Source organism: Homo sapiens, chromosome 16 (genome assembly GCF_000001405.40).
Source record: "Homo sapiens chromosome 16, GRCh38.p14 Primary Assembly".
Taxonomy (NCBI): domain Eukaryota; kingdom Metazoa; phylum Chordata; class Mammalia; order Primates; family Hominidae; genus Homo; species Homo sapiens.
The window spans coordinates 23,059,459-23,171,452 of NC_000016.10; the positions used below are offsets into that span (position 1 = coordinate 23,059,459).

General features: G+C 41.8%; 1 protein-coding gene across 7 annotated transcripts, besides 7 other annotated features; it reads right to left on the minus strand.

Moving 5' to 3' along the window:
• Nucleotides 1–1,947: 1,947 nt before the first annotated feature.
• USP31 (ubiquitin specific peptidase 31) lies at nucleotides 1,948–89,994 on the minus strand. Of its 7 annotated transcripts, none has more exons than NR_170599.1 (16): nucleotides 89,180–89,994; nucleotides 48,588–48,725; nucleotides 46,941–47,029; nucleotides 46,755–46,847; nucleotides 45,983–46,118; nucleotides 42,861–43,005; nucleotides 31,166–31,346; nucleotides 28,266–28,377; nucleotides 27,634–27,728; nucleotides 26,127–26,204; nucleotides 25,402–25,531; nucleotides 22,980–23,099; nucleotides 20,488–20,713; nucleotides 14,264–14,533; nucleotides 12,587–12,739; nucleotides 1,948–10,158 (listed from the first exon to the last, which is right to left on the minus strand). NR_170599.1 is itself a non-coding variant. In NM_020718.4 (16 exons), the coding sequence occupies exons 1-16, from the start codon at nucleotides 89,810–89,812 to the stop codon at nucleotides 8,588–8,590; spliced, it is 4,059 nt and encodes a 1,352-aa protein (NP_065769.3). In that variant the 5' UTR covers nucleotides 89,813–89,994; the 3' UTR covers nucleotides 1,948–8,587. The 7 variants fall into 7 exon arrangements, 6 of the variants coding, with proteins under 6 accessions (NP_065769.3, XP_016878986.1, NP_001374150.1 ...); NM_020718.4 differs by having other exon boundaries at nucleotides 14,264–14,422; XM_017023497.3 differs by lacking the exon at nucleotides 89,180–89,994 and adding an exon at nucleotides 49,253–56,294 and having other exon boundaries at nucleotides 14,264–14,422.
• Nucleotides 8,512–9,013: an enhancer, noted in NCBI's record as "H3K4me1 hESC enhancer chr16:23079291-23079792 (GRCh37/hg19 assembly coordinates)". NCBI's record gives its function as "activates a minimal SCP1, AML or CMV promoter by ChIP-STARR-seq in primed H9 embryonic stem cells {active_cell/tissue: H9 hESC(primed)}" and the evidence as "EXISTENCE:reporter gene assay evidence [ECO:0000049][PMID:30033119]".
• Nucleotides 34,138–34,684: an enhancer, noted in NCBI's record as "H3K27ac-H3K4me1 hESC enhancer chr16:23104917-23105463 (GRCh37/hg19 assembly coordinates)". NCBI's record gives its function as "activates a minimal SCP1, AML or CMV promoter by ChIP-STARR-seq in naive H9 embryonic stem cells {active_cell/tissue: H9 hESC(naive)}" and the evidence as "EXISTENCE:reporter gene assay evidence [ECO:0000049][PMID:30033119]".
• Nucleotides 89,135–89,364: a silencer, noted in NCBI's record as "silent region_7271". NCBI's record gives its function as "represses an Ori minimal core promoter by ATAC-STARR-seq in GM12878 lymphoblastoid cells {active_cell/tissue: GM12878}" and the evidence as "EXISTENCE:reporter gene assay evidence [ECO:0000049][PMID:35858748]".
• Nucleotides 89,495–89,594: a silencer, noted in NCBI's record as "silent region_7272". NCBI's record gives its function as "represses an Ori minimal core promoter by ATAC-STARR-seq in GM12878 lymphoblastoid cells {active_cell/tissue: GM12878}" and the evidence as "EXISTENCE:reporter gene assay evidence [ECO:0000049][PMID:35858748]".
• Nucleotides 89,695–89,744: a silencer, noted in NCBI's record as "silent region_7273". NCBI's record gives its function as "represses an Ori minimal core promoter by ATAC-STARR-seq in GM12878 lymphoblastoid cells {active_cell/tissue: GM12878}" and the evidence as "EXISTENCE:reporter gene assay evidence [ECO:0000049][PMID:35858748]".
• Nucleotides 89,895–89,994: a silencer, noted in NCBI's record as "silent region_7274". NCBI's record gives its function as "represses an Ori minimal core promoter by ATAC-STARR-seq in GM12878 lymphoblastoid cells {active_cell/tissue: GM12878}" and the evidence as "EXISTENCE:reporter gene assay evidence [ECO:0000049][PMID:35858748]".
• Nucleotides 90,175–90,394: an enhancer, noted in NCBI's record as "active region_10576". NCBI's record gives its function as "activates an Ori minimal core promoter by ATAC-STARR-seq in GM12878 lymphoblastoid cells {active_cell/tissue: GM12878}" and the evidence as "EXISTENCE:reporter gene assay evidence [ECO:0000049][PMID:35858748]".

Below are 111,994 nucleotides of genomic sequence, written 5' to 3' on the forward strand. Positions count from 1 at the left end.
CAACTTTTGTGGACTTGGAACCCTGAGGCTGGTGCCATTCATCCTCAGTCCCCAGTGCACAATCCCCACACACTGTCCACTCCAGACTCTCGGAGAGGAAAGACGTATTACACCCTTTTCCCTGTGTCTCTGGAACTGGATCTGTGCACTGTGGGCCTCTCTGGAGTCCTCCTAAACAAAGGGAAGGCACAGGGGTGGTGTGCTGGAATGCAAGATCCCTGAGACCCCACCGGGGGCAGGGAGGCCTGATTCCAACTAGGCACTGCAGTCTCATTTGCACCATCTTCTCACGTTTCACAAGAAAAATGGAGCTGTTAAGACATCCAAAGAGCAAGTCAAACTGATATCAAATCCCTGAAAGCTCTAAGAAACGAGTGCAAGGCCATTGGGTTATATGGCATGCAAAAATGCACCACCAAGGGAGAGGACAGCCCTGTCCTCTGTGTATAGCAGGTGTTGGCAGAGGGTGAAAAACGTAGCTAAGACCAGACCAAACCAAGACCGAATTCCAGAGGGGTTTGCAGAAGGTAGACCCAACCCACCCAGCAAGGTGAAATCTACCAGATGACCCTCGTGGAGAAGCCTGAGAAAGGAACAGGGTCGCAGAGAGGAAACCTGAAGCATCCATCTGGGAGAACCCAGGAAGGAGTGAAGAGCAATGGAAAGTGAATGTATTAGTAAATCGAAGTGATTAACCGTTCAACGTTATGTTAGATGATGTACACAGAATTAGAACATATGACACAGAACCCAGCTGGGAGAAAGGGGATACTGGGGTGGGGGAGGACCTCAAGCTACATCCCACGGAGTCAGAGTGGCCTAGAATCACCCACGGGGCAGTTTAACACACAGGAACATGCAGCTCTGGGCAAGGGGTGTTATCACACCTTTGCTTTCTTCAGGAAGATTTACAGGGACCCGAAAAGTATTCAGAGAGACGTTGACCATTCAAGTATTGAAAGATAATCTTCCAAATCCTAAGGAGACAGGCAAAATGATCCTTAAATATCTGCATAACTATTAAATCTACATATTTTATGACATGTGAACACTTTGTGGCATAATGAAGCCTCTTGAATAATCAGCGTACTACATGGTTAAACTCTCTAACAGAACCTAAGCGAAATCTTACCATTTCAAATTAGAGAGCTTCAGAAGTGCTGTACCTAGCACGGCATGTGGTTCACACTTGTCAGGAACATCAACTCCCCCCACCCCAACCCTAAACCATAATGCTGTGCTTTAGGGAAACAAGATCTGTCCTGATCTGTACTCAACACTTTCCGGGAACAAATGATGGCTGGTGGCACTCCCCTAAACAGAAACCCCTGTTCACTGATACCGTATTCCCCAACTCATACTGAATAAACATTTCCACACTCAGAGGCTAACCACCTGCAGGCTGGACTTCTAAAATGCATAAGAGATCTTTAGTGCCCCCACGTGGCCATAGGTGATGTGACATCCTCAGTAGGGAGTTCTGTCCTGAAGGGTGGGAAAGACAGCTGGAAAAATGTTGTTTGTATCAAAAATATTAAATATCTAGGGTATGAGACAGCGCAGGAAGAATGGCCCCTTTTATACTGCTATTTCTTCCCATCATAAAAGTTTGGTAAGAGGGGGAAAATAATGCGAAATGTTGAAAATCTGTTGGATTGAACCAGAATGTGAGTTTTTGTCCAGTTCCATGGCCCAGGACAAACTGTCTCTAATCCGTCATGGAGGAAATGGGAAGAACCATCCCTGATTGTGAAAATTATACAAGCATGGATGTGATTTTTTGTTTTAAACTTTTACACAGAAAACATATGTATACATCTTTCTGTAACTTGTGTTTTAAACACTGCAATTTTAAGGCATTTTGTAAAGACTGATGCAGTACAATTATTATTATAGTCAACACCAAAAAGATATCAGTTGGCAAGGGGGAGAAAGGAGAAATGTGGCTTGAAGAGGACATCTTGTAATAAATTTATTGTATTTTGTTACATTTTCCACTTTTCTCTTAATTCCAACTGTATACTATATAATCAACGCTGTTTCAGAAATAAAACGTTTCAAACGTAAAAATATAAATTCTGCTTCTTAAAAGTGCATACACTTTGAATAATAAAACATACAAATAAATAACAGAAATCAGTGACACATCTCATGCACTTGTTCTAAAATAAATTTAAAATGTACGATACACTTTTCTTCCAGCCTCTAGGAAAGACATCCTGCCTTCCATATTACTGTACAACTGAAAATGAAAACGACACAGAAATCACTATCCACGGTGCATGAGTAATACCAAAGCACTTTGTGTACAGTGATGTGACATGCAGCTTTCAAGACAACTACAGAAATTCCAGTGTAAAAACTGAAGAGTTCAATCAAGAAACGACTTATGTCAATGAGGCTTAAATTCAATTTTAACCAGTGGTGAGAGGCACAGTTGGTGAGCAGACCTCTATGGAATGCAAACACGTATTTGAAAGGCCTACAAAGAGAACTCCAACTTCGGAAATACTGTAACTGCTTTTGCATTTGGTATGACACCACACCGTTTATAATAGCACCTAGGAAATTTCATATTGCATTTGGACGACTGCAACAGATATCATTATTCTGGATGGCCTTTCTAAAGAAACATTTCCAACTTGCATGTCTACTTGTATCTTCATTCCTTAAAATGTTGAAAACACCAGGTAAATTGTGGTGTTTTGTAGGCAGCATGAGGCTCGACAGAATGAAACCATCAGATTACTTCGAAGGTGTTGTAGTGCATTCAGCTCACCACAGATTAAAACTAAATTTTATTTGCCTCCACAGTTAACACAGAGTGCCAAATTCTGGGATGTGTATTACTTAATGGTAAAACAAACAAAAAACAAAACAAAACAAAAACACGAAAAAATAGCAATAAGGGTTTTTTTTTTTTAAAAAAAAGACACCAAAGAAAATGTTTCACATTCATTTTCAAACTAAAAAAAAGAATTCCTGAAACCACATTCTGGATAAGAACTATCCTAGAGAATGAGCAAAAGTAGGAAATTCAGCGGCAGCCTGGGGTTTGCTACTGTAATTCCTACAAAAAGGCAATAATTCTATCAAAAGCAGGGACAGGCTTTCCAAGGCTAGGAAGGTTGTTTCTTTTCTTCTTCGACAATTTCTAGCTCAGAGTGACTTCCCTATTCCCCCACGGGCCTGGGGAAAAGGTTCTGGGGACAGATGCAAACCCCGCGGGGACACTCAGCCTGCTCCAGCAACTAAGACCACCAATTTCCACCAGACTGGCGAGTGCTAGGCCATTCACAACATGGTCCAAGCTCCCCAACTGGGCCTTGAATCAGAAGGGCCCTTGTATTTCAAATGGGAGTTTGATATCAGTATCTCTCAATTCTTTTTATTCTTATTTTTTCTGCTTCTCCTACACAACTGAGGAATCAGTCACTCCTGAGTAATTCAAATGGCAGTGATTCTCGCCATAATTCTCAGTAAAGGGATGACGTATCATAGTGGTTCTCAATCTGTCTGCAAATTAGAAACACCCAGAAGCTTTTAAAATACATGGTAATTCCTGGATCCCACCCCTACATGAATTAGATCAAAAGCTAGGGACTGGGACCCAGGCACTGTATTTTTTAAAGTTCCCCAGCTGATTCTAGTTAATGTGGGTCTTCACTATCTCAGACAAGTCATTCAGAAGAGGCTTAAAAGAATCTTGAGGAAAATACATGTGTGAGATTCAAAAAAGTCTCTCAAATTTGCTGTGCACCCCTTCTCCCAAAAATTGGGAAACACTAAACAAATGTAAGATGGATCTAGAACCGAATCCACTGCACAACACTCCCAGAAATTCCATGGGCTTAGTCTAATTGTGATCAGTGGCTGGGAAGCCCCAAAGCTTTTCAAAATAGCTCTAAGTCTCTATAAAAGCATCTTTTAATTCTTAGCACTATTAGAAGCCACATTCTTTCCTTGTGACCAAAATAGAACCCTTGAAGATATAAAAAATTAAAATCTATAGAAAATGGCAGGTTATTTTTAGAACAAAACACTTTAGGAAAGTCTTCAGGCTAAATACAGTATGTACACCAATGATGTGTGTTCAACATATCCAATTCCACTTCTGCTTGCAAAATACTTTACAATCTCGCCAATGATCAGAAAAACAGCAGAGAAATATATGCAGAGCAAAACAAGAAATCGCATTCATGCTCTTCTACACAATGATGAGTAAGCCATATTTTGAAAATCACAAATTTAAAAATAGAGCTCCATAATTGTTGCCTTTTTTTTTTAAGACTTAACATTTCATGTCTATATGTTTTATTGTTTGCTTGCATAGGTAGTAAGAGCATGCTTTCTGAGTTATATGGAGGCCACGCACAATTGTTTTTACTTGGGGAAAAAAATGGTCATGCTCAAAATGCATCTGCAAAATACTTTGAAAGTTGATCAAAAGGCAGTGTGAGAGTGTTCATTTAAATAAAACCACTGGATTTCTCCCCAAACCATGTAGTAGAGTTTAACAATAATGTACCCTTTATGAAATGAAAGTTAAAGACAGCCTGCACAGTAACAGCTACTTTTTGTGTTCGTTTGTGATAGGTACTGGTTTGTCAGCAAAGTTTGCCTTTCTCAACTACAAATAATACAAAGTTCCACGCACCTCCAGAATACGTGTTTTATTGAAACTGTGCTTATGACTTGCATACTATTTCAAAAATCCAACCCAGAAACACTAGTTAAATCTTTGTATCCAATAATTATAATAACCTACATTGGAAACAATCACTTCGGCTGTTCAGTAATTTGTCCGAATGAAATGTAACGTCTGATGCCCCTCTATGTGAAATAAAGCACGCTTATTTCAAATAAATGAGCTTTGTTCACAGCTCTTCTCTGCTCCATTTTCCCTAAAGGCTGCCACTCTTGGTCCCTTTACATACTGTTGCTATTTTTTTCATGATAGTTATTTTAAGGGAATGACAATGTTCCCCTCAAATCCCACATCCGTCTCATACAAACATAAGATGACCCAATGTTAACGTAAAGTGACTGTGTAATGGATTTTCAACCCCTAAATAGTAGAGACAGCTCAGTCTGAAAAGGTGGATGGAAGAGTAAAATGTCTCTAAAGATGAAGGGCACTTTTGGTTTCCAGAAGGAACAGACTTGCTCAAGAGAACCACAAGCCTTAGCCGATTTGACCGGAATCCACGTGATCTCTTTTCCCAGGAGAACTGTCACTCCATTTAGGACACCATCACATCCCTTGCTTGATGGGCTGTGCTCCCAGGGCTCCTCAGCTACAGCAAATCCCTGAAGCTTTCAGTTTTGCCTCTGTGCTCAAAGAAGGCCCTCCATAAACGTTTGCAGAATGAATGATGAAAACAAGATTGCAAAAGCGTGTCAGGCAGCCTCACAGATAATTACAGTATTTTAGCACACCACAAATACTCCCACATCCGTTCCCACTGGTCCAGCATATTATTACTTACTTTCAGTTCAGCTGCTTTCAGGACGAGAAAATACAAAACGGATGGGAAATGGTCTAAGATGACTGGAGCCTAACGGTTTGAGTTTCCACATTATCTAAGGGATTACCAAGGCAAGATGTAGGGCTGTCTTAAGGAATGATACGGCCTCAGTGCAATGGATGTTTACAAGAAATCAAGAATAAAACTTTAAAAAGCAAACAAACATTACAGATACAACATTACTGTTGGTGATTATTTTGTGCCTACCAGGAGATGACTGCTCTAATCAGGCCCATCTAGATGTCAACGAGAAACCCAGGCCTATCATCCCTAGCAGATAATTTTTAACCCCAAAGCACATACACGCTCATTGTGCTAAATATTGCTGGGAAAATTAAAAAAAAAAAAAAAAAGAAAAGAAAGAAAGAAACCAACACCAAGTCCCCAACCCTACCAATGAACTAAATTGAATCAAGTAACTACTTTCCCACAAGATACTTCCCACCTCAAGGAGCACCTCCAAACTTTCGGGCCAAATAACCTTTCCTGTGGCCTAAAGTTGTACCTAGTAGTTGGAGATAATGAAATTTTCACTGTTTACCAACTATGGAAATAAAATAGCTTCATGATGTCTAGACAATGCCATGATACTTCCTGATTTTTTCTATTAAACCTGAAACAAGGACTAAACTCCATGACATACAGTTTATAGACACTGACATTTTATTCCAGATCCCATGGAAAACCAAAGGGATTTGTAGAAACGTTTTTCCTTTTTTTTTTTAAGTCACTAGACATCGTGGAAAATCCATTCCTAGATAACTCAAGAATAAAAATATTTACCACTGTGAAAATTAAACTAGTTTCTATTAATGCTTGACTACAGCAAAAAAGAAGTGTTATTAAAAACCTTTGTCTAATCAAACTATAATTGTTTCAGAGATTCAGATAGGAGACTTCAAATGAGATCTACCTATTAAACAAAAATGAGAGGTTTGAGTTAGACATTCAATTCCTGATATAGATGATCTCTTATTTGGTGCATCTTTTTCAGGAGATAAAAGCGATACAGAAAAACGAGAGCGGTGGCTACACACTGATGGGGCTGTGATGTGCTGGGCTGAACGCAATGACAGCATCGAAGGCAGCCAGTTGCCGCAGATGTACTGAGCAGATGAGAGTGGTACTGCTTTGAGAACCCACCAAAATCTGAACAGTAAAACCAGGACAGCGAGTGAAGAAGTGAGTACAGGGCTGAGTGCAATGGACAACAGGCTCACAGTCAATGAATCACATGGAGCACTGTGGTAACTTTCACAAGGCTAAATGTCTAAATCTTAAATACTGCCAAGGGTCTAAAATTCCAGCTACCCTCAACAGTAAGTGGTCTCCAGACTTGCAAGTTACCGGCTAATGCGCAAATTAGCAGCAAAATAAAGTTAAGTAACGTACTAAAAACTTTTCCCAAGAGATATTCTTGGGGGGAAAAAAGAAAAAAAAAGTAGTGCAGAATTCACAGCTATGCATGCATATGTGTTGTAGTTAATTCACACACAGCAATACTGAAAAGGGAGGTTATATATGGATCTGTGCACCAAGGGTTCAAGAAGAACTTGAAGAGTCTGACGAAAAACGCTAATATTTAAAAGCACATAAACTTAGCATGCTGTATTTACTGGCAAAGTGACAAATGCTATTCAGAGAGAATCAAGACCTTCACTCTCTTGACATTTAAAAAAAAAAGAAAAGCTAAAAATTGAGCAGGAAAGTATTGCCAGGAGACCTTGAAAAAGCTTGCAAAACTATATACTTTGCTTATCTGTGAGGTTTTTTTTGGTGAGGTTCTCCTTTGTAAGAAATGCAATTTGCACTGACACGGCCAGATGGAACACACTCCAAAACCTGCTTGTGAGTTCTGGGCATGAGATGAAATCTTAAGAACAAAGAAGAAATAATAAATGAGTTACTGAAAGGCAGCCCTAACAGAGACTGACAGACAGGATCTGAAGTGCATATGTAACACTTGATCACACAACGCTTCAACATACCACCATTGGCTTTTGGCAGAAGGCAACTTCTTTCCTCTCCAAGCTACAAGATGAGGGAACATGAGCCCACAGACACAGGGCATCGTGGAGCTTCCCACCTCTAACGGAAAAATGCAACACCTGACAAGGAAAATGATGTCCAGTCTTTCACCCAGTTTAGAATCTAGAAGTTTTTTCCAGGAATCTGTCAAAGGTGTTAACTGCTCTACTACAGTGCAAAATTCCAAGAGCCTTAGCTAGTAATTTCAGAAGGAAAAAAAATTAAACGAGTGACTGGCTTTCTGGCTATCCAATCTGCCACTTCCTAGGACCTATCCCAAGAGTCAAGACAGGTTTTGGTGCACATGTCACCACAGATAGGAAGGTGGTGAAAGGCTTCATTTCTACCTCGAAAATGTCTATCTGTGGCAGTAGGAGAAATGACACAGTCACCCACATGGCACCTTCCTCTTTAATCCATTTACTGGTGTGCAACCATCCTAGACTAGCTGAGTATATACCTGAGAAACATTAGTGTTAAAATATTGCCCTTTACAAAGACTGGTAGATGGGGCGAAAGTGCAGAAAGCAAGAGTTTTTCCCTCGATTTGTTTCGTTGTTAGAGTCACAGTTTTTAGAGCTCCTGGTGCCACCCACAATCCACAGTAAGGACAAGTCCTGCTCAGAAGAAACACGAGTCAGCTCCTTCCTCCTTCTACGCACTAATGGTAGCTTTTCTGGTTCACAGGTTTCAAAACCCTCATATCCAAAGAAAGTCATTAGAGTTCTCTAGAAAGAAATATGTACAATTGCTAAAGGGACCGTCCTGGGTATCGTCTACAATTATTCCAGTTAGCTTGGTGTCAATGTTTTGCCTATGGCTGTTATTTGGTTCAATGGCAGAATAAGGCGACGCTTTGAACAATTTGCAATTGAATTAGACACACACACGCATACACTCACACACACACACACAGTCGGGCACGTGACTCAAAAAAGTACAAAACAAAAGCACAGGAGGCTTTGGTGGGAGGGCAGGGGTTCTAAATAAATAAACATCTTTACAGATAAAACACTTTGATTGCAGAAATATCACTGAGGTTTTTGAGAAGGCCGTGCAGAGGTTTGCATGCTAGAAGATAACTTTTTTGAGGATTTCTCTGCAGACTGCCTGCCACCCGGAGACGAGGGAACTCCAGAGTCTAGTTGGGAAGACTTGGATTTGCGAGCGGACAGCAGGGAATGTTTGGCAGAAGCAGGGTCCTTGGTGACAAGCTGCTCTTTTCCCGTTGTATTTGCATTTGGCTGCTGGGAAGCTGGAGGCTGGTGGCCTCTCTCTGCCTCGTCGTCCCCGGTGTTCTTACAGACAGACTTAACAGAGCTCCCACCAGCCTTTTTAGAGAGCAAGGCTGTCTTGCCAAGATCCGTCGAGCGCCGGGTTTCCTTCTGTCTCAAGGCTGATTTGAAGAAGGACAGCCCCTTGTCCTCAGACTTGCTGTCCCTCTTCAAACCAGACTTGATGCTTGTGCTGGGGGAGCGCAGGCTGGCCATGGAGGAGCTCCGCACGTGCTTCCCGGCCCCCCTGCCCTCCCCTGCTCGGGCCTGGCTCACCCGAGGGGAATTGGGTTTGGAGGTGGAGGTGGCGCTGGCTCTGTCAGAACCCAAGCTTTGTCTGGAGCCCTCTCTACTCAAGCTGTGGTCTGAAGTCCTGCTCTTCCCAGGTGGGAAAGGGCTCCTTGTGGCAGGGCCCGAGGCCTTTTTGGCAGATGTGGAGGAAGCAGTGTAGGTGAGGGCCGAGGCTGACTTCTGCTTCTGTGGCGAAGGAGATGACACGGAGTCCTGAGATTTCGGGGATGACTCCTTTTTGGGTTGGGCAGGGGCAGGGGATGAATGCCGTCCACTGCCCCTGGAAGAAGAATCTGCTTTGCTGCGGGAGCGGGAGGGCTTTAGAGAGACTTTTACAGGAAGAGGAGAAGAAGGGGATGTACTTGAAAGGGATGACTCCTGGCTTGCCAAGGCTGGTCTCCCCTTCCGCAAGCTTTTCTCTGGCTCAGAAGTGCCTTTGGAACTGGGGGATCTCTTAGTTGTGCTCTCTGGTTTCTTTGCGAGTGAGCCTGGGTGGCTGGGGGCTTTCACCTCTTTGACTGGAGAGCTGTCTACGGAGTCGCTCTGATCCACATAAGCGATCTGATTATTGTTATCAAATGGACCAGAGAGCGGGGGCAGGCGGTCCCCTTGTGCTGAATGTTTGCTCTGTGTATCTACGACACTGGAGTTCAATCTGCGGGTGTCCGATTCGTCTTTGAACACGCCTTCCATGACAGCCAGAGGGGCCCGGCCCACAGCCTTGTGCTCACGGCGACTATGACTGTCGCTTGGTTCCTGGTAACTGCTAGAAAGGTTCCGCAAGCTACCAAAGCAAGAGATGGAGACCTTGTCATCTGCTGCCTCCCCAATCTTCTCCAAGGTGGAAGCAGAGCTGTGAATTGGCGAATCCCCTGAAAATCGGGATGGAGAATTGGAGCGCATCTGCAGCTTAGCAGACAGGGACCATGAAGGTCTCATGCAATTTTCATTGACGGCCAAGGGGCTGGTGACAGAAGATCTGGATGACAAACTCTGACGCTGGACACTTCTCACAAATGGTCGAGTTGAAAAGCCTCCTGAACACAGTAAAGAGAATACTGTTAAGTTAAGCCAATGAAGACATTCTAACAACACTGTAAGACACTGAAGGTGAAACGAAGGTAAGCCTCATGGGATGAAAGGAGCATGACCTTCAGAGCCAGCCCATCTGGGATCAAGGAGTCCCTGTGTGGCTTTGACTTTTCTGAGCCCAGTTTCCTTATGTATAAAATAGGGACATTCTAACTCAGGATCATTCTAACACAGCAAACTTCTATTCGCCTCCTTGCCCTACATCAGGGCTCGGTATAACTTTTCCTGTGAAGGCCTAGACAGCAGATGTTAGGCTTTGCAGGCCAAACATTCAACTCTGTCACTGCTGCATGAAAGCAGCCACAGGTGACACGTAAGAAAACGTGTCTGACTGCGTTCCAAAAATGTTTACAAAGAAAGGCAGTGGGCTGTATTTGGCCTATGGGGCTACAGTTTGCTGACCTCTGGTCTAACTCACAGGGCAAGTGTGACGATTAAATACAACCTTACAAGTCCTGTGCCCAACAGAGCACCTGGCATTCCATAGATGCTGTGAGGTATTGACCCAGCTTCATTACCTTCCTGAAGGTGATCTGGGGCTCACAGAAATGAAGTCCTTGACCAAGATTACACAACTCATTAAAGGAAGAGCTAATACCAGAACCCAGAACCCCTTCCCGCACCACTCAATTCCACATGTAAGCTGGCCTGTCATTGTTGACTACAGATGTGGATCAACGCAAAGAGCTAAAAAGACTTGGATATCATATACTCCTAAATCCAGTAACTTAAAACTTCCAAAAAAATATTCATAATCAGAGGCCAGGCGTGGTGGCTCATGCCTGTAATCCCAGCACTTTGGGAGGCTGAGGTGGGCAGATCACGATGTCAGGAGATCGAGACCATTCTGGCTAACATGGTGAAACCCCGTCTCTACTAAAAATACAAAAAAATTAGCCAGGTGTGGTGGCAGGTGCCTGTAGTCCCAGCTGCTGGGGAGGCTGAGGCAGGAGAATGGCGTGAACCTGGTAGGCGGAGCTTGCAGTGAGCCGAGATCGCGCCACTACACTCCAGCCGGGAGACAGAGACAGACTCCGTTTAAAAAAAAAAAAAAATACTCATAATCAGAACCACATACTCCTATTTGGTGTGGCTCAAAACGTCCTAAGAAAATATTCTAAATTAAATTTTCTACACAATGATACTACAGTTGTGATATTTACAAAATTCTGTCTTTATAGAGCCTAAGAAACAGGCTCTATTCTGTGGGCACCACCCAGCACCATTATACAATGATGATGCTTAAAAGGATACTGATTTCACCAACTGCACTGCTTAAAAATAGACTGAGGCAAACCTTATTGAGGCTTATCGTTAAAATGACAGTGAATTCTAAGTTTAAAGGCAGTACTGAAAATAACCTCTGCCTAAACAAGCAAAGGTTCACCAGTCAGTTTTCCATAAGATGTGAGGAGCCGGAAGGAGCTTAGGAATTGCAGTCCAATGTTTTTATTTTACAAATAAAGAGGAAGAGGCAACAAGCCAGAAGAGGTGGCAGAGCTAGAGCTATGGTGCAGCTCTCTTCACCTGGCATTCTTCTTCCAGCCTATTGCAATTTTAACTCAATTTCATTTTCTCAGAATTATCCATCACCACTAGAAGCAGATTACAGTGATCGAAATGCTGGCTGCAGACTGAGACTTGTTGGCAGATTGAGTCACTATGCTCATTATAGAAGCTGCACTCACTCCTTCCAGCTCCCAGTACTGTGGCTGCCCGGTCCTTCCCACACCACCTGGGTCCCTGTCGAAACTAAGGTCTATCCTGCCATTACCCAAGCAGAAAGTGAAAGTTTAAAAAGAAAAAAAAAAAAAAAGAGTTCAATTTTTATCGGACTTTTTACTATCTCTATGCAAAGGCAACAACAGCTTTTGTTTTAGATGCTTCTGTACTAAAAAGAACATTCCACAGCTTCCTCCCTGGGGAGCAGCATGTTGGAAGGTGAGGCTCTCCTGGGGCCAAGAGAGCCAGGGGCCTCCATGCCAAGCCTGGAGCCGACTCCCCACCACGTGGCCTGGGCAAAGCACAATCTCTCTGAGCCTCTTCCAGCTATCCTGCTTTTTAAAACACTTTGGGAAAAAAAAAAAAAAGTATACATTGGTATATAAAGCTCCAGCCTCCACAAGAGACCTTACAAGTGGAAAATAATGAAGTGGAAGGAGAAAGTACTGGGACACAGGAAAAGCAAATGACTCTGTTAATACAAAATGCTTTTTAGGATCATAACTCACAGCTACACAGCTCCACTCCCTGTAGCTCCCTTTGGGTTCTCCTACCATCTCCTTGGGACTTAGCTCCTAGGAAAAACACGAGGGACTCTGCTGTGTCTGTGAGTTACCATTCTGGAAATTTGTCACCAAAACCCACACCCACCATCATCTTCACTCCTTTCTCCAGTCATCTCCACGGACTCAGAGAGCGACGCCAGGGAGGTGCGTCTGGAGGAAGCTGCAGAGGTCACGCTGGCTGGCTTGCTGCCCGGGAGCCGGCTCACCCAGTGTTCACACAGGGAAGAACTTGTGGAGCCTGCAGAGAAGAAAACAGGCATAGAGGTCAGGCTGGGGTCCCTCGGCCAGCCCTGAGCCACACACACCCTCATGAAGGTGTTACGAGCTGAGCTGGGGGGCGTTGATGTCCTCACCCCGAGGTCAGCATCAATTCCCAGACCCTGTGTCATGTCGTGCCTGTCCGAATATCCCCAGTTAAGATGAAAAGATGTAAGGCAGACTTCCTGACGCATGAAATTTGTAGTAATAAAATGCAAGGATAGGGATGAATACTTTATAATGTAAGTCTGAGTCTAAAGAATTGGCAAGAGAATGGAATAGACAAGCACTCATACATTCATTCTACAAATATTTATGAAGCATCTACATGCCAGGCACTGTTCTAAGCAATTGCAGTAATATTTCTTACACAAAGAGAAGAGAGGATGCGGCAGTATACTCTTTTTCTCTCAGCCTGTTTTAAGGAAATTTGTCACCATTTTCATAATATTAATAATACACACACACAGCTATATGTCAATCTGCCCTGTCTGTTCCAGGGACGCCCTTAAATATTTATTAGGGCAAGAGAAATTGCTCTTGAAACAGAGTACATGAAGCAGCATGACTGTCTCAAGTAGACCTCAAGAAGGTGTCATTTCTGAGCACATCTGAGACTGGTGGAAGAGCACTGGAGTTCCCGCTGTGTTAACTGAGTGAGTGGCTGTACACTGGGTGGGCTTGGCCCCCAGCAGGGCGTCATTCTGCTTGAGAGATGCCTTGTTTTCACTGCTTTGAACTCACCCCCTGCAAGCTTCAAGAGAAGCAAGGATTCATAGCCCCTAACCTGATTGCACATCACCACATTCCAATCCTCTGTCACGCTCTCTTGAAGTCAAACTCTGCATTCAGAAACGTGTGTCCACTTGTTTGGATTATGTGTGGCTGCATTCATATTGTGTGTGGGTACTGGTCCCTGCATTTATTAAACACAACAGGCTGGATGTCATCCGGCTAAACCCAAGCCACCTAATATTATCACAGCCATCAATCCTTCTCCTAACAGAATAGTCCAATCTTCTCACTGGAAAAGCAGACTATTTCTAATGGTCCTTTACCCTTTACAAAATGTTTTAACACACATTTATCTAACTGGATGCTTACGATGACCCCATGAGGTAGGCATTATTATTACACCTGTATTATAGATGATTGCTATGTGGCCCAGATGGGACAGGCTCCAGGATAACCCCAGGACAGCGGGTAGTATGCCACGCTGCTTTTCAGCTCACCCATGCATTTATCCACAAGAACACATCATGAGCTTTCTTTGCGCCAGGTCCAACCCACTGTCCCCAGTGAACTCCACTGGGCCACAGGTGCTGTCACATTCCTCCCCAACTTCCTTGACTGCAGTCATTTTAGTTTCCAGATTAAATGGAAACGTAAGGATTCATCTGATCAAACTGACAGAGTCATGAGAGCCTCCAGAGAGGTCCTCTAGACCATTCATTACAATCTTTTGCTCTGGAAAAAACTGCCCAAGAACAAGAGTGGACCTCACCTGCCACCGAGCTGTTGGCTGACCATGACGGGATGGCTGTCCGCCTCTGGTAGAAGAGGATGTATGCTGTCTGCGTGCAGACCTCATCTTCTGACAGCTGCTGCACATCGCTGTCATCGAAGCAGTACCAGAGGCCGTCCACAGAGTTCTTACAGTACGCTGCCAAAGAGAGCCCGCCATCAGCACCAGGGGAGGCTGCACCAGCCACTTCATGCGACCCACAGACACCATCTCTTTGGCTCATCTAATTAACTCAAGAACGTTTTAAGGCTGCGTATAGCAACACAGAAAGAGATTAAAAAAAAATTCTAAATTCTGTATCACACTCGAGCAAAATATCTTGAGAAATTCCAAACCATTCCAAGTAGATGCAGTTCCAGTTCATCTTAGAAAACACATACTTATTTAAACCAATGGGTCTCAACCAGGGAACTGTGTCTGTGGCGGGGGGAGTGGGATTTGGCAATGAATGGAGATGTTTTTGATTGTCACAACTCAAGGGAGAGGTGCTACTGGCATCTAGTGGGTAGAGGCCACGGATGCTGCTAAACATTCTATAATGCACAGGACAGCCCCCTGCAAGACAAAACTGTCCGACCAAAATGGTGCCAGGGTGAAGAAACCCTGAGTTCAGTGTGTTGCAACATTTTAGTGTCTATTAGAAATAGCAAATAATATGAATAGAAATAACAATATAATGATATGATAGCAGATAAATATAATATGTAACACTTATTATGTGCCAAGCATCTCATTTAATCCTCAGATTTGTTCTCTTATTACTCCCAATTTCCAGAGGTTGAAAAAGATTAATCTGCTTGCCCAAGGTCGTGCAGCTGGTGAAAGGCAGGAGCCCAGCTCATTTCAGGCTTATCAAGTCCTTGGCTTGCACTTGAAGCCCTATCCTGCCCTGCTTCCCTCAGGGAGGAGCACAAACCAGGCTCCATGGAAGTTCCCTGGCAGACTGAGAACACATGAGCTCATGAACGCAGGAGGACTTCTTTCAGTCCAAATTCTAAGCCTGAGCTAGAAATAAAGAACATTCAAGTAGCAGCAAAAACAGACGAAAACTTAAGAGTTCACAAACCCAGTCATCCTGCAAGGATATATCAAAGGGTGTTATAAGCTTGATCCAGAAAAGTACATTATGATCACATTTTCTAAAAATATGCATTTATTTGGGGTGAGAATAAACGAGTGCTAGAATATTTAGCTGAATGCTGGAACAGACTCAGGATGGCCCCAGGGATGGGGCAGATAAGGTCCTGAGAGGCACCAGGAGTGACTCCTTCAATGGGCCATAACCATTTCCGCAAGTATGGAGACTTAAGGGATAAAAGAGACGCGGGTGAGAAAGGGCTACACCAGACAAGTCCCCCAAAATGAGAGCAGAATAAGGACCTATGAACGGAGGCAGGGAAGTTATTTGCAGCTGAGAACTTGCCGGAACCAGAAGGGAAAGAACTTAAAATGTAAGCAGCAAATGGAGCTCTAAGGAAACAGCAATTGGCCAGTGGCGTCAGGTCAGGCTTGATGCACACATGACCCAGCTGGGGAGTAGCTGCTCTTCTGGAGTGGTGAGTGGGAGCAGAGCTGTGAGGGACATGCCCAAGAGAAGGAGACAGAACAGCCTTGCCTCCTTTCAGCCTGCTCCTCTTCAGAATGGCCTCTTCTCAGTCACAGTGTGGAAACTGAGACAGCACAGCAAACTCATTAATTACAAAATAATTCTACTTGCTTTTCTTCCTAGAACTACTTTCTGAAGTATTCTCTAGGCCAGTGCTACTAGAATTATGGCTCACGGACTGACACGAGCCCACACGAGAGAAGCACCAAAAAGGAGAAAAGCATTTAAAAAACTTTTATAGCAATCTGATACTGCCGTGATATTTTTATTGTATTCTTACAAATGCACTAGTTGATAAAGGATTGGAAATTTTAAAGTAGAAAAAACCAAGTTCTTCATCACAGATGGTGTGAGAGGCACTGTTCTAGAATCCTTACACAATCGATTATATCATTATACCATCGATTATAGCTAGAAACAGTGCAAAATAAAGATTACATCAAAATAAACATTCCAGGCCGGCCATGGTGGCTTATGCCTACAATCCCAACACTTTGTGAGGCTGAGGCAGAGGACTGCTTGAGATATGGAGTTCGAGACCAGTCTGGACAACATAGTATAGGCCCTGACTCTACAAAAAAATTTAAAAATTAGGCAAGTGTGGTGGCGCACACCTGTAGTCCCAGCTACTTGGGAAGCTGAGGTAGGAGGATCTTGAGCCCGGGAGGCTGGGGCTGCAGTGAGCCACGATCACACACTGCACTCCAGCCTGGGTGACAAAGTGAGACCCTGTCTCAAAACATAAAATAAACATTCCAAATGAAAACTTAAAAATGGGGATGAGGGGTGAGAGAGCATCAGGAAGAATAGCTTAATGCATGCTGGGCTTAATACCTAGGTGATGGGATGATCTGTGCGGCAAACCATCATGGCACATGTTTACCTAAGTAACCAACCTGCACATCCTGAACACGTACACCTGAACTTAAAAGTTGATGTTAAAAAAAAAAAAAAAAGAAAAAACTTAAAAACAGAGTATCTTTCATTCAACAATGCGAAGAATATTTAAAATGTTCTCTAAACTAAGACTCTAAACATCTCATATACTAGAAAAGTGGTGGTAGGGTCTCAGCATGAGAAAGGGGAAATAATACAGAAAACATCTGAGCACATCCTGGGTAATGGGTTCCTTGAGGTCAGCATGACCTCTTCCTGGCTCACTAACATGGTAGCCAAATTAGTGAACAGCTACCTGCCCCAGGACACAGAGCTAGAAAGATGTGTCTGGCTTCTAACCCAAGCTCCTTCCACCAAACTGTACTGCCTCTAAGGTAGTTGGAGGTTTCCAGGCATTTTCCAAGATCTATTCTATATATAAAGAGCAACACGATGCTAAAGTCTAGCCCTGTCTTATTCTTCCCAACAATTTCTTCCCAGAAACTATGTAACAAGCCAGTCCATATTTTCTTGAGAAATAGTGTTATAAATGGAAAACACATTCTTTACCAAAGCTGAGCTGGTGAACGCCAATCAAGGATGCTGGCAAAGGTGTTACAACACCGGGTGAGTTGTGAAGTTAAATGACCTCCACATCCCTTTCCATTCTACCAGTCCACAAGTATAGAATTCCATCACTCAGTACCAAAGAACACAGACATGACTGGTAATGCCACAAAAGCAAAAATCCAACAAGACACAATATTTGTATACATGGCCCCCATAAAATAGAAACCTAAAATATGTAAGATACCAAATATACTATTATCATCATTGAAATATGGTTTAAACCAAAGTACAAGGCAAAATATATCTAAACATTTAATTCACATTAACTTTTGTCTTCTATGAAGTGAGAGCATCTTTCAAACTTCTCTAGCTTCTTTCTCTCCTTGAAAGCGCTTCCTACAGCAGGCAGAGGCAATCCAAGCCATTCCATCACAAGATGCGCTCAAAGTTGGGATCATTCCTCTCACAAACAATTGCTGCCTGCAGCATTTAAATATTTAAAGAACTTCAGGCAGTAAAATGAGTTTGAAAAAAAGAAAAATATCTATTTAAAGAACTTGAACTAAAAGGGTTTCAAGAATAAAAGATTATTGTGTCCAGTAATCTTCCCCAACCCCGGCCCTCCTGGAAGGGAACAGAGCAGACTGAAACAGTGAGTATGAAAGGTAGCAAGGCCAACGGACTCCTCTGCCTTGGCTGATGGGGAGGGAGGTTCACGGCTAAATACTAGAGAAAAGAGTCCCAGAGATTTAATAGTACCCAGGATTGGCCAGACCCCACCCCTCCTCCATCTCTCCCTACCTTTATAAATCAATGGTCAGCACTAGCACTCGGGGTCTTGTTGCAGAAACCACTGAATTAATAAAGAAAGTCCCTGAGAAGTATACATATATAACACACTGAGTGTGAAGGATGCAGAAATCCAAATCCTAGACACTCACACGGATAATCAAATTAATCACATCAACCCTCACATCAACGAATAAAGCCCTGAAATCTGCCTGGCTCCCAAAAGGCTCAAGCAGGCCCTTAGCCCAATGATTCCATTTCCAAGACTCAATCTCAAGGAAATACAGAATTAAAATTCAAAAAAAGTGAAAGAGCATAAAGATATTCAACAATGTTACACGAAAAGTTAAAAACCAGAAACAATATAGATGTTCAGCAATGGGGAAGGGTTAGATAACATTAGAGATCTATCAACAGAACATTCTGTGGTCATTAAAAAGTATTTATAGGCCGGGCGCAGTGGCTCATGCCTGTAATCCCAGCACTTTGGGAGGCCAAGGAGGGCAGATCACCAGGTCAGGAGATCGAGACCATCCTGGCCAACATGGTGAAACCCCGTCTCTATTAAAAATACAAAAATTAGCTGGGTGTGGTGGTGTGTGCCTGTAGTCCCAGCTACTCGGGAGGCTGAGGCAGGAGAATTGCTTGAACCCGGGAGGCGGAGGTTACAGTGAGCCTAGATCACGCCACCACACTCCAGCCTGGTGAGAGAGCGAGACTCCGTCGCAAAAAAAAAAAAAAAAAAAAAGTATTTATAAAAAATTAAGTGTCCACATCAAGCTACTTCTGTTACAATACTAGGCGTGAAGATGAGGATGCAGAAGGCATGCGCCACTCACCCCTCACTGTGCTGCTGTGCTTCTGAATTTGTGACCTGTCTATCCACCCCACTCTAGCCCATGAGGTGAGGCGGCAGGCTCCTTTCCCCGACAGCTGACCCTCCCCCTCCAGCACGCTCTGGCCACTCTCTCCTCTGGCTCTGATCTCTGCCCACTGCTCACACCTCCACCACAGAACCCATGATGTGGGACTCCTTTTTAAACCATATCTGTACCCACATCTCCCTCTACTTGATTACACTCTCAGAAGACAGAGGCTGGGGACCTACTGATCTCTGCTGTGATAGAGCCCAGGGCAAGCAGGATGTGAGGGGCTCAATAAATGTTCACTTGAACAACAACAACAAAATGCCAGTAAAATCCCAACAGTGGAAAATAATGGCAAAAACTTAAGAGAAAAACACGTCAAGTATATACTACATACCAAAATATTACCTACATACAGTGGAACATTACTCAGCCCTAAAGAGGCAGGAAATTCTGATACCTGCCACAACATGGATGAACCTTACAGACATTATGCTACATGAAATAACCAGTCACAAAAGAACAAATATTGAATGATTCCATTTAAAAGAGGTACCAAGAGTAGTCAAATTCACAGAGACAGAAAGTATGGTGCTTGTCATGGCTGAAGGGAGAGAAAATGGGAATTAGTGTTTATTAGGTACAGAGTTTAAGTCTGGGAAGATTAAAAAACTTGTAGAGATGGATAGTGATAATGGTTGCACAACAATGTGAGTGTACTTAATGTCACTGAACTGTACACTTAAAAATGGTTAAAATGGTACATTTTCTTATGTATATTTTATCGCAATTAAAAAAAATGTTACCAGTGGTTATCTCAGTGATAAGCCCATGGATGATGGTATTCTTTCCACCTCTAGACTCTAAATTTCATGATGAACATAGTTGCTTTTATAAATGACAAGGTCAATTTAACCTTAAAACAAAAAGAAAAACCCTTCTAAGTCACTTTAAAGACACTATAAAAGTGTCATGCACTTGTATCCCAGCTACTCTGGAGAATAAGGCAGGAGACTTGCTTGAGCCCAGAAGTTCAAGGCTGTAGTGTGTGATAATCACATCTGTGAATAGCTACTGTACTCCAGCCTGGGCAACACAGCAACAGCTCATCTTTAATTAAAAAAAAAAAAAGTAGTTCACAATCATTTAAAATGAGAGAGAAGATAGAACTCAAGGAACTCTATCTAGCAAAACCGTAAATGGGGAGCGCAGGTTAGGTAAACAAAGAGCAAATCCTCAGTTGACCAGACAATGCCATCTGCACATACCACTCCCCAATCAGTCAGCTACCTACTGGACGACCCAACTCAGGAAAAGGAGGAAGAATGTTCGTTTATTTGCTCTTGGGCAGAGATCCAGAGGATGGAAACTGCCCTCACAGTTGGCACACTGCCTACCGGAGGGGAAATGAGGCTCTAAAGTCAAGTCACCCTGCCACAAGCAAACCCGTCTGAAGGACTCGCCAGCACAGACACGCAGCCTCTCACACTGCAGACCTGTGTAGTGCCCCCCTTGCATGGTGCCATGGTGATTGCACACAGCATACAGGTCATAGATGTAGTCCTCAGGGTCCCTCCCGAGTCCATAGGGCCGTCTCCACGGGGACCAATGCGATGGCAAACTCCAGCTGCTCTGGCTCCTCTTAACCACGTGAGGTGTCATGTCCAGGCCAGTCAAGGGGAATTTGACCATGTTCTGAAGTTTCATGCGCCTGTCTCCTTCCTGTTGCAAGAAGAAAAACAAGTTCTGGTGATATTTTAATGCAAGCAGATGGCAGATCACTTTAGAGGGGAATGTGGATCCTATCAGACAAAGCGGTGTGAGTTACCTATCTGATGTTTCCCAAGACATACAAATCAGGGAAACAGATGATAGTTTTAGCTATCTAGAGGAACAGGTTTTAATATCAGCTAAGGTGGAACCAGTAAGGATCCATATAGAGGGGGTAAATGAGCCTCTCTGAGTCTTCCTTTCCTTATCTGTTAAAGGGCTTTAAAGCATTTGACTTAAAAAAAAATGACAGTATCAGGTGGCTCTTCCTGATACCTCTGTCAAAGAGACATGAAAACTAATGATGTGATGGCTCCATGAAGGGCAAACCACAGCGCCTGGTGCAGAAGAGCCTCTTGATAAGCAGTGCCTGTTCCCCTCCACATCCTCCAACAGGCACATCACAAGGCAACACTGTCTTAGCTTAATATATCCACTCAGTGGCAATCTTTAGTAATCTGTATTTTCCATTAAACCTATAGGGAAATGCTTTGAAATCCAACCATCAGTTGAAGAGATAATGACTGAATGTTTCCTGTGTCTATGGGAACTTTAAAAAATTAACCAGGCATAGATATGTCCACCCTAAGGAGCTACGTATAGGTCTGTGAAGGGAAGAAAAATGTTCATGAGAGAAAGGGATGATGGGTCCTGGGTGGTCAGGAAGGCCAGCCTGAAGAATCTGGAGTGTATCCTCTGTGGCTTTTATGGAAAAGGTGATGTCACCAGAGTTGTGGGTCAAGAACTGTGTAAGCAGTGCACAGAACATGTTAGAAATAGGAGTAATGGAGGTGAAAAATCAATTAAAATCATTGCAACAGTGACCAGCTGAAAAGCAACAAAATGTCTGAACCAGCACGCTGTCTGACAGCAAGAATGGGGAGGGGACACACAGGAGTCGATGAAGAGGCATGGCCATGCCTAGATGAGAGGGACAAGAAAGAAGAGTCAAAGAGGACACTGCAGGTTTGCCTCTGGATTGCTGGAAGGGTGGTGACATGCCTTCAAAAGAAAACAGAAAGCCCAGGAAATTACTCTGTGTCTGGGGAAGGAGAAACAGCAGGCTGGGATCCAAACCCTCAGCCAGCTTTCCACCTGCAGATCCCAACGGAATACACAGTGGGTGCCAAATGCCCACTCTTCACTCCCATAGGAGCTGAACCTCAAACCTCTGTGTGAAAGCCCCAGACCTGGGGACCATCTGTGTGTTGCCCCTGATACCTCCGCCTCCTCAGACAGTCCTCAACATCTCTCCGTCTCTACTGCCACAACCTATCCCATCTACTAGCAGCCCACCCTGGATGAAGGCAAGGGCCTCCTTCAGGTCTCCCCATCTTCATTCTTGTAGCCTCTAATCTGTTATCTACACAATATCCAGAATAATATTTTCAAAATACAGATTTAGTAAGGTTGCTTCTCTGCTTATAACCCTTCATCGGAATCCTACTCCGCCCCCAAAGGGTTCCTTGGACAACCAGCATCCACCCACGTCTTCCATCAACTCCCGCCACTGCCCACCCCTCTGGACTGCCTGCCCACCTGGCCTGCTCCCAGCCTCTCGTGCAGGCTGTGCTTTCTCCACTGTCGGGCTTTGCACACACTGCTCTCTCTGCCCCCGTGTGGGAGATCCCTGCTTCCACCTCACCTAGTAAAAGCTTGCTCATCTTTCAGATACAAACTAAGAGCCAGGCCTTGTGGAGTCCGCTAATGTTTACTTCCCATTTACCTCTTACAATGAGACTGTCTAGACAATCCTAACCTCAGGGAATAGACAGCCTTTTTGGAAAAACTGACTCACAAAGCAATACAATTCAAAGCAGATTTTCTTTGTATTTATTTATGACTCATCTCCCCAACCATACAACAGCTTCTCAGGAGCAGAACACCCATATTACATTAGGTAGAAACAGAATTCTACCTCCCCCAGAAAGGATCTCTACTTAGTTCTTTTTAAATCCCAGAGTACACTTAACAAAATTTAGGCACGACATTTACAAGTCAAGTAAAATATCTGCAATCTGAACTAAAATCAAATTTTGCCTTGGGAAAGAACAAAACATTACCCTAAACACAGGGGCAAAAGTGTGTCTATAACATACACAGACAGGACTCACTGGATCAAACAGGTATACCAAAGAACCCTCACAGAGCCCATCAGCAGGGGGCATAAGAAACTTGTCACAACTTGTTTGTTCCTGAGGATAAAGGATTTCCATACCTGCCGAAATCTCTTTAGATGTATAATAAGCACATCAGGCAGAGTCCAGAGGCTTAACGTAATGCTTCCCTGCTGCAGCTGCTTACAGTGTGGGCAACGCCAGGCATCATCGGGGGCAAGCTGAAAACAGAAGCATGACTCCCGTTAAGTGCCACTTAATGCAAGACTGTGTTACAGCTGGACTAATGCCTTAGCCAGGGCATGGTGCAACTCAAAATCTCTCTGTAAACCGCAGATGCTGGGCATCAATGGAATAACACAATCAAAAGTAGCCAGAGCTGGCACCCAAACTCTAAACAGATTCTGGTTTGTTGAATAGATTATCCCTCAAAGAGGAACGACTAAATCGGTAAATACTGTATAAATGTTAAATATGTTACTTTCTTTCTCTCTCTTTTTTTTTTTTTTTTTGAAACAGAGTGTCACTCTATCACCCAGGCTGGAGTACAGTGGTGTGATCTCGGCTCACTGCAACCTCCACCCATCAGGCTCAAGTGATTCTCCCACCTCAGCCTCTTCAGTAGCTGGGACCACAGGCATGCATCACCACACCCAGCTAATTTTTGTATTTTTGGTAGAGACGGGGTTTTGCCATGCTGCCCAGGTGCTCTTGAACTCGTGAACTCAGGCGATCCGTCCACCTCAGCCTCCCAAAGTGCTGGGATTACAAGCGTGAGCCACTGCGCCCGGCCAGATGTCACTTTCTATGTGCCATGCACTGCTCTGGATACTGGAATTATTTAGTGATCAAGACAGATGGAGTACCTGCTCTCATGGAGCATATACTGTCTCAATTCTGTCCCTCACTTCCTGTCCTCCAGCCATACTGGCTTCATTTCTGTTTGACAGTCTTGCCAAAGGGCTTTTGCTTCCTCCTCCAGGAACTTTGCTTCCTTTATTTACTTGTTCCACTAGACTACAAACAGCATGAAGGCAAAAATGTTGTTTATGTTGGCCCCTGCTACTTCTTCAGTACCAGTACGATACCTAACATGGTATGTACTCAAAAAACACCTACTGAATGAATGAGCCCCTGTTAAAAGGTATCCTGCTACCATTCTAGATCAGTGAGATGTGTTGTGGAATACCAGTGCTGCCATCTAGTAGATTTGCTCATCCATTATCTTTGTGCCATTATCAAACATCTCCAAAGTCATTAAAAAAAAAAAAAAAAAGCTAAACAGGGCAAGGTGTCATAGAGAACCTACAGTCAACCAATTCCAAAGCCAACTATTTCATAATTGAGTGCAAACCTGGCGGGGGGGGGGGGGGGGAAGGGGTGAAAAAAAAAACCCATGTCTTATGAAAAACTATTATTAAAGAAACTAGCTAAAAACAGTGTGGGGGAGAGAAGACTCGCTGGAAATACAAAAGCTATTTTCAAATATTCGAACAACAGACAAAAATAATATTAGGACTTCTGAGTCATAATGAATTTAAGACAGAGAACAACTGTTGGCTATAGTAACCAGTGGACATATTTCAGGTTAACTTCAGTCACCATCAGAGCCATCCAGAGAAAACATGGTCTATCTCTGTCTTAACGAGGCAAACTACCTCATAACAAAAGATACTCAAACTCAGGCTAAGCAATCACCTATTTGAAATTAAGCAGAAGAAGAACCCAACCACCAGAATAAAAGAGTTTTAAAGTCCCCTTCAATCCTGAAATTGCATGACTCCATTTAAGAGTGAAGAGTTACAACTAGTAGTCAAAATTATGATCCTAGATATCAATGCAAGGTTAGATGACTCCAAGTACTCTAGTCAATGTTTATAAGGTGCATAAAAATCACACAGGCCTGGGCCCCACCCAAAGAGGCTTATTTATCCATCTCTCTGTCCATCCATTCATTTAAATACTTACTGGGTCCCTACTACCTGCGAAGCCTTGCTGTCTACTTTCTGGTCTATATCTACGCTGTTCAATATGGGACCCACTAGCCACCATGTGTCTGCTGAGCACTTGAAACATGACTAATGCAACGAAGGAACTGAATTATTTACTTCACTTAATTTTAATTAATTTTTTAAATTTAATTAATTTAAATTTAAATAGGTCCTGGCACTTATGTTCTTAGTACCAAAAAGTCAAGAATCACTGTTTAAGTTACTAAGGAAAAGATCTTAAAACTTCTAAATTGAGAAAGAAAATCACCAAAACTTGATCATTAACCATTAAAAAGAACTATGAAGGTTCATTTCCAGAGTACTTCAATTAATCACGGTTTTCTAGAAACTTACAACTTCTTGTTAAAGTCCTAAAAGCAAGAGCATTAAGATGCTCATTACATGTGCAGACTTACATATATGCAAAATCCTGCGGCGACTTCTGGGGCGTGATTTGTTTCTCCACTATCACCTTGCCATGCCCCACTCCCCACTGCCCTGAGCAACCAAGAAATGCTGCCCAGTCTCTTACCCGCTCCTCTTTGGTGTACAGTTGGAAACACTGGGATAAAGTGCAGGTTTGAGGCTGATGATGACGCTCCCTTTGCAGACGAACACTTTCTGCATCAGGAATATACTCATCCTCAGTATTTACAAATAAGCTGCAATTAGGGGGAAAAGCATCTATCAGGGAATGTCTTGCAAAACAGAAGGAAAAATACAATTATGGCTTCATGAAGTGACTACAAACTCATAACCGAAGGAAAAAAAAAATCAATGTGTAAGAAAACAAAAGTAGTGACCCAACTTTTCTATATTCCAAAATGTTCTTGAAAAGTTCTCTGTATACAAAGTTATTTCCAGAACTAACTTGATTTTTCTGGGTTTGGCCATGAACTGTACTGGTTAAACCACATATTCCTGTCCTTTACATCTAAGAACATGCATCTGACATTGCTTTCTAGAATTAATGGGCCTGTAATAAAAATCAAAGTAAATTGAACCTATATAGTAGCTAATGAGTATACAGCTTCTCTTTCAGCAGTGAACAAATGTTCTAAGGTTCTGGGATTGGGAAGAGAGAATGTATAGGAAAGGAATAATAAACTGCTTAAATAAAGGGTTAACAACACACCTGGATACTTAGCTAAAGAGAAGAGAGATTTGTGTTTCAGCTCATTTAACATATCAAAGGTGTGCTATAAAAATGATAATTAAAACAATGTTTCTATAAACACTAACTTTAAAAATACTCACAAATCTCTTGTCTCCTTGTCCCACTCGACTACTAATTTCACATGAGCAGTGCCACCTGGTCCACAAGATTTTAATGCCCTATAGAACCAGGGAAGTGGAGAGGGAAGCCACATATTATTTTCTAAACAAATGATTTTACTTAATGTGATTATGTCCTACCCAAAATCATAATTTCAGGTGATTAATGAAAATCTTCATCATAGTTCCCCATCAGAAAAAAGTTTTCAGCAAGACCACTATAACCACTGATTTAATAACTACATTTCAACTAAACTGAAAAACCCTTAAATTAAAAAGCCCAATACAGTACTAATAATAAAGAGGTTGGAAGAAATTTAGTGTCATAAGGTTGATGATCACTCTCAGATAGTCATTATGACCTTCCCAATTTCTTGCCCAATTTTTCACCCACCCAAACAGACACTGGACGGTAGTCCCCTGGGAACAAAGTCGCCCCTTGCACCTTTCCACCTCTCCACCAACATGCCATGCCTGCTCTAGACTGCACCCTTCTTCCTCCTTCCTCCAAAGCTACCCCCGTCCCAAGTTCACTGGCTCCTTGCCATCTCCTGAGAAACCCAGAACTCAGTTAATATTACCTATCTCATCTTGTTTGTTATGCAATATTTTGGATTGTTGTCTACTAACTCTCATCTCTAAACCCAAACAGTAAGCTTTCAAGCAGGACCATATTGTATGCTTTTTTAGAATCCTGAAATATAGGCACTACAATATTTGTTGAAAAAATCATTATAATAATTTTTATTATAAAAAATTTGAGTTTTCACATGTATATTATATATTCATAGATACATAGTGTGTATATATGTATATTATTTTATTAATACAATAGAGTATTATAACAGATTTAGACAGCACAGAGGTAGCAGAGTAGAGTGACTAATTCTATGGGGCAGGTTGCTGGGGGTGGGAGGAGGAAGAGTATAAAAAAGGGCTTAAAGGAAAGGAATTACGGACGGAGGAAACCACACATGCAAAGCACGCATATAAAATAGTATCGCCTGTTCAAACAATCATCTGTACTTTAATGCTGCTGAAAGGTTGGGATAGTGGGGAGAGGAAGAGCAAAGCCTGACAAAAGTAAGCGGAATTCAAACTGTGAAGAACTTCTTACATTGTGGAACACGGGCTTTATTTTTTAGGCCACAAGTTGCCATATAAGGGTTTTAAGGAAGAATGTGGCCTGATTAGAACGTTACTTTACAAAACTTCATTCCTGGTGAATATGAAAGTGTAATTTATCTACAGTCCTAGGACATACGTTAATTTGCTTTCCTAACCCAAGTCCTCCAGGGCTTTTCTTATTTCAAGAAAGATCATCAAACATATACCCAAGCACAAATCAAAAGTAAAATAAGTACTTAATTTCGAAATAAGCCTAAAGAACCCTGCACACTTATGTGGAAATTATATAAGACATCACTTGAAATCACACATGAATATGTGTGAGATTCTAAAAGGTAATTTAAAAAAAAATTTTTTTTACCTTTCTACTATTGGGTGGCACAAGGGCTGCTCCTCCTGGGGCAGCAAATATGTTATTCCAACAACACTGACCACACGCAAGCTGAATGGACACACCTGCATCAGATGTTAGATGAGAATTAAGCCAAATTTTTCTTCAAGGGCATCTGTTTCACAGTGGCATTTCCAAAACAGATTAGAGTTACAGTAAACTGTTTATTCTGCAAAATGCTTCACTATAAGATTCTATAAGGTTGTTGAGCCACTCTAATACACTTTAAATATTATTTACCCAAATGCGATTTACGTATCAAATATGTTATGCAAGACAAGTAACACATTGCCTTTACTAAACATCAGCTTAATGGTCTTCCACGGATACCTTAACATAGTAATAATTTTTAACATATACAGATAGACATTCTACTAAATCCTTTCCAAGCTGATCATGTATTGAACGTTATTAGATAAATATTATAAAGGAATATGCAGCAGTTCAAGGAAAACCTTGCAGTGGCTAGCTCTTTCATAAAATGAGGGATAAATTCTCAGTCCTGGAAATCTAAACACAAGAAACTCAAATTTCATTGTAATGTTTGTTTCTTCACTGAGTATATACCCATGCTATGCTGGAATATCAAAATGCTTACAAACCTGAATGCAAACCGTGGGCCTCAAGAAATACTTCATCTTCTCCAAGATTTCCTTCTGCAGAAGGTCCCAAGCTATTGTCTTCTCTAAGTGCAGCACAAAAGGCAGTCCAAATCTAACACACATCAACAATGTAATCACCTTTAAAGTACGGTAATTCCTTTAACACTGTTATCTTTTTTTCTCGATCTCTTAAAACGGAATCACAATATAATTGGCTTTAGGACAGTTCTCAAAATAAAAGAAACAGGAAATTTAATGGTAACTCTTCATAAGGAGATGAACAGCTTGGATTTCTAAATGAAATTTAATAGCCAATACACCAAAATGGCTTCTAGGGGAGTATGGTGCTAGGACAGCAGGTGGCAACGGGGCAGGATCAGTGAAGATGGAGAGCACAGGGGGTGGGAGTGGACATGAGCCTGGCAAACAGCACAGGTCGAACTCATAAGAGGTTGGGTGCCAGAGGACTAGATAGGGCTGGAAGGTCTCACAGACAGGCAGCCACATTCTTGAGTCTCTGACAACAAGGGAGGCACTGGCAAGCAAGTGACAGTGAAAGTCAGCTCCAGAGCTATGTCCCACAGAGTCCAAGCAGTACTGTGGTTCTTGGCCTCAGCTGCACAGACCGAAGACCAAAATCACAAGAGGAGCTTTAGAAAATAATGATGCCCAAGTCCAGCCCCCGGAGAGATTCTGATGAAATCAGTCTGGAATATGATCTGAGCACTGAGATGTTTTTAGGGCCTCTCTGGGTGGTTCTAATATGCAGCCAATGTTGAGGACCACTATCCTAGCCTCAACTCTCATCCACGCCCAGTCAGTCAAACCTGAATTCCCTGAATGTGTCCTACTCTCACACATCCATGTCTTTTTGTCAGGGAACTCCCTCTGCTTAAAATACCCTCCCCACCCTTCTGAGTCTAGGCTGTCTCCTACTCACTCATGTGAAGACCCAGTGGAGGTATTCTTTTCCAGGAGGCACCCTGTTGGCTTGTTCCCTGTGTATACTGTGCTATAAACAATGCCTGCTTATTTTTCTGCCTCCACCAATAGGCTGTGAGTTATTTGATAGCAAGCACTGTGATTTATTTATCTTAGTAGCGCAAACAGACAATGTCTAGAAAATAGATGAATGAATGAATGAACAAATGATCTAACAGATTAACTCTGACTCAGGCCCAGAGGGAAGTAGAGGTGCTAAGATCACCAAGAAACCAGTTTCCAACAACTATCAAACTGTTCGCTCACAGTGGTGCTTAACAGTGAACCAATCTGCCTAAAAACTACTGTGAGGTGAAATGAGTTACAAGTACATGTAAATCACCCAACCATATTTTTTTAAAATAATGACTTCACTCTTTAAGAGACTAGCATCATGAAGGGAATTCCACAGGTTCTTTACTTCATTCCTTCTGTGCCTGACACACACCAAGCTCCTCCTAGTCTTGTGTGCATGTACCGGGTGTTCCCTCTGCATGGGATCCTTTCCCCCCATGTTCACACAGCACACTGGGGCTCAGCTTGGCTGCGGTCTCTTCAGGGACGTCTTCCCTGACCTCCCTTCCTAATGTTGTCTTGCCAGCCTCCCACCATCACACTCTATCATTCTAGTCTGTTTTAATGCCTTCGACGTGGTACGGACTGTCTGAAGTTAAAGACGTCTGCTTGTTCATAGTCGGTCTGTCCTAGCTAGGATGGAAGCTCCATGAGGACACAGACCTTGCCTGTCTTGTTCCCTGCTGAATCCCCAGTGTTTAGAACCATGCCCAACACACTGTAAACACTAAAATACCTGTCAATGAATAGCATAAATATGCATATCAACACATTTTACATTTATGTTATTTACTATGCAGGGAACTTATTTCAAAGCAAAATTTTCAAAGGCTAACATAAAGGCTATTCTAACAAATGTTAAGAAACACTGAGTCCTTTCTCCTTGAAACATATCTGTCTCTTGTTAATACTCAGGTTACATTCCTACTGTGACAGAGTTACTTTAAAAGATAGTCTAAAACACCCATACACTCTTACAGAGGGCATTAGACAAATTTGAGAGAGATTTCTGACTCCCAAATTTCTGACTTAGAAACCTGAATGAATGTGTGGTGCCATTTGCCAAGATGGGAAATACTGGAGAGCCAGTTTTAAAAGGAAAGAAAATTTGGACATACTTCAATTCAACTTGGGACATAAGACATAAGTTCAATTTGGGACAGAAGACTGAGGGACATGCACCATCCAAGTAGACATGTTAACAATTAAAAAAATAAAAATAAAAAAGCTGTCAGGAAAGTAGCTGGAAATGGGTCTAGAGCCCCAAGAGGAGCCTGAACTGAAAATACACATATGAAATGGGACTTTTAAAACTAGACTCCTGGCCAGATGCAGTGGCTCACGCCTATAATCCCAGCACTTTGGGAGGCCAAGGCGGGCGGATCGTCTGAGGTCAGGAGTTTGAGACCTGCCTGACCAACATGGTGAAACCTCATTTCTACTAAAAATATAAAAAATCCGCTGGGTGTGGTGGCTGGCGCCTATAATCCCAGCTACTCGGAAGGCTGAGCCAAGAGAATCGCTTGAACCTGGGAGGCAGAGGTTGCAGTGAACCGAGATCGCGCAACTACACTCCAGCCTGGGCAACACAGCGAGACTCCATATCAAAAAACAAACAAACAAACAAACAACAACAACAACAACAAAAAACCCCAGATTCCTAATTTTACTCTCCCCCGACCAACCCCCCAAATCAGGTCAACTTGTACATGTATTCTTTCTAAATATCAGAATCAAAAATTAACTACTAAAAGTAAGAACTTTTTGCCCATGCTTTTTAACATGTTTGAAAATACTGAACTGTTACAGTCTAGGTACTTACTGGAAAATAATCTGGTTCTCACCTTTTCCCTTGTTGCCCAGTGCAGGCTCGGTTACACACCAACAGGACAATCTTGTCGCTGCCTGCTCTTGATGTGGGAGAATCCATTTTCCCCTGCTTTGCTGCTGTTTGTGTAGGAGAAGACAGTCTATGATAATCCAAGCCAAATTTCAAGTGGTTTAGGTTGTTGTTTAAATGAATTCCTGAAACAGAATAAAAACAACTCATTTTATCTCTTCAAAATTATTTTTATTCACTCGTTATGAAGAAATTTACCCAACAGAGAAAATTTTTTTTAAAAATGTCATTATGTAAATTAAACTGCAATCAAAAAAAGAAACATCCTACTTAGATTACTCATCTAGCCGTTAGAGAATTTCTTTAGCATCCATTATTATTTCCTTTAAACTAGCCTTACCTATCTTAAAAACTGAAAATTAAAACTGCACTTCAGTGAAGGTTAGATACAGTTTTAGAAGGGCATGTGTGCTGAGATGATTCACCAAGAAAATTTAGTGAGGTCATGCAACCAGTAATCAAACAAATTTTTAAAAAATAAAGATGTGGAATGTTCTTCAATATTCAATAGCAGTTTCTTCTCCCTGATTAAAGAGCCAGACTTATAAGAAATAAAAGGTAAATTACACACTACACCTACTAGACTCAGAGCCATCAGGAGAATCTTCCAACTTGGAATACAGTCTACTAGACTGGATCAATCCACATTAAAGTTAACAAAAATATATATTTGACAGGCACAGTACTGATCCTCCCAAATGCCCCAAAGCAGAGCTCCCTGTCAATCAAAGTACCCAGCAACTCAGCACCCAGCACAACCCCAATAAATGCCTGACTACCTGTTCATTCCTTTAATCCTTTGGAAGCACAGCCTAGGGAAATGACATCCCAGCTGGAAAATAGAAGAAACCCCTCCTGCCACCACCATTAATAATAATACCACCAGAAAGAGAATAAAATACAAATGGCCTACACAAAAGTATTTATAGCAGAATGCTGGCAATAACCTCAATACTCAGCAATCTAAGACTCACTGAACCTATTAAGATACCTCAACATTATAACAATTTAAAATGACAAAGTACATAGTTAATGCCAATATAAATTCCAGATAGAGTTTAAAAAAACAACACATACAAACTAGAAATAAGAAAAAAGCTGAATCTTTGTCAAGCCACTAGAGGGAAGAAAACTTTTTAAGCTTAAACACCATAAAGAAATCACAAAAGGAACAGGAGTAGATCTTACTTCCTAACCATTTTAAACTCTGGTATGAGAAAATAAAAATAATAGATATCTGAAGTTGAGACAATAAACTCGTTTCCCAGGTTCTTGGCAGAGGTAAGGGTGGGAAGATCTGTTCTCCTAGAATAGATGTGGACTCCTGACGAGATAAGGGGATGCCACATTGTCAACTGCACAGAAATCAAGCTCTGTGTTCAAACTGTGGACCCATTTACTGCCAGCTGTGTGAGCTGGGAGTGGTTACTTCATCTCCAAGTCTCAGCTTCCTCACCAGTAATGTGGGGAAAGCAGTAGCCTCATTATATATTGAATAAAACATCTGTTAAGGCCTTAGGATAGAGGCTAACGCAGACTCAATAAGGCAGTCTCTGGCTAGAATACAATAACCTTTGGATTCACCAAATTCACTTATAAATAGAAGCTTAGTGTTAACCCTAAGCAACTGGGGTGGGAACAGGATTTTGAGAAACTTTCAGTTGAACAAACATTACCTGGGCTCTTGCTGCATATTAAGAACTATATTGCACTGCTGGGTATAACAAGATAAAGCAAAATGTGGCCCCAGCTCCAGAGAACTTCACAGTGTGGTGGGAAGGACAGAGAAGAAAACAAATCATTTCCACATAACACGCTGGTGTGAGAGATTAACAGAAGTTAACTGCCCAGAAGAGCAGGAGTTCGCCAGCCAGCCTGCAGGTAAAGGGAGTGAGGAAAGGCTCTCTGGACAAGATAATTTAGGTATTTTTTACTGTAATGCAATAAAACTAGAAACAATCCAAACAAAAACACATACAGGGAAACGTAACAACTGGAAAAGAAACACAAACAAGCACCTGGGTCAAAGAAGAATAAGTGAAATAATAGACTATCTAGAAAATATTGTAAATATGAGTAGACCAGAGAAAACTGAATTGTAAGCTGGCATTGGAGAAAGCTGGCCAACCCAATATACAGGATCACCGAAAGAATCAGAAACTGGAGGTGCCAGAGGCCTCTGGAAGTAGAGGGTAAAGTAAAAGAGGAATTAAAATAAGGACTTTCAACAAGAGCACCAAGACCATTCAATGAGGACAGTACAATCTCTTCATCAAATGGTGCTGGGACAAGTAAATATTTACTTGTCCCAGAATGGAGTTTGGTCCCTACCTCATACAATTTATAAAGGTTAACTTAAAATGTATCAACAACCTAAATGTAAGAGCTAAAACTACAAAACTCAGAAGAAAACACAAGAGTAAATCTTTATGACCTTGGATGTGGTGACGGATTCTTAGATATGACGACAAAATTATGAGCAACAAAAGAAAAAACAGACTTCATCAAAATGAAGAACTTTTGTACGTCAAAGAACACTATCAAGAAAGAGAAAAAACCCAGAGAATGGAATAAAATACTTGCAAGTCATATATCCCATAAGGGTCTAGTATTATACATCCTTACAAAGAATTCTTACAACTCAACAAAAACAACTCAACAAAAAGATAATGCAATTTAAAATGGGAAAAAGGCTTGAATAGACATTTCTCCAAAGAGAATATATAAATGGCCAAACAAGCACATGGCAAGATGTTCATCATCATTTACTATTAGAGAAATGCAAGTCAAAACCTCAATGAAGTAACACTTCACATTCACCAGGATGGCTAAAATCAAAAAGATGAAAAATAAATGTTGGCAAAGATGTGGAGAAATTAGAACTCTCATCTATTGCTGGTGGAAACGTAAAATGATCCAGCTCCTGTGGAAAACAGTTTGGCAATTCCCAAGAAGACAACCATAGAATTATGATATGATCCATCAATTCCATTCCTAGGTACATACCCAAAAGAACTGAAAACAGGTATTCAAACAAATACTTGTACACAAATGCTCATAGTAGGACTATTCATAATAGACAAAAGGTAGGAAAAAAACAAATGCCCATCAATAGATTAGTGGATAAACAAAATGTGGTACATGCATATGTATGTATGGAATACTGTTCGGCCATTAAAAAGGAATGAAGTGGATCCGTTCCAAGATGGCCGAACAGGAACAGCTCTGGTCTGCAGCTCCCAGCATGATCGATGCAGAAGATGGGTGATTTCTGCGTTTCCAACTGAGGTACCTGGTTCATCTCATTGGGACGGTTGGACAGTGGGTACTGCCCACGGAGGGTGAGCTGAAGCAGAGTGGGGTGTCGCCTCACCCGGGAAGCTCAAGGGGTCGGGGGATTTCCCTTTCCTAGCCAAGGGAAGCTGTGACAGACTGTACCTGGAAAAACAGGACACTTCTGCCCAAATACTGTGCTTTTCCCAAGGTCTCAGCAACCGGCAGACAAGGAGATTCTCTCCCATGCCTGGCTCGGTGGGTCCCATGCCCACGGAGTCTTGCTCACTGCTAGCGCAGCAGTCTGAGAACAAACTGCGAGGTGGCAGCCTGGCTGGGGGAGGGGCATCCACCATTGCTGAGGCTTGAGTAGGTAAACAAAGCAGCCAGGAAGCTCAAACTGGGCAGAGCCCCTCACAGCTCAGCAAGGCCTGCTGCCTCTATAGACTCCACCTCTGTGGGCAGGGCATAGCTGAACAAAAGGCAGCAGACAGCTTCTGCAGACTTAAAGGTCCTTGTCTGACAGCTTTGAAGAGAGCAGTGGTTCTCCCAGCATGGCATTTGAGCTCTGAGAATGGACAGACTGCCTCCTCAAGTGGGTCCCTGACTCCCATGTAGCCTAACTGGGAGACACCTCCCAGTAGGAACCGACAGACACCTCATACAGGCGGGTGCCTGTCTGGGACGAAGCTTCCAGAGAAAGGATCAGGCAGCAATATTTGCTGTTCTGCAGCCTCTACTGGTGATACCCAGGCAAACAGGGTCTGGAGTGGACCTCCAGCAAACTCCAACAGACCTGTAGCTGAGGGACCTGATCATTAGAAGGAAAACTAACAAAAAGAAAGGAATAGCACCAACATCAACAAAAATGACATCTACACCAAAACCCCATCTGTAGGTTACCAACATCAAAGATCAAAGGTAGATAAAACCACAAAGATGGGGAGAAACCAGAGCAGAAAGGCTGAAAATTCTAAAAACCAGAGCACCTCTTCTCCTCCAAGGATCGCAGTTCCTCGCCAGCAATGGAACAAAGCTGGATGGAGAATGACTTTGATGAGTTGACAGAAGTAGGCTTCAGAAGGTTGGTTCTCTGAGCTAAAGGAGCATGTTCAAACCCATCGCAAGGAAGCTAAAAACCTTGAAAAAAAGGTTAGACAAATGGCTAACTAGAATAAACAGTGAAGAGAAGAGCTTAAATGACCTGATGGAGCTGCAGACCATGGCATGAGGACTTTGTGATGCACGCACAAGCTTCAATAGCCAATTCGATCAAGTGGAAGAAAGGGTATCAGTGACTGAAGCTCAAATTAATGAAATAAAGCAAGAACACAAGGTTAGAGAAAAAAGAGTAAAAAGAAATGAACAAAGCTTCCAAAAAATATGGGGCTACGTGAAAAGACCAAATCTATGTTTGATTGCTGTACCTGAAAGTGATGGGAAGAATGGAACCAAGCTGGAAAACACTCTTCAAGGATATTAACCAGGAGAACTTCCCCAACCTAGCAAGGCAGGCCAACATTCAAATTCAGGAAATATAGAGAACACCACAAAGATACTCCTCGAGAAGAACAACCCCAAGACACATAATTGTCAGATTCACCAAGGTTGAAATGAAGGAAAAAATGTTAAGGGCAGCCAGAGTGAAAGGTCAGGTTACCCACAAAGGGAAGCCCATCAGACTAACAGCAGATCGCTCTGCAGAAACCCTACAAGCCAGAAGAGAATGGGGCCAATATTCAATATTCTTAAAGAAAAGAATTTTCAACCCAAAATTTATATCCAGCCAAACTAAGCTTCATAAGTGAAGGAGAAATAAAATCCTTTACAGACAAGCAAATGCTGAGAGATTTTGTCACCACCAGGCCTGCCTTACAAGAGCTCCTGAAGGAAGCACTAAACATGGAAAGGAACAACCGGTACCAGCCATTGCAAAAACATGCCAAATTGTAAAGACCATCAATGCTAGGAAAAAACTGCATCAATTAACGGGCAGAATAACCAAATAACATCATAATAACAGGATCAAATTCACACATAACAATATTAACCTTAAATGTAAATGGGCTAAATGCCCCAATTAAAAGACAGACTGGCAAACTGGATAGAGTCAAGACCCATCAGTGTGCTGTATTCAGGAGACCCATCTCATGTGCAGAGACACAAGTAGGCTCAAAATAAAAGGATGGAGGAAGATCTACCAAGCAAATGAAAAGCAAAAAAAAAGCAGGGGTTGCAATCCTAGTCTCTCATAAAACAGAATTTAAACCAACAAAGATCAAAAGAGAAAAAGAAGGCCATTACATAATGGTATAGGGATCAAATTCAATAAGAAGAGCTAACTATCCTACATATATATGCACCCAATACAGGAGCACCCAGATTCATAAAGCAAGTCCTTAGAGACCTACAAAGAGACTTAGACTCCCACACAATAATGGGAGACTTTAACATCCCACTGTCAACATTAGACAGATCAACAAGACAAAAGGTTAACAAGGATATCCAGGACTTGAACTCAGCTCTGCACCAAGCAGACCTAATAGACATCTACAGAACTCTCCACCCCAAATCAACAGAATATACATTCTTCTCAGCACCACATCGCACTTATTCTAAAATTGACCACATAAATGGAAGTAAAGCACTCCTCAGCAACTGTAAAAGAACAGAAACCACAACAAACTTGTCTCTCAGACCACAGTGCAATCAAATTAGAACTCAGGATTAAGAAACTCACTCAAAACTGTACAACTACATGGAAACTGAAGAACCTGCTCCTGAATGACTACTGGGTAAATAACAAAATGAAAGCAGAAATAAAGATGTTCTTTGAAACCAATGAGAACAAAGACAACGTACCAGAATCTCTGGGACACATTTAAAGCAGTGTGTAGAAGGAAATTTATAGCACCAAATGCCCACAGGAAAAAGCAGGAAAGATTTAAAATCAACACCTTAACATCACAATTAAAAGAACTAGAGAAGCAAGAGCAAACACATTCAAAAGCTAGCAGAAGGCAAGAAATAACTAAGATCAGAGGAGAACTGAAAGAGATAGAGACACAAAAAACCCTTCAAAAAAATAAATGAATCTAGGAGCTGGTTTTTTGAAAAGATCAACAAAATTGATAGACCGCTAGCAAGACTAATAAAGAAAAAAAGAGAGAAGAATCAAATAGACACAATAAAAATGATAAAGGGGATATCACCACTGATCCCACAGAAATACAAACTACCATCAGAGAATACTATAAACACCTCTACACAAATAAACTAGAAAATCTAGAAGAAATGGATAAATTCCTGAACACATACACCCTCCCAAGACTAAACCAGGCAGAAGCTGAATCTCTGAATAGACCAATAACAGGCTCTGAAATTGAGGCAATAATAAAGCCTACCAACCAAAAAGAGTCCAGGACCAGACGGATTCACAGCCAAATTCTAGGAGCTGGTACCATTCCTTCTGAAACTATTCCAATCAACAGAAAAAGAGGGAATCCTCCCTAACTCATTTTATGAGGCCAGCATCATCCTGATACCAAAGCCTGGCAGAGACACAACAAATAAAAGAATTTTAGACCAGTATCTCTGATGAACATCGATGCAAAAATCCTCAATAAAATACTGGCAAACCAAATCCAGCAGCACATCAAAAAGCTTATCCACTATGATCAAGTTGGCTTCATCCCTGGGATGCAAGGCTGGTTCAACATATGCAAATCAATAAATGTAATCCATCACATAAACAGAACCAATGACAAAAACCATATGATTATCTCAATAGATGCAGAAAAGGCCTTCAACAAAATTCAACAGCCCTTCATGCTAAAAACTCAGTAAACTAGGCATTGATGGAACGTGTATCAAAATAATAAGAGCTATTTATGACAAACTCACAGCCAATATCATACTGAATGGGCAAAAACTGGAAGCATTCCCTTTGAAAACTGGCACAAGACAAGGATGCCCTCTCTCACCACTCCTATTCAACATAGTGTTGGAAGTTCTGGCCAGGGCAATCAGGCAAGAGAAAGAAATAAAGGGTATTCAATTAGGAAAAGAGGAAGTCAAATTGTCCCTGTTTGCAGATGACATGATTGTATATCTAGAAAACCCCATCGTCTCAGCCCAAAATCTCCTTAAACTGATAAGCAACTTCAGCAAAGTCTCAGGATACAAAATCAATGTGCAAAAATCACAAGCATTCCTATACACCAATAACAGACAAACAGAGAGCCAAATCATGAGTGAACTCCCATTCACAATTGCTTCAAAGAGAATAAAATACCTAGGAATCCAACTTACAAGGGATGCAAAGGACGTCTTCAAGGAGAACTACAAACCACTGCTCAATGAAATAAAAGAGGACACAAACAAATGGAAGAACATTCCATGCTCATGGATAGGAAGAATCAATATCGTGAAAATGGCCATACTGCCCAGGGTAATTTACAGTTTCAATGCCATTCCCATCAAGCTACCAATGACTTTCTTCACAGAATTGGAAAAAACTACTTCAAAGTTCATATGGAACCAAAAAAGCCCGCATCACCAAGACAATCCTAAGCAAAAAGAACAAAGCTGGAGGCATCACGCTACCTAACTTCAAACTATACTACAAGGCTACAGTAACCAAAACAGCATGGTACTGGTACCAACACAGAGATATAGACCAATGGAACAGAACAGAGGCCTCAGAAGTAACACCACACATCTACAACCATCTGATCTTTGACAAACCTGACAAAAACAAGAAATGGGGAAAGGATTCCCTGTTTAATAAATGGTGCTGGGAAAACTGGCTAGCCATATGTAGAAAGCTGAAACTGGATCTCTTCCTTACACCTTATACAAAAATTAATCCAAGGTGGATTAAAGACTTAAATCTTAGACCTAGAACCATAAAAACCCTAGAAGAAAACCTAGGCAGTATCTTTAGGGACATAGGCATGAGCAAGGGCTTCATGACTAAAACACCAAAAGCAAAGGCAACAAAAGCCAAAACAGACAAATGGGATCTAATTAAACTAAAGAGCTTCTGCACGGCAAAAGAAACTACCATCAGAGTGAACAGGCAACCTACAGAATGGGAGAAAATTTTTGCAATCTATCCATCTGACAAAGGGCTAATATCCAGAATCTATAAAGAACTCAAACGAATTTACAAGAAAAAAACAACCCCATCAAAAAGTGGGCAAAGGGTATGAACAGACACTTCTCAAAAGAAGACATTTATGCAGCCAAAAAACACATGAAAAAATGCTCATCATCACTGGTCATCAGAGAAATGCAAATCAAAACCACAATGAGATACCATCGCACACCAATTAGAATGGCAATCATTAAAAAGTCAGGAAACAACAGATGCTGGAGAGGATGTGGAGAAATAGGAATGCTTTTACACTGTTGGTGGGAGTGTAAATTAGTTCAACCATTGTGGAAGACAGTGTTGCAATTCCTCAAGGATCTAGAACTAGAATTACCATTTGACCCAGCAATCCCATTACTGGGTATATACTCAAAGGATTATATATCATGCTACTAAAAAGACACATGCACATGCACATAAAAAATTAACTCAAAATAGTTCAAAAAACTATAATATAAGAGCTAAAACTATAAAACTCTTAAAAGAAATTATGGGGTAAATCTTTATGACTTTGGATTTGATAAAGTGTCAGACATGACAACAAAAGCACAAGGAACAAAAAAAAATAGATAAACTGGACTTCAATAAAACTAAGAACTTTTGTGTTTCAAAGGACATTATCAGGTAGTTTTGACCACCCACAGAATGGGAGAAAATATTTGCAAATCATATATCTGATAAGGGTCTAGTATTCAGCATATGTGAAAATTCCTAAAACTCAACAACAAAAAGCAAACAATGCAATTTTAAGATGGGTAAAATATTTGAATGGACATTTTTCCAAATATGATATACAAATGGCCAACAAGCACAAGAAAAGATGCTCAACATCATGTCAGTGACAAACACAAATCAAAACCATAATGAGATACCACTTCATACCCACTACAATAGCTAAAATTAAAGAGTCAGATAATAATCAAGTGTTGGCGAGGACGTAGAGAAACTGGAACCCTCAAACACTGCTGATAAAAATGTAACACGGTGCAGCCACTTTGGAAAAGTCTGTAAGTACCCCAAATGATTAAACATAAAGTTACCACACAACCCAGCAGTTCTATTCCCAGGTATGAAGAGAAACGAAAACATAAGTCCACACAAAAACTTGTGTGGAATGTTCACAGGAGCATTATTCACATTAGCCAGAAGGTGGAAACAACCCAAATGTTCATTAACAATGAATAAACAAAATGTGATCTATTCAAACAATAAAATATTATTTGGCCACAAAAAGGAATTAAGTATGATATATGCTACAACATGAATGAATCTTGAAAACATCACACTAAGTAAAGCCAGTCACAAAATACCATGTATTTTATTATTCCATTTATATAGAAGTCTAGACTAGGGAAATCTGTAGAAACACAAAGCAGAATAGTGGGCCGGGTGTGGTGGCTCATGCCTGTAATCCCAGCACTTTGGGAGGCTGAGGCAGATGGATCACTTGAGGTCAGGAGTTCGAGACCAGCCTGGCCAACATGGTGAAACCCTATCTCTACTAAAAATATAAAAATTAGCCAGGTGTGGTGGCATGCGCCTGTGATCCCAGCTACTCGGGAGGCTAAGGTTGCGGTGAGCCAAGATCATGCCACTGCACTCCAGCCTGAGCGACAGAGCAAGACTCTGTCTCAAAAAGAAAAAAAGAGAGAGAGAAAGTCGAATAATGAGTGCTTAGAGCTTGGCAGGATGGGGAGACTGGAAGGTACCTTGGGAAAACAAAGCAGGAGCTAACGAGAATAGAAGCTGGAGAAGTGAATCCTCAGCACAGCAAATGGTAAGGAACATGGAAAAGCACATGGCATGTCTGAGAAACAGAGTAACCTGAAAGAGAAGAACCGAGGAAGGAGAGAAAATGGAGTAGAGAGACTGGAAAGAAAGGCAAGGACCAAATCATGGCAGGGGAGGAGGGGGTTATGCTCCTTTCAAGGTGTTTAGATTTGATCTTAGAAAAGGGGAACCACTGGTAAATCAATAGCATGTAACATGATCAGAACTGTGTATTAGAATAAGTCTGTGGAGAAATAACTAGACAGGAGAAAGTTCAGTGGTAAAGATAAAAACTTACTGGAAAGGCTCAGTTGGGACTCGCCTGAACTACGTCAGTGGCAGTAGAATAAAGGGGAAAAATGCAGTGTGTGTCAACAGCTCTATGAGAATTTTGAAGGAGAAGTTATCAAGCTTGGATCCAGTTTGAGTGAAGAGGAGGATAGTAGTGCCATTATTTCTAGAAAAAATGCAGGAGCAACCAATCTAAGAAAGAAATGCTAAGGGTAAGATGCCTGTAGGATTTCTAAGTAGAAATTCCAGTAGGGAGGTGGAAGTCAAGGAATGGAACTGGAATCAAAAGAAAAGTGGAGGCTAGTGGGGGAATTCAGCTCAAAAAATCAAGGCGTGGAAAATCCTGATAAGAGCGGCAGTTCTCACTTAGCTTGCATCACGATCACCTACCTAAAGGGCTTGTTTACCAGAGTTTCTCCTTTACTCGGTGTGGAGTAGGGACCAAGAATTTGCATTTCTAACCAGTTCCCAGGTAATACTGATGCATTAATAACCACTGGGGTAGAGCAAAAGAAGAGGAGCCCTAAGAGGAACCCTGAAGAATGCTGTGGCGAGGAGCAAAGTCTGAGTTGCTTGGTAACTCTTAAAATCAGAATAACCCTGTAACTCCAGGCACAGTGGGGAGACAAGCTAAGTTCCAAATCACAGCCCAAACCGCAGTAAGAGGAAAAATACTGTCCAGGGCTTTACTTCATTTTGCTGCCTATCAATGAAGAGTTACATGCAAATTTCTTAAAAGCAGGTACCAAGAAAACATTCTATAGCAAAAATGTTAGAATCTTAAGAGCTGATAGCAAAATTTAAAAAAAAAAAAAAAAAAAAAAAAACCTATGGCATAGTATATCTTCCTGAATGTCATGATAAGATGCCAAAAAGGCTACTTAAAGAGGTCACAGTCAGTCCTAAATCTCAATAAGAGGTTTTCCCAACTAAACTATGGATATATCTTTGCCTAAAACAGTAAGAGCTGCCTTCTTCTAGGAAAATATTACTATAAGATTTTTACCATTATACCATCATTAAAAAATCATGTGTATTTTACCACAATTTAAAAAAAAATGTATATCATTATATAATAGACAACTAAAAAGGTAGACTATAGTTAAACCTGCAAACCCAGGTGGCATTATGGAAACAGGAGCTCCCTTACCTCTTTGACTGAGAATTCCTTCAGGCCTAAATATTTCGGGAGTCTCAAAGGCAAAAATGCAGTCGCTTTCATGGACTGTTTCCAGGTCGTCTGTATCACAAAAGGAACGATGGAACCCATCATAGTACATTTCTGTTAACACAATCTAAAAATAGGAAAAATGTAAACAGGTGGGTAACTGGAAATTCGATACTAATTGATCTCCCAATTCTATGAACTTCTCCAGACCATCAGGACTGGCAGTGGTCTGAGAGACATCTCGCAGAGCCCACTTTATTTGCCTTTAATGAGAGAATCCTGGAAGCACAGTACCCTCTGTAATTATATAACAATATACAGTCACCCCTCCATATCTGTGGGTGCTACATCTGTGGATTCAACCAACTGCAGATCAAAAATATTCAGAAGAAAAAAAAAGGATGATTGAATGTATACTGAACAGAGTCTATTTTTTCTTGTCATTATTCCCTAAACAATATAGCATAACAACTATTTACATAACATTTACACTGTATTAAATATTGTAAGTTATCTGGAGATGATTTAAAGTATATTGGAAGTACAATTATTATGTATCCATAAAATAAAAAGTAAAAATAAATAAAGTATACAGGATGATATGCTTAGGTTCTATGTAAATACTGTGCCATGTTATAAAAGGGATTAAAGCACTGTGGATTTTGGTATCCTAGTGCAAGGGTTCCTACAACCAATCACATGGACACTGAGGGACACCTGTACTCTGATGCAGAACTCTATGACTCTAACTCCAGAGTTTCTCTAAGTTTTAGTGTAGAAGAGAACCAGGAGATCATAATGTCTAACCTCCGTTTCACTGAAAGAAGAGAAGCCAAGAGACTTGCCTAAAGTTCTACAACGATTCAGCCTCATGTCAAGGACAGAGTCCACATCTGACTCTGAGGCTTTCTCCCATATCATTTAATTTTCTATTTTTCAAGCCTAAACCACGGATATTTGTATTGAAAAAAAAAATCAACTCAAATGTCCAAAAATACTAACTAGTTAAATGTAGTATAGCCTTACTGGAATTATAAAGCTACTAAAAAGAATAAACTATATATATTTGCACTAACATGCAAAAATCTAAGTAAATACAAAGCAAGGTAAAAATAATATGTGTAAATGATTCTACTTATATAAAATAATGTATATATGCATGGAAAAAATCTAAATGGATACTATATAACATAGTATTAAAGTCAGTAACCCTTCGCATTAAGATACCTAGTATGAGATACTTCCTCTTTCTGTTATATTTCTGAAATGGTTATTTTACAATAAAACAGAAAAACAGGACAGGCATGGTGGCTCAAGCCAGTAATCCCAGCACTTTGGGAGGCCAAGACAGAAGGACTGCTTGAGGCCAGGAGTTCAAGACCAGCCTGGGCAACATGCCAAAACCTCGTCTCTACGAAAAATACAAAAATCAGCTGGGTGTGGTGGCATGCGCCTACAGTCCCCACTACTTGGGAAGCTGAGGTGGGAGGACTGCTTGAGCCCACAAGGTTGAGGTTGCAGTGAGCCATGATCACACCAATGCACTCCAGCCTGGGCAACAGAGTGAGACCCTGTCTCAATCAATCCATACATACATACATACAAACAAACAAACAAAACAGAAAAACAAAAGATGGAGAGGAGAACACTGGAGACATTTAAAGACTTCATTATATGCTCAGCCACGCTGTCTAGTGAAAAAGCACTGGATTGGGCATGCAGGTTCTGGTCCGGCCTGTCATCAACCAGCCCTGCAAACCTGAACAAGTCACATGCCTTTTCTGAGCCTCTTTCAAATAAGGGAGTTGGACTAGACCTATGAGGTCCCCTCTACCAGCACTAACATTCTGCAAATCTACCAGGTAAAAGGGGTCGGTGGTATATTCCACAAATAGTCCAGCAAAAATGTTCCTGGCACATTTTCCTTCTAATGAATTTAATGACCATGTTGTTTTTCTGCCGGTGAACAAGCAAGTAAAATTCACTCTCTTCAGCAAACTGAGGTCAACAGCAAACTTGTAATTATTTCACCAATTTAAACCACATGCAAAAGGAGCCAGACAGTGCTGGAAGCTCTAAAGATGCAACCAGATTTGCCCTGGACACCACCGAAGCCTCGCTCCCTCCCTTTCTGCCTTTCCCTCATCCTGAAGAGAAGAAAGAGCCAATGGGCTTTTCAGAGTAGGAAAGAATATGAACATTTTATCAACATGCCAGTACTTGGCCTGCAAAAATATGAGATATTTGCCATATTAGGGCAACACTGCTGGCTGTATTTGTTTTACTGTGGTAACTTCCCAAATGAGGCCACATGAGGCCAAAGTACAAAACACCTTTATTATTCCAGGGATTACACAGTAGCTTCCAGAAGCTACTATCTAGGGAAAGCAATTTAGCTACGGAGTCATCTTTCCTTAATAAATCTTAAGTAAGGAATGTTTTTCCAAATAAAATAATAATAGTAAATTGAGTAAAAGCTATATGCAAAAACATGTCAAGTCCAAACAGGTCAAAAGTATTTTTGGTCAATTTCAACATAACTGCTTATCAAACATTTACCCCAAAAAGGGATGCGGCATGGGCACAACTTTCCTTTCTCTTCTCTAAACAAGGTAAGAGACTCTGGTCCAGCCGTAATGAGAAAACAAAACGTATTGAGCATCTATTACGTACAGAACATTGTACTAGCAAGATATCCACTCTTATCATCACAATGGGAAGGGGTTTTCTAGCGTCACTGCTCAAGTTTTCAAAGCCTCTTTGACTATCTCAAACACTGCGAGGACGCTCCACTGCCCACATACACATCCACAGGAATGATTTAAGAAGGGTTAAGTAATTATACCTTATGAACAAAGCTACAAGAAGGTCTTGGTGTAAAGTCACAGCTTCTTTTAAAATTATATACACAATTAAATGAAACATGAAAAGTTTCTATATACATTTTAGTCTTTGGGGCCTTGATTTTTTTCCCTAAACTCTAAATGCAACTGGTTTTAAATCTCTATCCAACCATACTTGGCAAAGAACTGTAAAAAATTCTAAGAGAACAGAAAGCAATACTTTTGTGGCTCATGTGTAACTGGTCTTAGCAGACTTATTACCTGATCAGTGGGGATCTTTGTTTCCATAGACACTGCTTCCCGAAGTCTGGCGACAGTCCCAGACAGAGGTACGGCCACACCAATCCTCATGCAGTGAGAACATTTGCCTTGATACACTACAGTGACATAGAGAGGCCTGTACAGATCAAAGTCAGATCTTCTCATTAGTCACTTATTTCAACTAAAATATAGAAGATGCAAAATAAACCTGAGACGAAATCAACAAAAAACTAAAGCTAACCCACACTGTTACTCGGAAGCCCAAATGGAAAAATTTCACTTGGCTCTAAGCAGAACTGTCAAACAATCATCAAGATCTTTGGAAAAGGCAATCTTCATAAAATGAACATTCTATGAAGCAAACAAAAATATATCTACACTTGATTCTGTGCTTTGTATTTTCTTTAGAACAGCATAACTCCTGGAAATGTTGAGAAATTGTTCAAAATAAAGCAACGAAGAAACAAGAAATGTAAAGTAAGGTCTCTAGAGAATCCTGAAGTCACTCAGCAGCCCCCGTCCCCCAACCCCGATACTATGTGTGGATGACGAACTGGGCCAGACTACACAGCCCCTGCTTGCCTCATGTGCCTGCTCACCCTGCAAACTCAGGAGGGCATTTATTCTTGTAAGGTTGTAGCAATGACTGTATTCAATCCCATTATTAATCCCATTACCTGTCTAAATAAGTAAGAAGACCTAATAGGAGCCTACAGAGGCAAAGGGATACCATAAGAAAATACAGTCTTCATTTTACTAAATCCATTCTTACCTTGTGTGGGGCAGAGGAATTGGCAAAGAAATGCAAAGGAAAGGATCAAAAGTGTTGCTCTGTTTCTGACAATGAGGACACGTCAAAGAAGATCTTCAAAACAAAAAGGTAAGACGCTTGACATTAAAATCACCCAGAACGATGTCAGGTAAACAAAATAAGTGGAAACATCCGATTTTCTCATACCTGTATTGCGCTTGAAAGAGTTCTTGTACAAAAGTGCTACAGACAGGGAAAGATGGTCCCTCAGGCATCATATCAGTCTCTGATGGTGGCTAAAAAAAAAAGAAAGTACAACTTCACAGACTAGAAAGACCAATTCTTGGTTGAAGATGAAGCTAGAGAATCACATATGATCTTGACTTCCTTTACAAGCTATGCATCAAGTGCAGATACTTCAGTGACGGGCACCTGCTAAAGGAGCCAGAACACAGCAGTAGGATGTGGGTCACGTGGACTCATCCCCTCACACAGACTCTGCCAGCAATCGTCTCTGCACAGCACTCAGCCGGGCAGCTCCCCTTCCCCAGGATGCTCCAGTTCCCCTCCAATTCTCAAAGCCCCCATCCCAATCTCCTCTAATAAGTAATCCCCAACCACTTTAAAAGTACTAATATTGGCCAGGCACAGGGGCTCATGCCTGTAATCCCAACACTTTGAGAGGCAGGGGTGGGCGGATCACTTGAGGTCGGGAGTTCGAGACCAGCCTGACCAACATGGAGAAACCCCATCTCTGCTAAAAATACAAAATTAGCCGGCTGTGGTGGCGCATGCCTGTAATCCCAGCTACTCAGGAGGCTGAGGTAGGAGAATCACTTGAACCCAGGAAGCAGAGGTTGTGGTGAGCCGAGACTGTGCCACTGCACTTCAGCCTGGGCAACAAGAGCGAAAGTCCGTCTCAAAAAAAAAAAAAAAGTACTAATGCTTCCCATGCCTAAATTCCCTAGTACCTATTACCTGTGCTCTGTATGTTGGTGCCTAATCACACTCTACTTCATGTTGTATTTAACTTTTCATGTCCCTCCGCCTAACAATTAGTTACTGAGCACCTGCTACCACATGCAGAGAGCACTGTACAGAACATTAGGATACAAAGATAATAAGACCCAGTGCCTGACCTTGAGGATGTCTCAATTTGGTGGGAGAGTCAGCCACACGCATATAGTCATATGACAGAATAGAGTGTTCAGGCACAAAAGGACCTTGAATCAGAATAATTTAAAACTTACCAAACTTAGAAATTTAAAATTTGAAGTACAGAGAAGAATTATCAAAAACTTTAAAAGCTGCCCAAGGGAAGCAACTCTTTAGTCTAATTTTTTTCCATTATATAAGTCATTTTACCCATATTTGTAAGACTACATGTATAAAATTAAGAATTAATTGCTATGTTTCTCAATAAGAACATTCTGGGGCTACTATGGTCAAATCCAATCCCAACAGCAGAGAAAATCCATACGTTTCCTTTATGATTGTGTATTCATTCCAGTGAACTACAGAGTATGTGTCTTACTAGAATAGAAAGCAAACATATTCTGCTTTAAAAACAGTTTAGTGAAATGGAATCACTTTTTTTAATCTGAAGCTCATCATACATGCAAATGTTTCCCCTCTCATTAGACTATAAATTCCTTGCGGACAACAGCTCTTGTATCTTACACTGCCAGCACAGTAGTAAACAAAATGAAATGTCCTTTAAGTAGCCACTGAATCTTATACTCACCCAGAGCTTAGTCAATTTCATTGTATTAACGCAATGCAACAAGTCCTCAGTAGAAGAATCTACACACTCTCATGGCTGGCTGACTGCCCTAGGGCAGCATGCGTCCTTACCTTCAGAGGAGGCTGGCCACTCTGCTTCACTGAATGGTTGAGGTCTTCATGAACTCGGTCCAAAAGCCACAGCAGAAACTCCTGGGCATCATGTTGGGAATTTCCCCGGTACTGCAGTGCATTCTTTGACACAATAGTCTATGCAGGTAAATAAATCACCATGAACAGCTGTGAGTTCCTGGCTTTAAAGAAAAACTATTTATTCATAATCGCAAAAGGGATGCAAGATCTCAAGGGTGTTAGAGAATACTTCCCAGAAGGAGTGCAAAGTAAAAACAGATGCCAGTGTAAAAACCTCACCCCTAGAAACATGTACCAGAACCCTTAAAATACACTTAATCCAGCAATCTTACTTTTAGGAGTGTATCTAAAGACATCATCAGAACAGCCTGTCAAGACTTCTAAGAAAATATTAATCAAGGTTTATAAAAGCAAATAATTGGTAATAACTTGGACATCTTAAAAAAGAGAATTGGTTAAGAGTAGGAGGAGATGAAACAGTAAAAACAGTTAAATTATGATACAACTACATGACATCCTTAAGAAATACTATATAAGTGAAAAAAGGTTATAAATAAGTAGTGTGAAATGTGAATGTATTCTTGTAAAAATCATTTAGGGGGGTGTAGACATATACATACAAAGAAAAAGTTCTAAACACATACCTACATATTAAGTATTATCTCTGGGTGATAGAATAACAGGTGCTTTTTTTCCTTCTCACTTTTCATATTTTCTACAATGAATACATGTTACATAACAAAGCAGTTAAAAGTTTTGTTTCAAACTTTACAAGATTGATTTACATTGCTTTTGCTAAAATGCTAAACTTTTATTATGTAAGATACATAACAACTTCAAGATTCATCACTCATCAACAAAGACTTAATAAGTGTCTAAGATACTAACAGCCTAGTGAGGGGGACAGGGAGAAAGTCCACGCTTACAGTGTAGCTAATGGGATGGTGGTGATGGATGCCAAGTTTCTCATAGTCAGAGAGGGAAGTTACAGATAAGCAAGGAGGGAAGGCAATGAATCAGCTGAAGTTGGTATAAACTCCTATTTTCTTAACATAGAGATGAACAGATAAATAATTACAGATATTTATATAAACTTGGGTTCACATCCATATATCTGTACACTGAAAGGCGAAGAAGTAGTGACACCCCAGTAACAACGTGCACATCCAGTGCCCATATCTTGGTTTCTAATACCATTTTCCAATATAAAACTAGGGCTCCTTGGAGAAATGGCCCTTTCGAGGACACTGGGACACGGGACATGTCAAAGGGACACAGGAACCAATCTAAAAGAACTCCCAACAGCCAAAGCTGGAACAATCTGATCAACAGAATAAACAATATTGAGTTATAACCCAAAGTATAAAAAAGTATAAATTGATATAATTAAATGACTGAATGAACAAATAGGGAGAAGAGGCAAATCTTCCTTACAGAGGAATTCCAAATAATTTATATCAATAATCCCCCCTCCAGGAGGTAGAGCTTACCACCCCTACACCTTGAATGTGGCTTGTGATAGTGACTTACTTCCAAAGACAGGAGAATGGAAAGAGGAGTAGAAAGTAACTTATAGTTACTAACAAAGTAACTAACACTACTTCAGAGAGCTGAGCAAGGTTGACATCACCAGTGGTAAGTCAGGTTGCTAGCATGTGCACTTGATATGTGATGAAAAGAACATTTAACCTCTGGTCTTCCTCCCAAAAACCCATGGCCTCAGTCTAATCATAAGGAAAACATCAGACAAAACCCAAACTGAGGGACATTCTACCAAAAAAAAAAAAAAAAAAAATGTGACTGGTACTTCTCAAAACTATCAAGGTCAAGGATAAGAAAAGTCTGAGAAACAATAACAGACCAGAAGAGACTAAGATGATGTGACGACTAAATGCAATGTGTTATCCCATGGGAGCCTGGAACAGAAAAAACGCACAAGAGACTAACTGGGGAAACCTGAATAAAGTATCAAATTTAATCAATAGTAATGTACCAATGTTAGCTTCTTAGTTATAACAAATGCACTACAGTGACATAGGATATTAACAAAAGGGAAACTGAGTTGGGCTTCGTGGAAACTCTATGCTACCTTTGCCACTTTTCTGTAAATCTAAAACTATCCTAAAAGTTTATTTAAATACGAATATATATATTTACAAACTTTCTATAAATATAAATATGGCAGTTGTGTATATGTGTATCATGGGAAAAGAATAGAGGCTAATTAAGAAGAGGACGGTGGTGTTAACTAACAGACAAGAAACCCTTCCAGGAGATGTCATTTGAGCTGGGCCTTGAAGATTAAGAGGCAGGGATTCAAGGCTGAGGAAGCAACATGCACAAACAAAGATACAATATGACACCTTCAAGGAAGACCAACAAGGTAGAAATAGGCCTGAAATTCCAGGTCTATTAGACAGAATGGGAGGAGATCAAACAGTAAACAGATTAGGCAGAGTAGGAGGAGATGAAACAGTAAAGTCAGAGGCCAGCTCAGGAAAGATTTTAAAGGCCAGTCAAACATGGCACAGGGAGCCGTAAATGAACTGGTAAATTAAGATCACGGGCTCTGGACCATACAGCCTGAGTTCAGATCTCTGTTGCCCCACTTCCTATTTGTGAGGCCTGGGACTACTCTCCTCCAAAGTAAAATGGATAATAATGACTCAGTGTGATGAATAGATTTTGAGAATGCATGCCAAACATTTCACTTGTAAATGAGATATAACCAGCACTCAAATTTTAGCCATATTATATATGGGAGTAAAGAGAAATCAGGGGGCCGGGCGCAGTGGCTCACACCTGTAATCCCAGCACTTTGGGAGTCCAAGGAGGGTGGATCACGAGGTCAGGAGATCGAGACCATCCTAGTTAACATGGTGAAACCCCGTCTCTACTAAAAATACAAAAAATTAGCCAGGCGTGGTGGTGGGCGCCTGTAGTCCTAGTGACTTGGGAGGCTGAGGCAGGAGAATGGCGTGAACCCGGGAGGCAGCGCTTGCAGTGAGCCAAGATCGTGCCACTGCCCTCCAGCCTGGACGACAGAGCGAGACTCCGTCTCAAAAATAAATAAATAAATAATTAATTAAATAAAAATAAAAAAGACAGAAAGCAGGGGAGGTAACTGTACAATGGGAGAGTAGTTAGGAAACAAACTAAAGAGGCAAGAAATAATGACAGTCTAAGCTAAAGCAGTGAGGACAGAATGGGAAGGCAGATTTGGGAGAGATTTAGGAATTCAAGTGGTAGAATCAATAGGATTTGTGACCTAATGAATGTGGAGAGGGAGGAAGGAGGCATTAATGTCACTCAGGTGTCCTACCTAGATGATGAGCAACTGGTAGTACCCTGCATCAAGACAGAAAATAAAAAAGGAGGAAGTCCAGGAAAGAGTTCGCGGAATGAGTCCCCCCTTTCGAATCCATTGTAGCTGAAGTTCTACAGAAGCTCTGAATGGAAGTTATCTGGTAAACAACTGAAAAATACAGATCTGTGGGCTCACTGCAGGAGTCTATGCTAAGGACAAAGATTTGGAATTCAACAGATGGGGGGTGGTGGTAGAAACCTCAACTAAGGCTGAGAGTGCTCAGACATCATCTATGAGAGACTGAGCCAGAGGACAGAATGCAGAGGTAACCTATATTTAGGTGGGAGGCTCAAAGAAGCCCAAGAAAAAAACCATCAAAGATGTTGTGAGAAAATCAGGAGAATGGTGTCCAAGAGTCAAATGAAGAGAGCTTCATGAAGAAAAGGGTGATCAACAGTGTGAAATGTTGAAGAATGATAAAGGAGGCCAGAGAACTAAAAACTGTCTACTATATTCCAATTAAGACAACGATAACAGAGGTGAAAAGAAGGAACAGATTTGCGATTTGCATCACAATCTGATGATCAGTTTGATCTGAATCAACAAGAAAATATTCATTTATAGATCTTGAGATTCAGATTCGGGAGGAAAAAAACAAAGGGATATCACAGAGAATATGGAGGTGTCACTGACACAACTTACTGAATAAAATGAACAAGGGAGAAGGATCCTGATAGCAACAAAGTTTCAAATACCTGGAAGGGACCACTGGATGCCATCTCAGAAACAGGTACACAAGGAGGAACAGGCATGATGGGAAGTCTTCATCATGGTACAAAACCTCCCCACTAAATCACCAAATTCAAGTGCTTTTTTCTCAGTCTTCATGTCTATCTCCCTTTAGCATTATATATATATAAACGGCCCGGACATGGTGGCTCACGCCTGTAATCCCAGCACTTAGGGAGGCTGAGACAGGTGGATCACGTGAGGTCAAGAGTTCAAAACCAGCCTGACCAACATGGTGAAACTCCGTCTCCACTAACACAAAATTAGTCAGGCGTGGTGACACATGCCTGTAATCCCAGCTACTTGGGAGGCTGAGGCAGGAGAAATGCTTGAACCCGGGAGGCAGAGGTTGCAGTGAGCTGAGAACGCGCCATTGCACTCCAGCTTGGACGAGAAGAGTGAAACTCCATCTCAATAAAAGGAATAATAATTTAAAAAAAAAAATCTTATTCCATCTTGAAATGGTTTGGCTTATGGCCTTATGTTCCCCTCATTTAGAAGAATCAAAACCAAAGGCATTAGTATGTATAATGGAAGAATGTGACCTACAGAAGAGAAGATTTCCTAATTTTAAAAAAATGAATAGGCGGGTGTGGTGGCTCACACCTGCGATCCCAGCACTTTGGGAGGTTGAGGTGGGCGGATCACCTGAGGTCGGGAGTTCAAGACCAGCCTGACCAACATGGAGAAATCCCGTCTCTACTAAAAACACAAAATTAGCCGGGCACGGTGGTGCATGTCTGTAGTCCCAGCTACTCGAGAGGCTGAGGCAGGAGAATCGCTTGAACCTGGGAGGTGGAGGTTGCAGTGAGCCGAGATCATGCCATTGCACTCCAGCCTGGGCAACAAGAGCGAAACTCCGTCCCAAAAAAAAAAAAGAATTAATAAAAAAAACATCATTAGCACTAATGAAACCTTGGTTGACTCGGGATGGAAGACAAACATGTAGGTGTCACTATACTGACGGATCGAAAGAGGAAAGCAGATGACACCAAGGTCTCCCATTTCTGACTTAGGTAGATAATGAACCAGGAATAGAGGAAGAGATTAGGGGACCACAGTTTTGAACAAGTTGCATTTGAGGTATCAACATGATCCCAAGTGAGGTTAAATCTGGTGCTCAGGAAAGAGATCCGAGCTGGAAATTTGAATCAGAGCAGCACACACCTATCACATGAGACAGAACCCAGGGAACATATGGTGAGAAGAGGAAGCAGCTGGGACAGAATCTTGAACACTGGAAAAGGTCACGGAAAAGCTGCCCGTGAAGAAGCAAAGAGGTGGCAGCCAGGAGAGAGAGAGTGGCATCATACAAGTGAGGACAGACAAACCTCCATGGAGGCGGAAGCAATAATGAAAACTACCGCAGAAAAGGCAAGTCAGGCAGGCTCTGAGGCAGATCCTCCAGAATAGCAAATTAAGAGGTTGCTTGCTCATATAATCTCAATGAAGCAGAATATTTATCAGAGAGGGTTAAAAGAAACAAGGCAAGGGTTTGAATGACTGCCAGAGATCATTCTTCATCACCAAGGAGCTCAGTTATAACAGAATGGAGGAAAGATGCTGTGACCATCTGGAGGGGACCTTCAGGAGCAGAGGGACCCACAGGCTAAGGGAAGAGCTAACAGAAAGGAGATATCTGAATAAAGATGATTCTTCAGGCTGGGTGCAGTGGCTCACACCTGTAATCCCAGCACTCTGGGAGGCTGAGGCGGGTGGATGACCTGAGGTCAGGAGTTCAATATCAGCCTGGCCAACATGGTGAAACCCCATCTCTACTAAAAATACAGAAGTTAGCTAGGCATGGTGGTAGGCGCCTGTAATCCCAGCTATTTAGGCGACTGAGGCAGGAGAGTTGCTTGAACCTGGGAGGTGGAGATTGCAGTGAGCCAAGATCGCATCACTGCACTCCAGCCTAGGCAACAGAGCAAGACCCTTACTCAAAAAAAAAAAAATGGTGATTCTTTGGTAAGGGGAAAAGGAGAGATTGATTTAAAAGAGGCTGCAGAGGAACTGGCCTTAAACAGAAGGTCGGTAGGAGAGATGGAAGAGAAGGAGGTAAAGATAGTCCTGCATGCAGATAAGCCAGAGACAGGAAGGCAGGGAACCTGGTTTTTTGAGTTTATTTTGTAAAGAAAGTAGAGGACAACTGCCAAGAAGAGCTCTTAGGTGTAACAGGGGTAATGACAATCTCATGGCATAGAGTTGGGCCACACAAACTGTCAGAAGTACAGCAAGCTTCTGTCCTGAATCCTCTCTCTTAACTGACTCCCAATGGGGAAAAAATAGGAAAAAAAAAAAAAAAAAGAAAGTTTCAACATAGACATTCCAAACAAATTAACTGAAATCAAACTCTTCATTGTATTTCAAAGCAGATATTTTATACACAGCATCCATTCAGATTTCAGGGTGGAGACTACGTTCAATTATCAAGACTGCATTAAATTTGTTTACGCTTCTGTCCACGATCACTTCAACTCATCCACACTTATCCACCAACTGCTGTGTTCTAAGGCAGAGTGCCAAGGCTGCTCAACAACATGTTTGTTGGGCACGACCCAACAGGTAACAGAACGTCCACAATACTCGTAACTAGGGCAAAAACCATTCTGGGTCAACCCCACCCTAAATCACTATATCAGACCCTAAAGGAAATTTAAGGAAAAGAAAATCTTAATAACACAAACACAAAAGGTCCTCTTTCTGCCTCTTTTTACCCCTCACAATGGTAACTTATTCCCACTGCAGATACTCCCCAGACAAAACAAAACATAGAAGAATCTAACGGCCAATCCTTTAGTATGTATCACAGAAAAAAGAAAAGCAGTAGGAGTCAAGAATCCTAAGCTCAAGCTCCGGCTCTGCCACAAACCACTGGTTATCAAGAGGCAACTCACTGAACCTGTGATTCGAATCCTGGTTCATCAAATGAGCAGATAAGACCCCTGCATCCCAAATCTTCACCCAAGCCCTTCTCCAAGAGTCCCGGAAAGTGATCTGGTATACGTTTTTGGTCACATCTGATGTTGCTTTGATTTGCCTTTTACGATTTTTTTTCATAATTAAACCTTAGTTTATTTGATGTCCTAAATTAATCTTTCTGTATGTTTGCAGTTTTGAAAAAGTTGATTATCAATGTCCTCTGTAAATAGAAGCATTGCTACAATCTGAGAAATTATTTAAGTATGTCATTTCTATAGAAAATAGAATGTGGGCCAGGTGTGTTGGCTTATGCCTGTGATCTCAGCACGTTGGGAGGCCAAGGCAGGAGGATGGCTTGAGCCCAGTTCAAGACCAACCTGGGCAACATATCGAGACCCTGTCTCTATTTAAAATAAATAAAAAGAAAATAGAAAAGAAAAGAAAAAATAGAACATGCACCTTCTTAAAATTAATCTTACATATTTGTGTCTATTTTACAGAATGTGGGTATAGTGTTTCTGTTTGGAAAAAAATATTAAACTGAGTCTCTTGGTCTCCTGACTTAAATCCTATACATCCTACTATAAACACATTTGACCCCTGCTCCTATTATCCCCTCACTTGGGATGATCCTTAGCATATAGTTACTAAATAATAAAGTAAAAGGCAAAACACTTACCGGGTTTTCAAGTTTCACAAAATTTCTCCTTACCCTTCAAAGAGAGAATGTTTTTATTTTTTTCCCTTAAAGAAAAAAAAAAAAGAGTTGGAAACATGGGTCAGAAAAGAGCCATAAAATTAGACATGAGGGTCTTTCTTCCTGTAGAGCCCTAGTAAAGAGGTCGAAGCATCCCAGGCTCCAGGGAAAAGATACTGACTGATCCAAGACATCCTTCACCTAACCCCAGGAAGAAGAAGAAAAAGCAATGGTCGGTCACTGGTGATTTCCACCCATGGGAAATGGATGTGGCAATACTGGTCTGACATGAATGACTGGAAGTTGGGCTCCTCTTTTGGGAAGAAGGGTAGCTTGCAAGACTCATCAAACCCAATCATTGCCCACTTTCTTTGATTCTATGCCAGAAGAAACACAAAATTTGTTTCCAGTGATCATGGACAAAAACAAAAACAAACAAACAAAAAAAACAGAAGAACTCAGGAAGACAATAGTATTTACATTTTTAGAAAAAGAAATAGATGAAATGCAAACAGCTGGGTGGTATCTAAAAGTGAAATCTGGTTTATGGGCTGCTGCTGGAAATAAAATAATAAGCACTTGTCTTGAGAAAAGTTTCATCTTTTGAATTTTACTTTCAGGACGCCTACTAAGTTGATGAAGAATAATTAGCTAAAACATAAGGGATAAAATTTGTACAAATAGATGAACACTGTAAAAACAGATACGACTCATGAAAAAATGGTAATATAGTGTCCATGCAATAGTATGACATACTAGGACACAGAATAAATAGGGCCTTCTGTGCCCTTCATCCATTCTTCCTCCTTATCTTCTCCTCTGAGGGGAGAGGAGACAAATAAGACTGAGAGGCCCCTAATATTTGCTGGCTGGGGCAAAAGGCCCTTGAAAGGGACCCTAAGGCCTCTAGGCTTTCATATGTACTTCCCCTAGGGCTGGAATGCCCTCCACCACACCCTTCAAACCACTCTCCCTCCTCAGAAAGATAAGCAGGGGACCCTGGTGGGAGAGGAGAAAGAAATGAGGCACAGGGAAAGGGGGCTTCCATCCAGGATGGAAAGACAACCTGATGAGGACAGGAGCAAATGCCACACACATTCCTTGGACTCTGTTCACATTTGGCCACAGAGAAAAGCATGTTATTCCTGGTACAGGTTGAGTATCCCTTATGCAAAATGCTCAGAACCAAAGGTATTTCAGAGTTCATATTTTTTTCGATTTCTAATTATTTGTGTTATACTTACCAGCTGAGTATCCCAAATTTGAAAATTCAAAATCCAAAATGCTCCAATGAGCATTTCTTTTGAGCATAATGTAAGTACTCAGAAAGTTTCAAATTTTGGAGCATTTCAGATTTCAGATTGTCAGATTTAGGATACTCAACCTGTACAGAGCTCCTGATCCTTCCAGGCACAAGGGCCAAGCATAGGATAACTCAAGTATAGGTGTCCATCATATCCATGTTCTCAGGATCCAAACTCAGGAACCAAACAGATTTGCATAGCAAAGAATATCTGCACTGCTATAAGATTAGTGTCAGATTTTAAGCAAATTCATATGTACCACAAAGAGCTGGTGGCAAGGATTCATTGCTGAATAACGACTAGTAAAGTATGCATTCCTCACCCAAAAGAAAAGGCTGTAATAAAGGGGTTGAATAATGGTTACTGCATTTCAAGAAATTATAACTGACTCGTGAAACCACAAAACTAAGGGTTAAAGTATGGTCAAGAGCCAGGATAAAAGGGAGAAATAGTGAAAGGAATATCCTATAAGTGGATTCAGCCAGACAAACAAGGAGCAAAAGTTGTCCCAACAGATTATACAAGTAGCAAGAGAAGACTCCAAGTAAGTACTTACACAATGGTAAAAACTTTCTGCTAGAAACTATGCAGTAGAAAAAGAAAGACTGGATTATGAATACCAGGGTTCAAGTTCTCATTCTACTACGTTTGATTTTTTTCCTTTTCTTTTTTTTTTTGTTGTTGTTGTTGTTCAGATGGAGTCTCTCTCTGTTCTTGTTGTTGTTGAGATGGAGTCTCTCTCTGCCCAGGATGGAGCGCAGTAGTGCAATCTCAGCTCACTGCAACCTCCGCCTCCCGGGTTCAAGCAATTCTTCTGCCTCAGCCTCCAAGTAGCTGGGACTACAGGTGCACGCCACCACGTCCTGCTAATTTTTGTATTTTTAGTAGAGATGGGGTTTCACCATGTTGGCCAGGCTGGTCTCAAACTCCTGACTTCAAGTGATCCTCCCATTTCAGCCTCTCAAAGTGCTGGGATTACAGGTGTCAGTCACTGCACCCGAACTTTCTACCATTTTTTACTTAACATGTGCTTCTCTGAGCCTCAGTCATCTTTTCTGCAAAATGGGAATGGTGATAGGAATGCTTTTCTAAAAGGATTACTGTAAGGCTTTAATGAGATCATAAAAGCATTTTGTAAAGTCTAAAACTCTGTACAGATGCTATTATGTTAGTTTTGAAAAATAGAATAAAAAAAGAAAAGAATCACCCTATGATACTACATAATCCTTAAAAATGCCAAAGATAAAGAAAACGAGAAAATATCTAAAGCATTAGTTCTCAATCCTGGCTGCACATTAGAATTGCCTGGGGAAAGTTAAAAATAAAAACCATGTCCTGGCAGCAGCCCACTGCTAATTTTTTTTTCAAGTGTGACTTATTTTTAATGACTATTTCTAATGTGAAGCCAAGTCTGAGAACGAACACAGCCACACTGGAAAAGCTCCGGAGTTTCACTTCCAAAAGCACCAAAACTTATGGGAGGCTCCTTTGTCATAAGTGCATTATATGACTTCTTACATTACGTTTTATTCATATCTCTAGGACATACCATCTCACATGTATCACTAGACAGTGAACAGGAATAATGTCTTACTCAATATTACTTCCCCAATACCTAGCAAATACAGTGCTTGGTGCAAAGGGTAACAATAACAGTTAATACTTATTGAGTGCTTATACTGTATCAGGCATTACGCTTATTGCTTATAGATGTTATTTTCTATAAAATTCACCCTTAATGGCTGGGTGCAGTGGCTCATGCCTGTAATCCCAGCTACTCTACAGGCTGAGGCAGGAGGATCGCTTGAACCCAGGAGGCGGAGGTTGCAGTCAACTGAGATCGCACCACTGCACTCCAGCCTGGGTGACACTGCAAGGCTCTGTCTCAAAAAAATAATAAAATAAAATAAATAAATTCACCCTTAGGAAATTCCCTATGCTGTATTCTTATTTATAGATGAAAAAACTTAGCCTCAGAGAAAGAAAGTAACTTTTCAAAGTTATCACTCTTCTTTTTTTCTTTTTTTTTTTTTGAGACAGTCTCGCTTTGTCCCCCAGGCTGGAGTGCAGTGGCACAATCTCAGCTCACTGCGACCTCCGCCTCCCGAGTTCAAGCGATTCTTCTGCCTCAGCCTCCCAAGCAGCTGGGATTACAGGCGCATATCACCATGCCCAGCTAATTTTTGTATTTTTTGTAGAGATGGGTTTCACCATGTTGGCCAGGCTGGTCTCAAACTCCTGACCTCAAGTGAGCCGCCTGCCTCAGCCTCCCACGGTGCTGGGATTATAGGCATGAGCCACCGTGCCCGGCCAATTACCACTATTGTTCAACCTCAGCTGATTAAAAAAGCTTTAAAATATTTTTGCCCATAATCCTTCTTCAACAAAGTACCTTAAAATGATTTGTCCCCATATAGGACTCAGCATCATACAGGGCTCAGGTTCTTCATTCTAAATGTCAATTCTCAGTTAGACATAAAGCACGACTGAGCTACAGCTGCACCAACCTTGAGGCTTCAGGGAATTTATCTGCTCTTAAATAACTCCTTGTTTAGCAGTTTTTGTTTTGTTGCAATTTGTATTTCTTCCTATGACTGAAATATGGCCCAGAAACAAAAATGCCGTTTATCTAATTGGCATGTTATTTGAGAAATAAGGAGGAATGCAGATGATGTAGAAAGATCAAGTTGCAGCATGTGAAGAACTATGTCCTGCCCAAGTGTCCCAGGATGCTAGAGAAAGCAAACACACCAGAGACAAAGATCTGGCTTTAGGGAACTCCATCTGTCTTTCATCAGTAATGTAAAGGGGGTGTTCTTCACCTTAAATGCTCAAGCTGCTCTTCTGGTGGAGATTAATTCCACCAATAGTCCATCCTTCCCCGCACAACTTAAGTGGCCAAGACTTGCTGACTCCAAGTTTAGAGTCAGCTCAGGTCACCAAAATGTATTTAACTACCCAATCAACTAACTCAAGTAACTCAAATGTATCTTCTTTTTGGACTCTTTCTCATTTTTCCAACACAATCTACAATTCAAAACTATAGTAAAACAAACCCTTTTTTTAAGGAGGAAGGGGGGAAATTTTGACTTACAATCAACACAAAAAAGCAAACGTCCAGTCCCAATGCAAGTTGGTCATCATACAGGAAGAATGATAATCTGAAAGAGTTAAAGTTAAAACTGAAAAGCCATCTAAATATCTAATAAATTATTATATATTCCTGTCATGAAACATTACAAATGGTTGAGGGTTTAAAAAGCATCAAGTTGTACACTTTAAATATACACAATTTTTATATGTCAATGATATCTCAGGCTGTTTAAAAACAAGAGACAGACCTATGGAGCTTTAAACGAAAGTTTTCCATTTATAGTAACTCTAAACCCAAAGCCCAAACCAACCTCTGGATCTTAACCACTGGGGAAAGAGACAGCAGCCAGCATCAAAGAAAAATTAGAGAGAGAAAAAGAATGTATCCCTACAGCTACATCCAGCGGCCTTTTCAGGCCATCCTGGCTTGCCAGGTGGTGGGAGATGAATGCTTAAACCTAGGAAGAGAAAAAAAGAATGGCAGTGGCAGCTTTCTGAGCAAGTAAAAGAAGGTAGAGGAGGAACATACAGACATACGAACTCAGCACAATGACCCTGCCCACAGCACAAGAGCCAATCAATGTTCTTCGCTGAGTGGTGCTCCTCTCCGAAGTGGAAGTAAAGTGACCTATACATCCCAGGAGGCAGAATAAGGTGGGAAAGGCAAGGACTAGAGGAAAAATGAGATAAGGCCTTGAACTACCCCTAAGCCAAAGATCCATATATTTCTTCTATAAACACACACAGATTATATATACACACACAAGAGGCAAAATCCTCTTGATTTTGAATACACTGACATTTTATTATAAGAGACCTAAAATGTTTTTAACTGAACAGCCGATTTTATAAGGAGATCCAAAATATTCTGGAAATAACCTTGCATTGACTCACTATTCTGCTATTGCATTTTTATAACTGCAATATCACTTAGTAGTAACTAAGGGAGATTATTCATAAGCAGATCCAGCAAGTTTCACTATAAATTATGCATTCACATCGCCATAAACCCAGAGTACTCCCAGTAAATTTTAACTGCCTGAGACGCTTGCAAGTCACAGACCTGCTGTGGCACTCTACACAGCCAACCCTATGGATACTTGACAGGCAAGCCAGGCTGACTCTTAGGCCTCCAATCAATCACAGCCTCCGCCCATTCTTTCAATCCTGGACACAAGAATCAGATCTCCTAAAAACCAACACAGACACCTCCAGCTCATCCTGGCTCCAGTCTTCTCCTAGCAAAGTACAATTTAGAACCTTCCCAGCCTAGGCCTGGCCTGGCCCGGCCCAATCTTTACCAATTCTAGTCAGTTCAGGCCTTGGTCATCTGCCTGTCTTATGTGGATGCTAAATGGATGAGTGTGTGAATATACAGACAGCAAACAAAGAGAAGAGTGTGAAATCAAAATACGGCAATTCCCTAGTATCAAAATGTTACTATCATATAGTAACTTCAAAGAATAGATCAAGCTGTTCTCCCTCACTACTAACCAAAGAAATGCAAATTAAAACAATGAAATGCTATTTTCTACTTAACAACTTAAAGATTTCTTTTTTAATTACAACAGTGGGGTACCACACATTCTTAACAATGCTAGTGGTAAAATCCTTCTGTAAATAAGGTAATAATATGATTTAAGAGCCTTTGAAATAGGTAACTACTGAAAGGAATTTCCTCGTTTTATATAGCCTCAAGAAATAATGAAAAGTGAAAGATTTATGTACAAAATACATTCATTACAACCAGAAGCCATCTACATGTCCAAAAATAGGTTACAGTACCTTCATATAATGATCTGAGAAGTCTTTATGACGAAAATTACTCATAAGACAATACAAAATAAAGATCACATGATGAAAATCTGGATATATGGTTTGATATCAATTATGTTATGCACACACAGGGGAGGGGAAGGCAAGTAAGTCAATTTTATTATTTCAACTTGCATATATTTTCCATGTTTTCTACAAAACTTTAGACACTACTCTTACAGAAATAGATGTTATCTAATATCAAATTTTAGCAAAAGAACCCAGACACAAAAGAATATATACTTATTGCAAACCAAAACCACAATGAGATACCACTTCACGCCTACTCAAATGGCTATAATGAAAAAGACAGACGTTAACAAGTGTTGATGAGGATATGGAAAAACTGGAACCCTCACACAGTGCTCGTGGGAATAAAATGGTATAGCAATGTTGGAAAAGTGCCTGACGGCTCCTCAAACAATTAAACACAGTTACCATATGACCCAGCAATTCCATCTCTAAAATATACCCGAGGAACAAAAACATATCTCCACATAAAAATCTGTATGTGAATGTTCACAGCAGCATTATTTATAATAGCCAAAGTAGAAACAACTCAAATGTCCATCAGCAGATGAATAAACAAAATGTGAAATATTCATATAATAGAATATTTTGCAGCTATAAAAAGAAATGTAGTACGATATATACTACAACATGATTAATCTTGAAAATACCATGCTAAGTGAAAGAAGCCAGATGCAAAAGGCCACATATATGATTCCTTTTATCTGAAATACCCAGACTAGATAGAGACACAATGTAGCTTAGTGTTCATGTAGGGCTGGAATATTCCAGGGAAATAGGGAGTGACTGCTAATGAGTATGGGGTTTTTGGGGGGGATAATTAAAAATGTTCTAAAATTGACTGTGATAAATGTTTGCACAACTCCAAGAATATAATCGAACTGTACACTAAATGGATGAATTAAATCGTAGGTTAACTGTATTTCAATAAAGCTGTTTTTAAAACAATATATACTTATTTCACTCATAATAAAGTCCAACAACAGACAAAACTAATCCATGGTGGTAGAAGACAGTCTATGTTTAATCAATGGTGTTAGAAGACGATCTAATGGATGGTGTTAGAAGACAGTCTAACATTCCAGAAAGGGTACCTTCTGGAGTGTTAGAGATGTCCTATTTCTTGATCTGGGTGACAAATTATCACTTTAGGATAATACATCAAGCTGTACACTAACGCCATATATATTTTTCTGTATGTATGGCATACTTCGTTCAAAAAGTTGACATTAGGCTGGGCGCGGCAGCTCACGCCTGTAATCCTCGGACTCTGGGAGGCCGAGGTGGATGGATCACCTGAGGTCAGGAGTTCGAGACCAGCCTGGCCAACATGGTGAAACCCTGTCTCTACTAAAAATACAAAAATCAGCCAGGCGTGTTGGTGCCCGCCTGTAATTCCAGCTACTCATGAGGCTGAAGCAGGAGAATCACTTGAACCTGGGAGGTGGAGGATGCAGTGAGCCGAGATCATGCCACTGCACACCAGCCTGGACAACAGAACAAGGCTGCATCTCAAATAAATAAATAAATAAATAAAATAAAAAATAAGAAAGTTGACATTAAAAAGGAAAAACACTAAAGTTTCTTAATTTAGTCAGATGCTCAGACTCTAACTCAGTTTAGTTAAGTCTTATTTAGAGCCGATTCTATTTATCTAGTTACTTAACTAAAAAGCAGATTAGAAACTGCAAAATAGTCGGGCATGGTGTCTCATGCCTGTAATCCCAACACTTTGGGAGGCCAAGGCAGAAAGATCACTTGTGGCCAAGAGTTTGAGACCAGCCCAGGCAACAAAGAGAGACCTGGTTTCTACCAAAAATTTAAAAATTAGCCAGGCATGGTGGCGCACACCTGTGGTCCCAGCTACCAGAGAGCTGAGGTGAGAAGATTACTTGAGCCTGGGAGATAAAGGCTACAGTGAGCCATGATCACACCACTGCACTCCAGCCTGGGAGACAGAGTGAGATTCTATCTCAAAAAAAAAAAGAAGAAAAGTACAGGAGGAAGTAGGAGGTACAGGATCCCAGAAATAGGATAAAGCAAGAGAAAACTAGCATGAAGATGGTAGGGAGCAATGAAAGGAAATATCATAGCAGAAATAAGAATTCGAACAATATAGCAATCCAGAACCACTCAATAGGGCCTATGTAGTCCCACTAGCCCCAAAAGAAACCTCCACATTACCTAAAAGGAGATCAATCAATGATGTTCATAACAACCCTAAGTCACCAAGGAACAACTGAGTATGTCTAGGATTCTCACCCTGGCAAAGAGTACAAAATAATATGATCAAGCCATCTAATCAAAAGAAAAGGTTAAAATTGTAAGGATCTGATGTTCAAATAAGTAGTTACCTCAGAAGTCACTTACGTAAAAGACTCATTCCCCAAAACGCCAGGCACATGGATTATCACTGTGTTATTCAACGACGATACAATGGCACAGAATGTATCATACTGAGAAGTGAGTGCCCTCTCCGGGACATACTCGTCAGTGAGTCATCCAGCACTAGAACACTGGAGATATAAATAAATACCACCTCTTCTAAAACAGTCTGAAATTCAAGTGGTCATAACCTAGAGCATCATGGCCGGGCATGGTGGCTCATGCCTGTAACCCCAGCATGAGGCTGAGATGGGTGGATCACCGAAGGTCAGGAGTTCAAGACCAGCCTAGCCAACATGGTGAAACCCCATCTCTGCTAAAAATACAAAAATTAGCCAGGTGTGGTGGTGGGTGCCCGTAAGCCCAGCTACTTGGGAGGCTGAGGCAGGAGAATTGCTTGAACCCGGGAGGTGGAGGTTGCAATGAGCTGAGATCATGCCACTGCACTCCAGCCTGGGTGACAGAACGAGACTCTGTCTCACAAAAATAAGAAAATAAAAAAAACCCTAGAGTATCTACGCATCAAAGGCAAGCTATAAAACAATCAGACTTGCAAAGCTAGACCCAGTGAAAGTGTAGAGGTGGAACGTACTTCTCATCAGCACTTAACTATGGTGATATTTTGCAAGATCCTTTCCACACCTCTCTCCTACCAGCATCCCTTTCTTATGTCCCAGACCTGCTGTCACAGGCTGGGTTGGTTGGTGTGTTGGTTGGTTGTTCTTGCTAAAATGTTTTCACCACTCAGGTGTAAAGGAGTCAATGGTTGTTAAACACCACGATCTGTGAGGATGGTATTACTATGTGGCAATGAAAAGGAAAATATGGAAACTGAGGCTCAGTGACCTGCCCAAGATCTCAGCTGCACTAGGAGTCTCACTACATTCAAAACTCATAGGCTCACAGATTTTCAAAAGGAAAAGAGTAGCCTCTGACCCTGGATGCCCTCCACCTCCCTCAGCAATACCCTCTGAAGCTTGACAGAATCCGGGAAGGGGTGGGGGCAGCTACAACAGCTTAACCAGCTGCCTGACATCACAATAGAGCCTGAAGGGTAACTAACCCCTTCCTCCAGCTGGATATAAAATAAAAAGCAGCCAATACTCCTTTCTTTCCCATCTGAAGGGAAATGAAGCTACTCTCCTTTCTTCCTGTCACTATTAAAATTGTGAAATCATTAACTAGTAGATATTTTCCACGAGCTGTTGCTTTTAAAGGAGTTTGTCCTTTTCCTTAGCTACCCTAGTTTATTATAACTTTCATGACACAAAGACTCTAAAATGAGGAAGATTTACCAAGTTGTCACTGTACTGTTATAAAGGAACTCTTATTTTTAGAAGATTAAAGAACTTTCCAACTTAATGTATCTGTGTAATTACTGGGAGCAACTCTGGTCAGGGAATAAGTTCTTACTATTATTCTTCTCCAGCTACAGAGAGCCATAACCTTCAAATAAAGAAAGCGTTGAATTTCCTTCTCTAGAGTTTGGAAACAGCCTTTCTCTGCTCCCATCATTGCTCAAAGTAAAGTAAATAGAGAAGTTAATTCCCTGCTCATTCATTTGCTCATGAATATGCACACAAGGGTCACGACTAGTTACTATGGGGGTTAAAGGGAATCATAGCAGCCATACACAGTGCCTCATGCCTATAATCTCAGCACTTTGGGAGGCCGAGACGTGAGGATCACTTGAGGCCAGGAATTCAAGACCAGCCTAGGCAATATACCAAGAATCTGTCTCTACAAGAAAAAAAAAAAGTTTTAATTAGCTGAGAGTGGTGGCAGGCACCTGTTGTCCCAGCTACCACAGAGGCTGAGGTGGGAGGATTGCTTGAGCCCAAGTTTGAGGCTGCAGTAAGCTGTGATCGCACCACTGAACTCTAACCTGGGTACAGAGCGACCCTGTCTCTTTAAAAAAAAAAAAAAAAAAAAAAGGCTGGGCGTAGTGGCTCACGCCTGTAATCCCAGCACTTTGGGAGGCTGAGGCGGGTGGATCACAAGGTCAGGAGATGGAGACCATCCTGGCTAACATGGTGAAACCTCGTCTCTACTTAAAAAAAAAAAAAAAATTAGCTGGGCATGGTGGCGGGCGCCTATAATCCCAGCTACTTGGGAGGCTGAGGCAGGAGAATGGTGTGAACCCGGGAGGTGGGGCTTGCAGTGAACCAAGATCACACCACCGCACTCCAGCCTGGGCAACAGAGCAAGACTCTGTCTCAAAAAAAAAAAAAAGAAATAAAAAAGGGACTCAGAGAAGTAAAGGTCTACACAGAAATACCTCTGTCTCCAACTATAAAACAGAAATTGTAACACATGCATCTACCTTACAACATTATAAGGAGCAAATAAAATAATCCACTGTGCAGGGCATGTGATAAGCACTCATACGTTAGCGACACGAAGAAAAGCAAGAGGAGAAAATTATCCATAGTGTGCTACCATTTATCTAAATAAGAGAGAACATGAATACACACCCATATATGAATACACACATATATTAATATATACCTATACATACTGCCTTATATTTAAACAATGAAAGAATAAATCATAAAATTTAGGGAGAAAGGCAATAGAGTGGAAGGATCAGAGACAGAGCTAGATTTCTGAATAGATCTTGTTTTGCAGATTTGACTTCAGCCATATATTGTATTTTTTAATATAATTATGATGCAACAAAATCAAATTTAGGATAGGAACCAATCTATCAAAATCAAAAGCAAAAAAAGAAACAAATTGACTAGTGTGGTGGCTCACTCCTGTAATCCCAGCACCTTGGGAGGCCAAGGCAGGATGATTGCTTGAGCCCAGGAGTTCGAGACCAGCCTGGGCAACATAGTGAAACAGTATCTCTACAAAAAATAAAAAACTAGCTGGGCATGGTGGTGAGCACCTGTGGTCCCAGCTACTCCAGGGACTGAGGATCACTTGAGCCTGGGAGGTAGGCTTGCAGTGAGCTATGATCGCATCACTGAACTCCACCCTGGGCGACAGAGCAATATTCTATCTCAAAGAAAAAAAAGAAAACCTCATTTTAAAAAAGATTAAAAAAGAAACAACTGATTTTTTTTTGAGATGGAGTCTCACTCTGTCGTCCAGGCTGGAGTGTAGTGGCACGATCTCAGCTCACTGCAACCTCTGCCGCCTGGGTTCAAGTGATTCTCCTGCCTCAGCCTCCCAAGTAGCTGGGATTACAGGCACCTACCTACCACTGCGCCTGGCTAATTTTTGTAGTTTTTTTTTTTTTTTTTTGTAGAGACGGGGTTTCACCATCTTGGCCAGGCTGGTCTTGAACTCCTGACCTCGTGATCCACCCGCCTCGGCCTCCCAAAGTGCTGGGATTACAGGCGTGAGCCAACGCGCCTGGCCGAAACAACTAATATTAACTATATATCCAGTGATGACAAAACCACATAGAGAACTATTCCAAGTAACTTTAAAACACAGTAATTTGTACCATACGGTCCTAGTAGAATATATGCTATGGACAAAAAAACTACCAAATAAGTCTTAAGCCATTTTCAAATACTAACATTGTTGGTGGCAGTACTGGGATTATTATTCTGAGACTTAGGAGCATACTGTGGGATAAGGCAAATGAGAATTTACGCTGGTGTTACAAGTAGGATTTTCAGCATGGGAGGAACAAGCCACAGATACAAGACCAATGAGGGTCAATAAAACCCCGAAGCCCTGTATTGGAATAATCAATGTGAATTCATGATTTAGCTTTAAAAGAAATCACTCCTTTCTTAGAAACCATGTGCATCCCTCATGCCTCAACTGTGGTCTCTCAGTACCGCTGTACCAAAGGAACCTGATTCCAGTATCTGGAAATGACTAATTCCAGATCTGGTGCAAGAAATGATGAGCCTGGAACATCTTAAGATCCTTGCATTCTCGTTTGACATGCCAGGCTACTAGTACAGTCTCAAAACGACTTGAGAGTCGACTTGTCCCACTGGACAAAAATGGGACAATTTTGAGCATCAATAAGGTTAAAAACTATAACTGACTGAATACATCAAATATGCTTAAACCCATGAGCTCATAAGGTTATAAAAATTCACTAAACACAACTGGAAATCAAGTAATTATTTTGAAAACTGAAAAATAAAGGAGGGGGAAAAATCAAGCTTTTATCTAGCCTTTCTTCTGAAAAATTTACTTCAGGGAAACCAAATAACTGGACAAGAGTCTCTGTAGAAGTGTTCCAGCTAACAAGTAAAAAAGGAATGTTAGAATTATAATTTCACCACTTTCAACCCTTAATAAATTAACGGGTCAGGGAACAACTACCAGTGATTCTTGGCACCACAAGAGATAAAACCAAACAGTGCAGGCTTTCTGATGGAAGTTTATAACACCACGACAGAAAGTTTTGCCAAAAAGAGGAGAAAAAAACCTCAAACTTGAGTCTCTAAACCTCTAGCTCTAACTACCATTTTACAGGAAATACATGGACAGAGGAACATCTTAATTGAAGCTACTGGAATATAATACAAAAAATCAAGACTATGAAGTTTCCGTTGCCAGTCCATGATGAGATTATAGAAATTGAGAGTAAGCATTTAGAAGTATTTACAAATTAAACCATAACTTTATGTCTTCTGAATTTAACAATTTTTTAATGGGGCTGGTCTTACATATGCCTTTTTTATGTCACTTTTCTATTAATTCATTTGTATTGTATTTTACAAACAGCCCACAATAGATTGGAAATTTTAAAAATTAGTCCTAAACCACAAATAATTTGAAGAGCTCTGCTCTACTAGACAAACACGCATTCAACAAATAAACTGCCAGAGGAAAAATAAAATAAATGAGAGAGAGAGGTTGTGAGCGACAACAGATGTATCAATCCATTGAAATTTTGGAAACTTATTTGGATCCTTACATAAAGTGTAGGAAATATATATGCACAGTTGTACACATATATGTGTACATATATATGTGTGTGACAGAAACAATATCAGAGAAATATGAACACTAATTAAGGAATATTAGTTTTCCTTAGGCAGACAATGGCATTATCATTTTTCTAAAGCATCCTTATCTTTTAGAGATATATACTTAAATATTTATGGGTGAAATACATTTGGAAGCTGCTTCAAAAGTTTGGGGAGAATAAAGGCAAAGGTTATACAGATGAAATAAGATTGTCCACAAATTGGTAGTTGTTGAAGCTGGGTGACAGGGAAATGCAGGTTCATCGTACTGCTCTCCCCTCTTAGTTATATATAGTTGAAATGTTCACAAAGAAAGGTTTTCTGAACATTTGGCTATTATTACTATTATTTAAACATAACTAAGTGAGAAGTGTACAAGTACTTTAACATGGTTCCATGTAAAATGTTATCTGCTTTCAAAGGAGGAAGCCATAACGTCCAACTACAGGGGTTAGGGGAACTTTAATGTAAGAGTAATTTCTAAAACTAGTAAAGTGGGGATGTACTCTGGACCCAGGAAGGAGAAAACAGAAAAAGCACTACAAGTGGGAGGGTATAGGGCACAAACAATAGCCAGCAAAGTAGTCAGGGGACTGTGAAATAATAATGCTAACAGATTTCTCTATACCAGGCACCATATTAGGCACTTTACATACATTTCTCACCTATTCCTGATTATCAGTCCTATGAAGAATGCATCACTTGCCTCAGGTCTCAGAATCTGAACCAAAGTCTCTGATGCTACAGCTCTTTCCCTGTGTTCCTCTGCCTTTCCGGGACAGGGGGGAAGATAAGATTTCATCATGAGAAAGCTTAAATACCAAGCTAAGAAATTTACATGGTACTTTCTGTATAAAAAAGCAATGGCAATTTTTGAAAAGGAAAACATGTAATTTCAAGTAAACTTTAATAAGATTCATCTGGCAGCAACCAAAACTATCAATTAGGCCAGGCGTGGTGGCTCACGCCCATAATCCCAGCATTTTGGGAGGCCAAGATGGGAGTATCACTTGAGGCCAGGAGTTCGAGCCCAGCCTGGTCAACAAAGTGACACCCCCCCCCCAACTAATATTTTTTAATATAATAAAATTTTAAAAAAGAAAAACTACCAATTAGAAAGGACAGAGTTTAGCAACAGCGGAGGGGCTAGAAGGCTACTGCAATTGTGTGACTGAGACATAATGAGGGCCGGAACTACAGGAGTTGGAATTATGTGCAAAGACAAATGCTTTCTCTCAAAGCAATCCCCTCTCCCTGCTGAAAGACTCCCCTAGGGAGTCTTCCACCACCAACTCTAGACACACTACAGTTTGTCAGCCCAGAAATTACATGATATCCTAGGTTTCCAGAATGACACGTAAACATAAAATCCTAGGTGTGGTCTGACAGGAACAGCACTATCACCCACCACCCCAGATCAAGATACTTCTTTGAAGGTAGCATAAAAACCTTAAACATTTTTGGCAGATACATCAGCGTAAGTCACGTGCTAGTAACACACCCAGGTCCTTTCACATAGGTGCTATGGGGTAGTTAGTTCATTTTTGGATCCAAATGCAAGATGCAGGATTCTATTCCATTTTAGCTGTTAATTTTAATTAAAGATCTTAACGGACCTGCATTCTCTAACTTGGAGTATACGCTATACCCGTCAAGACATTTAGAAATTCAGCTGGGCGCTGTGGCTCACACTTGTAATCCCAGCACTTTAGAAGGCCAAGGTGTGAGGATCACTCAAGGCCAGTAATTTGAGACCAGTCTGGGCAACATACCCCATCTCACAAAAAAATACAAAAATTATCCAGGCATGGTAGTGTGCACCTGCAGTTCTAGCTATTCGGGAGGATGAGGCAAGAGGATCTCAAGCCCTGCAATTCAAGGCTGCAGTGAGCTATGATCATGCCACTGCACTCCAGGCTGGGCGACAGAGCAAGACTGTCTAAAAATAGTAACAAATTAAAGTTGTATTTTATTTTAGTTTTGTAGACACAGGATCTTGTTATGCTGCCCTGGCGGTCTTGAACTCCTGGGCTCAAGCAATCCTCCACCCTCAGCCTCCCAAAGTGCTGGGATTACTGTCATAAGCCACCATGCCCAGCCAAATTTTTGTAGAAGACATTTACAAATTCAATTAATATACCTAGGTTAGGTCCTCATCCAACTCACAGGCAAAAATGTTGTTGGGGACAGGATCAAACACAGAAACCTGTTGTGTCACTAGAGTACCAAAGGACTGAAATGAGCAAGCAGTAAAATGAGTGTAGCAATGAATGGGAGGGCATTTGATGCTGAAGAACTCTAATGAACCATAAAAGGCACATGGAACCTGCCATCATCAGCTTGCTTTTCTCTCTGGGCTTGTGTACATGAATTCACTTTGTAAATGATATGGCCCTACACAAATAAGCGGCATTTCCATCACTGTGATTATTATTGTTTCTTAAATCTCCTGACAATCAGATGGCTCTCTGCCTTGCTCTTCAAGATCAAAAGAATACCAAGAATTAAAGCCAAAACATATACTGAGCTAGTGATGTGTTTACAAAGAAGGGGTCCTTCCAGTAGAAGCAGATACCAACAAAGGCATTTCCTGACCAGTCCTATGAAATCTTCTAAAGCGTCAACTGTTTATTTGTGGACACACTGTTTGCTACCATCCGAACCCAACAGCTGGAGGGAAGAAGCAACAGATGTTCAGTGACTGGCCAATTGCTCTAGGAACTGCCACAGTCCATGGCTTAAAACAATGATTTCTAAATAGAGAAAGATCACAATCAAACGAAAGACAAGATATCCCGACGTGCTCCACTGCAAAAATGTTGTTTGTTAAACATAAAAGGTCATTTGAGGAACAGCCAATGAACAATTAATTAGCAGAGCAAACAATAATATTTTTGAAGGAAGAAGCAACAGAGGACATAACTTTAAATTACTGAATTTTGAATGATTTATTTTCCCCTACTAAATATAAAAGGTTTTTTTTTTTTTTTGTGGAAACTATGAGGTCATTGTTTTCCAGAGTCTTTACTATAGGAAACAGCTGTGGGGACTACACAAACAGAGAACACTGCCTTATTTAGTAGCCCCTCATTGTGACGAGTGTATAGATGGGGACAGGAAAAATCCATCAAGCCACGCACAAATAGAACAAAAGTAGCAGAGTCAAACTAAAAACTTTAAGTCACACAAAGGAAGACATAAAACAACTAACTCAGGAAAAGCATCTATATGATTACAGCTGTTATCTTGATTTAAGAGATAGTTCCATGTTTAGACTAGATCAGTTCCTTTCTACATGGGTCACCAAAAACTTAAATGATTCACATTGCACAGTACCTGAAAATGGTAACATTCAATAAATATAGCTTTTAATAAAAGTTTTCTTGGGATTCTTAGGTTCAAATACTGTATGACCCAACCAAAACGAAACTTATCCACCCACCTCCAGAATGGCTTTCCATTTTATTTTTCCAATCGTCAAGAGTGCCATCCCCAAACACCGTTTTAAAACCTCTACGTTATTTTCATCTCCTCCTCCTTATCCACTCTTCACACACCCATAAAGCTGCCAAACACTGTCAACACTGCTTCTAACATACATTTTTATAAGCTCAAAAGTCAGAAGAAAGCAGCAAGAGACAAAGAAAAGAAAGTAAGTGAATCCAGCCCAATCCACTATGAAGCATGTGACTGCCCCCCTACAGTATCACCCAAGACTCTGCTTAAGCTTGTGTGATGATAGGAAAAATACTATTATGTGAGGCAACTCATCCTATTTTCAGACAACCTGCTCATAAATCCTGTATACGAGGCCCGCCATTTCCTTTTCTAATTTCTCCTCTCCCCTCTCAAAGCTTAAAGCCCAAGAGTAATCACAGTCCTCAAGTGAGGTCTGACCCAAGCCCACGACAGAACTGGCCCACCACCAGCACATCTACATTTATAACATCAGAGGCTGGGGCTGGCTGCTCTGCAAGCTGTCTTTGGTTGTGCCACGTTCCTCTCAGATTAATCAACACGTTGTGCACCTCCTACAAGCCAGGCACAGAGATTCGATGTTGAATAAGACATAATCACTGCACATGAGGGAGTTGGGGGGAGACGGCAATGGATTTAGGAAACCGAATCATTTTGCCTCTGAGACTGATTTTTATATGTTTTTAAACAGTTCATACAACATGGGGATTATCTGATCCTTGGAAGAATGTATGAAAAAATCCATCCAATCCTGCTACCCTTTGAGGGAACAGGCAGTTCTTTAATAGCTTTCCATTTCTTCCTCAGTTATCGGTCAATTCAGGCTTTCCTACTATAGCATTTTTAGTTGATATTTTGTGGAAAGTTGTTGATTTTATCAGTGACAGGCAGGCATTCAGCAAACGTGGTTACCTGCCCCAAATTAATGCATATATTTAAAATTAAAATTCACACAGATTGGCCAGGCGCAGTGGCTCATGCCTATAATCTCAGCGCTTTGGGAGGAAGAGATGGGCAAATCACTTCAGCCCAGAAGTTCAAGGCCAGCCTGGGCAACATGGCAAAACCCATCTCTACAAAAAAATAACAAAAGTTAGCCAGGCGTGGTGGCATGCACCCGTAGTCCAAGCTACTCGGGAGGCTGAGGTGGAAGGACCACTTGAGCCTGGGAGGTCAAGGCTGCAGTGAGCCAATATCATGCCACTACACTCCGGCCTGGGCAACACAGTGAGACCCTGTCTCTCTCTCTCTCTCTCACACACACACACACACACACACACACACACACAAATCGAACAGATTACTTTGTTTTTGAAACTTGACAAAATGATTCTAAAATTTAGAGAAACTTTAAGTAGCATGAGAAAGAAGAATAAGCAACAATAACACTAAACAGCACCAGTAAAAGAATTGATGAAACAGAATACAAAATTCAGAAATAAACCGTAACTCTAAATACAGAGAAACCTTTTGTAAATAAGCAGGATGATCATAAGGTTGGAGTAACAATGGTAACAACATCAGTTAGCTCTCAGTGAGCCCTGATGGCATGCCAGGCCCCCTGCCAAGTTTTTCTCTCATTTGTTTTCAAAACAGCCTTATGAAACAGATATACTCTTATCTCCACTTTACACATGAGGAAATTAAGCCCAAAGAGTTAAGTGCCAAAGGTCTCGAGGCTAGCAAGTGGTGCAGCCAGGATTTGAACACTAACCACTCACTATACTACACGAGATGGGAAATACCAAACCTTAAAGGAAATCCTCACTGTACACATTCACCAAAGTAAACTCCATATTCTAAAGAGGTAAATATTTTAGAACACAGTAGAAACAAAGCTAAAAAAAAAAAAAAAAGAAAGAAAGAAAGAAAAATTATCCTATATACAAGAATACCATTTTCAGCTATATAGTAACAAAAGCAGTAAGGGAAAAGGTCAGGTTAAAAAATATAAATTAAAACTTTCTGTAATATACAAAAGTACCAAACTAAAAGAGGAAGAGAATGAGGGAAATATTTTTATCAAATGTACCAAATGTTTAAAGTTGTTACCTTATACACACACACACACACACACACACATATTCTATAGAGAGCTCTTATAAAGTTTAAAAATCAAAAACAGTCTTCAAAATCTAAATAGACATCATAACCAAATGGGATTTATTTCTGGAATGAAAGGACGTTCAACATATGAAAATTGATCGTAACATTAACAAAATAATGAGAAAAAAGCAAACCATGATCATCTCAGTTGATGCAGAAGAAAGCATTTGACAAAATTCAACACTCTTTCATGATTTAAAAAAAAAAAAAAAAAACACTCAACAAATTGGGAATACAAGGAAACTTCCTCAACATGATAGAAGCACCATATAAAAAAGCCCCCAGCTAACATCATACTGAATGGTCAAAGACTAAAAGCTTTTCCTCTAAGCTCAAGAAACAAGACAAGGATGCCTACTTTTACCACTTCTATTCAACATAGTATGAAAAGTTCTAGCCAGAGCAATTAGGCAAGAAAAAGAAACAAAAGCCATTAAAAATGAAAAGGAAGAAGAAAAATGATCTCTTTTCACAAATGACATGATCTTGTATGTAGAAACACCTAAAGATTCCACACCAAAATCTGTTAGCACTAATAAATTCAGCAAATTGCAGGATACAAAATCAACATGCAAAAATCAATTGCACTTTTATATACTAGTAATGAACAATCCAAAAATAAAACAAAATAATTCCATTTACAATAGCATCAACAAGAATAAAATACTTAGGAATAAATTTAACCAAGGAAGGAAAAAAACAGTACACTGAAAACCACAAAACATAGTTGAAAGGAATTAAAGACATAAATAAATGGAAAGACATCCCATCTTCATGGCTTAAAAGACTTAATATTGTTAAGATGACAATATTACCCAAATCAATCTACATATTCAAGGCAATCTCTGTCAAAATCCTAACAGCATCTTTTGGAAGAAATAGAAAAGTCCATCCTAAAATTAATATGGAATAATCTCAAGACACTGAAGCAAAACAATCTCGAAAAAGACAAAATTGAAGGACTCACACTTCCTGATTTCAAAACTTACTACTGTACACAGCTACAGCAATGAGAACAGTGGGGTAAAGATACATAAAGATAATGCCTAATAAAAACGGACATATAAATCAATGGAATAGAACACAGAGTCAAGATATAAACCCTCGCATATATGATCAATTGATTTTCAACAAGGGTACCAAGATCATTCAACAGGGAAAGCACAATTTTGTCAACCAGGGTATAGTCCTGGGAAAACTGGACAGCCACATGCAAAAGAATAAAGTTGGACCCTTACCAAAAATTAATACAAAAATTAATTCAAAATGGATCAAAAACCTAAACATAAGAACTAAAACTATAAAACTCTCAGAAGAAAACATAGAGGCTTTATGACACTGGATTTGGCAATGATCTATTGAATATGAACAAAAGCACAGGCAACAAAAGAAAAACTAGAAAAAGTGGACGTCATCAAAATTAAAAACTTGGCTGGGCACGGCGGCTCACACCTGTAATCCCAGCACTCTGGGAGGCCGAGGTGGGTGGATCACCTGAGGTCAGGAGTTCGAGACCAGCCTGGCCAACATGGTGAAACCCCGTCTCTACTAAAAATACAAAAAATTAGTTGGGCGTGGTGGTGGGCGCCTGTAATCCCAGTTAACCAGGAGGCTGAAGCAGGAAAATTGCTTGAGCCCAGGAGCCGGAGGCTGCAGTGAGCTAAGATCGTGCCACTGCACTCCAGCCTAGGCAACAAAGCAAGACTTCATCTCAAAAAAAAAAAAAAAACTTTTGTGCCTGAAAAGGCACTACCAAGAGAGTGAATGACAGAGTGGAAGGTAATAGCTGCTATTCATATATCTGATAAGAAATTAACATCTAGAATATATAAAGAACTCTTAACAATTCATCACCACCACTAACAAAAAACTAATTCAAAAATTAGCAAAGACCTGAATAGACATTTCTCCAAAGATATACAAATGAACTATATGCACTTGAAAAGTGCATCATTATTCATTAGGAGAATGTAAATCAAAACCACAATGAGGCCTAGTGTGGTGGCTCATGCCTGTAATCCCGGCACTTTGGGAGGCCAAGGCGGGTGGATCACTTGAGCCCAGGAGTTCAAGACCAGCCTAGGCAACAAGGTAAAACCCCATCTCTACAAAAACACAAAAATTAGCCAGGCATAGTGGCACGCACCTGTAGTCTGAGCTACTCAGGGGAACTGAAGCAAGAGGATCCCTTGATCCCAGGAGGTTGAGGATGCAGTGAGCCATTACTGAACCACTGCACTCCAACCTGAGTGACAGAGCAAGACCCTGTCTCAAACAAACAAACAAAAAAAACAATGCGATACCACTTTACACCCACTAGGATGGCTATAATCAAAAACAAATGGAAACTAACAAATGTTGGTGAAGATGCAGAAAAATCAGAACCCTCATCCATTATTGGTGAGAATGTAAAATGGTGCAGTTAGTGGAAGATAGTTTGACAGTCCCTCAAAAAGTTAAACATAGAATTATATGATCTGAAAAAAGTGAAAACAAGAACTCAAACAGATTCAAGAAAACAAGAACTCAAACAAGAACATTTGTAATACTGTTTAATGTTTTATGATTTATATGGTGGTATCACATTGATAAGTGATAATTTACTTATTCTGTCCTCTTCCTTTGGACGTTTTCCTCCCTACATAATATAACACATGACATATATATATGTGTTATACATATATATATATACATATAACATAACACATGCGACATAATATAACACATGAGAAATCAAAAAGATGTCCATACGTTTTTGATGTTCTAAGTATATGTCTGGAAATGTATCCTAAAGAAACAATCCAACAAAGCAAAAAGTTATTAACACGATTCATGTTCATTATAGTAAAACAAACAAACAAAAAAAAGAGTAGGGAGGAAAACGTCCAAAGGAAGAGGACAGAATAAGTAAATTATCACTTAGCAAAGTGATATCATATAAATCATTAAACAGTATTACAAATGTTCTTTAGAAACATGTAAAAAATGTTTTACAAGTTGCATTTAAAAATCATAATCCAAAGTGGTCTGACCAGAATAACAACCATATAAAATATCGTAAGCGGACAAGAAGTACAAAAATGTAAATCAATGGCACCTTAGGGCAACGTGTTCCAGAGTAAGAGCATGTATGTCACACTGCCCTAAGTTCAAGTTGAAGCTCTGCCCCTGCAAATGTGTAAAGAACCAAACTAGGTCAAATCAGAATGACAGATTTAGTGCTAGTTTACATCGTTGGTTGGGAAGACATTTTTTAAAAATCTCAGAATTGGAGTGTTATAACAAATAGAAATCTCTAGCCAAAACTCTATCCTAAACTACCAAATATTTCCCCTCATGAATTACCATGGGACCACAAATAAAACATGTCTAAAATAGAAGTTATCATCTTTGAACAGTTCTAAATTGCTTCAGTTTCCCAAATGTAACCAGTTTCAAAGAGGCTAAGATACATACTGTTTGTCCTGAACCAGGTTCTGTCCCTTCCCCTCTCTCATCATCACTCAACCCATCCTCCATGTCCCTAGTCTGAGTGACCATTCTTTTAAAAATAAAAGAAAAAAGACAATCATACCACAAGCTTGTCTAAAATTATTTGGTGCCTACCTCTGCAGAATGCCATTCTGCAACATGGCACCGAAGGACTTCCAGATCCAGCCCTGCTCAAACCATCACTCAGTGGGCCTCCTCCCATTCTACCTTGTACCTTGTACCCTTCTGCTACAACCACCCTAGACCTTGAAATTTTCTGAAGAAGCCATGTTGTTTGAGGTTCCAAACCCTTGCACTTACAGGGTTTGCTGCCCTGCAAAGGACTTTCCCACCTTTCCACTATCCACCTAGAAAATTCCTACCAAATCCTTCAAGACACGGAGCAGGTATTGTTTCTTCAGTCACCTCACAGGCCCCATTCCTCCCTCAGGTGACCTCACCCCCAGGTTTGCACAGCACTCGTCCTATCCTATTGCAATTATTTTTATACCCATTTGTCTTCCCTTCTAAACCCTGAATTCCTTGAGGGCATGGGCCACTTCACTCATCTTCATATCCCCAGTGCCTTCTAATGCAGGACCAGCACAGAAAATGTGCTAAATAAATCTGTAGACTTAATAAATCTATATATCCTGTCTGCAAAATACCAACCTGATTTGTTTCTTAATGGGCATAAATTGATAATTCAGGCTAGGCACGGTGGCTCACGCCTGTAATCGCAACACTTTGGGAGGCCGAGGCGGGTGGACCACCTGAGGTCAGGAGTTCGAGACCACCCTGGCCAACATGGTGAAACCCCATCTCTACTAAAATACAAAAATTAGCTGGGCACAGTGATGCCCACCTGTAATCCCAGCTACTCAGGAGGCTGAGGCAGGAGAATCACTTGAACCTAGGAGGCAGAGATTGCAGTGAGCCGAGATCACGCTAATCACACCACTGCACTGCAGCCTGGGCAACAGAGCAAGACTCTGTCTCGAAATAAAAAATAAAGTAAAATAAACTGATATTTCTGCAGCTCTACGCTGTATTCAGCGCTAAGAGCAGGTAGTCAAACTGTAAAGCAAACCAGGTGTCATGACTCTGCCTTCCTGGTTTTCCTGCTACCTCTCTGACTGCCCCTTAAGAGGTCCTCTCTCTCCTCCTGTCCTCTCATTTTTAGTTTCCCTCAAAGGCTTAGTCATGGGCCTCAGACCTTCTAAATATGCTCCTGGCTTCAATTATCACCTCTATGCAGCTGAATCCAAGTCTATACAGCTAGTCCTAAATTGCACCTGATTTCCAACTGTCTATTAAGGCTTCCTCTCTTAAGTGGGAAGGTCATATCCTATGGCTCCCAACCCCATATATTCAAATTAAATGCACAATCTTTCTGCTCCTCATGCTCCACAAACCACTTCCCTTTCTAAGTGCTCAATTTCTATCAGCTATTAAATTTATATCAAATATCCCTATTATTTCTTTATCACCTTGGCCTGAAACCTCAGTATTCCCTTTACCACTACGCCTCTTGTAGTTTTCTTAATAATGTCCAATGTCCTCCAAAATGTCACTTGGATTCACCTTTCCTCCTCCTTTTCCTCACTTCATTCCTGTGATTGTTTTCTCGCTGTATTTATTTTCTCCTCCATTTGATTCATTTTCACTCACCATCAGACCCATTTTTCTAAAATCGTTTTCATCAAATCAATCTCTCTGCACAACTCAAGAAGGCTCAATTGAATCACTACTGATTGCAGCCTCAAGGCTAAACTGTTGTGACAGACTCTCAAAGCCATCCATAATGTGCCCCCTCTCCTCTCCCCAGTTATCTAAATTTATCTCCCCTTCATTCCAAATCAGTGGTTCTCAATTTTGCTGCCGAGGGACATTTGGCAGTATCTGGAGACATTTTTAATTGTCATGACTTGGAGTAGGGGGGAGTACAACCACATCTAGTGGGTGAAGGCCAGGGATTCTGCTAAACATCCTACAGTGCCAGGACAGCCCCCAACAACAAAGAATTAGCCAGCCCAAAATAGCAAGAGTGCCAAGGCCGAGAATCTGCTCCAAATCAAGGCTCTCTGTCCCCAGACCATGCTATATCTATACCTCTGCTCAGAATATTTCCCTAGCAACTTAGAATGTCGTCTCTCTTCCCCTTAACTATCAATGTTTTATTTATCTTCAAATCCCATTCTAAGTCTATAGCCCATGGCTTTAAATACCATCCAGTGGTGACGCCTCCAAAATGTTTATCTTATCTTCTGAGTTCCTTACCCAGCTGCCTACTAGACATCTCCTGAGTGTACTATTTAACATATCTGAACCTGAATTCCTGACTCCCCCAAAACTCCTTCTCCTCAAATAGGTATACAGCCCCAGCAATCACCCAGTTGCTCAGGAAAACAGGTGGGAGTTATTCTGGATGCTCTCCTCAACGTTCTCTGCTCCAGTGTCTTGCCACAAATCAATCCATTAGCAAGTTCTGTCAAGAGTCTACCTCCAGACACATCTTAAATCCATCCACTTCTCCACCTCCCTCCACCATCCCTTTTACCCAGTCCATCACAAAAGCCTCCTGACTGGTCTCTGCCTCCATTCTACTCACTATTCAGTGCCCAGAATAACCACTTCACATTTTCACAAGATCATACCAGGACTCTGTTTAAAGCCTATAACAGCCCCCATGACTCTTGGAATAAAATCTAAACCCCTTACCTTGGTCTGTAAGGCACTATAGCTACACAAGGCAGACTCGGCCTCTGCCTACCTGGCCCCTGCCTCTCCACCTCCTCCATCCCGCTCTCCTCCTGGCTCTCTAGCTGCAAACAAGATCTGTCAGACTTTCAAGTGTACCCTCAGCTCTTTCCAACTATAGCGCCTTCTGCATTTTATTCTTCCTGCCTGGTCACACCCATTATTCCCTCTCATACACCTATCTATTTCTCTTTAGCATTTATACAATAATTTTTTTTTTTTTTTGGACACAGGGTCTCACTCTGTAGCCCAGGCCAGAGGGCAGTGGCACAATCTCGGCTCACCACACCTTGACCTCTTGGCTCAGGTGATCTTCCCACCTCAGCCTCCGAAGTAGCTGGAACCACAGGTGTGTGCCACCACGCCCGGCTAATTTTTGTACTTTTTGGAGAGACAGGGTTTCGCCTGTTGCCCAGGCTGGTCTTGAACTCCTGAGCTCAAGCTATCTGTCTACCACGGCCTCCCAAAGTGCTGGGATTACAGGCACATGCCACCATGTCTGGCCTACTGTAATTTTTAATTTCATATTTACCAGTGTTTATTGAATAATATCTGCCTCCTCTGTGGCAATAAAAGTTCCGTAAAGGAAGGGACCACATGGCCTTTTACAATTTTTTTACCATTATCATATCACTTTGTTTTCCACTATATACAAATGACTTGTACAATATGTGGCATGGAGTTAGAAAATCAAATTTGTAGATGCTTAATTGCTGACAACAAATAAAAGGATGAATAAATGAAATCTTTCTACTTACACTTTCATACACAATGATCTCACCTCTCTCTCAGCTCCCAGTGAACTTTCCTCATCAGTACAACTTAAAACAGCTTCTCTATAAGCAGCTAAGTTCTCTGACGGCATGAACCTAGTCCTATAACCTTTGTACTTAATCCTGTATTCCCAGCCCCTTTACCTAAACTAACAATAACTGTGCAGCAAATGTGATTCAGGTCCAAAATATGGAGTTCATAATTATCCCATGTATTTTTATTCCTCAATTAGTCCTCATGGAAAATTTATTGTAATTCTTACACTTCACTTTTACCAAACTTGGTAAGATGTGGTAAACATCAGCTCAAAGCTTACTGGAGAGAGATCCACATGTGTTGATATACGTGTTGAAACAGTCTGAAAGGAATGTGTTTTAAGAAAGACTTCCAAAAACACCTAAGCCTGAGGAGCAATGGCACAAACGTGAAGCTAGCTGCAGATGACCTTATTTTCACTCCAATTCAGCACCACAGTCTCAGAGGAAAAAATGTTACACGTTTCAGCACGTCCCCTCTGCCCATGTACGTGTTATGTTGAGACCTGTCGTTTCATTGCTTGTACTGATAAGGCCACCCAGGCCCAGGACCCAGTTTGTGCACCAGCAGTGCAGGGGTACACAGAGTTCACAGTCAGTGGAAGTCAGAATTCTGGTTCTGCTCCCTCAACCTCTAGCTAGTGGGTGAACTCAGTTCCCACATCCTGAAAGGCTAGGAACTACTCACACCACATCCAAGTCTGCTTCCAAGTCTAAAACTTCATGATTCTATCAACTTTCTCCCTCAGAGGTGTGGAGCTTTGCTAAAACTCAAGTGATGGCATTTGATGGACCAGAGAACTGACCAGGAAGGGATGTACTTTTTATTTTATACTCTGTCACAAAGCTAAATGTGACCTACACAATTTCATTTTTTCCAAGGGACACCCTGAAGTCAGTGTGCTTTGTGGAAAACACTGAAGTATCAGTATACTAAAGAGCTTGACACTAACAAGAAAAAAACTGTGTACCATGGGTTTGCAGCATAGCACCAGAACCCCCAGCATGAGTGCATGGAAAAGCAGGCTGGGAAACTCAGCAAGTGTGAGCCTCTGATTGCCAGGTTGTTCACCACTAGTCTCTTATACAAGTTTATTCCTTTTGTGACTTGAGAATTCTCACTAATAAATAAGCACCACAAGGCACCAAAGTTCAAGGAAAAAAAAATGGGAGAGAGAATTCTATTCATCAATTACCATTTGTTTCACTGCAAATCTGGAAGGAGTCCCCACAATTCTTTTATCAATAGATCACTCTGTGCTAGCTGTTCTTTGCCAGCACAATTTAAAAACTGCTGCCATAAAATTTATCTTTCTTGCTTGAAAGATGACCATCCATCTTTTTACTTGCTGCAAAACGGCTCTGAGCTCTAAAACTCAGAAAGCATTTGTAAGAATCTGGGGCACCCATGCTCCTATGAAAGCAATAAGCTGATTCCCTTTAAAATGGCATATTATGTATTCAAAGTGATTTATTTACTCTCACTATTTTACTAGGAAAGTGATGCAAGGGTCCTGCCAGTGAAGCCCAAGTTTTACCCTAGTGCTGCTGCAAACACATATACACACTCAGAGACAGAGAAGGAGAAAGAGAGAGGGAGAGGTTGGGGGGGGGGAGAGAGAGAGAAAGAGAGAGCGCGAGAGATAACAAGGTAACCATTTTAAAGGCTGGGGAAGTAAAAGGAAACTTGCGCTGAGTCTCCAAACTTTCCTCCAAACAGTTTCTCAGCCTCAGCACTACTGACACTTTGGGGTGAAAACCCTTTAGTAAGGGGGGCTGTCCTGCACATTGTGTGACATTTAGCAGCATCCCTGGAATCTACCACCACATGCCAGTAGCACCCTGATCCCAGCTGTGACAACCAAGTAGGGTTCCAGACATCGACAAATGTCCCAGGGGGTGGGGGCAGGGTGGGGTGAGGACAGGCAAAAGTGCCCGTGTTGAAAACCAGTGCTCTAAGAGTAGGAAACAAACAAACAAAAAATCTGTGTGAAAAGAGAAAGGATAAAGGTAATGGCTAGAGACATTTTTTACAGCATATCAAGGTTGAGCTAGTCAACTCATTTCATCCTGGGAAATGAAAACCCAACTTTAACAACCATCTAGCCCATCCAAAACCAAAAACCATCTACTTGGCAAGCTCCTAAAACTCAAATCAATGTGGTTAAAAAGGAAGAAAGAACTCTAATTGAAAAACTTACAAAGAAAAGCATTAGTAACTTAAAGTTTTAAGATAATAAAAGCACAAAGACATAGTAAGTGCTTTTCTAACCTCAAGGTAACTATCTCAAGATGGCAAATTGGTTTTATCTCCTCTGCCAACTTCAACTAGGTGGTGGTGGCTGCCTGGAGCCCTTCTAGAACTGAGCAGGATTCTAAGGCTGAATGTGAGCGATGTGAAAGTGAAGAATATCTGAATGAAATAACGATGTCCACCCCAAGCAGGCGAAGCACAGTGAGGTATGCCTCAGGTCCACCTTCTGGTGTTTACCTTTCTTTTTTTTTTTTCCTTTTTTTGAGGCAGAGTCTCACTCTGTCACCCAGGCTGGAGCGCAGTGACATGATCTCTGCTCACTGCAACCTCCACCTCCTGGGTTCAAGAGATTCTCGTGCCTCAGCCTCCCGAGTAGCTGGGATTACAGGTGTGTGCCACCACGCTCGGCTACTTTTTGTATTTTTTTAGTAGAGATGGGGTTTCACCATGTTGTCCAGGCTGGTCTGGAACTATTGGTCTCAAGTGATCCACCCACCTTGGCCTCCCAAAGTGCCGGGATTACAGACATGAGCCACTGCGTCCTGCCTTAGCATTCAACTTTCTTTATATTCAAAATAATACCCATCAAATTTAGCTAAAATAAAACCTTTTTTTAAAAAGTAATCAATTTGCCAGAGTTACCTAACCGGGGGAATAAAAAGGGGAAAAGAATCTAATTATATCACTTCCTTGCTTAAAAATCACCTCTGGATTTTCAACTTGCAGAGGATGAAATCCAAACCAGCATAGCTCACGAAGCCCTTCACAGTGAGTTTCCAACACTCTTCTCCCAGGCTTCCTGCACCCCCACTGCTCTCTATGGTGCAGCCAGCCACTAAATGTCTATTCCCCAAAACCACACGCCCTTTCATGCAACTCCACCACTTCCTTGCCCTGCAAATTTCTATTCATCTTTCAGAACACTGCTCAGGAGCCACCTTTTTGGTAATGCTTTCCTTGTTCCTTGATGCCTGCTATACACAGGATGGTCCTTGAGCCAAAAGCACTGGCATCACCAGGGAGCTTGTTAGAAATGCAGAATCTTGGGCACCGCTCCAGCTCTACCGAATCTCAATTTCCTTTGTAGCAAGATCCCCAGGTGAATTATGTGCACACTGACGCATGAGAAGCGCTGTCTCAGGGAACTTCCTAGATCCTACTCGACTCAGCTCTTCATAGCTCCCTGGGAGGTAAACCCCTCCTTTACTCATCTCCTCTGTGAAGACAGGAAAACCCAAATGCCCACCCTCCAGCCTCCGTGACAGCCAATTGACATGGTTATAGCCAATGAAATATCAGCAGAAGCCTGCTGAGGGGGCTTCTGGAAGAATTTTTATTTCCCTAATGACTTCCTGCCGTCCTGGGTAGAATGCCAGGTGCAGTGGCTGCCATCACTGGACAACCATGAGGTGACAAACCTAAGAACAAAAAGCCAATGATAGCTAAAAAGACAACAGGTGGAAATACAGAAATGGTCTGAATCCTTGTTGGGCCCAACGAGCCACTGAACCATAGAACCATCCACCTCCGGAATCACTGTGTGTGCCAATTGCCAATTGCAACGTTTTCATTGCTTAAGGCACTATCATTAGGGATTTTCCTTTCTTGGGCTGAAGGCATTCCTAACTGATTAAGTAAGCCTTCAATAAATGGGAGGTGAATGAATGAATGTAGAGTGAAACCTACTAAAGGTTCAGGAGATTACTTTTAAAAAGCCAGGCCTCTAAGAATCTGTTCATGTCTGCCAAAGCATGCCTATAAATCAGTCTCTGTACTTCTAGAATTATTGACCCATTTCTGTTCACAGCTTAATGGATAAAAAAGTGAACACAAACTCATAAAAAGCAATGGAAATGTTCACATACAAAGATGCTGTAGAAACTGATTTTCACATTTTGGAAAAGAGGAGAAAACCAAACTTAAATACTAGGCTCTGACCTCGAAAAGTTTACAAATGCTGTGGCTACTTACAGGCAATTGTAAGCAAAGAGGGGCAGTGTGGGGTGGGGGGCGGGGGGTGGACCTACAGTAGTCAGTTCTCCTGATCATTCTCCCTTTCTAATTTTGAGATCTCAGCTGGGCACGGTGGCTCACGCCTGTAATCTCAGCACTTGGGGAGGCCGAGGCAGGTGGATCAAAAATTAACTGGGCATGTAGCGGGCGCCTGTAGTCCCAGCTACCTGGGAGGCTGAGACAGGAGAATTGCTTGATTGAACACAGGAGGCAGAGGTTGCAGTGGGCCGAGATCAGGCCACTGCCCTCCAGCCTGGGCGACAGAGTGAGACTCCATCTCAAAAATAATAATAATAATAATAATTTTGAGATCACTGACATAGATCTTTTTTTCCAGTCCCTATCTCAGTCAAGTACTTCCATTCAAATTGCCAAGATCAAACAGCAACGATTTTTTTCCAAGAAAAACAGCATTGAGCAGCATAAGATGTAAGTAAAAAGTATTAAACGGGGAGAGATGCACACTGGCCATGTAGTTCGTCAGCAAGAAAGCAGGACCTTAACAAAGCAGATCCTCAGCTAGATGACCTTTTCATATTTTAACAAAATCATCTCCTTTTACTTAAATGTTGTTATAAAGAAGCTTTATAGCACCAATGGGAAACCAGTACCTTTTGCCATGAATTGAAGACAAATGGAAACCCAATAAAAACATAACCTTATTAAATTCTAGCTACTGTTACCTGCCAATGCTTCTAGACTTGAAGCTTGTTCTGTTTAAAAAAAAAAAAAAAAATGGGTGGGGGGTGAACAAGAGGTATTAAAAACAGGCTAACATCAAGCTGAGACTTCGTCCTGGGCAAGATTAGGATAGGAAAAAAAAAAAGGAATTAACCTTCTCCCTGTGTGACTTCACGCTGTTTTTGTTTTGTTTTGTTTTTACAGATAGAGTTTCCTGTTGCCCAGGCTGGAGTGCAATGGCACGATCTCGGCTCACTGCAACGTCCGCCTCCCAGGTTCAAGCAATTCTCCTGCCTCAGCCTCCTGAGTAGCCAGGATAACAGGCATGAACCACCACGCCCGTCTAATTTTGTATTTTTAGTAGAGATGGGGTTTCTCCATGTTGGTCAGGCTGGTCTCGAACCCCCGGACCTCAGGTGATCCACCCGCCTTGGCCTCCCAAAGTGCTAGGATTACAGGCATGAGCCACTGCGCCCCGCCCGATTCCATGCTGTTTAATACCATATTCATGTCCCACCTGAAAGTATCCCTTACACAATCTCACATCATGTTCCCCTTCTGCTTAGAGTAACCGCCCAATTTCTTAGTGCATCCTAAATGGTCCCATACCATCCGGTCCCAGCCCACCACTCGGCTCTCAAATCTCACCCTCTCACTACACTTGCAGCCCCACCAGCAAACAGCAAAGGAGGGCTTGGCCAAGGGCCATACATACCCCCAGGGATGTATAGCTCACCCCTGTAATCCCAGCACTTTGGGAGGCCAAAGCGGGGAGAGTGGCTTGAGGACAAGAGTTCAAGACCAGTCTGGGCAACACAGCAAAACCCCCGTCTCTACAAAAGTGTTTTAAAAATAAAAAATAGGTAGGTATGGTGGTGTGTGTCTGTAGTCCCAGCTATTAAATACTCTGGAAGGTGAGGCGGGAGGATTGCTTGAGCCCAGGAGTTTGAGGCTATGTGAGCACTGCACTCCAGCCTGGGCAACAGAGCAAGACCCTGTCTCTAAAAATAAAATAAAAATAAAAAGTAGCCTGTCAGCACATCAATCACAGCAGCAGGTTTTTCTTTCTTCAAACCACTATCTGATATTATCTCGTTAACTTCTTCAAGTCTTTAATAACAAAAATAATAGCAGCAAATACACATGATATGGAAGTATTTTACTTATCAGGTTGAACCCTATAAAAGTGCCAATCTGTAAATAAAAAACGGTTAAATATGGGTAATTCCACAGTGTTCGATTTAATATATTAACTTGTTTGCAGCTCACAACCACCTTACAAAGTAGGTCCCCCAGATGAAGAAACTGTAAGAACAGAGAGGCTGCTTAACTTACCCGACGTCACATTGCTAGTAAGTGGCAGAACCAGGATTTGAACCCATGCTCAACACTCCCACCCCACAAAAATGCAAGTTCCATGAAGGCGGATAGTCTTGTTCATTGCAACGTCACTCCCATTGCCTATTATCACAGAGTATGGGCACGTATGTAGTAAGTTCTCAATAAATACATGTTTGAGTGAGTGAGTGAGTGAATAAATGAATGAATGAATGAATCTCCTTAAAATCACTGGTCGACTGCCCAGACCACTCGGAGCAACCAATGCAGAAGCCTGCCGGGCCAAGAGGAACCGAGGGAAGGAAGACCTGGGCGGGCAGGTGCCCCAGGGGCTCGGGGTGCAGTGGGGGCGCGGCGGCGCGCGGGCTCACCTTGAAGTCGCGGCTGTGCTGCGGGGTGTACTCCAGGGTCCAGAGGGCCCGCACCAGGTGCGCCAGCTGCTCAGTGACCTCGCCCTGGCCCTGCGCGCCGCGGCCCGCAGGCTGCTCCGGGTCAGGCGAGGGCTCGGGCCGCCCCGCCCGGTACTGGCCCAGCGCCAGGTACTCGGCGAAGAGCTCGGTGTTGCTGAGGCACTGCAGCGTGGCGTTCATGAAGCACGTGTTGCCGTGGTTGCGGAGCCCCGCCACGCCGGGCACCGGCTCGGCGGCGCAAGCGGGCGGCGCGGGAGAGGCGGGCGGCGGCGGGCACGGCGGCGGCGTGGGCGCGGCGGCCGGCCCGGGCGGGAAGCAGCTGCGGAGGCCGCCGCGGTCTGGGGCGGCGCCCTCAGAGCTAAGGTGCGAGAGCGTGGACAGCGTCTTGAGAACGCGGCTCATGAAGCTGCCCACCGAGCGTGCAGAGGAGGGCGAGGAGGGCGAGGAAGGCGCGGCCGGCCCGGACGCCCCGGGGCCCCCCGCGCCGCCGCCGCCAGCGCGGCCGCTCCGAAACAGCCGCTTGCTGAAGGAGCGCTTCTCCTTCCCGCTCGCCGCCGCCGGCGGCCCGGACCCAGGCGCCGTTACCTTGGACATGGCGGCGGCCGCAGACACTCATCACCGCGCCCGCCCGCCCGGCCCGCGGCCCCGCCACGGCCGCCGCCGCATCCCGCAGCGCCGCGCCTCACCGGGCCCGGGGGCTCGACGCCCCACACACCTCAAAGCGCAGCCGAGCCAGCGAGCGAGCGGCGGCCGGCGGGGCCAGCGGGCGCGCGCGCGGTCCGCCCAGCTGAGCCGCTCACGTGACGTGCCTCCCGGCGCCGCCCGCCCGGCGCTGAAGCCGCCTCGGCCGCCATGTTCACTGTGGGACGGTAGCTGCCTCTCCAGCCGGACGCGATGCCTGGAGGCTGCGGGCGCGGTCCTGCTGCGTGAAGCCCGAGGGAGGCCATGTCTAGTGTGGGCGCCGTCCCGGCTTGGAGGAAAAGGCTGGGCTCCCGTTGGATGGTGGATCCCCGGGGTGGGTCTCTGTCTTTGCTGGTCAGATGGCAGAGGCGGGAACGTGCAGGAATCAGGATGCTGTCAGTTACCAGACCGTGCAAGAGCTGGTGGACATGGCCCTGACAGGTCCTGGGCAAGTCAGCCCTGTCTGGCTCCCAAGGGACGTTGCAGATACCTACCCTCTGGGTGCCAGCGGAGCGCAGTCACAGACCCTGGCACGTCCCAGCGGGCTTTTCTTCCTGGCTGCACCTTGGAGTCCCAGCGAAACGCTGTTATCATAACTACTTTCCTTTTCATTCCAGCCTTTAAAACTCCTCCGGGCTCTCCCATCATTCATCATTCCATTCATTCATTCACTCACTCATTCATTCAGCAGTTACTGGGGATATTGCAAAGAATTAAACCTATTAAATTAGAATCAAATGTCATATCCCCAGCGGATTAAATTAGCACGGTTTCTACCTGCCCTCTTGCAGCTTACATTCCTACTGGGTGTTTACAATAGCTGTTGTGTTCCACACATTATGCCAAGCATGCAATATTTTCTTTAATCTTTAATTCACCGTCTTTGAGATTGGTACAGTTCTTATCTGATTCAAACCCAAGTTTTATTTACAACCCCTATACTTGACCTCTAAACCAAAGGTCACGAATCCACAAATATCACAGGTCACAAACCCACAAATGAGTGAAGAATCCTGGTGTTTGAATCATCATATTGACTTTCAAGTGACTTGGGTCTCAGTGTTGGGGGAAATATAAGGAATGATGGGGACTATAGCAGACTTCAAATTAACATCTTTCTAAAGAGGTGGCTGCCACTCAGCTCCAGCCAGTTGTTCCCATGTGAGAACAGGAGCTCAGCGTTACCAGATCATCTGATGTTTTAAGAGAAGGCAGAAATCCTATTTTTAAACGTTGGTTCCATTAAAAAAAAAATAGTGCAGGGAGCAAAAAATAGTACATCTTTGGGATGCCTTTAGTCCAAAATCAACTAGTATATGACCTCCTCTCTATAGGCTCCCCTCTGCTAAAAGGGCTAGTCTGAGTCCTGAGGCAGAAGAGAGAAATCAGAGAAGGGAGAGCCCTTCCTCCTTTTTAAAACATGAAGGCCACCTTACACCACGTTTCAAAGTAAATGGTTTTTACCTTTGACCTCCCTCCCCAATGTAAGTAGGGCTCTATGATGACATCTCCAGGGTGCTCTGCACTGTCCCTAATCGGCTCCACTCTCCTCTTAGTCAAAATTCTTATCTGGACACCAGGAAGAAAGCCATCTGATTATTCACACTAAAATGTGAATGCAATGGCCCTCAACTTCTGGGCAGTTTGATCTAGACTCGAGGGCCTTTGCTGGAGCCGTTCCCTCTCCCTTGAACCTTTCCTTAGCTAACTTAGAACCTTTCTACTTAGCTAACTTCCCCTCATCCTTAAAGTCCCACCTTAGATATCACCCCCTCCAGGAGATGTCCCTTCCACAGGCCCTCTTGGCACCTCTCATTCATGACACTGACTTGACCATATTGCAATTCAGTTTACAATCATCACCTTCACTAATATGTGGGCTTCAACCCAGTAGAGACCCATCTTACTCATTATTCGGTACCCAGTAAGGTAGCCATTATATAACAGGTTGATTATTTGGCAACTTTATACCTAAACAATGTCGTGTGTGTGTGTGTGTGTGTGTGTGTGTGTGTGTGTGTGTATGTGTGTGTGATGGAGTCTCACTCTAACAACCAGGCTGGAGTGCAGTGGCGGGATCTCAGCTCACCTGCAACCCCCATCTCCTGGGTTCAAGCAATTCTCCTGCCTCAGACTCCTGAGTAGCTGGGATTACAGGCACTTGCCAGCACACCTGGCTAATTTTTGTTTTTTGTTTTTTGTTTTGTTTTGTTTTGTGAGCAGCAGCAAGATTTATTGTGAAGAGCAAAAGAATAAAGCTTCCACAGCGTAGAAGGGGACCCGAGCGTGTTGCCCTAATTTTTGTATTTTTAGTAGAGACGGGGTTTCACCATGTTGGCCAGGCTGGTCTCGAACTCCTGACCTCAAGTGATCCACCTGTCTCAGCCTCCCGAAGTGCTGGGATTACAGGCATGAGGCACCGCGCCCGGCCTCTAAACAATATCTGAACTTCTTGGTGGGATACCTAAGAACTGCCTTCCCAGTCTGGGCCCCTCTCACTAAGCTTACAGGTCTTATAGGTCTCCACTGAGCCTCAAAGTTTGACACAGGCTTGAAAAAATTCCTCATTGGAATGTTCAGATGATCATTCTTAAAGACTCACCTTGAACATTCTGTAGTGAATCTTTCATTGTCCCTCTCTGTACCACCCCTTACCCCTAAGCTCGGGAAACGTAAATTAGAAACAACAGTGCAGTGAATATTATCATGACCTATACCTTGTCCATCATGTAGCTATCTCCTTAGGCTGAAACCTTGGATCAAAGGGTATGCGTATTCCATATATGACACCTATTGTCAAGCTGACCCCCAGAAAGGTTTTATCCTGTCAGCAACTAATGGGAAATGCACATTTCCCAATCCCAACATACTGTTGAGTTTTCCAGTCTTTTTCACATTGACAAGTTTGATGAACAAAAGATGGCATATTAATGCACTTTTTGTTTGTATGAGTAAGGTTGAACATCATGTGCCAGTCTCTCTGCTATCCAACATCTCAACCAACTTCCTGTCTGCAAGGGATACCAAATTAGGCAGGACCACTCAAGATCCCACTATGAAAACTGGGTAGGGTGGCAGGGAGCAGGTATTCCCCTTCCTACCCCTGGAAGCTAGAGCCCAGGAACATGACCTAAAAAAGACCACCGCCGGGTGCAGTGGCTCATGCCTGTAATCTCAGCACAGGCAGACAGAGACGGGAAGAGTTTGAGACCAGGCTGGGCAACATCACGAGATCCCGTCTCTAAAAAAATAAATAAATAAGCCTGGTGTGGTGGTGCACTTCTGTAGTCCCAGCTACTCAGGAGGCTGAGGCGGAAGGATTACTTGAGCCTAGGAGGTGGAGGCTGCAATGAGCTATGATCGTGCCACTGCCCTCCAGCCTGGGTGACAGAGCAAGACCAACTATATGTTCCTACCTAGACTTTGGCTCTAGAAGTATTGATACACGGTTCGTTGGAGATAATGCAGTGAATTAATGAATCTAGCAGCTATATATTTAGCAGTGTGGCAGTACGGTGGTGTACAGTGTGGGGGTGGTAGCAGCAAGTGTCCAGCTGCTACTCTAGTGGCAAGTTCTTACTGGTGTCTGTGTCCCTGGGTTTCTGCCCAAGCCTGTTTCTCTGGCTCTGTTCTTTCTGTGAGCTAACCTGATAGGTTTCCTGTAAATCCTTTATTGGGGAAACAAACCAGTGTCAGTTTCTGCTGTTTGCAATCAAGAAAACAACTAGGAATACCTTTTAATTAGCGATTTTATTTTTACTGGTGTGATTCACCTGCACACACCATTTGCCCATTATTCTTTTCGGTGTATTCCTTTATAGATATTATCTCGTAGAAGTTTTTTGTTTGTTTGTTTTGTTTTTGAGATGGAGTCTCACTCCATCGCCCAGGCTAGAGTGCAGTGACATGATCTCAGCTCACTGCAACCTCTGCCTCTTGGGTTCAGGCCATTGTCGTGCCTCAGCCTCCCAAGTAGCTGGGATTACAGGCATGTACCACCACGCCCAGCTGATTTTGTACTATTATTATTATTATTATTATTATTTTGAGACAGAGTCTTGCTCTGTCGCCAGGCTGGAGTGCAGTGGCACGATCTCAGCTCACTGCAACCTCTGCCTCCCGGGTTCAAGCGACTCTCCTGCCTCAGCCTCCCAAGTAGCTGGGACTACAGGCACGCACCACCACACCCAGCTAATTTTTGTATTTTTAGTAGAGACGGGGTTTCACCATGTTGGCCAGGATAGTCTCGATCTCTTAACCTCGTGATCCGCCCGCCTCGGCCTCCCAAAGTGCTGGATTACAGTCGTGAGACACTGCGCCCAGCCAAATTTTTGTATTTTTAATAGAGACAGGGTTTCACCATGTTGGCCAGGCTGGTCTTGAGCTCATGACCTCAAATGATCCGTCTGCCTTGGCCTCCCAAAGTGCTGGGATTACAGGCATGAGCCACTACACCTGGTCCATAAAATTATTTTCTATATAAATTATATTATTTTTCAGTCTATACCATTCCCTACTTCCCTTTCAACCATGTTTACAGTGTTTTCATATCATATACAGAACTTAAATTATTATTTTTATTTTATTATTATTTTTGAGACAGGGTCTCACTCCATCATCCAGACTGGAGTGCAGTGGTGTGATCATGGCTCACTGCAGCCTTGACTTCCCGGGCTCAAGCGATCCTCCCACCTCAGCCTCCTCAGTAGCTGGGATTACAGGTGCATGCCACCACGCCCAGCTAACTTTTTGTATTTTTAGCAGAGACAGGGTTTCATCACGTTATCTAGGCTGGTCGCAAACTCCTAGGGTCAAGCCATCCACCCACCCAAGCCATCCACCCGCCTCAGCCTCCCAAAGTGCTAGGATTACAGGTGTAAGCCACTAAGCCCAGCCTAAATTATTTTATATAGTGAAACAGATTAGTCTTTTTCATAAAGATTTACAATATTTTTGACATACTTAGCCTTCCCCCACTCCAAGATCATAAGAATATTCATCTGTATTTTAATTTAGTGCAGTTCTGGGTTTTTTTCTTATTATTATGCTCTCCATCTGGAATTTATTTTTGCATGAGAAATGAGATAGGGATCTTGCCTTTTCTGCATGCTTCATGGCTAGCCAATTGTCTCAGCACCATTTTTAAATGTAATTTTCCCACTACTTTAAAATGCTGCTTTTATCACCTATTAAATGCCCCGTATATTTAAGATTTTTAAAAATTCTGTTCTATCCCATTGATAAGCCTCTGTATTCCAGGATAGCATAGGTTTAGAATATGCTGAAATGTTTGATAGAGCATTATCTCCTAGTATTTTATTATCTGTCTGTTTGCTTATTCTCTCAAATGAATTTAATCCTTTAGGGGGGTTAATTTATATAGATTAAGTGAGGGAAAACTGGCATCACCACAATATTTATCTTCTCATCTGAGAATAAAGTCTGTCTTCAAAAAATTATACAAGGGCTTTTAATGCCCCTCCCAGTACTATAGTTTCCTCCCATAGGTCTTGCATAATACTAATAAGTTTATTCCTATTGGTTGCTATTATGAATGGGATATTTTATGTCATTATATTTTCTGTTGTTTGTCTACAGGAAAAAAAATATTTTTGTAACCAGCCACCTTGATGTACTTTAGTTCTTTCTCATAATTTTCAGTTGATCCTATTGGGTTTCTCAGGAATTTATATCAACACATGAGATAAAAACCTCGCCACTTTGTTTATAATAGTTGTACCTCATCTTTTTTTTTCTCTTGTCTAATTGCCCTTCCAGAATTTTGTCTGTAATAGTAAGGAGAGTAGGAAAGCCTGCATTGTTTCTGCCTTTAATAGCATTTCATCCAGTGCTTTACCATTAAGCATGCTTGCTTTTGGTTTGAGATATATATTATTTATTGCGTTAAAGTGGTATCCATGTATTCCTACTTCAGGAAGGGTTATTATCAGGAATTGGTCTTGAATTTTATCAAATGCCTTCTGGGCATCAACAGAGATGAGCCTTTGCATTTTTCTCCTTTGACCTGTATACCCATCGTAAGTTCTTAGTTGCAGACAACATAAATGACTTTTGCTAACTTAAGCAGAAAAGGAGATCTTTAGAAGGATATCAACAGCTCACATAACTGCTAGAAAAGCTTCAGAATCAGACTTAGGAAACCAAGGAAGACAGTACATAGCCAGGACTCTGCTCCAGAAAATGCTGCTTAAGATGTCACTGTTGGCGCCGTCGGTGAAGCTGGCGCCACCTTCAGACAGTGGTAGCCGCACCACTTGCCTCTTAGTTCTGCTGTAGCCACTGTGTAACCTTGAATAACTTCCAAATGTCTCTGAACTTTTGCTTTCCTATCTGATAGAGTTTAGATATTTTTCCCCTCCAAATCTTATGTTGAAATGTGATCCCTGGCTGGGTGCAGTGGCAGACACCTGTAATCCCAACACTTTGGAGGCCAAAGGCGGGAAGATTGCTTGAGCCCAGAGATTTAAGACCAGCCTGGGCAACATAGAGGGATCCCATCTGTACAAAAAAATAAAAAAAATAGCCAGGCATGGTGGTGCACACCTGTAGGCACAGCTACTTGGGAGGCTGAGGTGGGAGAATCACCTGAGCTCAGGTAGTCAAGGCTGCAGTGAACCGTGATCATGCTGCTGCACTCCAGCCTGGGTGACAAGAGCAAGACCCTGTCTCAAAAAAGAAGAGAATAGAAGAGTCGAGAAGGGAAGGGAAGACAGGAAGGGAAAGGAAGGGAATGGAAGGGAAGGGGAGGGGAGGGGAGGGGAGGGGAAGGGAGGGAAAAGAGAAGAGAAGGGAAGGGAAGGGAAGGGAAGGGAAGGGAAGGGAAGGGAAGGAAAGGGAAAGGAAGGGAAAAGAAAAGAAAAAAGAAAAGAAAAGAAAAGAGATCCAGGAAAGGAGAAATAGGGGAGGAGGGAGAGGAGAGGGGAGGAAAGGGTCCCTGATGTTGAAGGCGGGTCCTAGTGGGAGGTGTTTGAGTCACGGGAGCAGATCCCTCATGAATGGCTTGGTGTAGTCCTCGAAGTAATGAGTGAGTTCTCACTCTGTTGGTTCACAGGAGATCCAATTGTTAAAAAGAGCCTGGCACCTCCTCCCTTCCTTCTTGCTCCCTTTCTTGCCATGTGACACAGCTGAGTCCCTTTCACCTTCTGCCATAAGTGGAAGCATCAGACTGGCACGGTGCTTCTTGTACAGCCTGCAGAACCATGAGCCAAAAGAAACTCTTTTCTTTGTAAATTACCCAGTTTTGGGTATTCCTTTATAACAATGCAAAATGGACCAATATAATACCTTCAGCATTCTTAGCTCAAAATGGAAGCATCCATTTGGTTGGGCCCTAGGTCCTAGGTCTGGTCACCAGCAGCTGGAAAGTAGGGAAGGAACCATCACCTTCCTCCAGCTTCCATAGTGGGAGACAAAGCTGGGGACAGGCTGGACGCAATGGCTCAGGCTTGTAATCCCAGCACTTTGGGAGGCGGAGGCGGGAGGATCCACTTGAGGCCGGGAGTTACAGGTTGCAGTGAGCTGTGATTGCGCGGCTGCACTCCAGCCTAGGCGACAGAGCAAGATCCTATCTCAAAAAAAAAAAAATAGATTTTGGGGGTGTCACAGTGAAAATACAAAGTATTTTCCATGCTAGGGGAAGACAACAGAAAATAAGCAAACACACAAATACTGTGTGTAATAAAATTTCAGCTACTGTTAATTGCTTGGAAGAAAAACAAAACCAAGAAAAGAGACAGGAAGTGGTGGGCAGAGAGTGTGTTATGTAGAATGTTGAAGATAGCCTCTCTGAGGAAGGATATTTGAGCAGGGAACTGAATGAGGTGTGGCAACAAGCACCTATGGAAATCTGGGGACCATCCAGACAGAGGAAAGAGGAACTGCAAAAGGCCCAAGTTGGAAATAAGTCTGGCCTGTACCAAGAAGAACAAGCAGATCAGAGTGGCTGCCATGAACTGAGCAAAGCAGGAAATGGCCAAAGATGAGGTGGAGGAGACAGGCAAAGGATCAGAAAATGTAAGACCTCGTTCCAGGAGTTTGAGACCACCCTGGGCAACATGGTAAAACCCCCATTTCTAAATTTTTTTTTTTTTTTGAGACAGGGTCTTGCTCTTTCACCCAGGCTGGAGTGCAGTGGCACAATCACGGCTCACTGCAGCCTCTACCTCCCAGGCTCAAGCAATCCTCCCACCTAAGCTTCCTGAGTAGCTGGAACTATAGGTGCATGTCACCACACCCTGCTAATTTTTTGTATTCTTTTGTAGAGACAGGATTTTGCCATGGTGCCAGGCTGGTCTCGAACTCCTGAGCTCAAGTGATCCTCCCACCTCCGCTTCCCAAAGTGCTGGGATTACAGGCATGAGCCACCATGCCTGGCAGGCAAAAACAAAACAAAACAAAACAAAACAAGAAAAAGAGATTTGAAAAAATTAGTCAGGTGTGGCGGCTAATTAAAAAAAAAAAAAAAACTATAGTCCCAACTACGTGGGAGGCTGAGGCAGGAAGACTTCTTGAGCCCAAGAATTTGAGGCTTCAGTGAGCTATGATCGCACTGCACTCCAGCCTGCAGACAGAGCAAGAAATAAAAATAAATCACGCCTGTAATCCCAGCACTTTGGGAGGCCAACGCAGGCAGATCACGAGGTCAGGAGTTCAAGACCAGCCTGGCCAATATGGTGAAAACCCATCTTTACCAAAAATACAAAAATTAGCCTGGTGCGGTGGCAGGTACTTGTAATCCCGGCTACTCGGGAGGCTGTTCCCGGCTGTGGGCTATTATCTTTAACAGTGAAATACTAAAAGGTTGTGCTCGTGAGGTGGGGCTTTTCAACTCAGAGGACCAAATGTAAGATGTTCAGAAGGAAGCCAGCCATTTGTGTCAGATCCTCAAATGTCACCGCATGCAGACCTTTTCAGAGCCTTGTCTATTTCTCCTGAAAAGAATGCCCAATTTCCTGCTGTCGCCTACACCAGTCTGGGACCAAAAGGCAGAAATAGATTAGGTAGGGGCTGATGTCTTAATCTTTAGGTTGCAATCTTCTATTGGTTCCCCAGTTTTCAGAATTATTTTTCTTTCCAGCCCTTTGCTAGGTAAAGGACTTGCTTGCTGAATTTGGAGCCTTGCTTCTCTGAACTTGGAGCTCTCTAGTTTAATGTCTTTGTTGACTGCACTTCATGCTGGAGGGCTGGGGCTAGAAGTGTAATTGTCTGGATGTGTGTGATAAGTGAGGTTCCCTAAGGGTCTAAACATACAGACTTTCAACTAGGGTCCCTATGTTAAGCCCCATGCTTAAGCTTACCCAGCTTTTGCTGCATCTGATGCCTCCAATTCCCGACTATGTTAGTTGGGGCTGTGTGATGGTTAATACCGAGTGTCAACTTGATTGGATTGAAGGATGCAAAGTATTGTTCCTGGGTGTGTCTGTGAGGGTGTTGCCAAAAGAGATTAATATTTGATTCAGTGGACTGGGAGAGGCAGACCCACCCTCAATCTGGGTGGGCACCATCTAGTCAGCTGCCAGTGTGGTTAGAATAAAAGCAGGCCGCCGAACGTGGAAGGACTTGACTTGCTGAGTCTTCCGGCCTTCATCTTTCTCCCGTGCTGGATGCTTCCTGCCCTTGAATATCAGACTCCAAGTTTTTCGGCTTTTGGACTCTTGGACTTACGCCAGTGGTTTGCCAGGGGCTCTTGGGCCTTAGGCCACAGACCGAAGGCTTCACTATCAGCTTCCCAATTTTTGAGGTTTTGGGACTTGGACTGGCTTCCTGGCTCCTCAGCTTGCAGATGTCCTATTGTGGGATTTCACCTTGTGATCGTATGAGTGAATTCTTAATAAAATCCCTTTCATATACACATCTATCCTATTAGTTCTGTCCCTCTCAAAAACCCTGACTAATGCAGCCTCCCATAACCAAAAATCACAGATCGGGTGGCTTAAACAACAGACATTTATTTTTTCACAATTTAGGAGGCTGAAAGTCTGAGATTAAGGTGTTGGCAGGGTTGATTTCTTCTGAGGCCTCTCTCCCTAGCTTGTAGATGGCCACCTTCTCATCCCCATGTCTTCACATGGTCTTCCCTCTGTGTCTGCGCCCCAATCTCTCTTCTTATAAGGACACCAGTCATATTGGATTATGGCTCACCCAAATGACCTCATTTAACATTAATTTCCTCTTTAAAAACTATCTCCAAGTACAATCATATTCTGAGTTACCAGGGGTTAAGACTTCAACATATACATTTTGGAGGAGGCCAGGCGTGGTGGCTCATGCCTGTAACCCCAGCACTTTGGGAGGCCAAGGCGGGTGGATCACTTGAGGCCAGGAGTTCCAGACCAGCCTGGGCAACATGGCAAAACTCTGTCTCTATTAAAAATACAAAAAAATTAGCTGGGAGTGGTGGCACATGCCTGTAATCCTAGGTACTCAGGAGCCTGAGGCATGAGAATTGCCTCAACCTGGGAGGTGGAGCTTGCAGTGAGCCAAGATCGTGTCACTATACTCCACCCTGGGCAGCAGAGTGAGATTCCGTCTCAAAATAAATAAATAAAGAAAAATAAATGAATAAATTTTGGAGGAACACAATCCAGTCCATAACGCTGACATGTTAGAGACTATGAAGATGTGTGTAAGAGTTAAAGAAAGAGGAAAGAAACACGAAAAGTGGCTCGACAAAGACAGGTTTATTTTGGAGAATAAACCTAAGAGGGGCTTCTGGCTGATTTCTGTCAGGAGCGCTCTCTCTTACAGACTAAGAGCATTTTTCAGTTTTAGGGTGAGAGCTTATTATAGGCTTGTGGGGAGAAGTTCATGGCAGGGCTGGAATTTCTCTGGTCAGAGGGGAGGTTATCTTGGGGCTAACATCTCTGTGGTCAGAGGGGAGGTTATCTCAGGGCTGGCATATCTCTGGTCGAGGAGGGGTTTGGAATGTTTCTGGTCAGAGAAGTCATTTGTGGTTTATGTTCGTGGTGACCTTAGCCATTAGGTTGATGCCCTTTAAAATCAGGCAGTTTTTGATCAAGGGGAAACTTAGAATGGCAGTGCTTGTCCAAGATGGCGATGCTCCTGCTCTGTCAATGTGCATGCTGTTGGCTTCCTCTCTGCAAGTATTTGAGAGTCACAATTCTCAGTACTACTAATATCTTTACCTGACTTCCAGCTTTTTGAAACCTCTTGACATCTCTCTGCTGGATTGTCTGTTATTAACCTGACAGCATTCCCTCCCTCTTCTACAGTGTTCTCGGCATCACAGAATTACATTTTCAAGAATCTCTTTCTTAGAGTTTGCCAATGAGAGGTACTTGCAAAGATTTGGAAGACAAAAGGAAAAGCTGTTCTTTGGCAGCAGTTGTGGGCAGACTGGATGAATAAAACTGCAGACCTGAGGTCTCATTGGCTTTCAGGCATGCTGTTGCAAATGACCCATCTCAGGGCTGTGGGTTGCCAAGAAGACAGTAACTCAGTCTTCACAGAGCTCTTGAGCAGAGATGAGATGAGGGAGACGTGAGTGAGAGAGGGTTGTGCAAGTGCAGGATTGGATGTTGTTTTTACTAAAAATTCGGACATTTTGTTGATCATGGATTTTTTTCACATTGTTTGTTTTTAAAAAATATTGCATTGAAATGTTAATTAGCTGGATTGGTTCTTTCTGCAATGCATGCATAGATCAAAACATCACATGGTACTCCATAAACACATAATTATTCCTTGTCAATGAAAAAAAAAATTTTGATGGGCATAGTGGCTCGAGCTTATAGTCCCAGCTACTTGGCAGGCTGAAGTGGGAGGATTGCTTGAGGCCAGGAGTTGGAGACCAGCCTGGGCAACATAGCAAGACCCCTCACCTCTATAAATAAATAAATAATGCTTAAAAATATATTGCATGGCTGGGTGCAGTGGTTCACACCTGTAATCCTAGCACTTTGGGAGGCCAAGGTGGGTGGATCACTTGAGGTCAGGAGTTTGAGACCAGCCTGGCCAACATGGTGAAACCCTGACTCTACTAAAAATACAAACATTAGCCAGGTGTGGTGGCGGGTGTGTGTAATTCCAGCTACTTGGGAGGCTGAGGCAGGAGAATCACTTGAATCCAAGAGGCAGAGGTTGCAGTGAGCGAAGATCATGCCACTGCACTCCAACCTGGGCAATAGAGTGACACTCTGTCTCCAAAACAAAATATATATATATATATATATATGTGTGTGTGTGTGTGTGTGTGTGTGTATATGTGTGTATATATATGTGTATATATGTATATATTGCACTAAAATATTCTTTGATGCCCCCTTAAAACTTGTACCTGAGAAGACTCCCTCACTAGTCCTACTCCAGTCCCAGCCCAGCCCTTAAAAGACGCACAGAGTTTCCATGGGAGGCCGTGAGATTCACTCACTTCAGTGCTATCGTCTAAGACTGGTGGCAGTGGCTTGCCTGCCCTTCATTTCCCCAGCCTTCCAATGGTGGGGTAAGCCTGAAATTCTCCATATTCAAACCTTTCCTACTTGAAATATACAAGTTGGTTTCTGCTTTTCCAATGCAATCTTGACTTACACAATCTCTCATTGACTGGGTTCTCCTCTTCTGAGCTCTCTGTTGTGGTTCTACATCTTTTTTACTTTTTTACTCTGATTTTAGTAAAATTCTGGCGTGGAGCAGAAGAAAATTGATATGTTTAACTCACACCAGTTTTTAAAAAATTCCTCCTCTATCCTCAAATTTCATTTCTAAAGTTTTGAATTCAAGTACATATTATCCATTGCATTATATACATGGTCACTGACAGCATCTTCCAAATTTTTGTTTTTGCCCAGGTAATCTTCAGCACTCTTTACCAAGTCCCCATGAGGTCCTTTTTTTTTTTTTTTTTTTTTTTTTTTTTTTTTTAAGACAGAGTCTCACCCTGTTGACCAGGCTGGAGTGCAATGGTATGATCTCGGCTCACTGCAACCTCTGCCTCCCGGGTTCAAGCGATTCTTCTGCCTCATCCTCCCAAGTAGCTGGGTTTACAGGTGTGTGCCACTATGCCTGGCTAATTTTTTGTATTGTTAGTAGGGACGGGGTTTTGCCACGTTGGCCAGGCTGATCTCGAACTCCTGAGCTCAGGCTCAGGTGATCTGCCTGCCTTGGCCTCCCAAAGTGATGAGATTACAGGCGTGAGCCACCGCACCCAGACTAAAGATTTGATAGAAGAGGGAAGAAGAATTGGAAAATAAACTTGCAGAAATCTCCAAAAAAGTAGAATAGAAAAAAAAAACAGATGCAAAGAAAAGAGAAAATCATAATAAAATTAGATAATTCATTGAACATTAAAAATCACCTGACAGGAGTTATACAAGAAGAGCAGTAATCTCCATCAGAAAATAATAGAAGAAAATGTCCAGAACTGAAGAACATGAGCGTCCAGATTAAAAGCACCCAGCACAATGTATTTTTAAAAGACCTATGCCGAAGCATGAATTATTTTGATGCTAAAGTAATGGCAAAACCGCAATTCCTTTTGCACTAACCTAATAGGAAATTTTAGAACACCGAAAACAGATATATCTTTGAAATGTCTATAATGAAAAAGCACAGGCCACAGAGTTACGTTTAAAACTAACATTGGGAGGCTGAGGTGGGTGGATCACTTGAGGCCGGGAGTTTGAGACCAACCTGGCCAACATGCTGAAACCCTGTCTTTACTAAAATAAACAAAAAATCAGCCGGGCATGGTGGCGCACCTGTAGTCCCAGCTGCTTAGGAAGCTGAAGCATGAAAATCGCTTGAACCCAGAAGACGGAGGTTGCAGTGAGCCGAGATGGTGCCACTGCACTCTAACTCAGAGTAAGACTGTCTCAAAATAAATAAATAAGTAAGTAAATATATAAATAAATAAATGTGACAATCAGGAAAAAAGACCATCAGAATGTCCTCAGACTTTCAAAAGCAACACAAGAAGCAAAACACAATGAAATAATGCTTTCAAAATAAGGAGGAACTAGTATTTCCAGTATCCAAACTATCAATCAAGTGTGAGGATGGAATAAAGGCATTTTCACGCATTGCCTCAAAAAATGTACTTCTTATGACTTCTTTGTCAGGAAGCTATTGGAAAATATGGTCAACCAAAATGAGAGATTAAGCCATAAAGATCGGCAGGAGAGCCAGGGTACAGAAAACATAACACAGAGAGAGGCCAAAGAAAATTCCAGAATGCTTAGAGAACAATCAGTTCAGACTGAGTAAAATTATAGGAGGCCCTAGGAGAGATATGTCCAGGGAGGGGAAAAAAAAAGAGAAACTTGATGTGCCTGACTACATGAAAAAAATATTTTTAGCAGAATTTTGCAATTCTGTTGGAGAGCTTAGAAAGAATTGGAGACAGCAGCCAGGCACAGTGGCTTACACCTGTAATCCCAGCACTTTGGGAGGCCGAGATGGGCAGATCACCTGAGATCGAGAGTTCGAGACCAGCCTGACCAACGTGGAGAAACCCCGTCTCTACTAAAAACACAAAATTATTCGGATGTGGTGGCACATGCCTGTAATCCCAGCTACTTGGGAGGCTGAGGCAGGAGAATCGCTTGAACCTGGGAGATGGAGGTTGTGGTGAGCCAAGATCGTGCCATTACACTCCAGTCTGGGCAACAAGAGCAAAACTCCATCTTGAAAAAAAAGAAAAAAAAGAAAGAATTAGAGACAGTGACAGAGAAAACTGAGCAAACAAAAAGAAGAAGCCATAATTCCAAGGAAAATACAGAAGTTGACCAAAAGAGGAAATGTAATCATAGTACTTGACACAGATCAGTAGGGAATAATATTTGCATAGTCATAATAACATAGAACATTAAATAAAAACTGTGCCTTAACCTTATTGAGAGAATGGTAGGAGTACATGGTGCCATGAGATCTAAATCCTTTTCCATGTTGTGGCTGACATTGCTGGTTTCCCACCTAATATCTATTCCCCTCTTACGATTTACCAATAGAATGCTGATTTTGTTTGGAGCAGCGATGTACCTAATTTTAAAATCCCATTTTCATCCAGGCACAGTGGCTCACACCTGTAATTCCAGTGCTCTGGGAACCCAAGGCAGGAAGATGGCTGGAGGCCAGGAATTCAGGACCAGTCTAGGCAACATAGTGAGACCCTGTCTCTATTAAAAAAAAAAAAAAAAAAAAAAGCTGGGTGCGGTGGCACATGCCTGTAGTCCCAGCTACTCAGGAGGCTGAGGCAAGAGGATCACTTGAACCCCAGAGTTTGAGGCTGCAGTGAGCCAGTCACTCAAACCCAGTGATTGCACCACTGCATTCCAGCCTGAATAACAGAGTGAGACCCTGTCTAAAAATTAAATTAAATTAAATTAAAAATTTAAAAATCCCAGTTTGCCTTCTAATGACTGAAATAGAACAGAAATCTGTAGTGACTTCTAAGAAAGTTTTTCTTTCTTAATCTCAGTGCTCTCCTTTCCACCTTGTCACTTGCTGCTTCTTCCTCTTGGGAAATGGTTTTCCAGGCATGGGGATGCAGTAGTCATTTTGTGACCTTGACCATGAAAACCACATGCTAAGAGTGGAGAAGCCACAGAAAACAAGAGGCTGATTCTTGACGACATCCTTGAACAGCTGCACTAACTCCAATGTATTAGTAACACACAAGTAGAAAATCAAATTAAAGACCGGGTGTGATAACTCACACCTGAAATTCCAATAATTTGGGAGTCCAGAGAGGGAGGATTGCTTGAGGCCAGGAGTTCGAGACCAGCCTGGGCAACATAGCGAGACTCCTATCTTAACAAAAAAAAAATTAAAAATTAGTGATGTGTGGTGGCTGGTGCCTGTAATCCCAGCTACTTGAGAGGCTGAGATGGGAGGATCACCTGAGCCAAGGAATTCAATCATGCAATGAGCCATGATTGTTCCACCACACTCCAGCATGGATGACAGGGCAAGATCCCATCTCTAAAAAAAGAAAAAGAAAATGAAATGGAAAACACAGTCATTTGTAACAATAGCAAAACTCATCAAATACCTAGAAATAAATCTGACAAGAAACATGTAAGACCCCTGCACTGAAAACTACAAAACATTGCTGATAGAAATTAAGAAGCACTAAATAAATGGCAAGATATACCATGTTCATGGTTAGATGACTCAATATTGTAAAAATGTCAGTTCTCACAAAATTGATCTGTAGATTCAGCACATTCTCTATCAAAATAGCAGCAAGCTTATTTTTTATGTGTGGAATTTGACAAGCTAATTCTAAACTTTATGAGGACATGCAAGATACCTAGAACAGCCAAAATAATCTTGAAGAATGAGAACTTACACTACCAGAGATCAAAACTTTATATTAAAAAACTTATCTTCATTACTTTGTTGATCCCTACTCTTTATTATTTTCTTCATTCCAACTTATTTGGGTTTAATTTACTGTTCTTGTTCTAGCTTGAGATGGAAGCTTAGATCATTGGTTTTCAATTTTTTAGAATTTAACTTTTTATTTTGAAATAATTATAAGAAGTTATAAAATTAGTACATAGAGTTTCTTTTCTTGGTGTGTTTTTGTTTTGTTTTGTTTGTTTGTTTGTTTGAGAAAGGATCTCACCCTGTCACCCAGGCTGGAGTGCAGTGGCCCAATCTTGGCTCACTGCAGCCTCAACCTCTCTAGCTCAAGCAATCCTCTTGCCTCAGACAACTGAGTTGATGGAACTACAGGTGCACACCACCATGCCTGGCTAGCTTTTGTATTGTTTTGTAGTGATGCATCTCCCTATGTTGCCCAGGCTGGTCTGGAACTCCTAGGCTCAAACAATTCACCCACTTTGGCCTCCCAAAGTGTTGAGATTACAGGTATGAGCCACTGTGCCTGGCCCTCGTAGAGTTTCTTGAGCCCTTCACTCAGCTTCTACTTATGGTGACATCTTACATAACTAAAGCAAAATGTTAAAACTAGGAAATTGACATTAGTACACAATTGTTGACTAGACTACAGATTTTATTTCGCCAGTTTTAACATGCATTCATTTATGTGTGGGGTGGGGAGGGGTGTCTGTGCAATCCAAACTCATGTATAGATTCATGTAACCATACTGCAATCAAGATACAGAACTGGTCTATCATCATAAAGGAACTCCCTCCTGCTGCCCCTCTATATTTCCATCCATATGCTTTTACCCCAGTCCCTGTCCCTTAGCAACCACCAATCTGTTCTCCATCTCTATAGTTTTGTCAGTTTGAGAATGTTGTGTAAAGGGAGACATGTAGTACACAACCTCTTAACGTTGACATTTTTTCACTAAGCACAATGCCCTTGAGGTTCATCCAAGCTATTGCATGTATCAATATTTCATTCCTTTTTATTGCTGAGTAGTATTCCATTGTATGATTGCACGAGAGTTTGTTTAATCATTCACCCACTGAAAGACATTTCTTTTATTCCCAATTTGTGTCTATTAAAATAAAGCTGTTATGAACATTGATGTACAGGTATTTAACATACACTCATTTATGTATGTCTTAAATAGACAGGTATTTGTCTGAACATAAGTTTCTATTTTTCTGGGGAAAATGCCTGAGAATGCAATTGCTAGGTTTTTTGGTAAGTGTATGTTCAGTTTTACAAGAAACTCCCAAACTATTTTCCAGAGTGGCTGTGCCGTATGACGTTCCCACCAATCTCTCAATATATGAGAGATGTAGTTTCCCTGCATCCTTGCCAGGAAATATTCTTTTAAAATATATCCATTAAGGCTGATTGCGATGGCTAACGCTTGTAATCCCCCCACTTTGGGAGGCCAAGGCGGGAGGACCACCTGAGGTCAGGAGTTCAAGACCAGCCTGGCCAACATGGTGAAACCCCATCTCTACTAAAAATACAAAATTAGCTGGGCACAGTGGCTCATGCCTGTAATCCCAGCACTTTGGGAGGCCAAGGAGGGCAGATCACGATCACGAGGTCAGGAGTTCAAGACCAGCCTGACAAACATGGTGAAACCCCATCTCTACTAAAAATAGAAAAATTAGCCAGGCGTGGTGGCACACGCCTGTAATCCCAGCTCCTCAGGAGACTAAGGCAGGAGAATCACTTGAACCCAGGAGGTGGAGGTTGCAGTGAGCAGAGATCGCACCACTGCACTCCAGCCTGGGTAACAGAGTGAGACTCCATCTCAAAAAAAAAAAAAAACAAAATTAGCCAGGTGTGGTGGCGCATGCCTGTAATCCCAGCTACTTGGGAGGCTGAGGCAGAAGAATTGCTTGAACCCGGGAGACAGAGGTTCCAGAGAACTGAGATCGTGCCATTGCACTCCAGGCTGGGCAACAAGAGTGAAACTCCCTCTAAAAAATAAATAAATAAATAAACAAATAAACAAAAAAAATATGCATTAGAGTTATAAATTTCCACCTGAGCCGACTTAGTTGTTTAAGTCACGATTAATCTGGGCTCCTAATACTCAGAGCTGACTGTAATCTTAATTGATTGCACCCTGTCCAACCCCAGAGGGTCACCAATAACATCATGATCTAGTGTTTTAGAAAATAAAATTTGAAGGCTTCTATGAAATATCTTGAATTAAATTGAGGGGGGAAACCTGATTAGCATGGTCTGGAGAAAACCTGGAATCTCTTCAAAGATTCTCTTTTCACTTTAAACTTTAAACGTTTTTTGCATAATTATATCACATTTTCATGAAAACTTGCCATCTAAATGGGATAAGGAAAAATATCTATAGACCAAGAAGTACTGGAAACACTGTGAGGCTGGTTAAAAAGAATAAGATACCTCTTTATGGATTTACAGGGAAAGATTACCATAATTTATAGTTAAGTGAAAAAAAATTACAGAAAAATATAAGCCCACTTAGGTCATATATGTAGTTTTCTATATTTACATAATAATTTTTAAGCCTAAAAGAATACACAAAATTGTTAACAATGAGGTGAAATTTTTTTGTCTGGGGTTAGTGATTATTGAGCAAAATTTTAATATTTAAATATTGCTTAACATATTATTAAACAAAATTTAAGCACATTTCAAAGTATTTAAAAACAGACAGTCCTTAAACCATTAATACCTGTTCAAATAGCAAAATTCCCTCCTGCTAATTTAAATTGATTATTTACCAAAAGATGCTTAAAAACATTGTAAAAGATCAATCAATCATCGGGTTAGCTATTGATTTGACCATGGAGCAACAGATTATCTTCATCTGTAAATGAATAAAAAACCTACAAATGTACATATTATGTCATTGATACTACCACAAAGTATATTTTATACATTATACATATTTATATTACACGTATTACCACATATGTTATTCTACTTCTTACTTTCTAAACTTTTTATTGTGAAGTTTTTTAAGCATATGAAAAAGCTGGCTGGGTGTGCTGGCTCATGTCTGTAATCCCAGCACTTTGGGAGGCCAAGGCAGGCAACTGCTTGATCCCAGGAGTTCCAGAGCAGCCTGGGCAACATGGAGAAAACTTCCCTCTACAAAACATATAAAAATTAACTGGGCATGATGGCATGCACCTGTAGTCCCAGCTACTCAGGAGGCTGAGGCAGGAGGATCACTTGAGCCTAGGAGGCAGAGAGGTTGTAGTGAGTTGTGATCATGCCACTGTACTCCAGACTGGGCAACAGAGCGGGACTTTGTCTCCATAAAAAAAAAAAAAAAAAAAGGAAGGAAGCGAGGGAGGGAGGGAGGGAGAGAGGGAGAGAGAGAGAAAGAGAGAGAGAGAAAGAAAGAAAGAAAGAAGGAAGGAAGGAAAGAGAAAGAAAGAAAGAAAGAAAGAAAGAAAGAAAGAAAGAGAGAAAGAAAGAAAAAAAGAAAGAAAGAAAGGAAGGAAGGAAGGAAGAAGGGAGGGAGGGAGGGAAGAAAGGAAGGAAGGAAGGAAGAAAGGAAGGAAGGAAGGAAGGAAGGCAGGCTGAAATAATCATATGTTGAACATCCATTCTTCTTTTTTTAACCAATACAAACAGACAAAATCTCTGCTCTCATAGAATTTAAATTTAGTGAATGTTAGCTTACAGTTTACTTGTTTTTCCTCCAGAGCCTAAACTGTCTAGCCCATGTTTTCAACCTGAGTACTGGCTCTCTTCCTGCTAGAAAAGCTCCAAGTTCAATTGGATTCTATTAAGGTTTGGTCTAGCAATTATCCACCTTTATCAACGTTTTTCAGTTTTTCTGTTTTTTTGTTTTGTTTGTTTGTTTCTTTTGAGATAGGGTCGCACTCTGTTGCCCAGGCTGGAGTGCAGTGGTGCAATCACGGCTCATTGCAATCTTCATCTCTCAGCCTCCCAAAGTGCTAGGACAACAGTGCCCAGCCTATCAGTGTTCTTAAATGCAAGGAATCTGCATATCCAGGACCCAGTAAAAATGAAATAAAATGAAGGAGCAGAGCCCCTTGTTCAAAAATTTCTAAAAATTTCAAGACAGTAAAGCATCAAACCAAGCCCAAGCTCCTTCTAAGCATGGGGCCTTGGACAACCACACAGGTCACATACCCATGAAGGTGGTCCTGTGCCTATCATTCATAACCAAGTTCTAGCCCACATGGAATATACAAATTGTAATATAACTGTCTCTGACTGGTCCATTCAGCCCTCCAGCCTGCATTTCCATTGTCTGAGACAACCTCTTTCTCAAGCACAGTCTTTTGGAGACAGAGGAGATGACCATAACCCAAATCAGAACTGGTTCTATTATTTTACTCACTTGTTCACTCACAAAATATGTGTTGAGCTCCCATTGTGTGCCAGGCACTGTTCTTCAGATTGAGGATAGAGCAGTGAACAAAAGGCAGAAATGCCTGCTCTGGAGAAGCCTGCATTCTAATGTAGAAAGACAGACAACTAACAAGTAATAGATACATTGTGTCAGACGGAAATTGATGCTATGCAGAAAGACAAACATCACATGTTCTCCCTTATTTGTGGAATCTAAAAATTAGAACAATTGAACTCATGGACATAGAGAGTAGAAGGATGGTTACCAGAGACTGGGAAGGGTGGTGGGGTGGGATGGTTAATGGGTACAAAAAAATAGAAAGAATGAATAAGACCTATTATTTGATTGCACAACAGGGTGGCTAAAGTCAAGAATAACTTTTTTTGGGGACAGGATCTCACTCTTGCCCAGGCTGGAGTGCAATGGCACAATCTCGGCTCACTGCAACCTCTGTCTCTCAGGCTGAAGTGATCCTCCTGCCTCAGCCTCCTAAGTAGGTGGGACGACAGGTGTGTGTCACCACACCTGGCTAATTTTTGTATTTTTAGTAGAGATGGGGTTTTGCCGTGTTGCCCAGGCTGGTCTTGTACTCCTGAGCTCAAGCAATCCAGCCACCTCAGCCTCCCAAAGTGCTAGGATTACAGGCATGAGCCACTGCACCCGGCCTAAAGTCAATAATAATTTAACTGTACATTTTAAAATAAAGAGTGTCATTGGATTGTTTGTAACTCAAATGATAAATGCTTGAAGGGATGGATATTCCATTATCCATGATGTGCTTATCTCACATTTCATGCCTGTATCAAAACATCTCATGTACCCCATAAATATATGCACATACTATGTACCAACAAAAATTAAAAATTACATAAAAATAAAGAAACCTATATCATAGATGTAAATTATTAGAAATATATATATATACTTAAAAGCAAAAAAAATTTAAACAGAAAATTGGCACTATGGAGAAAATAAAGCTGGACAGGGAAACTAAAGAAAATGTACATGGGGTTGAAATTTTAAATAGCGTGGTTATGAATAAATAGCAATGGTCCCTTGCTGGGAGAGTGACTCTTGAGCAAAGATCTGAGGGAGGTGAAATAGGGAGCCAGGCAAAAATCAGGAGGGAGAGCATTCCAGTCAGAGCAGAGCCAACTCCAAAGGCTTTCAGAAAGGAACGTGCCTGGATGAGTTTGCAAAACAGCAAGGAGGCCAGAGTGGCTAGAGAGAAATAAACACAGGGTGAATAGTAGGATTTGAGGTTTGAGTGGTACCGAGATAGGAACAGCACTGGGTGATCACAGGAGGATGGAAAAGCCCAAACAACAGCTCAAACAAGAACTAGGCAAAGAAACCACAGGAT

What these genes read in the sequence shown, in the direction of transcription:
- USP31 (NM_020718.4), bottom strand. Translation starts at nt 89,812, where the DNA reads ATGTCCAAGGTAACGGCGCCTGGGTCCGGGCCGCCGGCGGCGGCGAGC. An exon ending in GTGGCCAGCCTCCTCTGAAG is followed by an intron (nt 47,030 to 48,587) that starts GTAAGGACGCAT and finishes TTTTTTTTTTAG; the next exon opens with CCACCATCAGAGACTGATAT. An exon ending in ACTGGGCAACAAGGGAAAAG is followed by an intron (nt 28,378 to 31,165) that starts GTGAGAACCAGA and finishes GATGTGTGTTAG; the next exon opens with ATTTGGACTGCCTTTTGTGC.